This window comes from Antedon mediterranea, chromosome 10, assembly GCF_964355755.1.
Source record: "Antedon mediterranea chromosome 10, ecAntMedi1.1, whole genome shotgun sequence".
Classification (NCBI taxonomy): Eukaryota; Metazoa; Echinodermata; class Crinoidea; order Comatulida; family Antedonidae; genus Antedon; species Antedon mediterranea.
The window spans coordinates 6,722,156-6,845,147 of NC_092679.1; the positions used below are offsets into that span (position 1 = coordinate 6,722,156).

Genomic DNA, 122,992 nt, shown 5'->3' on the forward strand with positions numbered 1-122,992 from the left:
GATGACATCAATAAAGGAAAACGAAAGATTACTGTTATGAGGCGCCACACAAGGGTGTAGACACAACGAAAGCGAGTTAGCAAATAAAAAGTGACAGTTCAAAATAATCAACCGCTTGTGATTGGTCAAATTACTCGCGTTTCGTTACGTGCTTACGCTGTGTTTGAGCCTCATGTTTGGTTCCCACTAGAGACGCAACACAACAACGTAACGCAACGTAAAGCTTGGTTCCCACTAGAACGTAACGCAAGGACGTAAACGCAATGCCAGTGTTTTAACCAATGACAAGCGAAGTTATAGACAGTCAGCAATCACAAGCGAATAAGCTATCGCTTGTCATCGGTCAATTCGCTTACGTTGCGTTTACGTACTTGCGCTGCGTCCTAGTGGGAACCAAGCTTTAGTGGGGACCAAGTGTAGAACGACACAGTAGAGAGAATATACTAATAGAATGGTAAACCTGTATGTTAAATTTGTCGAAAAAGAGGCACAGTTCCCACCATAAAACACGCGAACGTACACGTAATTGTAACCAAAATTAAAAACGCCAACGGATCATCTGATCTGTCGCTTAAGCTTGTGATTGGTGGTCAAATTGCTTGCGTTCACGTATGTCCTTGTTTGGGAAACACTATTTAAGGATTAACAAAAAAGGTAGGCCTACCTCTATAAGCGAGTTAGCGAGCTAAAAACATTTATCAAGTTATATATAGCAATATCAACGTATAATTAGAATTAATAAATAATGTAACCAAGGTTCAAATAAAAATAAAAGCGGCTGACGTAATTTGCTTAAATCGGAAGAAAACACATCTGTGAATGTCAAACGTCTGCTCAACAAATCACATTGTTTTCAGCTGTTATGACAGAAAAAAAGAAAACTGGTTTATAATTATATACTGTAGTAAGGAATTTGATGACCACTCTGCGGCCGCGTGTATATGAAGGTGTTTAAATTGTTTTTGGATTTCATTTGGGGCTCTCGCTCTAAAGCCGATTTTCCATAAGGCGATTTTGTACGCGCGAATCGTAAGCGACAGATTATACGCATGCGTATTCATGTTTCCATCCAAATCCCTTTCTGCCCATGCGTAAGTTTACGCTGTCGATTCGCGCGAACAGATTCGCCTAGAGGAAATCGGCTTAAATATGCGTTTTGTTCAGTCAGTTACTCAGTAGCCTATTATTAAAGTTGTCTTACGGAAATTAATACACTTGCAATCCGTATATACGTTGGAAACCTACGCACCTGATTTGAGATTTTTCTGGGTCACATCTTAAACGACTCTTTAATTGCGTAATTAATCTGTTTTAAATGGACACTCTAGCCGGAAATTACTGCCTTATTGTCTTTAATTTCAGCAATGATTAGACTTAATAATTTAAATCAAAGAACGAGATGCGTGTTGATTGGTTAGCCATTTCATTAGTCAGACTGGATTCCGTTTTCAACTTTAGTCATAATTCGAATTAAGCTACACTATCACACTAGTTTGACAAACAAATTGTGATGTGTCCAAATATGGTAGTGCTATGCTTAAATATGGTAGTGATACGACATCATCATGTCCATATATGGTATCAGACTTGTATGACACAATATTACGTTTCTATGAGAAAAACAAAAGGCAATATTATTATATTTTAAAGATGTATTGTCCCTCAAAAACATGAAAAATGACGATTAATTAAATCAAACTTTGAATATGTTATTTTGTAGTTTTAATAAAGTTAATCACTTCAATAGAAAAAAAATGAAAAAAAATAATCACGTTTTCACTTATAAAATGACAAAATAAATGTTAAAATTCAACCAAAAATCTATTGGCTGGCAGCCAATTTGACCATTTTTTTTGCTTTAAATTACATTTTTTCAGGTAAATTTTAGGTCAAAGTGGATAAGTATTATGTTACATTAAAATGGAATATTCAACAAAAATTTGTTTACGAATAATTTTTAAAGGGACAATACATCTTTAAACGATCTATTTTAGTTAAGCTTATCGTACCTCAATTAACGGTACGAGCTAATAATAAAATATTATGTGCAAACGACAAAGAACAGTAAAACAATATTGTGCCCGTCGTCGTTTTGAAAGCGCGCAGTTGCTTTATTATTAGGTTGTAAACAACAATTAGAAATTACAGTTTCTTGATCAATATATAATATATATATATATATATATGTTCTTAATGAAACAAGGCCATATACATGGCTGCAGTCGCGTGCTCAAGTTAGTGTTTACTGACCGACCAACCGACCGACATAGTGAGCTGTAGAGTCGCGTTGCACGCTACTAAAAATGCCATAAATGTCCTTCAGGTCTGGTTCAAATTGGTTAGTAACACAAGAAATTAGATTCCAGTTCATGAGGTTGTAAAACAGTGTAACATTCTGCTATTTTGACAGCTTCTTCCTTATTGGTGTTAAAAGTATATGTCAGATTTATGAGAGAGGGCGTTCATTCAATTGGGGGTTGGCGACGCTTATAATATTGGAGCAAGACCAATGCAGTACAACTAAAATATTAAGGTCATGGTATGAGGGAATGGAAAGATAAAACATAATAGTTGCATTGACCGAGATTGATGGAAACAGAAGACAACAAAAATGTGCAAGTTTTGTGAGTGGGTGTCTATATTATCTTATGACGTCACTACCATTTTGCTAAATTAACTCTCCACACGCGAAGAACGGACATTCCGCTCGTTTTAAGTTTTTTTTCTTATAATAATCAGGCAAACAAATAATAATCAACTGTACGCCATTGACATTTAAAATCAAATTCGTTATTGCTTCTGACATGCGCAGTGACTAAACGAACTGTTTATGTAATATATAAACACATCCAGCTCTATGGTAACACGGTAGTTTCAGATCAACGGATATACTATAGCAAGACTCAGCTTTATATTTTAATACTGCACAGATTAAAGACTCTTTAATTTCACGAGCCTTTTAATTTCGCGAGCCTTTTAATTTCGGGCGCTTCACAAAATAACAAATTCAACATTTAACAAGTGTAGGTCTAGTAGGCCTATATATTTAATTTTGAAGTTAGAATGTGAGCCCCTGAACGTTTTGATCAAAACAAATAGTGTATGATGCAAAATAAAGGGTTGTACAATACTAAACTATAGTAGTATAGTAATACGTACGTCGATACAAATTGTTACATTGTGCAAGTGAATAATGATATATATTACTCGCATTATTGCAGAGTGTTTGTATTTGATTGATCGTGATTAATGTACACACTATTGTGGAAATGATCCGCCTAATATATCACTTGTACTTATTTTCCCGATGTAAATAGCGCATTGAAGTACAGTTGTAAAACATGTGTGCACATTCATACAATTGTGCTTTACCAAACAGATTCAAAAGTATAAAGAAGAAGCATTTGATACGCATGCGCTGGCATGATGACAACACTGTACGGCTTTGTACGCCGCGCGTCAACTTTGTGTTTATCAAGAATGACGTCATTGTGAAGGGTAAAGAAACAGTTGGAAACTTCGGAAACATTTCAGATTATCAAAACAGATTGCTTTATCTATCGCTACTTTATGTTTAGGCCTATTATGCACCACGATATGTGTATGATTTATGTACGCGCGCGTACTTCTGTCAATAATGATGTATATAATAGCATTTTAGAAAAAAAATGTCAACTAGCCAGACCTATGTTCTAGAGATATTTGTCAACGAAAGTTCGTCGTGTAGACACAATAGCCAGGCAGCAGCCTAATCATTTTCTTTTTTTCATCAAATTGTTATTTAATGAGTTCTTATAACGCTAGAATTTTACGTGCTCCTGATGAGACAACTATTGAACTTTAAAGCAAACAAAATAGCAGCCTAGTATTTTGAATGAAAAAAGGCTGTTTTTGTACTACGCATATTATTAGGGCTTATATGGGTTATAACTTTCAGAACATTTACAGACTTAAATTTAGCTTTATATATTTACGTAGCTTTTAAAATAGGCCTAAATAAATAATTAAAAACATAGTTGTCATTCGGTGGTCAACATCTGTGCACATGTGTGGTGTAAATTATAATTTCAAACCAAAGAATGCAATGTCTGATTCACCAAAATACTAGCCGCAGTACTATATTATGATAGTGGTTTCTAATTCATGGATATACCTGTAGGCCTATACATTCATTTTTCTTTTCTAAAATTTCCCTCTTTCTATATTTCGTTTAACGTGTCCATTAGTGGTTTTCGTTTGGATTCATTTAAACTCATTTATCAAAGCACTCAGTTAGATGTGATTGGTCAAATAAGATATGGTCTATTAACGATTAATTCTTAATAATAAACGCTCATTAGCATGCCTATTAATTATGAAATCTTGGTTCAATATTCGTAACGTATCAATTAATAACGTTCAGGTAATCGGGATAATTAATCATTAGACAACGAATCCTTCTAAAATGAATACAAACAAGTTATGGAAAAAGGGGTATTTGTCTTAAAACAGTCATGTACGGTTCTCAACAAAACAAACATCAACTGTGTGTTGACTCTTTATAATGGAATTGTAATTATTGAAAATAAATAATTTTCGTTAAGTACATGATCCAATGGGAATAGATACTTCATAATTTGCAATGGAAGCTCATAAGGCAAGACATGACTACCGGTTCGGTACGTGCTACGTGGAGTAATAATTATATTCATGGTAGAAGATCGAAATGATTTTATTCGTGTTTTAAGAAAGAATATTAGGCCTATAGGAGATTGTCTGTTGACTGTCACGTAATAAAAGTATTCTTCCTCACTCCCTCACTTTAGGTCATTGAGTTGCGTCTGTAGTGGGAACCAATCTTAAAGCCTATTTTCCACAGGCGATATTGTTCGCGCGAATCGAAAGCGCCAGCTTATACGCATGCGTATTCATGTTTCCATCTTCGAAATCCCTCTCTACGCATGCGTATAAGCTTTCAATTCGCGCGAACAAATTCGCCTAGTGGAAAATCGGCTTTAGTCCTGTTTTAAGAACTTTATATTTAACAAATACATGGCTGCAGTCGCGTGCGCAAATTGTGTTTACCGACCGACCAACCGACCGATAAACTGAGCTGTAGAGTCGCGTTTGCACGCGAATAAAAAACGGTAAATCAGGCTTAAAAACGTCTGAAGTGTGTTGGCCGATCTCAACGTCATTTTAATTTCAAAATGTTCACGGGCCGAGTTTTTCACAATTTTCTCCCTAGGTATCTAAGTTGAATTTAATCTAGCGATTCATATTATTAATCATTGTGTTGCTATTCCCAAGAAATCACATGAAACCTCGTGGCTAGAATAATCATTAGTAATTAAAATTCTTCTTCCGTTTTGCAAAATAAATCTGTTCTAAAAATATTTATAGCCACTGGCGTGTGTAGTTTGGGAATATAATGTATCATATACAATTCTGATGTCTTAGTTAAAGTGATTTGAATACAACTTTGCAAGTGGTTGTTAGGTTTACAACTCTATTAACCAATTTGAAAGATATACACTACATGCAAGAACTTCAAAGCTGAAAATAAAATGAACTTAACTTTAATAGAGACCACCTTGAACAGATTAAGCCGTTTAATATTCTTACGCTTCTTAAGCACTGTCGACACTATCAAACTAGTTTTACAAAGGTGCAATGTGCCCAAATATGGTAGTGATATGTTTAAATATGGTAGTGATATGACATCATCAACAGAGCTTTACGGCCCCTTGCGTTGATACATGGCATCAACGTAGGCAGCCGATTCTCAGTACTGTATCTATTTCCGAAGTATTATAGGAATATTTGGTAATGTGTTTCACATGTTTCTGATAGTAACTTAGTTCTTAACCTCTTACATGATACTAGGCACCTAATGTGATGCTGTATTACCAAGTATTCCTATGATACCTCGGAAATATGTGGAGATACAGCACAGCACGTCATTGCGTTGTGTTGCGTTCATAACGAGAACCAATCGAAGACATTTAAGAACCAAACTTTATTTTTAATAATCCGATTCAATTCAAAGGCGCCATGTAAATGCGGTTATCACTCAATAACCGAAAAGTCAGTTCTTACAATAGTAAAGACGACGACGATATCAACACAAAAGTAATTAATTTTGAAATGCAATTAATCAGAAGAAGAAAACGGCCCCGAGAAACTTCTTCTTATCTGTTTTTATAATCCAACGTATTCGTAAATATCAAATATATTAAAAACGGATTGAGATGATTAGATTGTGTTGCTTGTAGAGTTAAACGCCTCTCTAACCTGAAGGGAAATAGCTGGGCTAGCAGCTATTGACTAATGACTAGATAACGAATACTCGTAAATAAATAAAACTAATCTCTTTCTATCTTTCTTTTACTGCACTACAGAAAAATAGAAATAGAAAAAACAGAAATGGAAAAACAAAAACGAAAAACAAAAAGAAGAGACAAACTTACTACAGTAGAACCTCAGAAGCGTTCCTCAATAGGAGTGTCCCTTAATAGCGCCTTAGTGTGAGTGTCCCAAAATGAGTAGTATTGTGCCAACAATTTCCTATATGCTAATATACTGTATGCTATGCCATGACACACAAACTCATTATGGTAAATTATGCCGAAATTAAAAACGGGGATAAAGTACTCAAGGTTTCTGTATATTTACTAGAATTTATTTTAATTTGGTCAATAATATTGTTTTAATTTAAATCTTAAATCTTTATACAAGGGTGGATTTTGGTTTTATACATTTATGAAGTGTTATTTGATGACGAAAATCAATCTTCCCTTATTACCATGCCCCACTATAACAATTTTGACCTATTATTTGCAAAAACACGAAAAATAATGGTCATTTGTAATTTATTTTATATTCTAGTTCATAAGAAGAGCCGTAACATATTAACACACATGTAATAATTCAGAATCCTTAAATAGAGACAACAGTGATACTAACACATGCTTCCGAGCCGCAAGGCGTTTTGGAGAATCTTCAATTTGATGTCTGTCCCCGAAGAGAACGCGTAAGAATGATTATGTTATTAATATTCAGTAGAGCCTAAAATGCGTGTTCACCCATGCAGCAACTTTACGATCATGGGCAGGATGTTGTAATTGAAAAGGTGCATCGTACATGTTTATGTGGTGCTCTTGTGTTGGCTTTGACGTGTAAAGCGCAGTCAGGTGTTAAGTCAGACCACATCCTCAACATCCATAAAGTCAAAAATGAGCAATAAACAACATACTTATTATGACCTTAACTAACCCTAAATGAAATCTTAAACAACATGTATACAGTATAAAAATAGTTGTTCTCCTAAATCAATAGCAGTTATTCCCTATCAATCATCAATACCACGCGACTAATCAGCTATTGCGTCGAAAAGTCATTCAGCGCACGTTCAAATACATGAGCATACTGTTAGACTCAATAGCTGTGTAATCGCGTAGACCAGAGAATAATGGCAAAACAGGATGTCGACGAACTGGTGTGAAAAAGGTGAAGTCACTACTCTAGGATGTTTTCACCACCACGATGGATATGCAATATCCAGGTGGTTAAAGGAACGTAAAATAAGAACAAGGTCATATACATGGCTGCAGTCGCGTGCGCAAATTTGAGCTAGTGTTTACCGACCGACCGACATACCGATCGACTGACCGACATAGTGAGCTGTAGAGTCGCGTTTGCACGCGACTAAAAAGTAGAAAAAGAAGACGAAAAGGAAGAAAAAGAAGAAAGAAAAAAGAAAAAGAAGAAAAGGAAGGGAAAAACTAAAAGAGGAAGAAAAGAAGTTCGCGTTCATTTCCAACTAGCAAAAATATCCGCGTAAATATTTGTTTAATTGGCGCCTCAGCTAGCGAGTTATTTTCAGTCAGCATCGTCTGCTATGATTGTGTTCAGTTATTAATTTGTGTTTGCAGCCACAGAGACGCATGATAACTGGGGTAGAGGCTAAACTAAGACAATAACCCAACTACAATATATAACATAATTAGATATTTCTCTTTAAAACATGATATGAATTCACAATTATTCATCGAAGAAATGCAAAATAGTACTAATTTAATAAAGTATAATTTAAGTATAGTTATTCGTATATGTACACACCGTTGTCATTAAATTTTCAGACGGTAATTTGTTATGCGTCTTCATTTTGTGACATTTATTGTCTTGATATGATATTGTCCGTAAAGAAGAGACTAATGTTACTATTTATGACATAACCGAAGAGCACGTAACCTCATAAACTCCATTTCATTCGGTTTATCTGTGTGTGTGGCTGAGCGGCGCGAATTTAAAATTAACAAGACGACACGTGGGGTGTACGACGTGGGGTGATTCGCTCGATGGAACGTTAACTATATTGTATTCCACGAGTGCGGTGAGTATGTATTACCAAAAAACATCTTTATATATAATAAAACACAACGCACATTGTATACCTGCTCCAATTAAATTCATTTCCTTAGCTATTGCGTTATTCCTTTACAAACGTTTGATGTGACGATTTCAGCTCACGTCATGTTTGCAAAAGATTAAGCTGAATTGCCGCTGAAATGTACATTCATGCAAGTATTAATAAAGTAATAAAGATCTGCAGATGCCTATCAATTAGATCGATGTGTATCGATGAATAAATAGCTTTCGAAAAAGACGGAAATGTAAAAAAAAAGTTAAAAGCACAGCGACACAAATCAAACAATTAATTATCGCTTTCACAAAGGAATCTTAAGACTGCCAACCATAATGCACTAATAACGTATGTTTTAACGGAATAATGCAGATCTGAGATTAAATTGAATTTCATTTGCTTAGTTTTCTTTTGTTCCATCGACTTATGAATGAATAATGTTGATTATAAAAAAACTGTTGGTTTCAGGCCGCACAAGGAAAATGGTTTTAATTGGCCAGTTTTAGACTCGAACCAAAGATCGTGTGGTCGTTGTTTCTTAAATCTTCTAATTATTGTTAAATTATGGATAAAACATCTGGTTACTATCCTACTGAGGAGAGGGTTTGGGCGCGCTTACTGTAACTTATTTATCATTAATATACAAAATATTGTTATATTGTACACGCGTACTAACTGCTGTTAGAACAGGCGTGTATGGCGCGCCAACAGACAATCTCAGTCGGAACAGACGAGTCGAAAGGTATATAAAAGTGTACTAAGATTAGATTTTAATTTATTTGGCAAAATTGTGGGAGAGTTTAATTTAGCCTAATATAGTAATACGTAGAACTATTTACAAGACTACTAATGTATAGATACTGATATACTAATATAGATACTATATATGTAATGGAAAGTTACAGAGTTATTTATAGAAACTTTGTGTATGCGCATTATTCAACAAGGATGAGGTTGGTACATTACAAACTACGTGTTAAGATTATAAATATAGTAACGAAATGGTTGTTTAATGGCTGAATTTGTTAGACTTATGTAAAATAACAACCTTTTTACTTCTAATACATCAAGGGAATTATATACATTATTCATACGTTGTTAATCCCGTTTGGCACAAGAAATGATGAGGTCAAATGATGAGGTCAAATGATGAGGTCAAATCAAGACGTTTAGCACATTCGTTTAGCAAAATTTTGTTCCGGGGCACACCATACAAAACGCCGGTATTGATGTCTATTTTACTATATAATTAGGCGAAAACTTTTTTACAAACAATCCAACTTATTTAAATATTATCATTTTAAAATGTCAATAGTATATACTATATAGGTAGTAGATAGGTGGTAACTATAAGTTTGTGAACCAGTTCACCGGGGTAACCCTCTAGTCGTCTCGAATTATGGGTAACCCCAGTCGTCTCGAATGGTGAACAGAATTTACACTGGACCTACCTAGGTTATAGTCCTTCCATCACCAGAACTAAGAGCGAGCGAGTCAGCTTTGAACCATGCCGGAATTGTTGTACGGTAATTAACGGTGCCCGTTCCTTAACCGCTCTACATAGGTCTCCCTCCAAGACCCCTCCAATTAACTCACTCCAAATTAAAGAAGTATTGTCCCCCAAAAACATGAAAATAAAGATTAATTAGTTTTAATAAAGTTAATCACTGCCGTAGACAAAAGCGATAACAATTAAGTTAAAGAGACCAAATCAAGGTTTAGAACCCAACTGAAAATGTTCTTACATTTTTTCCACCAATTTAAGAACACTTTATAAAAATAAACTTTTAAAATGATTGTAGTTGTATATATGCAAATTTGAAGAAAATAAGACAAATACTGCATATTTGGAATACAGACAGACAGACTTGATTACATTTACCATAATCCGTGGGGGAGCAACGACAGACAGACAAGAAAGAAATCTAATTTCCCTTCCCAAAATGACCATCAGATGGCAGCACATTATATCAAATATCAAACATAATATGTCTATATTACGTAATTGTTTTACGCTAGCTGCTTTATTATTATTTGTTAATTTTTATCTTTTTAGGGATAGAAGATGGAAGTACAACGTTTATCAAATAAAGATGTATTAACTCTCCTGACAGAAACAATATCAACATAATATTTTAGTTACCAGCCTGGACGTTTAATTTGAATGTTATTGTAGATAGTAGATATGTATATTACTAGTAGAAAATGCTTTTAAGTATTTTCAATGTCCGGTTATATACACACACGCATTAATTAACAATATAATATGTCTTTAAAGATACATTAGCGACTACTTCCGACGACTAATCTATCTAATGTTGTTTTCATAAGATCTATATTCGTAGAGTGATGATGCAGCTATACTCTCAACTTTATGAACTTGTTCTTAATACTGAATTTTGTAATAATGTTTATTTTGCAGTAATGAAATCGTCAAAATACACCATCTACTGTATTTATTTATGTGTATATAGTGTCATGACTCAAAATACATGTAAAAAACATGGGGTGTTGTATTACCAAATATTTATGATACTTCGGAAATAATACAGTACCGAGAATCGGCTGCCCAATTCAGATGTAACGTAAAAACAAAGTGCGAGGCAGCGAGACATGAAGAAATGTGCGATGCATCCGGAGTAACTATTGTAATTACTCCAAGGAGATACTGTCGGGTTACACAAGCGAGAGGTGAATACTATGCTTTAACTATACGACCAACACCTATTAATGGGACACTCTGGAGGGTTCCTAAGGGTTCCTCTTTGTATTGTATAAGTAACAAAAAACAAATATTCAATTGCGATTTAAATTTATCAATGAAAAACATCACGGAGGAGAATGAATACATTAAAACCATGTGTCAACCCATGTCAATGCTCGATATACAATGTTACGGTTATCTATACTTTTAAAACTTAGTTAAGGTAAGACAGAAATAGATTTTTATTTAATGCTATTGACGAAATATTATAGACATATTTTCACCTTTATGCTTTTATAGGTCAGGTAAGATAGACTTATCTGTATGTATTAAACAAACGCGGCAGAGGATTATGTTGCCTTGCGCTATAATGCCTCTTAAATTATTATTTTTCTAGCTTTTATTCGATGTTTAAATACATTTTTTTGACAACCTTTTAAAATTAATAATTACACATCACATTTTGAGGATTTAAGATTTTTCATTGACATGAATAGCCCTACGGTACATAATATAATACATATAGGAATGCATCTTTCTTTTTGGGGATGGATGTTATGGTACGCCAACGGAGCAAATTAAAATGTCATTATCGTATTATAATAATGTTTCTGAACCATTCATAAAACAATGACATATTTCGCCTATAACCACTTTTCCAGGACGTTAACTTTGACAGTATTCAATTTAGTAAGTCCCAAACCAATCGTTAACTTTATCTTGCAAATAATTTACCTTTAATGTTATCCTATAAAAAATGAATACATTCAATTATATAGTTTAAGTTTAATTCCAAACGTTCACGCCATGAAATTAAGTTTGAACGATTTCATTCTTTGGGGACTTTATTTCTCATGAAAGCAATAATAATAATAATAATAAATATATCAAACTAGGTAAATTTATCTTACAATTAAAGGCAAAGCATTCTTTCATTACAGACTGGAATAAAATTACATTAAAAAAATAAAGATAAGTAAAAGTAATGTTACATTCGCGATTAATGTTATGCCATTTTGACTTGTATTACCCGTAATATTTTAATGTTAAAATAATGTTTTGCTTTAAACATAAATGTCTGATTTAAAACTCTTCTTTTATTTTTTTGTACTACTAATAATAATATCCTGGATTTATATAGCGCCTAATGTTGTGAAACCTCCAAGCGCTGTACATAAACTAATACGATAAAAGGGATTCCAACCCTGCCAAAAAAAAAACCCCAAACCGAAGTAAGGGGATAAGCCCTCGTCGCTAACCAGGGATCGGTCTAATTGAAGCCCGGTCAGCACCAGCTCTGTCTCGGTCATCCCGGACTCGGGCGCCTTTTGCCCTACTTAAACTAGATCTAAAACAATCTAGGTGGCATGGAAAGGGGGGGGGGGAGGAGAAAAGAGGGAGATTGATATGCTTTTTTAAACAAGTATGTCTTAATTAACCGACTGTGCATCTTTAATGCAGTTTGGAAGAGAATTCCAAAGCATAGGAGCTGCATAAGATAATGCACGGTGACCATATGAGATGGTCTTCACTTTAGCAGGAACAAGACGATTCTGAGAATTGGAACGAAGACATAGTAACCACATGGATAGTGTGTATTTCGACTGGGCTGTTTTTGAGATCCTAAAACTCTTCGCTATTTATAATATGTTATCAGCGTAGGCGTGAACAGGTTGACGTACTGTACCACGGTACGTTATATAGTTACTGTGAAAAAAAAAACATTCTTTTTTTCTATCTGATGATGACTGTATAGTTTGTACATAATTAAGTCCAAAAATTCTGCTCATGGACAATCTGGCACATGCCCTGTATTGGTACGGTATATGTACCAATACAGACGAGGCGACATGGCGGCAGAAAGGAGCAGTCAGAAGTGAACCAAAATGGCGTAAAAATACAAGGCGGCAAATTCAAATGAAGTAAACAGAAACGATGCTCTAATGTCATTTCGTCGTATAAGCTTCTCTCTCTCTCTCTTACTATGAATACATCTTGTTTATGATATAAATCCAATTTTACTACAGAGCACTTATCAACCATTTGATGATACTCGATTCGTTCTTAAAATTTAAAAATAGGTTAGTTAACTCACCTAAAACATCGTAAGTATGCTCTTCTAAGCCTGAATGATTTCAACTGTATCGGTTCGTTCAAGTACCATATTCGATGGATATTTTGTCCCAGAGAATATGAAGATAAGGGGTGTTTAAAAACATCATGATCTGTATGTCCTTTAGGTCGGTTCTATGTACAACAACAGTCTAAACGAATATTCAAATTTTGGCTGGTACAGTAGGATGTTTCTGATTGGTTCCCGCTTAAAGCTTGGTTCCCACTAGAACGTAACGCAAGGACGTAAACGCAACGCAAGCGCTAGTGGGAACCACGCTTTAAGGAATGTTCATTGCAATCATCCTATTTTAAAATATCAAAATGAAATAAGTGTAGAGGTGCAATTGTACACAATCTGATGTGAATTATTGGTTAAATCATCCACCTTGGTTAAAGCTACGTTCACATTGAGTCTGGAATAGTTTTAGTGGCCAGAGAAAAGTCTGAGCTACGTTACGAAACGCGACAACAACGTATTGTATTGACCAATCACGACGCGATAATAATCCGGCCTGTCGGTTTGGTTACCTCACTTGCGTTGCGCTATACGCGTTGTGTCAAATAACGTGAATGGTTCTATTTTTAAACACTAATTCAATATTCAGGATTTTTTTTCAAGGAATGGGCTCAGTGTGAGCTCAGTCTGAACGTGCCTTAAAAAAAGGGTTGTTAAAACTAGTTTTATCATTAATCAGTAATTGATATACCGGCGGTAAGTAAGGTTAAGGGGCACTGATTATAGCCTTTTAAAAGTAAACGACGGTCTGTCATTGTCATGACCTGAAGCAAATATTTTAAATGTTTCATTAATTGGTCTCAATTACAATATATAGGTTAATGCGTTATTGATCAACGTTCGAATTAACAGTAAAGCAATGCAACCTACGTGTTGTGTTTGGCCTCGTCTCCTGCGTGAAATCAAACCTGTAGTGGTTGCAGCATTGTTGCGTCGTCGGTTCCCACTTGTGATTATGCAGTTCAGCACTTTGCGTCAATACGTCGTGGCGTTGCGTCCTAGAGGGAAACGCTAAAGCTACGCTCCCACTAGGACGCTAACGCAAGGAAGTGGACGCAACGCAAGTGAGTTGACCAATGACAACTGGAGCGGAAATTAGGAGTAGAAATCATTTTTTTTTTTAGGATTTGGTATTTATTGTTAAAATGATAAAATATTGAAGGAGTGTCGTGAAGCACAATATTCAACGCTGACGTAAATTACGGTACCATAGGATCAAGTTAATTCCTCTAGGATTAAGCCGATCCAATAAAGATTATTTTGATCCAATAATCTCAGTCGTAAAATACACGATGCAGAAATCAATTACTTGCTCATGCGAGGCCTACATTTATAGTCATTCATCAAACGACTAAAAACAATAACATTAATGATTTTCTGAAGCTGCCTTTATTTTCGGGAGATTTTCGTGCAACATGATTATTAACTAGTACAATAGACTCACCGCAATAATTGATCATGTTAAACAACAGCGATGACACCCATGCTGCTTTTATATATTATTAGGGACTAGATTTTCACGTCGACTATGTCGACTGCTACTCTATGACGTCATTTTTATGATATGCATATGCGCTAGGTGACTGGCAAATAATATGAGCACTTGAGTGACATTTTGGCGTTCGCGCTCTGACATGAGCAAAAGTTTACCAAAATTATGTCAAGAATGTAGGGAATTTCGGTAAAATTATATTTCCAAATTGTGAATTATTGCTTTTATTGGTTTATTTAAATAATAGTTGTAATATTTTCGTCTTGTAGGCCTACGTATATTACTTTTTTTATTTATAAAGGGACTTACAACTATACAGAAAAAAATGCCATTTTCTTGGGTAAGGTCCTTGCTGATTTTTACTAAACAAATGTGAACTTGAATGTTGAATTATTGTCATGTTGAATAGTGACGATGAAGTAATGGTCGCCAGTGACGGTCACCAATGGTGGTATGGTACGGTAACACGAAGGGTTACGATCAAAGCGAACAGGGGCGATCATTTTACACCTCAAGGATCAATCATATGTGACCTAACACTAGTAGTACACTCTAGGTTCTAGACGTAAATTAGTAAAAATATAAATATTTTGGCACATATGGTGTTTCATGAATAATACTTGAGCTCATTATTTTAAACAAAAAATAAAACGCCTAACATAAAAAAGACAATAATACATACTTGGTGTCTACATTACCAAATAATACTACAAGTTATTAATTCAAATCCTTATAAATATTCTTTAAACCTCAATCATCATTATTCCTCTATTTTTAGGATTGACGTAGGTAAACAGTAGTTTGAATTTCTAGGCAGAATTAGGATGGCTAAAATAATTATCGTTGCGCTCACGTCATCAAAGAAAAACATCATTAAAGTACAAAAACACAATTAACCAAATCTTGTTATACATAAAATACCACAATCGACAGATTTCATTGTTTGTATTAACTATTATATTTTTAGGATTGACGTAAGAAAAGAAGCGCTTTGCTCGGATATTGATTTTAATTCTCTTGGCTAGAAAGAAATTTTATTTCACTGATAACTTAATACTACACGAGTCTTTATATGATGGGAGAATGATCGTGTCATGACCATGTCATCTACGTCATAATCGCTATCATCTTTAGCATTATCTATCTGCACCATAATTAATCATTATAAAAGAAATTATGTTTAACTTACAGACAAAATAAAAATAGGGCCTAACTAAGGTATTGTAATACTGTATTATTAGGCTTTTTTTTTTGTTTTTTTCCGACCAAGTTTGGCTTCCGGTGATAATGACGAGTTGCAACACAACTAACAGTGACAAATCACAAGCGACAGTTCGATTACTTGCGTTTCGTATGCACGCTTGCAACTATCATCCCCAGTTTCCAGATAGTTTATGCCCGGAGTTCCCCTTTAAATGACATACTAAATGCAACATTACAATGTTCAAAGTCACAACAAAGCCAGGAATGACGAAAATATAACATAATTATCATTATCATAATTGTCATTAGCTTAAACAAACAACGTGAAGCTGTATGTGGTTCAGTTTGTCTCAAGTCCTAATGACTTTCTTAATTATCATGCCACAGGAAATTCCATACGCACAGCCATTATCACATTTCATTGTTCTTACCTAAGCAATTGATTAATCTGGTTACTTTTGGGACAATGCGATAATTCAAAGGCAACAATTTATTATTAAAGTAGTTTGGTAAAATACCATAGTTTCTAAGATAAATAATAAGAAAATGTTCTTATATGTATGAAATCCCGTTTATGTAAAAACCTGAAACATCACGGCCGAGCGTGGAAACCAGCAAAAAGCATTATACCAATATTGAGCCTTGGTGGTGGCAAAACTTTGCGCGTATGACGTAATCTGTACGTTACGCGTTGTGTCTCTTTAAAATAATGATCAGCAGAGATGCGATTTATAACTGTCATTGTATTTGCACGTTCCATTGAACCGCCTTTAACCATCAATTACCAGTCGTTTATTATCCAAATATAACCATAATGGAATTAATTATAAATCAATAAGAATCCCAGGGGAGCTTTCTAACAACTGATTCTACCTGAAAGCAGGATGGCTAGCGTACGCCACGCGGGAAGAATATCTTCTGTGCATGTTTTAATTGATCTAACCGGGCTTAGCAACATTTAGCCTACGTTCAAAATGCAGCCTGCCGAATGGCACGCTGTATGGGGTGCACATCGCTTCAATTTAATTGCCCCACTTAATCCTGGATACCCCTTGCGGCAGACAAGACGCGTGTTCAGTCTATTTAATTTTAACATTATGTTACCTGTACAACTGACTCGCGTGAGACAGTCATAAACACCAATTCACACAGACGTGCGGTAATGATAAAGCGTGGTTTCCCACTAGAACGTAACGCAAGGACGTAAACGCAACGCAAGCGTTTTAACCAATGACAAGCGAAGTTAGAGACAGTTAGCAATCACAAGCGAATAAGCCATCGCTTGTGATTGGTCAATTCATTTGCGTTGCGTTACGTCCTTGTGTTGCGTCGCTAGTGGGAACCACGCTTAAGCGGAAAACATGCGTAGCTGATGTAGAATCTATCTTGTGTTGTGATTCTATATTTGTATTATTACCGTTACCGCTCGTCTGTGTAAATTGGTCTTATAAGGTTTTCAAACAGCTCTGCGCTTTCGCATTACATGTTTTTTATCTTTTACTTCCTAGCAATCTGGAAATCAGGTGCAATATTTTTATAATAAAAGATAACAGCGGTAATTTTGCACTGATTCGGTAAGGACGTAGTATTTAAGACGTTATATTTCACGACGTATTTGGTTGATTTTGTCTTCTTTGCATCCAAATAAGCCTTCGAGCAAAAACTGTGCCATACTTACCCAGTGGAACATACCGTTTCAGACGATGATTCGTAACGGAACATCCGCTTTAATAAGATCATTAATGCATTCCTGATCGGTATGCATTTTCTCGACATGTGACATTTTAGCTTTTAGTCGCGTGCAACGCGATTCTACAGGTCACTATGTCGGTCGGTCGGTAAACACTAACTTGAGCATGACCTTGTTAAAACACAACCAAACAGTGCCTTCTACATTGACATTATTCGATAGTATTTTTTTTAAATAATCCCGCTGTAGTATTTGATACCTGAAGATTGTAATCGAATTATAGAGGGCGATGTTTCAAATTCCAGCGTTATCATTTTTGATAAATAGTAAACATTTTTTCTTAATGCTTTAAAAGAATGAAAACGAAAAAAAAAAAACATTTAAATAATTTTTTTATTTTGCAGAAAATTTAAAAAAAAAACAAACAATTAACAGGATAGATTTGATGTGGGTCTCTGCATGCGGTTTTAATGATTTTGTTGTGGCCTTAAAGGCCAATACAAAGACGAGCGGTAACGGTGGTAAGCGGAAACCGTCCGTCTGCTCCACGTTGTGTGTAAATGGTCATAATGAATAATACTGTAATATAAATTATTTGCTAAATTTGTTTATTCTCTGTCTTCATAAAGAAGTGATGCATTATGATATCTGGAGTCTTACAAAGTCACAGTTATACGGCGCATTTCATTTAATGAACTAATTCTGCTGTTTCACTGATTTTGTGTTCGTTTGTATCCATGGATGAATAGCCCGCATTATTGTAAGGTATTTGAGATAGTTCTTGTTGCTCGACTGACGTGGCTGCTAAATCATCATCTTCATCGCTTCCATACAGTGTATTCAATTTGGAACGAACTTGAGGAATAGTGACGAAGAGTTCGACAATTAGAAGAACTACAGCTAGGCCTATTACAAGATACACTGAAAATGAAAGACACGATGGTTAACATATTATAAAAACATTTTTAAGCAATCTTTTTTACAAATTGTCTTGGTTCTTGAAGCTCCGTCTACACTATCAAACTTTATGTGACAAAAATGTGCCCATATAATGGACACGATGACGTGACATCACTACGGTACCATATTTGGGCACATCATACTTTTTTTGTTAGGTTGATAGTGTAGACCAAGCATTAGAACTAGCTTAGAATCCTCAGCTTTTGCTGGATAGACGATCCTTTCCACTTTCCACTTCTGTAGATCCCGTTCCATCAAGCTTTTTGGAAGAATCAAAAGTGCTTTGGTGAAAATGGTTCCTCTGCATGATATCTTTTTTTTTTTATTCTTAAGCTTGGTTCCCACGGGACGATTCAATTGCGGATGATCCATCGAGTCGTGATTGTAGTGCGCTTACATCCTTTTGTTGCCTGCTAGTGGGAATCAAGCTTTAGGATATTTTTTTGGTGAAGCGCTCAGAAATATTTGCATATTATGCGCTATTTAGGACAACCATTAATATTATTATATTAACTGACGGTGTAAATATGTTAAAGTTTATAATTTTAATAGAATTTATATGCTAAACAATAAATCATGCATAAGTAATGTGTCTGCTTTTATAAACACAATTGTATTTTATACAACATATGGACGGGATTTACACCACGTGTAATTAATATTGTAATTTGATAGCTAGTTTGTGTATTAATTCGTTCGTGTGAACTAGAATGTGTCGCAAATTATTTTATTAATATGCTCGGAAACGAAAACGGATCGTAACGTTAGTTAATAAAGTATGATTTCTGATTTTAAATTTGACTAAAAAACACATGAATTCTCAGGAGATACTGAAAAATGTGCTAATAAGTGCCGATTTTGACGCGAAGCTTCATCGCCGAATGCATGTGTGAATTGCGCAGCGTTATAAGAGCGTATTAAATGAGATTTCTTACGGTATCAACATGGCATAATCACCTAATAATCTTATGAAATAGTATATACAATACAGTAGGCCTATTTGCGCTTAAACATTTCCGTTTATCGAACACAATCATGCTATAATGCAAATGCGTTATCGGTAGTTTGCCCTCAATAAATGTTTGTATTCAAACTAATTAGTGGACAACAGACGATTGTTTTGTGTATGCATTGTTATTGGTAAATCGATTTTGTCTAAAGAAATGTGAGTTGTGGAGAGAAAAAATAACGTGAACAACGAAGAAAAAAAGTTGCTGGCAGGTTAATGAACTTTTCAGATTAAATGAAATAAATACACCCAATTATTATACCGTATAGCCTACTAGGAGTTGGATAGCCGAGTGGTTAGGACACTTGACTGTCGTACAGATAGACCCGGGTTCAATGCCCGACAACTCCCAGTTCACTCAGCTGTAAAATGAGTACCTGGTTGAAAATACTAGGGAGAAAAAAGGCGGCGGGGAAAGGAACTGGCCACCCTACCACATAATGCCGAGGCTTAGTACAATGAGCTCCTAACAGCTCATTCCCCTACGTTCAGAGAACACGGGACTCCCCCCCCCCCCCCCCTATAGCCTACGTAGAGAAAAACATATCATGTACTGTCTAAACCACAGCCATAATAATCGACACTCCTTTTCCATTAGTTCTGGTGGTATAAGATCTCGTAGCCTATACGTACTTAAAACTGAAGGCCTGGCGCGCGTGTGTGCACTTAAAACAACCTAGTCTAAATCCCGATGTAGGCCTACTGGTCAATGTGTTATAGTTTAGGCCTATCACAGTGACCTCTAAACAACCCTGTATTACAGTTGAATTACTGTGTTACAGAAACCACGATAGCATTATCTCCCAATATAGGACGAAAAGGACTAATAATAAAGGACTAATAATAAAGGACTAATAATAAAGGACTAATAATAAAGGACTAATAATAAAAGACTATTATGAGGTAAGGAATATCCAAGTTAAGGACATCCTCTCTAACGCAAGTAACGCGGTATCATAATGCAACTTCAATATAAATAACCAAACACCAAAGATTAATCGATTCTACGTCTTTTAATGGAGGATGTTATTTTATTTAGGCTAATACAGGGTAAATGAAGGCCTAGTTATGATCAGAGTGGCTTTGAGTGTTACTGTTACTGTACACCAGGGTGGCTGTGAGTGTGTACTAGTACACCGGGATAACCCTTCCTGCTCGTCTCGAAAGATGTACTAGGTTCTTTAAAGTGCACATGAGCTAGATGTGTACACTGGACCTACGGTTTATAGTCCTTATTCGAGATGATACGTATATCAACTTAATATTACAGAACACAGAACGCCTCTAAAACGGTCTAATATACAAACATCAATCGAGTAAACAAAATGAATGTCGTACCTGATACTAGAGTTTGATATATCGCTCTATATGAAGGGTCCCAGTCTTCCGTCGAATAATCGTTCGCTGGTATAAAGTCTCCTAAACCAATTGTAGTTAATGATATAAATATGAAATAATAACAGTCCAAGTATGTCCAAGTTGGCTCCAGATATAAAAACACAGTGGCAGGTAAAATAACGAAGAAAATTGAAAACAGTGTGACGATGATACAAATGTGCAAACTTCGGACTGGTAGGTCTGTATCAGATCTTGCTGAACCTGTGAAATACAACATATAGGTAACGGCTAGCTTTTTAATTCATTTTAATGCTATACGTCAATTAATTACCGGTAAGCCTAAATACGAAATGTTACTCGTATACGTCATATTGCCGGTATTGTATACTTAAATTTCGCCGGTATATACTCCATATTATATGGATATACCACGTAATTTTACAGGTATACGTCATTTACCGATTTACTATAAAAACACGTAATTTTACCGGTATACGTCATTTTACCGATATACGTCATTTCATCGGTATACATAATTTTACCGCCGGGTATACCGGTACATGTAATTTTACCAGTATATTTTACCGGTTTATGTCATTTTATCGGTATATCGTTAGGTAATTTTATCGGTATATGTTATTATACCAGTATAATACATTATTTCTAAAAGTTATTATATTGTATTATAGAACTCACTTACCTATTGGCTTCTTACCAATCCTTTCATCAAGGGCTTTGTATAATAGTTTAGATAGTCGGTGTAGAAGCGTCATAAACATGGTTAAAAAGAGCAGAGTAATAGGTACCCCGACTAACGCATAAAAAAGACAGAATAGTTTGCTTGAGTAGCCAAGAGGGGTCACATGGCCATATCCTGAGGGGAACAAATACAAAATACTTTTAACATGATTTTCTGAATTCGATTTGATACTTGGAATGAAAAACATGCACTATTATTGCGCGAATAATTAATATTATCAACCTTAAATAAATGTAAATGTTTATTTGTAAGGCCTAATTGAGTGGTGCAGGGACTTGAGTACTACCCCTACGCTGCCCACACGAGGGTAAAAGGGCATGGGCTTATCGGCGCTTGTTAATGATGCTGTATGCCTAACGGATCTTTCAAAATGTTAACATAACTAAATAAATTATTTCATCCGAGAATAATCCCTGCCAATCAAGTGACTCAGCGCATATCGCCATATTATTATATAATGCGTATTTTCAAACAAATAAAACACAGTAATATCTATTTTTGTAGTCTGAACGAGGTACAAAAGGAAGCGCAATGGCCTCGGTGTAATATGTAACACGATTTGACGGTAGCATTTATTGGTAATCGATTCGAACCAACGAATTGACACCTGCGAGTCTTGTTGTTTATTCAAAGGGCCAGGCAGCGTTCATATTCTCTCATATATACAATTGAATAATACGTCTGAATTATCATCAAGAACAGATACCCGCTTTACTAGTGAGCTCAAACAGTGATAGTATTAAAGTTTAATTTACTAGGACGCAAAGCAAGGAGGTAGGCGCAACGAAAGCAATTCGACCAATCACAAGCAATGGATTATCTAATCTATCGCTTGTCATTGATCAACTATACCTTGCGTCCTATGTGGAAACCAAGTTTAATGTAGGCCTATACGACTTTTGAACGCGCGCGTCGATTCTATGCATGTGACGTCAATCAGGATACCGTATTAACTAAATTAAACCATAACACGATGTCTTATATCGGGTGTCACGAAACCTAAGACCACGAAAGCTAAGACCCCCTAAGACCTAAGATCACGAAAGCTAAGACCCAAGACCTAAGATTACAAATTCTAAGATATACTACAGCTTAAAAACAATACTTGTTTATCCATACATAATTTTAAACACAGTAGGTTTCATTTATTACCATAAATATAATTTAATACCACCGCAAAACATAGATAAACTCACATTATTTTCGCCCGTTGAGTAAATGTATATTTTTCTTTACAACAAACAAACTTGACGGGGTGTTTGTTTGTATATATTTACTCCATTGTGTTGGTTCAGAGGATGTTTTTCTTACGCACCTGCCTTTCTTGTATTTTGACTCCAAATTTGTTGACTAACTTTATCCTGAACACCACACTTTAAAATTAGGACTTATAAGTACTTTCAGAAGGAGAAACACATAATAACAAATAAATAAATCCTTTAAATTTATGATTTTACAGATGTGTTTCTTTGTATACTGTAATGTAACTCCTCGAGCTCCCCATGCTCAATGTTTTTGTTTCTATGGAGCGCCAAAAGAGCAACAATAATAGTACAAGTATAAAAACAGAAAGAAAACGAAACAAAAAAACTTATCATGATTTTTTAATTAAAATTTATTTGCCAGTATTTATTTCCTCGTACTTGCATGATTATACTATTATCATTACAATTTTAATTTTACATTGTTCCATCCACACTGTAGATGGACTCCACAGAGTTTTCAGCCCTCTATATAATTTTTGCTCTTTTGACGTTCCATAGAAACAAAAACATTGAACATGGGGTAGGCCTACTGTACTGTAGGCTAGTCATTTTGTGTGCGAGAAAAACGTCTGTAAAATCATCAATTTAAAAATGTATTTGTTACTTTTTATGTGATTCTTTTCATGAAAGTGCCAATTCTAAGGTGTGGTATTCAGAATAAATGTTGGGAGTTAAAATACAAGGCAGGTGCGAAAGATAAATATTTGTAATCTTAGGTCTTGGGTCTTAGCTTTCGTGATCTTAGGTCTTAGGGGGTCTTAGCTTTCGTGGTCTTAGGTTTCGTGACACCCGTCTTATATCATATTGCTTGGTATAGGTGCAAGACAATAGTTACATTTATGTATGTGTATTACACTTCCGAAATTGCTCAATTTTACTGCGAACCTAACCCCTGGAAAACTCGTTCGTTTAGAGGTATAACGCCAAGCTCTAGTGCTCTGATTCGGTCGTGGGTTCGAGTTTAATCCGAGAATTGCTTGCAATTTAGTCCTATAATATAAAGTAAAAATTACGTCAGTTTAGGGCAGACATCTGACAAAATAGAAAATATGAGTTGAAAAACGTTTATACGTGGTAGAATGAGTATCTCTATCCATCCACCATGACATCAGTGAAATGATAGGCCTATATCATGTTGTTTATTTAGTGTTTTATGGAAGGTTGACACAGTGTTTGCGTTGGTGTATAATAATATACAGTATGCTGTTGTTATAATCTCCTGTTGATATGCCATTGTGGGTAGACCTAAACTTGCCTAGGTTACAGCACATAAATACGATAACATACTGTAGCCTATAACTAAATTTAATTTATCTCAATTCATATTTCAATTTAGGCTTCATCGTCATTTTTTGGGCTATACTTAAAGTTATGTATCAGTCCATGTCATAGCTGAAAACATTAATTTTCGTCATAAAATTCCGGAATGTTCTGTCTGCCAAAAATGATTTTGAACACACCTTACAATATCCGTTTAATTTTAAGGTACGTCTTCGATGCAGGAAATAGACTCCTTATTTCGATTCTTCGGATATAGGTTGGGCATGAATTGAATTACAAATTTTAAAAATTACGGGATCGCACAAGTTTAATAATATATTTTTGAAAGCTTAATATGAAGAAATAGAAGCATTGAACTTGTAAATACGCGAGATTACTGATGATAGCAGCAATATATAATACAACTTATATAATAATATAATAATAATAATATTGTGACATTTACGTAACGAAAGGCAACCCGTATTCTCAACGACATTATCTTTGAGAAAATAATACACACATAAATCGCAAAACATTCAGTTTGTTATGCGTTTAAACTCTCCCCACCTCCATTCCCTTCAGTGCCAAAAGTCAATACAGTATACCGCGGCGTTCAAACGATTGATATTTTATACGTGCACGCGTGTATAAGCTTTGTGTGCGCAGACACTACCACCATTAAGCTCTGTCTATACACTATCAAATTAGTTTGACAAAAAAGTGGGATGTGCCCAAATATGATGATATTTTTGTCACATAAAGTTTGATAGTGCTATATAGACTGAGCTTAACAGAATTAAACAAAAAATGAATGCAGTTATAGGCCTACCTACCTATAGTGGTTAACAGAGTGGTAGTGAAAAACAAGGAGGACCAAAAATCCCAGCTGCTTGGTGAGGTGACATTATGATAGCTCCAAGAAACTCCAAATTCATTAGCAGATATAATAACATCTACCAAACTTTCAAGATCCTCCAAATCTACGCATTTATTTGTTTCTAAAAAATAGTTTATTCGTCTATAAAGTTCTTGAGAAAATGCCTCTTCTTTTGGTCTTTCGAGTCGTGAGAATATTAGAGCACCGAGACAGAGATACGTTATAAATATCGCAAGTAGGACTAAACAGGGGGTAACAATCTGTCTCCTACTAGGCATCGTTTAAACGCTGTGTTTTGCAATGGTGCGTAAACGTAGGCCTACATGTTCCATAACACACTGACAGTTCCTTAACTGAGATTTTGCAGATCTAACCGACCTGCCCGTCACTTTATTTAATTGCCTTGCTTCAATACGTATATACGTTTTCTGAAAAGAGTAATTTATACCGTAAAAACCTACCACCTACCAGCAATTGTGTAATTGCTTGTAAATTATTGTTAATAATAATGTATTTTTTCTTCTATTAACATGTAGGCCTATTCTATATGCAACAGAAAACCATAGGCCTACAATATAATAATCAACATTTTTAATTAGAGAGTCCATGGATAATTCATCAACATAACAAGTAGTTTCTATCATTCATTTTTTATCATCCGTTTACATATTCTACTTGTTCTTTATATGTATAATACATGTATTTTCACAATTGTGGATACTCTTCAAATCCCACAGTTAAATGAATAAAAACTACAGTCTGTATTTATCATCAGTATCTGTTTGCTATATACAAAGTAAACATGTATTCATTCTGATATCGCGATAATGTTGTGTCGAAGTCTACAGTTGTTAAAGCCTCAAGTAAGGGCTTCATGCATTGAAAACACAAAATAAGTTTACGGTATTCACTCTTGAAAACAAGACATTGATGATGAAAATTACAGCAACTTCAGTAAGCAATTTGATCACAATTTTGTTAAATCAAAATTAAATGAGTGATTTTGTATAATCTACCAACACACTCAATGAGAACTGTCAACGACACGAAAATAATAACTTTATTTAGGCCTATACATCTAGTTCTAAATACAATTACAATAACTAGGCCTACTTGCTTAATACCTATTCCTCTTATTTAGAGCAATAGGCCTATCATATCATCATAAATCATGGTTGCAAATAGGTATAATGTGAACATGTATATATACCTTCAAACACTAACTAGAACATCATGAGGGAGTGTCAAATATCATAAAACCACTTACCTGCTTCTAACCGGATCCTCGCTGCTGCCGACGACTGTGTTTACATGAATATTGTATTAATTTAATGCCGCTATTGTTATCGGGCGTTTGATCATGATAAGGACCCAACCACTAAGGCGCTGTTTGGATAGCTATGACCACGCGAAACAATAAAACATTATCCGGTAGGGGAACTTCGTAGTTTAATGCAACGGTATCATTTAATGACTTCGACAATTATTGAAATACTAAATTACACAAAAACAATGGAATTACAATAAGTACAGAAATATAAGTTAGATAAAGTTTTACTTTATTAACCTACACGTAGGCCTACATATTTTTTTCATTTTTTTTTATTCATTTAACATTGTTGCTTCTTTGGATGTTAGTTTTTAGAATCCTCTATTAAATTGGATATACCTTTATTAACAAAGAGTACCACCCACATTATTATTACTGTATTATGGTAAAAGGGAAGATACCATTATATTATATACAGTATCTTCTAATTACTGTGTGCAGCTAGCAGCAGAGTGAACTTAATTTGTGTTCACATATAGAGGGCGCACTTGTTATTAGCGCGAAAATTGCAAATTTGAGTTTTAGAAAACGCCACCACCACACACAACAGACAGCAATAATTATTCATAAAAAAGTGGCTTATTTTTTCCGATTAAAGTATATTTTGAGACAGTTGATGAACAGTTATTATAGGAAGTACGTACATTAACGTGAGTTTAAATTTACAACACCATAAATTACAACTTAATAATAGCTAAGCTAGGCCGAGAAGCAGTAGGCTATTTATAGGCTAGGGCCTAGCCTAGGCCTAGGCCTAGTATTATAAACCGGTTGTCGGCAGCTTTACCGTCATATAATTATCGCCGTGGTTAGGATTCCGGCACCGGAACTCAACTGCCCAGCGTTAGGGATTCCGACACGCTATTGCGCATGCCCAGAGCGAGGTAATCGGCGACTCTCTATACTTTTTAACAGCGATGGATTATTTCATAGCTGCGCCATGGGATCCACTAATCTAGGCTAGGTCTACCAGTTCGACTACGTGACCAGTGGGCCTATAGTATTTATTTTGTAATTAAAAAGTGGTTGCTTCATTCATATATAAAATTCATATCATTATGAATTATATAAATACATGACTAGTTTTATGATTTTTCATAAGGCATTATACTGTACATATACAACATGCCATCAAGTTGATTTGTTGACGGCAGCCACCGCGTGGATGTGAAAAAACTGTTCGGGAAGTCAGGGTCGCAACGCTAAAAACAGCATTACGATTCTTAGATAGATACTGATACTTATTAATAATATCATTATAATTATTTTAACGCGTGGCGTAGTCATATTTTAATTATTAATTCATGTATGGCATAGGCCAAGTTTCATCCATCGCTCTCTCGCTCGCGCAACGACTATCTAGGCTACAGTAAATCCCTATAACAAACACTCCGACTCTTCGTGGTGTGGCACTATTATTAGTGCAAGCTATAATTCACTTCCCAGAGCTCTGGGCATGCGCAATAGCGTGTCGGATTCCCTAACGGTGGGCAGTTGAGTTCCGGTGCCGGAATCCTAACCACGGCGTATAATTATTAAGGAACCATGGTCATTTCGGCCCAACTGGTTGATGCATTGATCTGTTTATTTGCATACTAGGCTTAAATATACTATAGAATCTACTCCTATATAGGCCTAAATCTAACACTAGTTAATAGGTAGGCCTATCAAAAATGGCTTACAAAATCAAACCAAACAATCGTGTCGTCAATATATTTCTTAATAATAATCGCCATGGCTAAAGATACGGTACCATATCCTAACTTCTGTTTGCATCGTACAAGGACTTAGGATTTTTTTTCATATCGCGAAAACAGTAATCAACCAGCGGCAACATTTTCTTTATGCTTCATTTATCGCTAAATCGCCGTCGTGTGACAAAAACTAATTAAATGTAGCTTACGAGTGTTATTACTGAAAAGCCAAAACATGTTGATTTTAATTCTAGAATACAGAAATTTACTGTTTCAAAAGAGGCCTACTACGTACTATACTCCCTGCTATAACCTATAGCCTCGGTATATGAGTTTGTTTGCCAGGCTGGGGCCAGCTGCATGTGTGCGCTGATTTCTGTGACTGAGACCTGGGGGCTAGGCCTATTGTCCGCATTTTTGTTTATGGTCACCATCTGTAACCAAAGTTTAATAAAAAAAAATATAGGCGTAAATAGGCCATTTGGAATAAAAATAAAACCCTCTGTCATATAGTAACTATGGACGAATGAACTAGACGCAACACAATTTCTAGACTTGCTCCAAGTCTGTATTTATTGTCTTTTTATGTCATTCCACACGTCGTCATTTTGATTTTTGTCTGAAATCTCAAGTAATACACGTATGAATCACCATATGTGCAAAAATATTTATATTTTTACTAATATTAAGAAAAAACTCCGTCTGGAGCCCAGACTACACAATTTCCAACATTGAATTACAATTCCATTACTTCTAATTTGGCTATCAACATATTTCTACTGTTTTAAAAGCTTTATCCACCAACCACATGATCTTGCTCTATTACTACAGCATCGACGTTGTCGGCCGTTATTAAACTTTTGGATTCAACATTGGTAGGTCTAGCCCCGAGGTCAAGTCACAGAATCATCAGCGCACACATCCATGCAGCCTGGTGCCGCATTCTCCACAGACGCGATGTGAAAAAAAATCCCAAAGTCCTTATACGATGACGTCACACACGTAACAGCACCCCATTGGCTGATTATGACGTGATGCAATTTTACCGTACCTTTAGTAAACGGAAGTTAGGATACGGTACCGTATCTTTAGCCACGGCGTAATATAATAGGCCTAATATTAAAAAATTTCTGTTATTTATAGGCCTCCCACTACACTAGCAAGGCTTAATATTAGATAAAAAGACAGAGCTGCAAAATGCGGTTGACTTGCAATGCAGAAGTTGTCAACCGGCAGTTATCAGCTCAAGGAATGCGCAAGAAAAGTCAACCAATTCGTACATTTCTTTCAATTGGGCGTTCAAAATCAACAGACAGTAAAACAGGAGCCATTTTTCTCATGGTTTGCACGGCTAAGGACAGAGTTGGCACCAAATATAAGGTACAGTACTACAGCATTCAGATAATTGTTTGTGTATTTTTGCTTTTTTAGCTTTACACAGTAGTTTGAGGTACTCTAGAATTTGCATTCTCAATCAAAGTGTAAAATAAAACTTCCCTCTTTTTACTACTGTAGTGTACAATTTTCACAACCAATACCAACTCAAACATTGATGTTATACACACTATAGAGTAGATTCTCAATATTAACAATGATATATCAAAGGTACAGTATAACACACTAAACAGTATAGAAAGAAAAATTTCATCCGAAAGCAAAGCAGCCCAGACAGAGCAGTAAGAAGTCTACTCAGAGAACAAAGACATTAAGTCAAGTCATTTACCAGTAATATTTGTTTAACTGTTTCATTTTAGTTGCGTGACAATGTGCAGAATATCTTTGGCAAATTTATACAAGATGGAAAAGCTACAATTAGACTGAAAGTTCCACCGTTTGATATTCAACTTCAAAAGGTTTGTCAAGATCTAAGTCTTAGATCAGGTTGTTTTTCGATACAAACTTTTTAATCAATTTATTAATTTTATTCACAGGCAGATCAGGTATCTTTGAAACACTTCCTTTCCATTGTGAAATTAGGACATCAAAACCGAGATATGGATAAAGTCAAACTGTCAATATTAGCACCAGCGACATCTTCGCAAGTCGAACCGTTAAAAGTACGCTTAAACATCACCGACCGTCAGAACTATCCACTAGCAAATGGGTTCCCACGGACGCTGGAGACATTACGAGTTTGCAACTGCATGCTGAAGAAAGTGGATTCAAGAATTCTAATGTTAAAACAACTCCGAAGTCTGGACTTCAGCAATAACCGGTTCCAAACATTACCAGAACAACTCTCTCAAATACCAACTCTTGCCGAGCTTAAATTAACTGGGAATTTCCTACTGGAAGTTCCCAAATGTATATGGACTGGAAAGTTACAACATAGTCTTAAAATGCTTGATCTTTCCGATAATAAACTTCAATATATATCACCTGACATTACCAAAATGTCTTCATTGGTCAGACTTAACCTTAATTCAAATGAAATCAAGAAACTTCCCTCAAATTTTGGTCAGTTAAGTGCTCTTAAATTCTTCTCGGCTGCCAGAAACAAATTGAGAAATTTGCCAGCAACGTTTGGTGATTTGCGGATGGAAGAATTGGATTTAAGTGGGAACGAATTTGAAAAAGACAGTGATATACAGCTGCTTAATCAAGATTATATTGTAATGCCACTTACAGAACTAGCTGCAAGAATTGTTGCAAAATTTAGGTAAATATAGGTTATATTTTACATGATTTTAACATGATTAAATTTGAATTTTTTAATTATTACAACCCTGGCCTGTTTGTGTTTAAGGATCTATATTTCATTTCTTTTTCAAACAATCCAGCATAAAATAATATAGGATATATGAAATCACTATTAAATAATATAGGATATATGAAATCACTATTAAATTTAATAGTTAAACTGATAATTATGAACAGTAGGCCTATGTATATATAGCCTGCATTTTTAACTACCGTAATTAAAAAACAAACAAACAAAAACATATGTTAAAGTTTAATGGTAGAAAGTAAGCTTGCCTTCCAACCCCAACATCCAGGCTTCTTCAATCCTGACTTAGATCCAGGGTAGTTCAGCAACTCACGACTGTACTCTCACTCAGCCTTAAATGCAACTTCCATCCTGTAATTTTCGAGCTACTTGCTGTTGGATCTGTATGAAAATCACATAACATGTATCAACTTTGCAAGTCAACCTAGCTAATGATAATAAATTGTCCAGAATATTATCATCTAATTATGAAGTTCATTTAATATTTAGTATTTTTCCTTGTTTTTTGTAGGCTACCACATGATCCAAGTACGCTGCCAGCTTATTTGTGTAAATACCTGATGAGGACCAAGATGTGTGTATGCTCTCGTGAATGCATCTTGCCTTACGCTACCGCGCTTCGCAGCATTGATTTGCGCCAAACTGCTCACATCATCACAAGGACGGAGAACACTGGAGTGACAGCACCTTTACAAACGTTCCTTTGTTCAACTCGCTGTTATAAAAACATTTTAAGAAATTCAAAATGTTTATGGAAATGCAAACGGTGAAGATCTTTATTTAACTTAATTTAGCATAACTTAAATGTAACTTGCATTATAAATGTGGTTGTTATACATACACAGAACATATGCCAAAGATATTTTTCATTCTTATAAAACGCATTAATTTTACTGATCTACTACTACTTCTTAAAAATTAATATCAAGTATACAGGACTGCATATACAGTATAATATAACGATTTGTTTTTTTGTAATGTTTGTAAAAATGTATGTCAAAATACGAGAATTTTATACCATATACCTATAATTTAGAAAAATTAAAAAAAACCTTAAAATTCAATGTAAATAAAAGTTAATTTGTATTTAATTTATTAATATTATTTTTTCTAAATATTAGTCATGTACAGTATATTATTTCTGCTTGTATTGTGATTTTTAAGAGATATGAATAAATATAACGTATAATAAATAGTATCTTTATTTTTCATTTAAATTTTGTTGAAGGTGCCAGTTTTGTGAAAGCACTGTAAAGGGACCGTCTTTCACACCTGTTCCGACACGGTTACGGTCCGGCGAATCAAACATCAATGTTTCGTTTTCATGCGGCTATGCACCAATCGATATGCACATAGCCGCGGGAAAACAAAACATTGACGTTCGATTGGATTTTCCGGGGCTGGAACCGTGCCGGAAATGGTGTGAAAGACCCTTAACAATACAAGATACCGTCAACCTTGCCTACTACTATACAACAATATATGAAATGCAAATGTAAAGACAGACATGAGGTACCAACCACCCACAGATTTAGTTTTAAATGAATGGAACTCGTACTTCGTCACAGAAAAATAGACGGTATCTATATAACAGAACACACAATTTGAGAAGCAGTACAGTAGTATTTATAGAAGTATTTAAAATATACTACTTAAATATAGTGTGTTCCAGCTATCTTACATTTCTACCTGAGGAATCCCATCACGATGTTTGACTATGTGATTTTAATTTGCTTGGCTTTTGAAAATGTTATATTTTGGATATTACTATTAATAAAGAGATCCATTAAAATTAAATTGTCTTATTATTTTCAGCAGAATAATAATCAATCAACAATACTTGGTAGTGGTACATGAAAAAAATGTTGATGGCACCAGCAATTTATGATTGCAATACAAATTTCTTATTTAATGTTTGGAATTAAGACTGTGATTAGTATTATGTGGCCTAGTATAAAACAATATGGAATTAGCTACAGAGACTAAGAAGACACCATACGTCGTCACCTTAGCTAGAGTAGTACAGTAGTCTGGTCTGGTGCATCAACCCACGGCCTGTCAGGCCTCCACACCTAGCTAGGCCTAGCCGTTTTACTCTTCAGATTTTAGACGTACCAAAGACATATTTTATTACAAAAAGCTTCTATTATTTGTCTACAATAATACAACATAAAGATTCAAATGAATCTATGCCCAATCTAATCTAAATTATGTACACAAAATTAAAAATACATTTCCTGCCTTTTATCTTTAAACGTGCTCGAAAACTTCTTACAAATATGGCGGCATCATTAGCTGAAAGCCCTGAATTTTACAACAAGAAACCCTTACAAAAATCGTCCGCTGATTCGTGGGAACTTTTTGTATCCATTTACAGTTACTGTAGCACAATTACTCTCTTGATTAAATGTGTATGTTTCGGGCATATATGATGAAATAAAATATTGAAACCAAATTAAAAAACACAACTTCTGTTATTATGCCTTGAATTTCAGGTTTTTATTTCCATATTCTTGTACCAATCTTGTACAACTGAATCAACAAATTCCATAACCAAGTTTAATCTATTTATATATGTACTTACGTATTTGCTATAAAACTCTTTACCAGTTTTGAATAATGAACTTTATTATAACTGTACATTTTTATTTTCTCAGATATCATACAACTTCACAAAGTTCTAATACACACAGACATGTTAAGAAAAACCTTGAGATCATCTCTGTTTGAATAGACAAACAGTACACATATCGAGACGTTACTATAGCTTAAATATTGAGGTTGAATTAAGGATATATTGTTTTATGACTTTTCTAACAATTACTTCTAATTAGGCACTTTTTCTTGTAGTTTGCTTCATTTTCAAAACATTAATTACTGCTAAACAAGAAAAATGCTTTAAAATGTAAAAAATGTGTAATTTCTGAGTTTCCATACATTTCACTACTACAGCACGTTGAATTTAAAGAATATAAAGTACGCAACCATTAACAAAACTTAGAAAGTCCAAATGGGAGGAATGCCTCGGGTTTAAACACACTCCACATTGAACACAACTTAAAAACATATCTGTGATATATTCGCATCTCTGTACAGTAACATATTAAACACATGTCAAATTGACCAAAAAATAATTAAATTATATTTAGACTAGAATAGATGCCAATATTATATTCAATATTTCTGCAAGCTTTTTATAATACATCACTGTAAGATTGTTATAGACAGTTTTGGATAGAGTGTGGATTAGCTGTATATAGACTTTGTCCCAGATAATTCACTACTGTAAAAAATGTTATATGTTTATGCTTTAAGCTACAGCAAATTGAATATCGCAAATGCAATTTTTTCTTGCTCTACACAATATAAATTATACACTTACAAGGTGCAACGGAAGATTGTTGTATGTACATGTTTACTTATAAATTGTTTCAATATGTATTTTTCCCGATAGATTACAATGATAAAATATAAATTTGAAAAATTGCATTTTTCTATTAAATTAAATTTCAATAATACTCAGTTTAATAATAATTTATTATACACTGAATGAACCGTAATCAAAAAGCTGTTATATGCATTATGCTAGAAATATATTGACCAAATTTCAGGTAAATTTATTTCTGTATACGTAGGATGCAATATACTTTTTCATAGGTAATAATTATATGTATATTAATAAAATAAACCAAAATACCTTTCCATTTAGATTATTTTAAGCTAATTTTAGGCTGCAATAATATTATCACAAAAGTTGTTACCTTGTCTTATTCCAGGAAATATACTGGCTTTCAAAATACTATGGAGAGGGTTAAAAACCCAAAAATCCACTCTATGATTCTTATTGGCGCTTTTTCATACAGTAGGTTAGCAAGTGCGTGATTGCTAGCCAAAATTAGGAAGTTAGATACATCTACTCTACTACAGTAGTATTGTACTACCGAAAATGTTTTTATTAGTTCTATGAGGTACATGGTAGTTCATTTTTGTTTTGTTTTTGTTTTGTTTTTGTTTGTTTCACCTCATATCTCCCAAAACCAGACTCCCTGACAACTGTAATCTTCCAAACAAATCAGAATTCTCAAAAGGTCCAACCTTTCTCCTATTTTAAATTGGAGTCTGAAAATCTGGAACTTTAGGCCAGCCTAACTGTGGCCTGTTTGGGCCATCTTAAGGGTGGCCTAAAGTTGACCGACTAGTATTAGTGCTATTTATTAAGTAACTTTTATCAGATTGTATAAATCATTTATAAATAATTGTACATGTAATCAATTATGCCTCTATTGTTCAGCTATATTTAGACATGGGTCTCAAACAGACCTACAGTATACTAATATTTCTGTAACAACATTCATCAAAATAAAATCAGCAGTCAGTTCTCTAAATAGGCCTATACAATCCAACATAGACACTGCTTAAATATACAGGTATTTAATAATTACACGGTTAACACAACACAACTGCTATGTATTGCAAATAAAACAAAACATTATGGAATTCTGATTTCCCGCAAATATTTTCACACTAAATACAAACCCAGACACACTCCGATTTCACCCACCCACACACCTACCAACAAAAACACCCTTCCCCCTTCCACACACAATTTTCTACATAATACAGTTATATGCAGCAAGTAATGGGTTTGTTAACACTAAATAATATCACCTGTTTTACTGTTAAAAATCAACTTCATCAAAACCGAAAGGTGGCTCTTCGTCATTAACGAAGGCTTCCATCAAAACACTGGGAAATGAGTTCTCAACCGTTACATATGGTGACTCCACAATATCGTAAATTGATTGGTCAAAGGTCATATGTTTTTCTTCTTCTGGTTCTTCTAATTTTGTTTCTTCTTCGATTTCTTTGGTGCTTTTTTCTTCTTGCTTGTTCACCGTCTGATCTGGTTTGGTTTTGTCCTCTTTTTCAAACTCTTCCAAGTTCTTTGGTGGTTTTAACTTCTTCAATTCTTCTCTTAGTTGAGCTGTATGTCTCTGTGAGTAATATACACAATATGTTTAAAACACTAGGTGTGAACAAGGCCTAAGACCTTCGCACTCCTCAAATAAATGAAGGGTCTTCACACTCTGTTATATAACTGGTGCTTTTATTATAGATTAATGATACAACAAAATGTTTTTACCTTTATTGCTGTCAAGTGATGAGCCATGGTCTTTCCAACACGCTTGTTCTCACAATATCTGGTAAGCAACGCCACCCACTCCTCACACTGCGCCATTACTTCTGCCCTCTTCAGGTAGAAGTGATTTTGTATTACCTAATCAAATAAATAAAACCAAAGAAAACTATGTTAATTTAAAAGTCCAATGAATTTTATATTTGCTATCATTTTATACCTGCGACATCATTTCTTTTATACAGTTGAATGTCTATTTAAGAGACACCCAAGAAAGTTAGCAACATATCACGAGAAAGTGTTCCCTTAATAGGGATGCACTAACCTAAAGAAGGGTATCCTCCAGAGAAGAAGTGTCTCAAAGGAGGGGTGTTATAAAGTAGAGGTGTCTCAAAGGAGGGGTGTTACAAAGTAGAGGTGTCTCAAAGGAGGGGTGTTACAAAGTAGAGGTGTCTCAAAAGAGGGGTGTTACAAAGTAGAGGTGTCTCAAAAGAGGGGTGTTACAAAGTAGAGGTGTCTCAAAGGAGGGGTGTTACAAAGTAGAGGTGTCTCAAAGGAGGGGTGTTACAAAGTAGAGGTGTCTCAAAGGAGGGGTGTTACAAAGTAGAGGTGTCTCAAAGGAGGGGTGTTACAAAGTAGGTGTCTCAAAGGAGGGGTGTTACAAAGTAGAGGTGTCTCAAAGGAGGGGTGTTACAAAGTAGAGGTGTCTCAAAGGAGGGGTGTTACAAAGTAGAGGTGTCTCAAAGGAGGGGTGTTACAAAGTAGAGGTGTCTCAAAGGAGGGGTGTTACAAAGTAGAGGTGTCTCAAAGGAGGGGTGTTACAAAGTAGAGGTGTCTCAAAGGAGGGGTGTTACAAAGTAGAGGTGTCTCAAAGGAGGGGTGTTACAAAGTAGAGGTGTCTCAAAGGAGGGGTGTTACAAAGTAGAGGTGTCTCAAAGGAGGGGTGTTACAAAGTAGAGGTGTCTCAAAGGAGGGGTGTTACAAAGTAGAGGTGTCTCAAAGGAGGGGTGTTACAAAGTAGAGGTGTCTCAAAGGAGGGGTGTTACAAAGTAGAGGTGTCTCAAAGGAGGGGTGTTACAAAGTAGGTGTCTCAAAGGAGTGGTTCTACGGTACTCAAAACAACTTACATTTTTAAAAACTAGTGGAGGATTACGGACCATTTCCAGCATGGCCCATCTGACCGTTGCTTGCATGATGTTGGCATCGTAGTCGTGGGAACTCTGAGTACCTGCTGGCGTTCCTCTTGACCTCTCGTATCCAGGCTCATTAAAATATGGTTCAGAGACTAGAATAAGTGACTGTATGGAGACTAGCACCTGTAGGATAGAAAACCATATGGTTTTATTGGTTGGATTGAATAGATGGTAGGATGAGGTCACCCAGTATAGTTATTTTGCGCAATCAAATTATTTATTACTAGAGTATCTTGAATGTAATCAGCTATTTTCAAAATCTAAAAAAGTTGCATACCTGTAGAAAACTTGATGTGTTTGGATTCCATTTTTCCTCTGGCCTCCCATGCCATGTATTTAATATACTTAAACAAACCTGAAAACAACAAAAATGCCAACAAATTGTTAAAGAAAAGTCTCAGTTTTAGTACTGTACTGCTTTCTTTTTAAACCTCTGTTTACGCAATTATCTATTTAACAAGCTTGTTAGGGTTAATCACTGCCTACTAAATAGAAAATAAATAATTACTGTAGTAATTATTATTACTACAGTAATTACTACAATATCTACATAGAATCATTTTGAAATGATCTACGGATGATTCTGGTTTCAGGAGAGTTATGTACAGTACAGTATATCAGATTTGTCTAACCGTTGTTCTTGGTGCTGTGATGCCTGTGGTTACTCTGTGCTTCCCCTCTCTTTAGCAAATGCAATTTACAACATTATTATAGGAGCCAAAATAATATGTTAAAATCAAAACTAGTAACATGATAATAGTTGACCTACCTTTCCATCATTATATAGGTTAGGATTAAAACGTATACTATGTTGGCCAGTTGTCTCTAAATTAATTTGCATAGGCGAGGTTGGGTAGTCAGAAGGGAAGTAAACATCAAATTCAAAACATCCATTTGCATATGGTGTATCACCTGGACCTGTTATTAACACCTGTATCAAAAAAAGAGTAGCACATTTTTATTCCAATTTATGTTTTGTTTCTTTTAACAACCATATATATGACCATAGAGGCAACCTCTAAAATATTATTTTATATATATGTATATTATTTTTCACCGTCATTAAGTTCCAATGAATATATATTTAAATTACAGTCGACTCTCACAATACTGGACTTTCTGAAAACAAGAAGTTCTCTCAATACCAGACTTTTTTCAAGGTTCAAATTTATTTTTAACATTAAAAACACATTCTGAATACCAGACTTTCCAGAAAACCAGACATATTTGGCCAGCCCAAGGGTGTCCTGTATTTGGAGAGTTGACTGTTTCATTTTTTATTGCATGTTGGGGATATAAAGGTTAAAGTTACATCAAAGATTGAAATTCGATGATTATTAAATTATCCTTACCTTCATTAAGTCCAATCTTTCTTCATCGCATCGTACAAAAACACTTGAGCTCGCAGATAACGGCAATGATGTTGAGATTGTTACTGCCTCCTGAGCTAATCTTCGAGCTCGTTTTGGGTTTTTCACGTTACCAGATAAGTTAATGCTGGAGGAGTAGTGATGTGGGATGTTGAACCGTGTTTTACCATTTTCATCTTCTGTTACCATTTGATAAGTGTCTAAAAAAAGAAAATATTACATTTTAATGATATAAGTGAGTAATAACACTATAGACCAATATATATTGGATTTAAAATAGTAATATTAAAATGCCTATTTTATTATGCCAATTGTGTAACTCCTTGTAATATTGCACCATTACATTAATATAATTTGAGCAATTATTCTGTACATGTTTAAATATCATAATATATATTTTTATTTACTAACTGTAATGTATCAGTACAGAATTTCTCCTAACTAATAAATTTAATTCATATTACTTTGAACATACCAAATTGAAGTTTCTTGATGATTGCACAATACCTCTCCTCCGGGGTAGATGCTAGTAGCGGTGGTATTGAGGTTGATGTATTTGCACTATCTGTATTATCTAAAAAAGAATATACACAAATAAATATAACTGTTAATTAATATGAAAATAAATGTACAGTAGCAATGCAGTTTTGGGTGTCACAGTATCACAATTAGGAAATAGAAAAACATACAGATTATAAAGAGCTCCACTCTTCCATTTCACACTCTGCATTTTGACAACTAATGAACTATTAATATGAATATCTGTATATATTACCTGATGTTCTGTATTTCTTTGTAGCTTTCCTTACAATCTCTACAGTGTTTTGGATGTCAGGAACCAGTAATGTCAATCCCTCTGTCTCGGGATCGTCACTATTAGCTGCAAAATCTTTGATATTCTTCCGAGGAACTTTACTATCTTTATTCAGTCTACAAATAAAAATAGTCAACAATATCTGTTTCCAATACATAGACGTAGGTCTACTCTTAAGGATATTTATGGTAAAACATACGACATGCTCCTGCTGTAGTTCACATTATACTTGTAGCACTTTAGATGTTATTTGTTAAAATGTTTGACAACTCTTCCAACAACCACACTCATTTAAAACCAAACCTTTTCAATGTTTCAGAGGGCTTAAATTTAATAATAATAATTAACTTGGAAAACTAGATATTCTACAAAAGTGGCTCTGGTGGTTGTCTTGCTTGCTTACCCAGGGTCTTTAGTTCAAATCCTGTTAATTTCCAGGATTTCTACTTCCACACTACATGAGCTTCCCATCCTGTAATTGGCAAGTCATTTATTTACTTTAAAAAAAAAACAACAAAAAACAGGAATTTCCCCCAGAACATGATGTTCAGTTTTGGGATAGCCAAATGCAAAAGCTAGGCTACAAAATACTTACTGCAATTTGGAAGTATAGGTATCAACACAGCCTTTGAGGCTCTCCAGCAGGCTTGTGATACATGTTGTGGTAGTGGGTACTTCATCATCTTGGTCTGGTAACGGTAGAAGCAACTCTACCATATTTGGACATGAAGAAAACGCTCTTAACAGCTCTAATACTGCACAATATAAGGGTATATGCCTGGCCATATCTAAAACTGTGAATCAAAGATGATTATATTTACTAATAATAAATATAGTTTATTTTATTCTATCAAGTAACATTAAAATAGTTTAGACACTGCTATAGTTAACACAATAATAAATCGGTGCATAGCTATGTGGAGCTTCGTGAAAACAAAACATTGGCATTTAAATCGGACTGAAACCGTGCAGGAACATGTGTAAAACACCCTTTAGGCCTACACAACAATCTAGACACCTGCCTACATTTAGGAATTGACTTAACTAAAAAACAAAAGACGATTCCATTTTTTCTGAAGTTTTGATTTAGTGAATAGTGAATTTGATCAACTCTTTATCCAAGAATATAGTGGTCTATTCTTATAAACGTCTTATACAAAAAATGAAACATTCAATAGAAGAAATTGGATCTTACCGGAATCGTTTCTTAAATATGAAGAGATGGCGGGTAAAAGACATGAGTGACTCAGAAGCTTAACAAACATTGGTGGAAAGACTGCCGATAATTGGTCCTCGGTCATACCTTCACAAGCGCCCTCTTTTGATTCCAATTGCCCACTGGGGTTAATGAAAGCAGACAGTACCTGTAAAGTAACATAATAATTTTAAAATTAAAAATGAATTTAAACATATTTTGACAATCTTGATTATAACTCTCAAATATTTGTCATGTGAAAGTTTTAGCAACACTGGGATAACAACACTGTACTTAAAGTACAAAGCAATGTGGATTGAAGACACAGGCTTTAATATAATATTGCACTGTTTTGAAGATATCTAGATTCTCTGACTCAAGATAATGATGATTAAGATAATGATGATTAAGATAATGGTGATTAAGATAGTTATGATCAAGATAATGATGATCAAGATAATGATGATCAAGATAATGATGATCAAGATAATGATGATTAAGATAATGGTGATTAAGATCATGGTGATTAAGATAATGATGATCAAGATAATGATGATCAAGATAATGATGATCAAGATAATGATAATCAAGATAATGATGATTAAGATAATGATGATTAAGATAATAATGATCAAGATAATGATGATTAAGATAATGGTGATTAAGATAATGGAGTTTTAAGATAATTATAATAAATGATTGATCACCTGTAGTAGGCATGTCACATGCTCCTCTTCTACCTTTTGTTTATTAAGTGCCTGCTCAACGTCCCATCCAGAGGTTGTTGAACCTGTTCCAAATCCTGTACCCTTAGCCCAGTAATTCTGACTCTTTTCATTCTCAGAACCGGCTGCATTTCCGACTCCATTGACGCTACTTGATGCCTATAACAAAACAAAAAACATGAACAAAATGCCTCAAATCCTATTTAGCAAACTAAAGCTCTGTCTACACTATCAAATTTTATGTGACAAAAAATGTGATGTGCCCATATATAGACACGAAATGTCGTATCACTACCATATTTGGGCACATCACACTTTTTTGATAGTGTAGACAGGTTTCAATAAACTCTGATCAATTTTGCTGAATATTTTAATCATGGCAAACTCTGAAAATAAATTTAAATTGTACCTCAGATGTTGCCACTGGGGGCGTGACCCTTGGAGCATAATGACTTAATATCGACATACAAGCTAATACAAGATGTAGTGCTCCAATGTCAAGGGTCATACGACGTAGTAGGACTCCATCATCTGTGGTCAAAGGTGAGCCATGAAGCAGAGTAATTAAGATCGAGAACGGAAGTGTGGGTAAGCAAGACGCCTGAGGCGATGATAATATATGACCTAAAAAAATAACAAATTATTTAAACACAATTTTTTTTATATTTATTATTAACGATTTGATTACAATTAAGAAATAATTAAAAATATTGTAAGAATATTTAATAAACATAATAAAAAAAATCCATAATATGCATGTTCTTTTCATGAATATATACACAGTTAAATATTTTTAAATTTTTCTTATACTAGGTTTTTCTGTACATACCGCCTTCCCCGTCATCTGTAACTCCTAGTATGAGCCTAAGCAGGAACTGAGCCTTCTTGTGTTCTTTTAACAAGACCTCAGCATAACCTGGCAGCCTGAGGAACAGTCCAAATGCTGCTAGGGAATGGGCTGGAATGGCAATGTTATGGCCTAGGTGTGTAGTCGTCGATGACAATGGTAGCGAGTTGTTTGTTGTACTGCCTCCTTGATTTGTTTCCTCCATGTACTGAAACTGTAGAGGGTGGTACTACAATAACATTTTGAAATTAGAAAGTAATATATAGAATATTGAATAAAACTTGCTAAGCTATCATGGGTGTAATGCTCTGTCTACACTATCAGATAGTTTGACAAAAAAGTGTGATGTGTCCAAATATGGTAGTGATATGCTCAAATATGGTCGTGATATCAACATCATCATGTCCATATATGGGCAGATCAGATTTTTCTGTCGCATACAGTTTGATAGTGTAGATAGATCTATTATTTACGACAAAAGTAATATATGCCCGGATCTACCCTTTAAACCAAATTTTATTGTTTAAAAAATAATTTACCCAATTTTCTTCAATTCCAGATTCCATTCCTCCTCCCATTTCTGATGGCAACCATTCACCTTTGATTTGATCATCTGCATTCTTCTCAATGACTGAGCTGCTAGTGGCTATTTCAGGGCGTGGTGTTTCAGAGTATAACATGGGAAGATGTTCAGCGATGAGGGCTAGACCATTCATGCTGGCAAAGACATGAAGGAAAGATGGAAGAGCAGGTGTGTCTAAGAGGACAGCATCTGGAATAGCATCATTCAAATCATCTGGTGATTTGTTGTTGTCTGATGAAGAATCTGCAAAAAAAGATTATTAAAATGATTGTCCAGTTAATCAGAAACATTTATAAATCCTATTTATTTATAGAAACATATATTTTGTATGTAATTGATATCAGTATAATTATGAAAATACTGTATATAGAACGCTAAAAATCGGAACCTACCGTCAACACTGTTCATCTTAGCACTATGTGTTGCGATTAATTTTCCTGTAAGTTTCATTGTAAAATGCAGATGAGAGAACCCAGCATCTAAGCCTCTCTGCTTTAACAACACCATCAACTGGCCTAGGGTTAGCTTAGATGGTAAGGCCTGGTTTGGAAACATTGAATGATGCAACGAAAGTGTCAGAATGCTCATTGAATCCCGGTTTAGACCAAGACGTCCTCTTCTTGTTGGCGGCCTAGGAAAAGCAGAGCTGCTATCCTTGCCATCTGACTCAGAATCTAAAATAAAATTGATTGAAATTAAAAATACAGCCAATAAAAATAAAATGTGTCATATCAAGAGATAATATGCAATAACCATACAACATAAAGTATTACTAACTATACAGTATAGTCATCTGCCGTTTTCCGCCAATGGTACAATTTTGTCTGATTGTTTTGAAAAACATCCAGAAATTGCATACATTCTCCATTTATCACACTTAGAAAGTGTCTGGTAAATTCATTTTTTAAATATAGCTGCTGATGCCCAAATAATAGGGTTGTGTCCATATATGGACATGATGACGTCATATCACTACCATATTTGTGCATTTTTTTGTCACATAAAATTTGATAGTGTAGACAGAGATTTAGATTTGTTTAAATAGTGCTCTCTATGTTTGGATGTATTTTTAGAGTATATATACACATTGTACCTTCTGTTGGTTGGCTTATATAAAAAAAAGTTCATAGTAGAATGCCTATTAAGGAACATCATCAAGATGTGTCCCTCAAATAGAGGTTGACTGTAGTGTTAAAACATATTTCCCTGTTCATTTGTCAGAGAAGGCATGTCTTGATGGAGATGTTCTACTGTATTATTAAATCAAGTATCAATCAACTATTTCTTACTATATTTATCAGTTGCTTTGTTCTTTATCCCTGCATCACTAGCTTTAGCAGCTATTTTCTTTAGTTTGCTTTTGGCAAGGTCTGCTATCAGCGATGGAAACAGCACCTTGTCTGTAGAGGTAGGTAGCTTCTCAGTTTTACTGTCAAGAATTTTTGACGTCAGTGATGGAGTATCTATAATTAACAAGAAATTATAATAGTAAAGAGCACAGTTAATTGGTTAAATGGTTGCCAACACTAGTATGACAAATAACTAGCGCTGTTCTACTGTGAAAACTGAGTGGAGTTTGAATGCTAGAGCACTTGTATATAATGTAAAAGATCTGTATTTGAATAAACTACTATTAAGGGGACACATTTAAGGCATAACTCAGTGTCCTCTTAATGCATTGAATCTTTAAGGCATATATTCCCCATGTTTAAACGGGTGGTTGCCTAGTGCTTTGACCATGTATTTCGTATTTGTTTTGTTGTCTATTGAACAGAGGTGTTGAATACTTGTTTCCCTTTTTCAAACTCACCTGACACTTGTGATAAGACCTTGCTAATTGAATCCATCAGGTCAACTTCAATAGTTCTAAATTTATGACCAGCTCCAAAGCTCGGATGTTGGAGACCAGTTGGTGTGGAACCAGATGCTTTGTACAGATGTCTTGTTGACTTCAAATGAACTAGAATCTTCTCATCCTCCAACATTAACTGCAGTATAAGTCTTCTAGTAAAACCAGTAATAAGATTTGTGCCGTTTGAATCATTCTTACTACAAATAACATCACAAATGACCTCTGCCAGCTTTCTCTGGTTCTCAGAGTGGAAAGCAATTGTTTTACTGAGGAATGAGATGGTAGCATTCTCAATTGCTGATCGTTGCTGAGAGGTGAGAACTGTTGACTTCTTCCGGTTGGATGGCAGTGTCTGAGTTTGATATTCATTTGAGGAGTTGTTGCACAAGAGGTTTAGCAATGCCTTCCAGAAGATTCTTCCTTCGGATCCCCCAAGCCACTCTTTCATAGATGGTTCTTGTGAAACTTCTCCAAAGAAATTCAAAACCGGAGCTACAAGATCAGCAGTTAACGACACATAATCAGAAGAAACAGAGTCTGTACGATGCTTAAGTCTGGTTCCTCGTGGAGACTTAGCTGGTCTAGGAGATGGACTAGAGGAATCCGATTGACTTCTTAGGATTTCATATTCACAAAATTCAACAAGAGCCTGTGTAAGAATTGCCAGAAAACCAGATGTGATCAATTGTTGGGAAGCAGACGGAGACCTGCAGGCTATTGACAAGGTTGTCAGGTGATCTTCATTGAGAATCACAAGACCTAGATCTTCAATTGTGATTGGTTGGTGTCTTGGAAGTTGTTCATCATCTGTTCCTGCTCCCTTTTCTGCACCCTTACTGTCATCTGGAATATAAACAATGTTTTCGTATTAAATAAAAATATCCAATGATGATAAGCTACTGTAAAAGTAGACATTACAGAAAATGTAATTAATTGGGTTGTTGATTAGAGGAAATATTGCAATAACCCACCTGTTAAATGTGAAACCATTTCTAAGCTTGTATCATGGACAACACCCATCCATTCCATCATAGATGTAAAGAAGGAAGGTTGTACGTAACACATAGAGCATAACACATAGTCTGCTGACTTCTTTAGAGCACAGGTGCTGGGTAGAACCATTGACCATTCATAAATTGAGCTTAAAAACAAGACAAAGAGAGACACCAATAAAGACTGGTTTATGTAATTAATTATCTTTATTACAACACTTTTTTTTAATTTTATTTTATTTCAAATGTAAGTAACCTACTGTATATCACGCTTTTAAACTAAAGTGGCACAAGGTCAGGACTGAACCCTGGACACTTACTTAATACGGTATGTAAAATGTACAAAAAACGATAGCACAACAAAAAATGTTTACATTACAATAAAAAAAGTTGGTAAAAATTTATTAGGAATGGAAGGCAAGCTTGTTAACAACCAAGCACAGCACCCTGTCCATTTCCTAACTCTATGCCGTGGTCAAAGAATATCACATACCTGAATAATTCCTGTGTCAATAGAGATCTAAGGTCATATGGCACAGGAAGTTCAAAGCTACTCCAAATGATAGTTGCAACACAGTGTATGTGAGCAGGAGAGGGTGCTAAAAGGCCAACCTCCAGTGGTGAGAGAGTGTGTGGAGCTCGTTGATATGTGCTATGCTTGTGAAGCGCCACCCGTGCTGTATCCCCTAGCCACTCCAGCAAGGCCTGTACTCTGTAGAAAAAAAAATGAAAATGAGTTACTAGACACAGTCAATGACGAAGAATGTTTTTTAAACACACAAATGGTCTCGTTGGGGGACTAAAGCTCTGTCTACAAAAAAAATGTGATGTTCCAATATATGGACATGATGATGTCATATCACTACCATATTTGGGCACATCACACATTTTTTGTCAAACTAATTTGATAGTGTAGACAGAGCTTTAGGAAGTCTAAATGTTAATATGTTTATAAACAATGCTATTATAAATCAACCTTTCTTTTGTTCCTTGGTCTTGTGTCATACCAAGTTGGTAGATAATTTCAACAGTTGATTCTGAAGAGTTCCCATGCCCTCTTCCCAACAGTGATGGAGTTTGACCATCTAAAATTACAAAAAAATTGTTGTTAAATATAATGTTCAATAAGGGGACACCCTGGGGACCCAACATAGTGTCACCTTAATGGCGTGTCTCCTGAATAGGCGTTTTACTATAGTATGAAAATATAAATTGCATTTTTGGGAAAGTCAACCCTCAACAGCGGTTCTCCTGAATAGGGGTATCCCAGAGGAGGGTTCTAATTTAACTGGCATTTATCATGGTATTACAACTTCTAAAAGCTGTCAAACACTGTATATGGAATATTTTCTACAAAAAATTGAAGGGCATTGACAACATTAAAAACTTACCATCATCAGTCAAGTAAAGATTTCTCAATAAAATATCAAACAACGACAAGCCCAGCTCAGTTGAATGTAATCCAATTTTCAACAGTACAACCTCGATGTTAGCAGCACGGATAAGGGAGTGACGAGACAAGAGGAGGGCAGTGCAGGTGGTCAGTAGATGTGGAGTGGACGTTGATGCAGCGGCGGACATCATAGGTTCCAGCGAGGGTGAGTAGGTAAGACAATGGTGGAGTAAGCGTAGCCAACCAACACTGCCAATAAAATAATATAACCTTCTAAAACACATTCTATTGTATTATCATAGTATTGTTGGTTTTAATGTTTAACTGGAAATGTAATACTCATTTAAAGTGTAACAGTAAAAAGTATATAATATAAACACAGGCGAAGAACATTAATTCTAAACCACCTTGTGATATACTGAAAATGTATTAATTAATTTGAAATGATAAGATGAGGAAATCTGTGAGAATGAGAAAAAGTCATCCCAATCGAGATTCGAACCCAGGACCTTCTGCTTGATATGCAGATGTCCTAACCATTAGACCACTGGGGCTTTCATGGTATTGTTCAAACGCGATTGGATAGCAACTCTTTAACGTTCTTGGCGTGGTACTGCGGAACAGCACCAGTCCCTCAATTGTACGCACATGCACCAGAAGTAAAATTGATACGCCCTCATCTTTCAGTATTTCATTCACAAAGCGGGATCTCCGAAGAGATACTTTTATATATATAAAATACAGTATATTATATTGATCATTAAAATATTGCAATGTCTGCTAAAAAAGATTGTTTTTCAACAAGCTTAAGGGAAAAAGTTATTTTTTAAACTGTAATTTCAATCCAAGTACCAAGTGTAAGCTATCGATATCCTACTAAAGTATTTTCTACAATAAAGTAAATATGTCAAACCTGGATTTTGATGCTGCATCTTCTGTCAGTAGGAATGGATTCTGATTGGCCGATGAATTTGAGAAGGCGCTCAGCCCAAGCAGCATAATCTGGGACAGACCAATGCTGCTTGAATCTCTTGGTCTGTGTAGTTTTAAGCACACTGATCTTGTAACCTCTGGCTTCTGTAGCTGCAACTTGATATACGTCAGGCCACCAGTTGAAATTGGGGAACTGATGGGGATAGAGGTGTAACCATCTCTGCTGAGCTCAAGAGCTACCGCTGATGGGCAGGCTATACGGGTAGAAATAAAACAATTATTAAAACTATATTTCTTCTTGCTTCAATAAGGAAAAAAATGTTTAAAATATTATTAAAATCACATCTTTTTGCCTGAGCATGGTAATGGTGTTTATTTGAAATTTGCAATTTTGTATTATTGAATTACTTAAATTGCATGCCTCCAAAAAGAGCACATCTGGTGGAGAAGAGCAGACAGAATTTGAATAAGTAATATGTCTAATTCTATGGGACTTTTTAATTTAAATAATAAAACTATATATAATACAGTTTTGATCATAATAGAATTATAAATGATGTTATTTCTAAGTTGCTATAAATCATAAGGTGTTATGAGAGGCACTTAATTAAAGGAGAGAAAGACAAAGAAAGGAATCTTACTGGCTAATGATGTCAGATGAGGTTGGATGTGAATTTCTTTAATAAGTACAGCACCAGGTAGTGTAATGGTGAGATCACACCAAGACTCATCTGGGTAGAAATGATAGGACCATGCAGGAGAGCGAGCCCTGCGATGTGGTGCTTGAGGTTGCAGAAGTACCTCAGCTGGTTGTGCCGTTGGGCTACTCGACGAAATCGATCCTGAAAGAAACAAATTCCACATTTATAGTACAAGAACAAGAAAAAAGAAATTTTTAATTACCACTTTTTATGCAAAATAAACCAAAGTCCAGAGCACTAGAATGCATCAAAAACCAAATCAGTATTTATCAGAGTGTGATGTTTCACTTTGTGAATACACTGAATCGATAACTCTAAAGCTCTGTCTAGTACACTATCAAATTAGTTTGACAAAAAAATGTAATGTGCCTAAATAATAAGGTAGTGATATGCCTAAATATGGTAGTGATATACCCAAATATGGTAGTGATATGACATCATCATGTCCGTATATTGGCACATCACACTTTTTTGTCACATAAAGTTTGATAGTTTAGGCTTAAGCGTAGGTCTTGTCTTTATTTATACTAGTCTATCTTTCAATATCCAGCAAGCCAATTTCTTCTGTGCTTAGTTGGCTAGTGAAGTCTTTTTGTATGTAATTATTTATTGTGTCGTTTGTTTTGTATGGGAACCAATCTGAGTAAATTCCCTTTATGGTTTTCCTCTATTCCTGGTTGCTGTTTGTTTTCTCTGTGCTTTCCTTATTTTTTTTAGACAAAAATGGATACAAAATAATGCAAAAAAGTCACTTACCATGTGGAGCAAAATTGTACAATCCATCAATGGTTTCTGTTTCAGACGTCAAGCCTCTGGATTTTGGAATATTAGCTGAAGGTGGAACAGCACCCCCATTGGGTTTATTTGCAACGCCGAGTCTCTGCATGATACTGGATATAGCGCTAGGTGTTGTATCAATTACTGTTTGGTTACTGCTCACAAGATTTCGACAAAATACTTGGATTCCACCTAAAAAACATACATATAATTTGAATAAAGTGGAAATGAAAAATCTGAACTAAGAATATAATTGTCAACTTTGATTTCTTACATGTAATTTTAGAATATAACTTTACATCAATGTAAATTACTGAATAAACTGCAACTATTCTAAAGTTATATTTCAGAGTATTACTATCAGTAATTATTGTTTTCAAAAGAAAATTAAACTAACAAAACTTACCCATGTTATGAAAGGATTGCAATGCCTTTTCTGAACTGAGAGCTCTGAGAATAAACCAGAGAAGAGGTTCTGAAAGAGGTGCCGCAACAGTTGGCATATGTCCTCTATCACCCCCACTAATGTACGACATAATGTTCTTAAGAATCAGATCTACAACCGTTGCCTTTGTATTCAGAGTACACAGCACCTGATAGATGTTATCCCCGACAGAGACGGATTCACCAGTAGATAAAGATTCTGTTGTCAGTTGGCATAAGCCACCCCCGATGATCATTGCCATTGTGTTACTGTCGCAGTAACTTAAAGCAGACAATAGCAGAGTTACTGTCCTAGACTGTGACAGAATAATGTCAGCGATATATTTAGTGCACTCTGTCATTGTTGGTGCTGTACTTGAGGTAGATGCAGAAGACTTCTCTTCATCACTGATGGCAGTCGTGTTGACTGGCTGTTCAGAGCTTTCACCAGTTCGCTGCTTCTCTTCATCACTTATGGCACTGAAAGAAGAACCAGAAGCTCCTTGTGGTGCATCCAGCTGTTGTTGAGCAGCATTGATCTTACTGGAATCTGTCATTGGTTCCAAATCAGAATTCTCTGAATCTGGATGATTGGATTTATGGTTATCAGGAATGTTGGATTCACTGATGGGAACTTCTACTGTGTCAATCGGAATCTCAACTAAATTGTTGACAAGTCTTAATAAGTAGCACATCAGATCATCACGACCTACACCACCATCGATGGATTTGTACTCCACACCTCGTAGCATGCTGGCAAACAGACCAGTGAAACAGGACCTAGCACTGAGTGTGCTGGTTGATGCACTATGGCTGGTGACCTGTTGTGCAGAAGACAAATGACTGTGAACCAACAGCACAATGGCATCAATGAGGTTGACAGTGTTGGCAACATCAACCGTTGTAAACTCTTGTTCCAGAATACACTCTAACAAAAAGATTTGAGCATCCAATGGACCCGTTCCTACTTGAAATGCACCCCTGTAGAAAAGGAAAAGAATCACAATTTAAAGAAACACAAATTATAAAATTAATGATTACACTAGACATAAAGTTGTGATAAATTATTCACACTATAGTATAGAGGCCTGTATTGTTGGTAGTAAAGGGGTCAAATCAAACTAGGTCATTGTATTGGGAATTAACCTATTATTTTTACTTTTTATTTTTTATTAGTGAGCTCCACCTATCTTTTTAATAACAATCATAATATTGATATAAAGTTTGCGGCACACCACATATGTATAGTTTTGAAAACAAACTGTTGAGTGTCTCGATGTTTCGATCAATATACTTTGAAGGTCCGTAGGATTAAGAATAGGAAAATCATAATCTAGACTCAATTTCATCCCCCATTTTGGATCAATTTCGCATTCTAACAGCAGTGACCTTATAGCAACAGTAGATAATTTATTTAAAGATTTTATTCATTTAACAAATAGCTTTATTGTCCCTAGAGTTCCAGAGACCAAAAGCTCCACCTAATATCTTTATAAAAGACACCAACCTTGGCTCTACAACCATCAATTGTAGAAGATTTAATAGAAGAGATTTAAAGGTGCTGGTGTGTGGTTCTGGTGATGTTGACACTCTCATCTGAAGCCTGACTAGGAAGTCTTTGACTGCCTGTACTACTGATGGACCAGCCTGGTAAAAACATATTCATTATCATCTCATCATTTGTTCTTATTTTTGTTATTTAACATTTCTTATTCTGTATTATATGTATTATTGATGCCTTCATGAGACAAGCTTTTGCTTCTAGTAAGGATTCCTGTTATTGTTATAACTGAATAAATGTGGAATATGTTTTGATGGATACATCAAAATAGGCAGGGAATTGAGAATCAAACCTTTAAGATATGTATAATCTTTTATATAAGATAGATCATGTTTTTAAAAGGAGATATTCCAAAAACCTAAAGAAAACTTTATATTTGTTACATTTTGTTTGTAAGCTTCTTACCTGGCCTTGAATAGTGCTGTCTCCTGGTTGTAATATATTGCCAGAGAAAAACTGAACAAGAGCAAGCAAGAGATTGTGGTCTTCTACCATCAAATTGGCCATCCACACTGCTTCTGATGTCTCTTCAGGGTCATGACATCTGGAGTTTGCCAGGCAACAGAGTGTCTGGAAAGTTAAACACCACGTTTGCAGGTGTGTGTTAGGCTGCCGTGCAAGGCAGGCTAGAAGATTTGACATTGAATCCTGTAGTAGAGGTATCGTTGGTACAAGACTGGCATTGAATTTTTTAGATTCTTGTTTGTGTTCTAGCACAGTTGTAGCATTGATATTAAGTGTGAGCCAAAGTTGCAGCAATGCTTCTAAATTCACCCTCTGATTTTGAATCTCTCCAAAAAGCTGATTGAAACAGACTGTTAACATTTGCGTTGAGGACATCAACGGGAGAGGGGTATCGATACTGTTGTTATCTGCAGTGTTGCCTGAATCGGCAGATGATTGTACAGATTGAGATGGCAGGGAGTCTGTTACTTGTGCCTGGCTAACAGCACTTACATCCGTCAGAGAAGATATTTTTAAATACCACTCAGCTTGCATTTGAAGCCCTAGTTCTAGCCTGGCATCCATCGCAAGTGAGACATTCTGCAGAGTTCCAGATGCACTTCCTTTTCCGTTTCCATTACCGTTCATTGATTGGTACAATATACGACCGGAGCTGGCACCAGCTTTCAGAGTTCTCTTGGGGCCCTTTGCATTGTAGCCATCTTCCCAAAGACTATAGTATTTTGAAGAGCCAAAGCAGATGTCATCAATATCGTCTGGAAGTGCATAACCGATGTCTAATGGGTCTGACAAAAAGCTTGGCTGCTGCATTGGGTGTACCATTATGCTTTCATCTGGTGTTGATGACAGAGGTGGAAAATCGGATGCTTCTGTAGAGTAGTAAACAAATTGAAACATACACACACATTACATCAATGTTTTCATGTCTGTTGACATTGTTTGTATATGTTTACATTACTATTTACATACATACATATTATTGAGTGTAAATGAGTTGCACTGTATTTTATGGACTTTTTTTTTATTATAATACTGTAATACCATTATGCGCTCAAAATATACCTTTAGCTTATACATCCGATTCTCATATAGTATTATGTCTGGCTTTAGAGATAATAAACAGCACTAACTCACTTAATCTCTAGGTATTATTACACATATTACTACCACCAACCTGTAGAATATACAAAAACCCTACCTGCTGTATCTCCCATGATGTCAAAGACGTTCCCTGCAACACCATTAACCTCAGCGCCTCCCGTAGCTCCTGCCACTTCTATTTCTGGTGCTGCATCATTCGTGAGATCAGGATCAATTTCAAGTCTTTCTTCTCCATGAGTTCCTTGGTTTGATGCCTCCTCTATTGGGTGTAAAAGTTCACCTAGAAAGAAAAGCATGTTCAAAGTTTACATCTTTACTCTTGACTTTTCGAAGCGCCCTCTAATGTCTATTTCAAGAATCATGTCGTAGTATCTGCTTGCACTTCAATCTCTAAGCAATTCAGTGAATGAGCGGTTTAAACAGTGGAACGGTAATATGTAGCCATAACATCAGCAAGGGTTTGAGGCTCGCTTGCTGCATGGTTCTGGTGGTAGTACGGGTCTTCACGGATAAGGACAATAAACCATAGCTCCGGTGTACACATCAAGCTCATGTGCACTTTAAAGAACCTAGTGCATCTTTTGAGATGAGTAGGGGGTCACCCCGGTGTACTAGTACACACACAGCCACTGTCACTCGCAGACACTGATCATAGCTGGGCCCTCTGGAAAGCCATTCATTGACTGAGGTCAGAGGTCACCCAGTATAAATAAATACAAATATGACTAACCTTCTAAGATATCTTGTAGAAGACAAATGATTGCGTGAGAAGCCCATGGACCGCCCCAAGAAGCTGCACCACAATTGAACTTTGACCCAACACACAACATCAACAACTGCTGAAGCTGCTGTTGTGTCATTACCTCAGCAAGTGTAATTGCCGGCCTGGTAGAGTTGCAGATCCTTGCAAGTACCTGAATTGTAAAAAAATGAATGTTAATATCCATACATCTACTTTCTAGTTATGAAAGTTAAAAGCAAACTAACTAGGCTTTTATTGGAATCTGGGAAATCTCACCTTGCATGCTACAAGGAATAGATCCACATGGCAGGTGAAATCCATAGATAGCAACAACTGTGTAAGTCCCTGGACAACAGGTAAACACTGCTCTCTTGGTAGTCTAATCTGGGCCTGGAAAATATCTGCTGGCTTCTCTGAAGCATCATCATCCCCCTTGCTGTCTTTCTCCCCCTTGCTGTGTAGTTCTTGGTAGGCCAGCCGTCTGATTCTTAGTAGATCTTTGGAATGCTGTGAAAAAAATTTTTGTTTAAATTTAGATTAAACATGCTTGCATGAGGTAATACTGAATGTACCAAATGGTACGGGTTGTGGTCAGGGGGTTTAAAGTTCTTGCTGGCCTAAATATTTTTATTTATTTATATTGAGTGGTCTAGACATCGGAATCGTAACATGTAGCACCATATCTATATAATATGTAATACCAGCAAGTTTTCAATGCTCACTTGGTCCATGGTTCTAGATGTAGAACGAGGGTTCTTGGACAACCACTATAAACCATAGGCCCAGTGCACACAAAATGCTTGTGTGCACTTTATAGATCCTAGTACATCTTTCAAGACGAGTAGGAGGTTCACTACATAGTTCACACCAGTTCACACACAGTCACTGTCACTCACAGCCTCTACTTAAAGTAGGCCTTCTGGTAGGTTCAGTAATATGTTGCATGCGTTGGTGCAATAATGTGATCGATTTTGCAACTTGACAATAAAGATAAAGAACCTCACATCATTAAGTTAGTAGTAAATAGTTGTACTTTTAAAATAATTTGCTATAACCATAAAATATACGTTTTATTGATGTTATGTGCATGCATGGATATACAGTATATATATATATATATAAACACAAGAGGCAAAGAACATTAATTCTAAACCGCCCGGTGATATACTGAAATTTAATTAATTAATTTGAAACGAAAAAAAAAAAAAAATTTCTCATTCTCACAGATTTCCTCATCTTTATCGTTTCAAATGATATATATATATATAATACAACGAGGGCAAGGATCTGCAACTCTACCAGGCCGGCAATTACAGGCGGTCCGAGTTCGAGTCTCGGTTGGGGCGACTTTTTCTCATTCTCACAGATTTCCTCATCTTTATCGTTTCAAATTAATTGATTAAATTTCAGTATATCACCGGGCGGTTTAGAATTAATGTTCTTTGCCTGATTTGTTTATATATATAAAAGTATCTCTTCGGAGATCCCGCCTCGTGAATAAAAATACTGTAAGATGAGGGCGTATCAATTTGATCTCTGGTGCGCGTGCGTACAACTGAGGACTAGTGCTGTTCCGCCGTACCACGCCGAGAATGTTAAAGAGTCGCTATCCAATCGAGTTCGAACAATACCATGAAAGCCCCAGTGGTCTAATGGTTAGGACATCTGCATATCAAGCAGGCGGTCCGAGTTCGAGTCTCGGTTGGGGCGACTTTTTCTCATTCTCACAGATTTCCTCATCTTTATCGTTTCAAATTAATTAATTAAATTTCAGTATATCACCGGGCGGTTTAGAATTAATGTTCTTTGCCTGATTTGTTTATATATATATATATATATATATATACTACTTTATTGAATTGTACTGTTTTTATATTTTTGTTTTTGTTGTTTTGTATATATAGTATATATACGTTAAGTCTGGAAAAGAAGTAAAAACTACAGTTTGGTCTCTACAGGCTTGTTTCGTGAGTCGTGCAACTCACTTATCAGGAGACTATAATGAGAACAATCAATTACAACGTTGCTTATAAGCACATTTACATTTTATATAGTATATATGTATTTGTATAATGTACTGTTGTATAGCAACAACATGAATAAATGTGGGTGACAGCCACGAAAGAGAAAAAAAAAAGATCTTCACATCACTTAAAATAGATAAAGTGGAGGAGCCTAATTAAATGCAACTCCTGTAATCTCTTTACAGAATTTCGAGAACAATTACCTTAGATTTGTGTTGTTTGTATTCCTTGAATACCTTTTGCAATACAAGTGGGTCTTTGTCTTTACCTTCTTCCACCAACATTGTCTGTATAGCTTTATGCTTGCTCTGAACAAAAAGAATTGTTTATTATTAAATAAAAATAATCTATATTATCATAGAACTAAGCCAAAATTTGTTCCTCTATCCGATACTAGCGCCGGGCACCTTTTAATTCCCCTTTATCCATTAGCCTATATTAGAACGGAAAATTTGTACGAAAAATGTGCTAGACCAATTTTTTGCAACTGCCGAATGCTGCGTTTGGTAATTCTATGCACTTTATTTCCTACGTCGCAATTAAGTCACTCGGTTCATTAGCAATACATACATTTATAGATTTGTATACTGCATTGTAAAATAATATTACTGTAGTTTTTGTTTGAATCCCGAACCTTAAAATCATTATAAAATGGTGCCCATCCATTGGACGGGTCGGGTACCTGTTAGTAAATATAAATAGCAAACTACCATCATCTTCAATACTGTAGTGACATAAATATGTTGCTGAATTGTTCTCTCACTTTAAATTTAATAAGAAGAATTCTTCTTTATGGTGATCTTAAAGCTTTGTTCCCACTTAGACGCAACACAATTGTGTACGCCCACCGTAAGTAATTTGACCAATCATGATGTGATGGGTCATCAAACTGCCACTTGTGATTGGTCAACTCACTTCGTACTTGCACCCAAGAGGGAACAAGCTTTAATGTTCAATAATTAATAAATCCTTACTTCTAATTGTTTAATTTGTTCTTTGTGCATTTTCATCTGTTTTGCAAGCCTCTGACACTGTGCTTGATTTGTAGTGCCTCGTTGAGTCTTGGGCACTTCTGTCGTTGTCAGGTCCAAGTTAATGAAGTCCCATCTACTACCAGCTAAAACATAAGAAAGAATCAAATTAGATTAGCATTAGAAACAAACATTGTACTGTGTGCTGTTGACTGCATGTAGCCTAGGCTTACATTCTAGGCCTATTTATTATTTATCCATGGAACACAATGAAACAATATAGAGCAGAACCTCTACTTTGGAACATCAAGGGAACATTTTCCTGTGAATTAAATGTCAGGCATACTGTGTATATATATACAATTGTTGAGGCCAATTTACACAGACGAGCGGTAATGGTAATAAAAATATAGAATCTATGATATTCCTTATGGTTTCAGCTAAGGATAGATACAGATTATACATGGGACAAGCTACGTGGTTTTTCGCTAACCACTATCGCTCATCTGTGTAAATTGGCCTTTAAGGTACATATTATTTTTAATTAAATTAGAAGTTTACCTTTTCGTTTAGTTTTCTTTTCAGCCTCCTTAGCAGCTGCAACATCATTGCCATTTTCATCCTCTTCAGTTGGTACATCTGCCGCTGGTGGCGTTGCTTGTTCAAGTGTACGTGATAAGAATAACAGTACCCAACCAACCAATGGTAAATCAAGGTTCCCTAGAATACATAAGAGAAAAAGCGTAACTGTATTGCAAATGTTCTATCCACATGGAACAGCTGTGGATGCGGATGATAGTGAGCTTTCGTTTTTGGACGATAGACAGAAGGAGATGGTAGATGGAAGAAGACGGTAATTTTTGTGAAGAAAAATCTGTGCATGCGTATAAGCCCACACAGTTCCATTCACTGGTCGATTTATTGCTTGTCTTGCGTCTAGCATCTCAACGAAAGCTCAATATTGGTGGTACAGAGAAATGAATTTTCAAAACTGTAAGCTGTGTTCAGTTAAGCCTAGTCTACACTATAAAACTAGTTTGACAAAAAAAGTGTGATGGTAGTGATGTGCCCAAATATGGTAGTGATAAGATATCATCATATCCATATATGGGCACAAAACTTTTTTTTTGTCACCTAAAGTTTGATAGTGTAGACAGAGCTTTCAGTTTACCTCTACAACTCCTATAATATCCTTGTGTATTTTGTAGTGGGGACAGCATCTTGCCAAGAAGTGCCAGGAAATGTTCCAACACACCCATGTTGCCTGACATAATTGACTTATGACCCATCAGTGTTAGCAGAACAAATACCCTGAAGAAAAAAATTAAACTCAATAATATGACGGAAAAAATGCAAACAACTGACTCAAGTGAATAAAGTGGATGACATAAAAAAGGATTTTTTTTTGTCATATTTGGCTTGTCATAATTGCTTCCACCGGAAACAGTGCTACTAATTTTAATAGAATTAGACAATATAGTATTAAGAATACATTGTTTTAAATTACATAATTATGGATTAGTTATCTAAATGGCTAATCTTAATTGACCCCACCATACACATTTATTGACACATCAAATATTATTAACAGATTACTAGTATTAATAATTTATATCATAATGTAGATCGAATAAGGGTGGTATAAGCCACAAAATAAAAATAAATACACATTTATTGATACTAACCTCTCTTGGGGGAAAACTTCTGCTTGTTCAGAATGAAAGAGCTCCTCTAAAGTTGTAGCTAGAAACTCGCCCCACCAGGCCTGCGATTGACACACGCGCTGCAGCAGTGCTCCGGTAGTGACACGTACACGTGGAGTTCCACACATGATCAGATCCTTGAAAAGCGCCTTACAGCTCTCCATACTCATTATATGCAAGAGCGCCGCCGGAGGACTTGGATTCAATGACGTTATACTGATGAGGCAGACAACAAGGTATTCGGCTACAACGCGGAGCTGATCTCCGGAAGCGGCTTTTATGGATGATTCTTTATTGAGCATCTCAAACTGGCTGTCATCGTCTTCAACTTGTTTTAACCGATTTACCACCCTTTGAACTAAGTTTAATTGATTCTGTAGTTGGATACATTCCATGTACGCTTTTCGCATTTTAGTAGACATCCCATTCTTTTCGTCTTTTTTAGATGCTTGGCCCAGGCTTTGATATGTACTATGAGCTGCATCTAATAAATGTTCTAAACGGTCACACGCAAGTCGATAACGACAGTGAATATCTTCGCGTAACATAGCAACAGATTGTGTGTACTGTTCTGCAGAAACCGAATCGTCTGCTGAGCTTACGGCCGAAGAGAGTAAGCTTGCAACATGTTGTTCTTGTTCCCATGGAAACACAAAAGAATGTCCATAAAAACAGCCAATTGGTATCTTTGTTCTAACGGTATTGCGACCATATCTACCAATCACAGTAATCTAAAATCAAACACAGTCAGTATATATTATAAGAGACAGACATACAACAATACCTTTAATTATTTTGTTCAAACCTATTTATACAAAATATTAAACTTACCTTGACATATCTACAGAGAGGTGGAGGCAGAAGGTCATTCATGGTCAAGTCTCTTTTGCTAATGTCCATTGACACCACTAGTCGTTGACCATCAACTTCTTCTCCTTGGGACCACAGATCAATTGAAAGTGAGGCCAACTCAGTACATGAGGGGATAAAGACATCCGTCAAAAGAATTGGCCGTCCGAAATCGAGCGTCACGTAACGCCGTGCACCTGTAAGAGATTTAGAATTTATTGTAAGTCATATTTATATTACTATAAGTATATATTATTATATATTACTTTAAAAACATAAAACAGGTCATTATTTGTCTTAAATGTACGTACGTAAATGTACATATTTTATGGTAAATTATGATAAAAAGAGAGAAACAATGCACTACCTAAGTAGCTTGCTGTGAACGTCCTCTGTCTGACTCTATTTTAAGAACCACACCAACCAAGAATAAAAAACATACCTGAATGCATTCTATCAATAACCAACAGATGTGGTTGGGGTGGTTGAATCAAACTCTGTACGCACACAGTACTGGCAGACTTTGTGTTCTGACCACCAACAGCGGGGGACTTGGATGTTCCACTACTAATTCCATTCTGTAACAAATAACATTAGTTAAAACATTTTCTACAAAGTAATAGTATGGTGCTCATTAAAGCGTGGTTCCCACTAGAACAACAAGCTGGTTTGATTTCACGCAGGTAGGTGCAAACACAATTATTGGAAGGGCATTTTGTTATGTTGCGTCTCTAGTGGGAAGCACGCTTAGAAGAAAAAGTGGACATAGATGTAGATAAAATAAATTTGACGGACACCTGGGCTATGTTAGAGTTGTGCAAGAGCATAGGAGGTATTGTGAAGTGTACAAACCATAAAAGGTTATGTTATTTCAACCAAAACAAGTTAATTACATTTTTGTATACCATATTCATGCAGGTATATCAACTCATGCATCTTGTTTACACAGGTTACATAAATTACAATATGGTGTACGCTGGCAATACAATGACATAGGAACCTAAATTAAGGGGACATTTCTGGACCCAACAAACTGTCCCCTTTAATATGTGTGCCCTGAATAGGGGGTTGACCATAGCGTCAATATATTGTGCCTAATGTGTTCAATGTGAAACTCTCCTATGATAGGGATGTTTCCTGAATAGGGGTAGGCCATAGTTTTATTTTAATATATTGCTCCTAATTTGTTAGTCTAAATGTTCCATGAATAGGGGATAGCTAATATAGTTTTAACATTATATTTTCCCATAATTTGTGTCATGCGAATCAGTTCCCTTAATACTATAGGGCTGTTTCCTGAACAGGGGTGTCCCTAAGTGTTTGGGGGAGGGGGGAGGGGGTTGTGTTTTATAGTATACTGTGCAAAACACACACAGTAAAATTTGCCATGTTAATCCTGAATTTGAATGGTTAGACTGTTAAGCTCACCTTTCCTGCTGGGCCTTGTGAGATAGCCTGTGCAAAGCTTTTGCCAGGGCTCAGATACAATGAGGGGCCTGCTACATAGGGTTGTAATGTGTAGCTTAGGCTACTTGCTTTAGACTGGCTTGGGTAGTCCATGTGAGGCAAGCCAAATGGGTACAGTTTTTGTTTCTAGAAAGTAAGTAGAGCACTATTAGTTTGTAAATTGTAATAGTGCATTTGTTGGTAACTTATAATAGAAAAATTTCTTTTAATGCAGGAAGCCAATATTGGGGTTATACCACTGGTAAAATTGAACAAGCCTAAACAACACCATTAGTACGCAAGTGTACAGTGACCTATTAAATGAATAGTGTCCTTAAAAAAAATAACAGTTATTAATGCTGCACATTAGAAAAGTGTTATACTGTTGCTTTAAAACCATAAATTGATTTCTCAAGAAAAAAAAATGTAATAAGCTCTAAAAACTGTTACTGCATATTATTGATGACATAATAAATAAAAACTGTATTTTTTTGTACATATTAGTCTGTTAAAGTGCTTAAAAAATAAACTATTTATAAAGAAAAGTTTGTTATACCACAACATACTAAATGCATGTATTGATTGTATTGATATAAGTTGATCCTGTGTTATTTTCACAATGTGGTATCCATATGTATTGTTTAAAAAATAAACTACAAAGAAATGTGTGTTATACCACAACATACTAAATGCATGTATAAGTTGATCCTGTGTTAATATTTTCACAATGTGGTATCCATATGTATTGTTTAATGATTGACATCCAATCCAATATGGGGTCAAAGGATGAGGTCATACTGGGTGAGTTTGGAAATATACAAAATTAAAAGCCTGTCTATTGATGTATAATGTTGTGTAGTTCTTTCCACATATCACATATCGACCTGTGAAGTGATAAATGTTGTGACTTCTCATCTTTCCAATGAACCAATTCCTACACTAAAAAAGATGTGTTCAAATTGATATCATTACCTGCAATTGATGTTCAGTCATAGCGTTTGATAAAGCTGACAATGTTGATACCGGTCCGCTACCACCAGACTCTTTTGCATTCATACCACCAGCATGAAGACTTGGTACTGGTGTTCCTTCTGTATAACATTAAATAAAAACAATTTTTAAGAGACAGTGTAAAGCTCAGTCTACACTATCTAAACTAGTTTGACAAAAAAAAAAAGGTGTGCCCAAATATGGTAGTGATATGGCCAAATATAGTAGTTTGATAGTGTAGACAAGGCTTAAACTTTCAAATGTTTATTAAATGGTGAATATAGACATTTACAAATACACAATTTTGGTCAAAACATACATCTGCCCTATTTTTGTTTCACAGGAAAGTATCCTCTTCTCTAGGCGAATTTGTCCGCGCAAATCGAAAGCGCCATGCAGTGCACATGCATATTTAAGTTTCCATCTCACAAGTACCTCTCTACGCATATGTATAAGCATACACTGTCGATTCGCGCGAACAAATTCGCCTACTGTAAATTCGGCTTTACAAGGCATGTCTCCTGAATAATAGGGATGTCCAAAAGGAGGGGTTTGTTGTATTTGTATATTCAGCAACTTACATTCTAAGAGGCTGAAACATTTTTACCAAGAAAACTAGAACCAGACAAAAACTTACCGATACCAGTTTTCTTAACTTGAGTGCCATCACTGGTAGCACAACATACAAAGTGCAATGGTTCCACTTCCAGGATGCCCTTCATCATCACTCCACCAGGAGCAGGAACCAACTCCCCATTTCCGTTACCATTCCCTTTGCCATTTTCACCGGCAAGGATCTTTCCATCTCCAACCATGCTCTGTTGAAAGTGCGGAGTTGTTGTTGGAAGAGTGGGTGCAAATGTGTTCATTGACTGTTGAATGCTGTTAGTGGATGGTGTGGTGCTGGATTTAGCAGGTAGAAAGATTGCTGGACCATCAAACATCACAGCATCCAATGGTGTGCCATAGAGTCCATACCTAGAAAAAAAATACATTTAGGGCTATAGGCTAGGCTATTTTTTTTTTCTGTTGTCTTGGTCAATTTATTCGGTTTTCTTAGGTTATTTCGTGGTTTATTTTACATCAACATTTTCACACTTCAGCGCATAGAGACTATTTGTATTTTGCGCTATATAAATTTAAAACCATTAAACCATTAATAGAATATGTGAAGCCGACATTAGTACGGCATTTTTAAATGTTAATTCACTGGCTACGGGGTAAAGCAAGATGTGGTTATTCTACTGCAATTACGGCAGTAACTATATTTTGTTTACTTTAACCTGTTTAGGTAATTATTTAGCAAGCTTTTCTGGCAAAAACTGTTTATTGCAGTGACTGACTAGCATTCATTTCTCTGCATTCAAACAAATTAAAATTGTACGTTACTGCAGTAAAGAAATGTAGTTACTGCAGTAGAAATGGTCTCTTACAATATAATACCACTAGCGTTCCTGCTCCCAACCAGTAATCCATTCATAGAAACCTTGATGAAGTAAGCCTACATGGTGGTGACCATAGAACGGTCCCGAGATAACGACTATACTTCGGCTTTAGTTGATAGAAGATTGAATTATTGTTAGAGATAGAGTATACGATGAACAGGAAAAACAATAGGGGTAACTAAAATTATATTGAAAATAACAAAATATATTTACTTTGCTCGTAACAATGCATGTTGTGGTAGCGTTTTCTCCTGCAGTTGCTTGGAAACAACATTCAGAAATGATGCACATGTTTCACTTGTAGACTCCAAGTCTCCAGACTTTACAAGGTTAAGGAGTAAGAAGAACCAGTGAAGTGACCCTGCAGAGGCTGCATTCAAGATTCTAGGAACCCACTGGAGTAAACCTTGCAACATAATGTCATGGAACTCTGCCATAAGCTGGTCACCTCGGTTTTTAGTGCACCTTTAACAAAATATTATAATTAGTAAATAAAATAAAAACTGTTTTTATCAAAACATTTAATATGTACTCACAAGAAATCCATAAAAAAGAATATTCTGAACTTACCCAATACACAGCATAAAAAGTTGGCTACAACGATGCGCTACAGATCTTCCAGACTCCAGGAAACAAACTCGTATTATATTACTCATTTCTTTACGTACTGCATCCACTATAGATGAAGATGTTCTAAACAAACAAACATATAAACATATAAATGCGGCTATACCAATGACCATTCACTATTCAGAGGCACTGTAGTTTACAGTGCATATTCAACTTTTCATTTTCTATGACATCAAGATACAAAGCTCACCTTCTCCATAGAATTTGTTAAGGCCTAAAAATGTAAAGCTCTGTATACACTATCTAGTTTGACAAAACAAAGTGTGATGTGTCCAAATATGGTAGTGATATGACATCACTGTGTAAATATATGGGCACATCACATTTTGTTGTCACATAAAGTTTGATAGTGTAGATGAAAAACTTACCTATTAGGTTCAGACACCTGCACACCTGCAACCCAACACAGGATGTCCAATGCTAAACTACGTGTGAATTCCCGACTGCCGCAAAGGCCGCTCGATTTAGAATCAATTAGAATACTAACTATGTTTTCATGGAAGCTTGACGATTCTAACATTGCCAATCGTTGTACTCTGAAAAAAAGAAGAAATTTATTAACAGTTTTAAAACATGTATTGCCATTCTTCATATAGGGTGAATTGGCTATAGTGCCATTAGACTTTTTATAATAGAAAAAAGAAAGGCCACATTTTTATACATTTATTAATGTGTGTATATAGTTTATTGTTTAGATTTATCAAACCCACATTGTTCATTTTTTTAATGATCTAACAACAAATCTATCGTCATATAGTGTGTATTTGGCTAGTATTTTGAAGACAATTATACTATTTTATAGAAGAGTGAAAAAAACAAATGGTACATTTTTATACATTACAATTAATGTGCGATATAGGATATAGGTTAGACTTATCAAACTCACATGTTGATTTTTTTCCCTTATTTTTTAAATGGTCACTAAAACAACCATCATATATTGTGTATTTGGCTTGTATTTTGGAGAAAATTACAGTTTTTATGGTAGAACACAAAGTTAATTTTAAGTGAAAACCAAAAACCATCCTATTATATTAAATTACAATTAATGTGTGTATATAGGATATTGCTTAGACTTTATAGACAAACCCACATTTTTTATTTACATTTGTGTATTTTGAAAATTTTAAAGCCTTGTCTACACTATCAAACTTAAAAATGTGTTGTCCATGTATGGTAGTGATATGGTCAAATATGGTAGTGATGAAAATTATCATGTCCATATTTGGGCAAATCACATTTTTTTTACACATAAAGTTTGATAGTGTAGACAGAGCTAAACTACTGAATGTTCTTGCAAAATAAATTTGAACTTGAATTGAATTAAACTAGAATAACTATAGCTTCAGAAGAGATTATAAAGTCTCACCTATCATTGAGTACGGTAATGCGTTTTGTCTTCCTTATAGTCACTGAAATTTCTTGTATCCAATCAACACCTTGGATTTTGTCTAGGTCTTTGGTGAAGGCAAAGGCAGATATATGTTCAGAAGGGGTCACTGGCGGGGGGTTTTGAAACATTGTTAATATAAACGGCGGATCTAGAGTAAGAAAAATTGAAATGAATGTTATTGGGGGTTTATAAGAAGTTGTAGTAGCCGAGTGGGTAGGTCACTGTTGTACATGAAAGACCTGGGTTCAATTCCCAGTCCACTCGGCTGTAAATGAGTACTCAGTTGGATAAGGCAGCATGGAAAGGAACTGGACACCCTGCCATATAATGTCGAGGCTTAGTACAATGAGCTCCTATCAGCTCATTCTCCACATTCAGAAAGAATACAGGACTAGCCTTTACCTCTACCTATTGTAATCAATTCCCCTAATTTACTAAATTTTCTACAAATTAAACGAACTGATTAAAAGATATTTGCATTACCTTTTCTATTAGATCTATTACATCTTTTAACCTCCGGTTTAACAGATTCACTTGTACATATATGAAGCAAGAAAGATCGATATTTTGATTGTAACAGTTCATGACTTGTTAGCGTCACAAGTCCACTACACCCTGGTACATCGATCACAGAATCTAGCGAAAGTGGACCACAGATGATGTCGTTTTTATGACTTTCTAGAAAAACGGATTTCATTTTTTCTTCTGCTCCCTCTTCAACATCGCCAAGCAGCATATTCATGGAGGAGGCAACGTTTTCTTGATATTTACGTTCTTTAGTATCCGAGAAAAGCATATCCATGCTGAAGTCTATTAATGAATCAACTGGAGTTGGCTCTTTGCCTAAACAGAAAAATATTTAAATATATATATTATCCTTCGCAATAGAACTAAATACAATTCAAATGTTTCAGGTAGTAATGCCAACACAATATGACGAACTAGATAGCCTGTGGTTTCTAAAGAAATTGGGGTCTAGCTAAAATACTGAAGCTATCACAACAGCTATTGATTTGTAAGCATGTGTAGATAATTGAATAACAAAGATCAAAATTATTCTACTGTAGTTTAATAATTAAAAAAACCTTGTTAAATAATTACCTAAACAGATTAAAGAGTAAACAAAACGTAGCTACTGCAGTAACTGCAGTAGAATAATTTCCCACAAAACTTGTACAAAAATAAACTTACTAAAACCATGTTGACTTGTCTGTTTCAACAATGTAATTTGAATGCCTGGTACCCTATCACAGAAGTGCTGAAAATTCAGCTTAACATCAATGTGACCTACAACACTAGGTTTTGACAGAACAAGTTCAAACAGGTGTTCGTTAGCACTGAAAAAGAATATGTTTACAATTTTAGTAACGTTGTCATTAGTAGTGTTGAGCATACTACTGAAAAATCTTCTTGAGAATTAGCAAAATTAATGTTACAATGTGTTTGACGCATACAGAAAAAAGTAAACAAAACAGGACAATCAATACAAATAGTGGAGCTGTAGCTTGATGGTTTGTCTTCTAATTCCAAGGTCCGGGTTCAACTCTGACCTAGTGCCAGGACTGTAACTCTACTCCACTCTCTAAACCTACAAATGAGACTACACTATCAAACTTTACAGTATTTGACACAAATATGTGATGTGCACATATATGGACATGATGATCACTACCATATTAGAGCATATCACTACCATATTTGAGCACATCACACTTTTTTTGGTCAAACTAGATTGATAGTGTAGACAGAGCTTTAGTTTATAAGTACAGTAGTTATAAGGTATTACCCAGTAGTGGATAATTTCCATGTGCGTGTATGTTGCGTGGCATCACCATGATGTCTTTGATGGAGATGTTGTGGATGGCGCCGTTGCTGCTGCTCTTGTTGTATCTCGGTCCAGCACGGCGGCACAGTCGCAGAGAAACGTGGAATCAAAGTTTCAAACTTGGTTAATTCCGTCAATTGCTTTAGGTTCTCTGCTGTGATTGGTTGGTTGACAAGGCATTCAGGAGCTAAAGCACATGTTGATATTTGACAAATAGTAAAAAAAATATTAATACTTGGTTTGTTCGTCTTGGACCAATAAAGATTTTGTATTATTTTTGTAAAATAGAAGGAATCTGATGTTTCAATAAAAGAGTAATCACAATTCGATTCAATTTAAGAAGTGTAATTGTAAAAATTATTTCAAAAGATAAAACTTACATTGCATAAATACAGCGTCTTGATCAGCTAACATCATGTTAGACAAGTTCACATCACAATCAAGATCATCGGTAGGTGATTGGTCCGATGCTGACCCTTCAACTAATTGTAAAAATCGCAATTCTCCCGATTCTGTACAGACGCTAACCCTCTCCATTCCCATACAGTAAGCGAGCGCAGCAAATTTATCTATGTTTTTCTTATCCGCGCTTCCTGCGTCTATTGGTAAAGGCGGAAGGTACGCCAGAGTGTCACAGGTTCCAATGTCCATAAAGATAACACCACCTTCTTTAGTTAAAGCTGCAAATTGGCCAAGGTTTTCAGCTGCTACACTGCCATCTATCTCATCCTCTCCAATTGATTTTGTTGCAGTTTTCTTCATTACATCCGGGTTGTATAAATTTGATGCATCAACAGTATCATCAGTTTTATCCCCATTAGACTCCCCTGGAAGCAGAACAATATTGCTTAAACTACGGCTTGGATCTTCTATCCGGAAACACTTTTGTAGAAGTAAATTTTCAATCATTCCCAACTTATCAAAACAGATTGTATAAACTAAAATATATCCACCGTACAGATTTTCATTCTTTGTGGATTGTCCTAAATTGACTTCATCCGCCGTAACATATGTAACATTCTCAAATGTATCGTCGGAGCTTATTTTTTCGCAAAGTTCTCCATTGACGTCGACGTTGTCGAAGTTACTTGGAGGATCTTTATCAGTATGGTTTTTAGCAAGACCATTCACTTTTGAAACGTCCTGGTCAATTTTAACCCTTATATTGCACTTTGTAGTTTCATCAATCTTCTTACTAACAGGTAAACAGTTGACAGGGGAGAGGACAACTACAATAGAATTCGGATCTAAACTAGAAAACATTGAAGACACAAACAAATTTTCGTCTTCTATATGAGGAGGCAACTTGATGGAAAAATTGCATTTAGTTTGCGTTATGCACTGAAAGTCATCTTTCATTGCACTGTCCTGGCTTGGCTCATCAACTGGTTCAACGGCCTCCACAGGAGGGATCGATAAAGGACTTTCGACATACTTTAGCTGTTTATCATCAAAAGATATAACTTGTGGTATGAGTATTTCTGATAAAGTTGATACGCCCCCAGTTTTTCCAGCGCCAGATTCTAAAGGTGATGTTTTGGATTTTGTCGCTTTTACTGCTTTTTTTTCCTCTATGCGCTTTTCTGATGTCGTATACACTGATAATATAGTTCTATTAGATAAAGAGTTTTCCTCGCTTATCAACTCCTTTGATATTTCTGGTAAACTAGCATGAATTCCAACAAATATATGACAAAAGTTTTTATCTTTCTGGCAACCTTTTACGGAATTGGATTCTTCTCCATTCGTTGCAGTTTCTTCAATATTTAGTTCATTTTCAGAATCGATAATATGCATGGCTGTAACTTGTAATGTTTCGCCTGAAAACAAGTCATATAAAAAATGTTTAAATCTAAAAATAAGAATTACCTCAAATAAAATGATATTTATTATCAATACAACCATGATTGAAATACATGGTTAAACTTGGTAATATTTTTAAAACCATATATCACCTTAAATGTAAAATTCATTGTAAGAATTATCATTACCAGTATATTTATTAACATCATAAGTATTTATCATTACATAATTAATTTTCATTTTACTTAAATGAACTTATTAGCCCAGTAATAATTAAAGCCTCTATGGGCCATCCTTGCTTGGGTCATTAAAAATGGTCTATAGTATTTAGGCTTGTAAAAGCAAGCAACATCTTTTTTCTTCTTATTTTAGTACGATAGGATAGACAGATACCTTTTTCCTGTGAATACTGTTCCGGCGAGCTCTCATATGGGAGCTTTAAAGTGCTGGAGAATGGACCGGTGTAAATGGTTCCTCAGCTTTTCTTCCTTTTTTGGTTATTTAAGGATATTTTATGGATCATTTTTTAGTGTAAAGCACCTAGAAACATTGTATTAGGCGCTATGCCTACTATTATTATTATTATTATAAGATAGGGTATGTCCATTGCAATGGCCTAATTTTTAAAAAGGGTTGTGTTACAGCATAAAATTTATTATTAAATTTTCCTTTGCTTTATTGTCAAGAACTAGGAGTTATCTCAATGTTTAATAATACTTATTATATAACTCCTAAATAAATTCCTATCATTTGATTGTTTTTAAACTTATTTGTGTACGAAAAAAAAAAATGTTTCGCGGATGCAAACAAATCTGGTGTACAAATTATTACTGTGAAATACAACAGCGCCACCTGTTGTCCTGCTTCTGATTGTAAACACCACCACAAGATATGAAACAGCAGCAGATTTTTGTGTACGATTTGGAGATATATATGTACTAATTTCATTCAAAAAAGCATTTAAATTAGCTTTAGAACGTTTTTAGGATTTTGATTAATTAATGGGGACATTCCTACAAGACGTGGAATTAGCCTAGATAAATTCCAAATGTCTGTCAAAGTTTTGCCTTTCAGCCAAGCTAGTACTACTACTAGGTCTAGCCTAGCTAGGCCTGTTAGTATTAGGCTAGGCCTATCCTAGGCGTTTTAGCCTTGCTAGACCTAGGATTGAGTAGGTGTGTTTATAAAATCCATATAAATATAACATTTAATATGATATTATAAACCAAATGTTACTGTTTTAATCAATGTGAATGAAATGTAGGCCTCTTGGCTAGGGCTACCTTTTATTTGATTCAAATGACAGGAATCTATTTAGATGTTACATAAAACAAATAATGAATGTTTTATATTTGTGTAATGGTACAAATAATGGCATTTGGTGAATCGTTGATATAACCTTTCATTATTCAACTCATGTCATTATTTGTACCATTACACTCATAAACATTCATTATTTGTATACTATAATTAATATATATAATAATACGTTACTTACATATATCGTCAGCAGAAGGTGGTGTGTTTGACCAGGTCAAGGAAAGGTCATTAATAGTTCCATATCCCTCATCTAAAACATAAAGTATGATTAGAAAGCAACGAATATTCTTCAAGCAATGTTATACACTACTATAATCATCTTAAAGCTCTGTCTACACTATCAAACTTCATGTGACAAAAACATGTTATGTGTCCATATATGGGCATGATGATGTCATATCACTACCGTATATCACTACCATATTTGGGCACATCACAATTTTTTGTCAATTAGTTTGATAGTGTAGACAGAGCATTACATGTATATATTTATGGTACTTAGTTGAAACTAAAAATTTTCAAGATAGATCTTCTGTGGTCACATGACACAGCACTGTCTATCTTTATAAATAAGACCATGATTTTGTATGCGCAATATACATTATACAATACAATATATATATACAAGGCCAATTGAATATCCTACCTTTTTCCACACTATCTTTCTTCTGATCACTTGCTTCTTCTAATTGCTTTTCTTTAACACTGTAATGATGGATGATTAAGGGATCATTTCAAAATGGTTTAACTAGTTACTGCAGTAACTACATAATAAGCAAGCTTTTTTACACATTATTTACTGCAGTTACTGCCTCATAAACTTCTAAATTAATCTAAACTAAATCATACATCATTGCACAAACAATGTAATTACTGCAGTAACTGCAATAGAATAATTTTGACATAATTCCTAAAGATAAATTTTTTTAAAAAGAGGGCTGACCTCATACATTTCAAGTAGACAAGAGATGAATATGATTTTTAACCTTGATATTTTTTTTGTTCGGTCTATATAAATCATCACAGATGTGAAAAACATCAAGTTTATTTCAAGTGGCAGGAAACATGTACAATCTGTATTTATGTATCTTGCATATTGCATAGGCTAACAACAACAGAGTAGAGACAATTGGCCAACCCAAAACAATGTTTATATTTGGTTTGTTGTGGAAATATTTTTAAAGCTCTTTCCTTGTGGACTTGTGTGCTTGCAAATTTGGTTATTTTTTAACTTTTAACCACAAAAATAGTGGAATAGATTTCACTTTATTTTGTTCTCAATTAAATAGGAAAATATGTTGAGTGTATTCATGGTAGATTATAATATTAGAGTAGTCAATTGACCCAAGGCTATCTAAAAACAGGACGCAGAGCTCGACAGCAAATGTATGCTATCGTAACAGATTTTGATCTGCGGTAGGCTTCGACAAATTCTACAAAGTCGTCAATTTCTAGGCTATGTACATCATATATTGCATTGTTTTTATTGCTATTTAATTGTATTTTGGTACTTTAAATAGTCCTATGTGTCTGATTTTTTTAACTTGATCTGGCCGAGCTCAACATCCTATTGTTTGACTGCCTTGTTTGACCCAAGTTTAAATAAATTACCTTGATTGAGTGCAATCTTGTGTGAAAGCTTCCTTAGCTTTAGCCATTGACTTTCTTGAATTAGCTTTGCATTTCCCATTTGATAATGTTACTGTGAACTGACTACACATTTTTAGTTGCCTAGTAACATTCCATAAACAAATATTCCCATTGGTAGTCGCGGTGGCTATATGATGTTTGCTAGTGCTTGAACTTATGCAACATATCTGTAAAAATGATAACATTAGAATATTTTCTGAAACTAATACCGTAGAACCCCTCTTTGGGGCACTAGTTTAAGGGGGCACTACTTTAAGGGGGAACTACTTTAAGGGGGCACTACTTTAAGGGGGCACTACTTACTTTAAGGGGTCACTACTTACTTTAAGGGGGCACTACTTTAAGGGGGAACTACTTTAAGGGGGACCTACTTTAAGGGGACACTACTTTAAGGGGGACCTACTTTAAGGGGACACTACTTTAAGGGGGACCTACTTTAAGGGGGGGGGGGCACACTACTTTAAGGGGGAAACTACTACTTTAAAGGGGGAGGCACTACTTTAAGGGGGGAGGCACTACTTTAAGGGGGGGGGGCACTACTTTAAGGGGGGGGGCACTACTTTAAAGGGAGGGCACTACTTTAAGGGGTAACTTCTTACTTTAAGGGGTCACTTCTTACTTTAAGGGGTCACTTCTTACTTTAAGGGGTCACTACTTACTTTAAGGGGTCACTACTTACTTTAAGGGGTCACTACTTACTTTAAGGGGTCACTACTTACTTTAAGGGGTCACTACTTACTTTAAGGGGTCACTACTTACTTTAAGGGGTCACTACTTACTTTAAGGGATCACTACTTACTTTAAGGGATCACTACTTACTTTAAGGGATCACTACTTACTTTAAGGGGTCACTACTTACTTTAAGGGGGTCACTACTTACTTTAAGGGGGGCACTACTTTCTTTAAGGGGGCACTACTTTCTTTAAGGGGGCACTACTTTAAGGGGACACTACTTTAAGGGGACACTACTTTAAGGGGGCACTACTTTAAGGGGGCACTACTTTAAGGGGACACTCCATGAATTGGAGGAGAGGCAACACATTGTTTAACATTAGGCCAGCCCCTATCAAAGGAACATTTTCCAACGAAAAGGCAATACATGACAAACATTTATATGTATTCAAAAATTAAATGTTTTAAAAATACAGCCAATCAAAAGGCAATAAATATGGCTCATCATATTCAGGGGAAACTTTGCTGGGTCTTGGTCCAATTAAAAGAGTTTTGACTGTATATATTATAACACTACAGCCAACCATTATTTAGAGGACACACTATTTTGTTACCCCTTAAATGGGATCAAGTAGTATAATATTTTACAAATTATTCATTGAAACTTCATTAATCATTTATTACTAAAGTACAGAGCTATAGAATAATATAATTTATAATACTATGATAAAAGTAAACAAAATGATTACTTACATGGTTTGTTTTACTGCCGTGAATTTGGGCAGGGCCAGAAGCTAGGGTTGCAGCTAGGGGTACATTTTGGGTGTGTTCCCCTCGGACATGAGGACAATTAGGGGAGTGCCTCTCGTGCTCAGACCTGAAATTATATGAAAGTAATTATTTCAGTACACAAACAAAAAATACAAAACTGTGAAAATGATATTTATATGTAATCGCTAGTATAATATTTTTTATTTTGTTATGTTATATTTAATATTTTTTAATATTTTATTTCTTTTGCCAATAACAGAATTGTTCTATAATATATACAATTTCTAAGCACTTAAAAACCATGTCAAAATGATTCTACTGCAGTAAACTACATTTTTGTATGATATAAGTTTGTAGGAAATTTATGACTTTAATTCCTTCATGGGGAAAAACAGGTTAAAGAGAATACAATTATTGCCAACAAATGCAATGTACATACCAAGGTTCATCAGTAGGCTCCCAGCATACCAAGCATACACTACAGGTAAAGCACAAGGCTCTATCATCACCAGGTGCCGTCGGCTACAGTAATACAACAATAATGAATATATTATATAACAAAATAATTAAAGTATTTAATGTTTTGTAATCTTCCTAATATGGAGATTTAGTATCCGTGGATATCTGATAACTATTATAACATCAATACTGTGTTTTTATCTTGATGAGCATGTAACTAATATTGAAATATGAATTGTTTCATAAGCTTCTGATAAAGTATCTCTGGATATCATTACTAAAGCTCTGGTTACACTATCAAACTTTATGTGACAACAAAATTTGATGTGCCCATATATGACCATGATGATGTCATATCACTACCATATTTAAGCATATCATATTTGGCCACATCACACTTTTTTTGTCAAACTAGTTTGATAGTGTAGACAAAGAGTTTTATACAGTAACCTAATATCAAAATATTAAATGTTTTGCAAGCCTCCTTTATGGAAATGTACAGTGTATCAATGAAAATCATTATTAATACTATAAGAAATGTTATGATGATGTATCAATATATTGAATGAATACTTACTCCATGGTAAAATCCAGCCTGGGCCATAGCATCAGGCAGTGCCCATCTAGAAGAGAAATGTAATTGCACACAACACATTAATTTAGTCTATAACCTCATGACACTTGATTAATCAAATAACCAAATATATATATTATAAGATATGTTTGTATATTTGTTCATTATAGAAATTTGACCTACTCCATGCATGAGGTATCAAAATGACGCTATTTTTGGGACAATAGCAATGATTTTTGGAATGGCGCTTTAAAAATGGAGTGACTGATTTTTTTTTTAATTTGAACATTATTCGCCTTTTGGATCCAATATAGACACCAAAATGGGGTCTAAATGCCCAACTTGATCGTTAAACCAATTGCTAGTGATACAATAAAAATAAAGTTACAAAAAAAAAGAATTTACTTGTAATCCATATGGGGCCAAGCTGTGAACGTTTTCCTACGAGCAGCCTCAGTGTACATCAAGGCGCGGTCAACAGTCCGCGTTGAGCTTACAGGAGTGAAGTCAGGTATATGATTTGTTGGGTACAAGGAGTCGAGTCGATCAAGTATAGCTGATGCTATAGATAAACCAGGTTTATTGGTGTTTTGCGGGACAGCGATTAGGCTACTGCATACAGAACTAATTGCTGTGTGGGGTAGGTTGATTTTGACTGTAGCCCACTGGAAAAATAGATAATTAACAAATATTAGGGAGTTTTCGCAACCTTACGAATACGATAACGAAAACAGATACGTCACACATTTGTGAAACTTTTGAGCTAATCCTCATTTCATATTCGTAAAGCGTATTCGTGTTGACGAATATCACCAGTCATATTCGTGATTACAAAACGAGTATAGTTTTTGATCTATTTTGCACATTTTGCATTTGAATCAGGAATGATTCATGATTATAATATAATTATACTTTTATTTAGTAATTTACTAAAGTATTTTACTAAAATGCCAGGTCAATTTTGATAAATAGCAGTTTTTAAAGTCCTCACTCGCTTTGATGTTACGTTAGGCCTAGGCAGCCAAGCACCAAACAACACATACCAGCGCTTCGCTCAAATTTACCGCAGCCATATTTTGGACGGCGCCCTCAATATTTCGTTTGCCATGCGAAACAGATTTTTACTGGCTTACGAAAAACGAATACGTGTGCGTGACGTATCCGTTTTCGTTATCGTATTCGTAAGATTGCGAAAACTCCCTATTATCTTCGATAAAACTTGTTTTTATATTTAATCAAAGTTGATTATAGCTTTCTAGTACAAGCAAAATGTTACCAACAATTTTACAGCCTTTTTGAAAGCTGAAAGTGACTTTTTGTAGCTATTCAATGAGTTATGTAATTTCACCACTATGTTTTTTATTGTTTAAAAAGTAATAAAAATTAAGGAAACAAAATACTGTAAAACAAGGAAATAACTAGATATATACTTTCTGAACTGTGTTATGTACTTTACAAGGTCGAAGTGGTAAAATTGCATTTAACCAAAATAAACGCTATTATCTATACATTAAATATTATTTTGAAAAATGATAACGAACAATAACAGTAATGTTTACCTTGGCAACCTTATGGTTACTATGGTCAACTGCTCCCTTGCAGGTCATTATTCCCATCTGTAAGCCATCTCTGACCTCTTCTAAGTACTCCTGACCAGGTAAAGCAACCTTCTTCAAGCAGGCTAGTAACTGGATTGCCTAGTATACAGAAAGCATTTTTTATTGTGTACAATATCTGCATATAGTCCTGGGTAAACTTGGGGAGAGTATAAAAAGGTCCTCCACTTTTCAGTAGAACCCCTTATAAGGGGACAACTTCGGGACCCACAAATTGTGTTTCTTGAATAATGGTTGGCCAAACTGTTAAAGCATATAATACCTCTCAATCAGAAAATCATTTCACATGAAAATGTTCTTTTAATGTGGTGTCACTTGAAATGGGGTTGACCATTGTGTTCAAATATATACAGTATTACCCTCATTTACTGTATATCACAGGTGTGTCCTTTGAAATAAGTGTGTCCCTTGAATAGGAGTGTCTCTAGATAGGTGTGTCCCTTGAATAGGAGTGTCTCTAGATAGGTGTGTCCCTTGAAATAGGAGTGTCTCTAGATAGGTGTGTCCCTTGAATAGGAGTGTCTCTAGATAGGTGTGTCCCTTGAATAGGAGTGTCTCTAGATAGGTGTGTCCCTTGAATAGGAGTGTCTCTAGATAGGTGTGTCCCTTGAATAGGAGTGTCTCTAGATAGGTGTGTCCCTTGAATAGGAGTGTCTCTAGATAGGTGTGTCCCTTGAAATAGGAGTGTCTCTAGATAGGTGTGTCCCTTGAATAGGTCTGTCTCTTAAATAGGTGTGTCCCTGAATAGGTATATTCCTTGAATATGTGTGTCCTATGAATAGGTGTGTCCCATGAAAAGATGTGTCTCTTGAATAGGTGTGTCTCTTGAATAGGTATGTCTCTTGAATAGGTATGTCTCTTGAATAGGTATGTCCCTTGAATAGGTGTTTCCCTTGAATAGGTGTGTCTCTTAAATAGGTGTGTCCCTGAATAGGTATATCCCTTGAATAGGTGAGTCCCATGAATAGGTGTCTGTCCCTGAATAGGTATATCCCTTAAACAAGTGTGTCCCTTGAATAGGTGTGTTCCTTGAATAGGTGTATACCTTGAATAGGTGTGTCCCATGAATAGGTGCGTCTCTTAAATAGGTGCGTCTCTTAAATAGGTGCGTCTCTTAAATAGGTGTATCCCTGAATAGGTGTATCCCTGAATAGGTGTGTCCCATGAATAGGTGTGTCCCATGAATAGGTGTGTCTCTTAAATAGGTGTGTCCCTGAATAGGTGTATCCCTGAATAAGTGTATCCCTGAATAGGTGTGTCCCATGAATAGGTATGTCCCATGAATAGGTGTGTCCCATGAATAGGTGTGTCCCATGAATAGGTGTGTCCCATGAATAGGTGTATCCCTTGAATAGGTGTGTCCCATGAATAGTTGTGTCTCTTAAATAGGTGTATCCCTGAATAGGTGTGTCTCATGAATAGGTGTATCCCTGAATAGGTGTATCCCTTGAATAGGTGTATCCCTTGAATAAGCATGTTCATTGAATAGGTGTATCCCTTGAATAGGCGTGTACCATGATTAGGTGTATCCATTGAATAGATGTATCCCTTGTATAGGGGTGTGTCACTTGAATAGGGGTGTGTCCCTTGAATATGGATGTGTCCCTTAAATAGGGATGTGTCCCTTAAATAGGTGTGTCCTTTGAAATAAGGGTGTGTCCCTTGAATAGGTGTGTCCATTGAATAGGGCTGTCCTACTGTAAGCAGGGCTTAAGAGTCCTCACCTCGGAATGAGTAAGCTCAACAACAACAAAGTCATCAGTCTTGCTGACTGGCGCTTGCAAAGCCGAATCAAGTAGAAGAACTCCGCTGATGTCTTTACGCAGGCCAACAACGCAGTCTGACTTGAAGAGCACTTGCTCTACCTCATTTAAGTACTTGCACTCTACAGATGATCCTGGATCAGCTGTAACACAAAATTTAATGTTGTCAACATTTTCTTTTACTACAGTTACTGCAGTACCTATATTTTGTTTACTGTTTATTCAATTATTTAGTGTTTTTTGAGATAATCATATATTTCTGAGACTGCCTCATGTCTTATAAAACTAAAATTGCAAAAAAAAGAAATAGAGTTGCTGCAGTAAAATAATTTTGGATTGACATAATCCCTTATAACAGTATCACTGCTAAAATATATAGTATACTACACGCACATACTGGAAACTTTCCCTACAACTGTTTGCATACAATAAAATAGGTACAAATACTATGTTGGTCAGTTGTTTGTTACTCTTTGTTGTCCAGTGTAAATCAACATTAAAAATAGTAATCTTTGACAAATGGAACTCTTTGACTAATTTATGTGAGCTGTTAATGAATGTTATAGCACAATCAAGTGTACATCCTTGTCATTTGATTGGTTGATTGTGTATTTAGTGTATATACAATATTTTCTACCATTTCAACAATGTAGTTCTGCCACTGCCAGTCGAGTAGGTCTTTGTATGATGTGTCTCATACCTTATGAATACCATGACGCACCTGTGCACCAAAAATGTGACTTATTTTTAGGTAACCATTACGCACCCATTTTTACGGACTGTGACCATGTTGTTGGTGGGGGGGGGGGGGGGTGGTAAAGTGACGGACATTGACACACCATTGTTCATTGATGTGACGCAGTTATTATTTGTAAATGACTTACAATTGACAAAAGCATTTATCCATTACTAGTTTTAAACAAAGCTTATTAATTACGCCGTGGCTAAAGATACGGTACTGTATTCTAACTTCTGCTTACTAAAGGTACGGTAAAATTGCATTCAGGAAAAAATTTCATTTAAAAATTTTGTTTAGCAATTATTGCTAATCAAACTGATTTTTTAGTCGAGAAACATAGTTTTGTATTGTATTTTTTGCTACACAATTTTAGAAATGTGTAGCAATAAGGTTGTTTTGTATAGCTTTTTGCTATGCTACACTGGCGAAATTATTCCCTGGTATTACATCATAACCAGCCAATGGGGTGCTGGTACGTGTGTGACGTCATCGGACTTTGTGGATTTTTTTCATATCGCGAAAACAGTGATCAACCCATTTTATTTATGCTTCATTTATCGATATTATCGCCATCGTGTGTGACAAAAACTAAATGTAGCCTACGTCTGTTTAATATTAATATTGAAAAGCCAAAACATGTTGATTTTAATTCTAGATAGAATACAGAAAACCGTTTCAAAAGAGGCCTAGGCCTACTTACTACGTACTATAACCTCATTATACGAGTTTGTTTGTGTAGAAATCATAGTATTTGAGGGCACCTTTATTGTCCGCATTTGCTTGTTGTTTATGGTCACCATTGTAAACAAAGTTTAATAAAAAATATAGGCCTAAATAGGCCATTTGGAATAAAAATAAAACCCTTATCTGCAGCGCACACACATCCACGCAGCCTGGCGCCGCCGATAGGAATTCTCTACATATCAACAGACGCGATATGAAAAAAAGTCCTTATACGATGACGTCACACGCGTACCAGCACTCCATTGGCTGATTATGACGTAATGCAATTTTACCGTACCTTTAGTAAACAGAAGTTAGAATACGGTACCGTATCTTTAGCCACGGCGTATTAATTATACAGGGCTCTCCCTCAGAATTCTTAACGTAAACCATTAACTTTAAACTGGTTTACATGGACTTTCAAACAAAATTATTTTATCCAATGTATTACAGATCATGTTATACAAAATAAATTATATGCACATTTTTTAGTCTTTTGACTATATTTTGTTCATAATTATTCGACTCTGCGCATGTTTATTATGCTATAGGCCTAGTAACCATTCATTTTTAATATTATTTATTATCTAGAATGTAATACAAAACATCTCACATAATGTTGTGCAATGAACTAGGCCTATATTCAATAAAACAAATCAAGAATTATTAAAATTTAAAAAACAAATTTACATACAGACTTATTCATTTTTAAATATTAATTTTTAACATATTAATACAGTAGTTTTAGGTTAATATTTACGCAAACCAATATATTAACAACGATCAAAAACTTCCCAATAGCCCAATTTTAACCAGTTTATATCTTGCTAGTGACCAAGCATAAAATACAGGCGTGGTGAGTCCCGGTAGAGAGTAGGCTATCATCCATCAATACGCTCATCACACACAGCTCACACAACAGAGATAGGAAGATAGGCCAGGCCTAAACATATTTACCACATAGCGTTGACTTTTGAAGGATGACACCGGTATTAACGTCCAATACTTGAAGACTGGAATCTTCAGTTACTACCAAAAGAGTATTCAGTTTTGGATGATATGAAATTCCTCTAGTTTTCTCTCCAATCGACAAACTGCCGTCTTCAATTATACGCCAATCCATGGCAGCCATCTTTCATGATGACGTCATATTAAATAGGGGTTTTCCAAATTAAAACAGCGCCCCCATACAGATAAGTAAGTCCGTAAGAAAAAAGATTTTTTGGTTATATCAGGGAAGAGTTAAATTACAATTGTATCTCTTCCCTGGTTATATTATGTACCTCTCTATGGTTATTTGATAATATTATATAATATCTATCATCAATACATCAATACGCTTCATCGTAAATAAAATAATTGTCTAAATACTAAATACGACAGGCTACCTATCGGTGGGCAGAGCACTAAGCCTATGATTAATTCGACATTTTTATTCAAGATTTCGTTATATAGGCCTATATATTATTCACAATATATTATGTATTGTCTGTACGATGAAATAAAATTAAAGTAAAATCAGTAAATGTGCCCTCATATTTTATTTGCTGAAATCATCAAACAAAAGTTTTTTTCTTTAGCGTCTGGCAAATTAAAATGAATCAACAGCGCGCTCTATAATGGTGTTAGGTGACTTCCTAGTTCAAAGTCTTGCCAAAATAGGAACTCGTAACGGTCCTTTGATATTACGTTAGGCTGCGACAAATGCCACAGGGTACTGCACTCCTAATCCTCCGTGGCACGCGGTATCTTTTAAGGGGCGTGGAACGCATCGTGTCTGTCGCAGCCATAAACCATTTGATCTCCGGTGCTTAGCATCCTCAGGGAAAAATTTCATTTTAAAATCTCGTTTAGCAATACTGTATTGCTAATCAAACTGATTTTTGAGTCGAGAAACAGTTTTCTATCGTATTTTTTGCTACACAATTGTAGAAATGTGTAGCAAGAAGGTTCTTTTGTATAGCTTTTTGCTATGCTGGCGAAATTATTCCCTGATCCTCTTGTTAGATTGCCTTGGTGGTCAAAGGAGATCGGCTATGTGTGATAGAGAATGGTAATCTGACATGTGGATGGCTACAAACGTCATGACAAAGCATACTTTTTTATATTATTTATTTACTTTATACTTATTGCACCGTCTCAATAGACTGATATAAAAGGAGATTCAATAACGTTCACAATTCATTACCATCTTTTTAACTCATTAGATGAATTTAAATTTTGATTTTTTAATCGGGATACCATTTATGATAGTACTAATTAATAAATGATTGTTTCGACAGTTGTATAAGTTACCGTGCGAGAAGTTATGCACATAACGTAAATATAATATTACTGTATTTATATTTAATTTAATATTTTAAAGATTTATAAAAAAATATAAGCCTATAACATAATCCGAAATTGATGCCTCATTAGTCTATTAGAGTAGTTTTAATTCAAAACTCAATTTCAAATTGTTGAAGTTTTAAATCGCGCATAACATACCAAAGAAAAGAAGCAACAGCACAAAGTAGTTCTTCTCACGAACAACAGGTGTTATGACGTAATAGTTAATACGTACATTTATTGATCAGCATTGATTAAGTGTAAATATCCGTCACAGTAAACAAAACCGCGAATTGCGCCTCGTATGATAATCGTTACGCCTCAATGAATTCATCCAGGAATTGAAAAACAACAAACCGCTCTCACTGCTTATTCGACACTGAGCAAGTGTAGATGTGCTTATTTTTAACAGCTTACTTTGCACACTTAACGCCTATTTTTAGCTCAGGTAAGTTCAGGTTTTAGCAATATATCTTAAGTAAATCCCGTTTACACTTTTGTATTTGTTATGAGTATTAAAACCAATGAAAACATCGGCTGGTTGCCATGCAATCAAACGTCTCCCATGGAGGGAAAGCAACTGGTAAAGTTTTGTTTAGGGTCCCATGGAGGGGGGTCCCAATGTAAGCTCAGTATTAAAGCAACCACTGTCCTGTGTGTGATGAGTTATGCAAGACAAAGGCTAAGATTCAGGTAGCCATATTTTTTAGAAATTATTAAATGTACTGTACATGTTTTGTTTTCTTTTAAATTTTTTTTTTAGATTTTAAGAATCATGGGATTTATATATTATAACACTTTTACTCGGGGTACCCGAGTCTAGGACTTACTCATTTTTTCCTCTTCTTCTTCTTCCATCTGGACACTATTGAGTAAAAAGTGCGATTTTTAAAGTACTACTCCTCCCTTATTAGTTGTAGTATTGAGCTGGGATTTGGCATGAATATACTACAGGGATATGTCCTAAAATCTATAGAGCCGGATTTTTAAATTTCAAACCGGATGCAGCCATATGACGTCTCGAAGATGGTACCAATAGCGGTATTTGGTAGGTGACGTTACATCCGGTCTTATGACGTCATTACAGCTTCTTTCGCTGTACCCCGAGTATTGCACATTCGCGCTTGTTTGGGTTGTAATTATCTATAATTAAAGATATTCCAATCCAATGTCAAGGGATATATGTCCTTTAGTTACTTTTGGCTTACACACAGGTTAAGATTTTTTATACCTTCCAATAAAAAATAAACTTATCACAATTATCTTACTTATCAAGTACAATTTTCTTGACAATTAAATTTATAACAAATTTATTAAAGTGTTTTTGACTGAACAGATTTAATATTTGAAATAACTGAAGTAGTAATGTCAACATACGAAATGAAATAACAATTTGGCGTGTTTGTTTTGTACTCCTGAGTGGATTCTTATTATTATTCTGCTGATATGCTTGTTGATATTTGATAGTATCCTGGGCGCTAGTTCCGTTTCGCACCTGTTTTTATTTCGACTTCCTTTTGACTCCAAATTGTTTTAAAGCAACTTATTGTGAATACTACACCTTAAAATTGGGCCTCATAAGTACTTTTATGGAGAAGAATCACATAAAAAGTAACAAATAAATCCTTAAATTGATGATTTTACAGACATGTTTCTCGCATACCGTTCGCGAATTTAGCATACTCGAAGTTCAATATTTTTGTTTCTATGGAGCGCCAAAAGAGCAACAACAATAGATGGTTACAAACTCAGTGGAATGCGTCTTCTTATTATTTATTATTGAAATACACGTTTAATTTTAATATATTTTGTCAATAAAAATGCTTTAACATTTTACTGCTAATAATTTGCTGTTTTCAAATAGCAACCTACCCTAGGCCTTACTAAGAGTAAGACTATCAGACTATTTAAGAGGAATATTATTTAGGCCTAGATCAGGTATACCCCTACAGCATGCAGTAATATGATGATGAATTTGTCGATTTTCATTCCTAAAAGTTCCTGCAAAAACCATGTACAGTATAAACAGTAATATTTTTGTTGCATTGACATTGACAAAATATGATAAAATTGAACGTAATTTTCACCAATAAATGCATTAAATATACGCAATTTAATGAGTTTTTAGCCCTCTGTTATTATTGCTCTTTTGGCGCTCCATAGAAACAACAACATTGAACATGGAGTATGCGAAATTCACAAACCGATGTGCGAGAAACACGTCTGTAAATTCATCAATTTAAAGGATTTATTTTTTACTTTTTGTGTGATCTCCTTCGTAAAAGTATTTTTGATGCCTAATTCTAAGGTGTGGTACTCACGATAAAGTTACTTAACCAATTTTGAGTCGAAATAAACGACAGGTGCGAAACGGAACTAGTGCCAAAAGATCTTCAAGGTTCTTGCAATTGTGAAAAATACTAGTACAGTAGAACCAAGGAGATCCCACTTTGTATCTATCTATAGACAGACTATTAATATTACATCTTAGCATGACTCTCCTGTTAAAAAGAATCTTGGATGGATCCCATGCAGACCCTGACGTTATAGTGGTTAATGTTACCTTATTATTACCTTACATTAGTCGATTGTTACGTTAGTGGGTGATACAGACCCTACTTTAAGGTGGACACTTTTGGATCCAACTAAAAGTTTAGTATCCCCTTAAAGGGGTGTCCGCAGGATATGGATTAGTCAAAGTAAAATGTTTCTTAAGACCAATTTACACAGATGAGTGGTATGGTAAGCTGAAAAAAAATTATTTCTAATTATAACCTTTTACACAAAACGCGGAGCATACCTGCTAACCTGCTCAGGATTATAGATTTTACATGGGACAAGCACATGATTTTTCGCTTACCGTTACCACTCGTCTATGTAAACTGGCCTTTATAGTTAGTAAAATAGGCGTGTCCTAAAGGAGACTGTTATATCCTCCTCTCCCCTCCCTTGCAAAATACAACAACAACATTGCACTGTCAGTGATATCATGCATCATCTCGTTAACTGATTGTGAGAGGTACGGTAATACTTATGTGTTCTTTGCAAGAAGTTGTGCAAACAGTGGTTTTACCATGACACCTTCCGGTACATTATGATGATTATCTGTCAGCACTTACGTACAATGTCATTGTAATTGATGTTTACCGTTAATGTGAAGTTGCTTCGTAATTCAATCACACTTCAACTAACACCATTTTATAATTATATTGATATATTATTAACAGTACAGGTGTCCTGTTACCTAAACAATGATGTAGCCACAAGAAATAAAGTGGTGAGGTTAAAACATTATCAACCGTACTGGTGGCTACGGCCATGCTCAACAACACCAATTGTGTTTTACAATGTTCCTGTTCAGCTTGATATTGTTTTGCTTGTCAGCTCTGCAGTTTTACTTCAATATTTGTAAAGCAGTAGTGCAGATCCCTCCTTTGGGACACCTCTATAAATGGGACACTCTGCTGTAAAATGAATGTGGGACAATATCTTGTTACACTATGTCTAACCTTTTAAGGGGATACTCTGCTGTAAAATGAATGTGGGACAATACCTTGTTACACTATGTCTAACCTTTTAAGGGGACACTCTGCTGTAAAATGAATGTAGGACAATACCTTGTTACACTATGTCTAACCTTTTAAGGGGACACTCTGCTGTAAAATGAATGTGGGACAATACCTTGTTACACTATGTTTAACCTTTTAAGGGGACACTGTAAAATGAATGTGGGACAATACCTTGTTACACTATGTCTAACCTTTTAAGGGGACACTCTGCTGTAAAATGAATGTGGGTCAATACCTTGTTACACTATGTCTAACATTTTAAGGGGACACTCTGCTGTCAAATGAATGTGGGACAATACCTTGTTACACTATGTCTAACCTTTTAAGGAGACACTCTGCTGTAGTGTAAAATGAATGTGGGACAATACCTTGTTACACTATGTCTAACCTTTTAAGGGGACACTCTGCTGTAAAATGAATGTGGGACAATACATTGTTACACTATGTCTAACCTTTTAAGGGGACACTTTGTTAGGCCCCAAAGGCATCCTCTTAACAAGAGTTTTAGTAAGTACTAGAATTGATGAAAATGTATGTTACTAAAAGTACTAAATTCATGCAAAAGTAATCAAGAAAAAAAAGATCTGTCAATTATAAGTTTAGTTGTATTTTAAATTGTCTGTAATTTGCCTTCCTGGCAATAATGTATTCTGTTCCCCCAAGACGTGAATGTTTTATAAATGATAATGATTTGCAGTACATCAATTATACTAAGTTTATAAATGACAGGTTTATAGTTGTTGAATAATTTTGTAATTGTGAGTTGTGAGAGTAAAATAAAACTACATTCAATCTACAGTAGAAAATATGTATTTGTATAATTATATACTGTATATATACTCATTAGGCAAAGAACATTAATTCTAAACAGCCCGGTGATATACTGAAATTTAAATAATTAATTTGAAACGATACAGATGAGGAAAATCTGTGAAAATGAGAAAAATTCATAGAAAGAGGGAACGTTATTTGTTACAAACATCATGCTTGCGCTATTATAACTAGACAATTTTACGTTACGTAACATTATTAAAGCAAAATGTAAATGAGTTCACAGCACCTTCATTGAATTTACTCAATAGAGTCATACAGTATACATTAAAGATGTATTGTCCCACAAAAACATGAAAAATGAAGATTAATTAATTTTGTAGTTTTAATAAAGTTAATTACTTCCGTAGAAAAAAAATAATGTTTTCACTTATAAAATGACAAAATAACAAAATAAATGGTTAAATTTCACCAAAAACCATTGGCTGCCAGCCAATTTGACAATTTTTTGCTTTGAATTACAGTTTTTTCAGGTAAATACATTTTTTTTAATGGTATATTAAAAAAAAAAGCATTTTTTTTTTTTTTAGGGGGACAATCTTTAACGCAATGTCGTGTTATTAAGCAATATAAGCTTAGAAACTGTTATTAAAAGAATACATTTGATATACTTCAAGTATAATTTAAAAGTGGGACAGTCGTGTATATACATGACTTGAATGAATATTAATAACAAAATCATATTTTACTGAATATTTCGTCAAATATAAAATGTCGCTTGGTTTTCTCTTCAGCTTTTGCATAGAATCTCATTTCAATTAGAAATTCTACCACTCTCCCAATTCATCTGGTATTTCCAAATGGAAACCTATTATTATATGCATTAGCTTAATTGGCTGCGGTTCTTTGAAGTTTTTTTTTATGTTTAATTTAAAAGTGCATGTTTCTACAGACTTGAAATAAAAAATATTAAGGAATAAATTCATTTTTAATCATTAAAATATTATTTTATTTTTTAATATTTTTATTTATTAAATTATACAAATTGGAATGCACCGAAGTTGATTAAAATTCAGTTATATGCTCATATAATTCTTGCATAATTTGTTAACAATAAACTTTTAAAAATTATAAACAACAATTTTTATTGCTCAATTTGCATTTTAGAAATTAAAATTCTGAATTTTAAATGAAATGCATCCCATTAACATTTACAAAAACAGCATGACAATAACTGCATTATATTTTTTTAAATATTTAGTCATTATTTTAGATGGTGTTTTGTAATGCAGTAAATTATTCTAACCATGGATCAGGAATTCAGACAGACCCCATTGTGATGGTTGTAAAAGACCAAGATAATCAATTGTTACACATTGTGACTGGGTTATACATGATTGTTGTAAAGGAACCATTTAAAAATTATTCTACTGCAGTTACTGCAGTAACTATATCAATTTATCCACTTTATGACATTAAGCCTGTAATGTTTTTGGTGTTTTACATACCTCTCTATGACAAGCAAAATGCATTTTAAAGATTGTCTGGTTGTCTCCCCAAAAAACATGAAAAATAATCACTTCCCTAGAAAAAAAACCCAGAAAAATGTAATGTTTTAATTTTTCACTTAACTCATAAAATGAAATGGTTAAATTCAACCAAAACCCCATTGGCTTGCAGCCAATTTGACTATTTTTTTGCTTTAAATTACAGTTTTTTAGGTATACTGTATATTTTTTTCCTGATCCAATTTGGTCAAAGTGGATATCTATTAGTTGACACTAAAATGGCGTATTGAAAAAAAAAATTAAGGGGGCAATATATCTTTAAGCCATCTTTATAGGTTTGAAATTAAAAAAATTGAATTAATATAGAATTGACCTCAACTACTTTACCATCAATGGTACTTCATTTTAAGCAAAAAACACATACAGAATAGTGGTACAGTACAGAATTGAATATATAATACCATTGATAAAAGTGTAAAATCTCATTTGTAATACTTTTCACATTTTGAGTCCTTGAAATAATAATTGATGAATACTTTTAGTGTATCAGCAGCAGCAATTGAAATTGGACAAATAATTTGTTCCATTCCTGTCGATGATGATGATGACGTTTGGTGCAGGTGGGAGGTTTTCTGCCATTTATTTGCCATAGACCCAGTTTTTAATGACTTACATTTATATTGCTAGGCCATTGGGATGTTGTTGTTATTATGATACTGTTTAGTTACTATTTTCTTTGTGTCTTTTATAAGGATTTTGAGATTTTTAGTTTTTTATAGGAAAAAGAAAAAAAAATTGAGAAGCATAGATGATGACCTACTGTGTTGTATTTACCTTTTGACACTTTTATTAATTAACAAAAATATTAAGATACGTTAAATATTACTAGCAGCCAATTTACTAAAAGTATTAATCAACCAAAACTGAATTTCTTTTTTAATCTGTTTTGTTTTTTTAAATTTAAGTGAAAGATTATTTGAAGTGTTTTACTGTTATTCAATGCCAAAGGAAATCATAATTCCGGTTGTAACAACTCAGACGAAATACAAACATCTTATTTTGTATCCATTTACTGTACTATACTCTTACTGTACTATATTTTTTTGTGTTTTTTAAATTATAAATTCACTTGCACTGATGAAGGGCTAGTATTGCCCGAAAGCTCTGCTAATTTTTCTGGCTGTTTTACTTTATCGTTTTGATTTTAGCTTTTCGCTTTTTTTTTGTATCTCCATTGAGATCCAGCCACTGATACCCACAGCATTGTCATTTTTTCAGTAATTTGCCTTTTGATTTATATATACAAATCAGGCACAATCTTCTTTAAACAGAAAAAGCTTATCGGAGATAATATCATTTATTTATTTAATTAATTATGATAGTAGATAAATAAGAAATTATGTTCCTATTGCTACTGTACACTACCAAAAAAATTCCCTGTAACTAAATTGATTCATTTTCATTCATTCATATTCGTATTTATGTAGATTGTACATTTATTAATATTAAAATGTGACTTTAGTTGATCGTCTCACAACATTTATGCTATTAGAGTTTCTAAAAAAATATTTTAAATTATATCAAGTGTATTCATTATAATACAATCTAATATTTACCAGCGTTCAATTATTGTGATAATGTTTGCATTAATGCCACACACCATTAACTTGCAAATTATTTTTTATATTGAAATTGACAATTATTTTCCTGCACATAATTGTCAGTGCAATAAATATATGCATAATCTGTAATATAATATAGAATCTCTATTAAGGGGACCAAACAAAGTATCCGTTTGTGGATGTCTCCTGATTAGAAGGGTCCAGTGATTTTTGTTTATGGGAATAGTTTTTACTTAGGGAAAAATGGCTCTGTATTGACAAATTCTTTTATTTTAATTAATAATTAAGGCTTGTTTATTATAATTATAAATAAACAATGATAAATTAAAAAATAATGACAGAAACAAACTACAGAAAACAAAAGAAATGTTCATTCTAAAACAATATGGTAACCATTTTATACTATCTTTAAAAAAAAAGGGGGGGGGGGGGGGTTTGGATAAAATGTTTATTTATAATCATTTGTTGTCGTCCTAGTATAAATAGGTCTTTTACGTGGGCAGCGAAAAAAGTGTTCACTCATTCCTGGTATGGGCTAGATCTCTCTTACACAGAATTGGGTATGTCCAAAACAAAGTAATACCTTTCGGAATCTAGGTTCAGATATTCAACTAGAGTAGACCACAAATAATCAATTCCAATTGCAATCAGGATAATATAGAAAATTTCAATTACCATAATCAATGTTGACTTAGAAGAAAAATCTCAATCGAATATAATATAAAGACTAAATGCACTCATATGAATTACAAATTAATATTGAGAATCGATCTGTGATTGCAATCGTGACCCTATTGCGTCATTGACTGATAATCTATAAATTGTCATGTAAATACTGCAATATATTGAATTAAAATAGGGACACCTACGGGACCAAACAAAGTGTCCCCTTAATGGGAGTGTCCCTTAATATGGGAGTGTCCCTTAATATGGGAGTGCCCCTTAATATGGGAGTGCCCCTTAATATGGGAGTGTTTCCTTAATGGGAGTGTCCCTTAATATGGGATTGTCCCCTTAATGGGAGTGCCCCTTAATATGGGAGTCCCCTGAATAGTGGAATCACAAAGGAGGGATGTCTACAAATGATGTGTATACTCAAAATTGTACATAAATCCATAGGAAAATTACTGAAAAAATGACAATGCTGTGGGTATCAGTGTCTGGATCTCAAAGATACAAAAAAAAAAGCGAAAAGCTAAATCAAAATGATAAAGTAAAACCAGTGAAAAATTTCATTAAAAAATTTTGTTTAGCAAAATTGCTAATCAAACTGATTGTTGAGTCGAGAAACATAGTTTTGTATTGCATTTTTTGCTACACAATTTGCGAAATGTGTAGCAATAAGGTTGTTTTGTATAGCTTTTTGCTATTCTACACTGGCGAAATTATTCCCTGAAAACAGCCAGGAAAATTAGCAGAGCTTTTGGGCAACACTAGCCCTTCATCAGTGCAAGTGAAGGAATTTGTAACGTCAAAATTGTACATATAGTTAAATACAGATGCCAATTGTCCGATTAAGATTTGTAATAAGACTTTGTTTGTGTAGAGCATCTTGTGTATATATTTGTATTTGTGATTATTTAGGGGAAGGCCGCTTTATTAGCTACTAGCCTAAATGGCTAGCTGACCTCTCTCTTCAAACTTTCATAAAAAAATTGTTTAAATGTTGTTTAAACATGCATGCTCTCCTTAATACATTAATCCCTTAGATGATAGAATAGATGATATTAGAGGATATATAAACTTAAATCCCAAAATATATTATAAGTTTACACAGAAAAACTGTAAGCTACAGAGTGTTAGTACATCTGTAGGAACTAGTAAAGAAAATAAGAAACAATAATAATATGATATGTAATAAAAAATGACTCTTGGGTATCAGATATTCATTTTCATACCAGCATAATAATAACATTTTTATTTTATGAACCAAAAATCAAAGATAAATAATAATGGATGATACTGGATATGAAAGTTAATAACTTTTGAATATTGGATTGTGTTTGATTATGGTGGTAGGGGCTTAAAGTTATCATTATTATTGCATAGTGGGTTTATAAATGAATCAGCTTGATAATTTATACAGACTTCGCTCTCGTTTGTTCATACTAATTATTATCCAGGGAGTTGTAATCTCTTCCAAAGACAACTATTTACAACGCTCAATCAATCAAAGTTAATAATGAACAATAAATCACAATTAATAATTCAATCATTAGTCTAATGATGTGATTTATATTATGGATGGACCTCACGTCATACAGACGTCAGTCTTTCAATTCAATTACTGTGTTGATGCTAAATATTTGTTTGTTGTTTGAATACAATTACTTGTTGGAAACATAAATATGCTTTATGCTGGCCTAGTTCTAGATAATTTGGTGTTATCATAGAGGGTCTATTTACCTTCATGGTGTAATGTTTGTGAAAAGAAAAACACATTGTTTCATATGTGTAAGATATGAGAATCTTAACAAACAAAATCGAAATATTGACTGGTAGACAACAACATAAAAAAAGTCTAGGTTCTAGATGGATTCAGTTTAATTTTAAAATATCATGAACCTCTGCTTGGGAACTAAGGTCTTTTGGGATGTGAAGGCTACATTCAGCATAATCTCTAAAGATAAGTCACTCAGTGCTGGAAAATTAATGACCAAACTTTAGTTGTTGGTTGCACTGTACTTGGTAATTTTTATGATATTTGAAAATTTCTTTTTTTTTATCATAGAATTCTGAATAAGGAATTGAAATGGGAAATGCAAATTCCACTGGATCGAGTTCCTCAGGAGGCAAGAAGGTTCGGACAAACATGATGTTTGGCGGTAAAAAAAGTGGAGGCGGAAATACCAAGTCTAAACCTAAGAAGCCAGGCATCTGAACATTTTTGGATTTTTATACCTCTTCTTAAATGCACAGTTTCTTCCTGCATGATACACCTATATATTAGTAACTTTTATTGTTCTTTAAATGTGAAGCCAGGAATACATGCATATCCAGTCCTAAAATACCAAGTGTGCTCTGTGATGGAGATTTCGGAAATACAGTAAAAACATAGAAGTTTATAAGGGTATAGAATACTAGACTATGACAACAAGCATCAATTAACTACCACTAGCAATGGTTCACACAGAAGCTGAAAATAGCTAAATATTTTGTACATTGAAAGTTGTTCATGATTGGTTCACATCAAAGTTCCAGGGTTTACTTTGTACACATCATACATTAGATTTGAAAACTTCCATTATGTGTGACCAAAGTAGTACCGGTAGTTTAAAATAGAGGTTGGGATTTTTTGTGTGATCAAGGTAGAAAATCATGAACAGACACAGTATTAATAGTTTAAAAAAAGTTTCATTTTAGCTGTTAAATTGTCCTGGAGCTGTATGTAAATTAATAACACTATGTTTCCCCAATCAAAAACCAATAGTTAATCAATAAACAATTAACCGATATATTTAACCAATAACAATTAACTGATATTTAACTGATAACAATCGAGACAACCGATAAAACTGCCTGTGGAAACGGCGTTCTAACCGATTCCACTTGAGAAAAATTAACCGATAAAATGATTTCATATAAATCAGATAATTATTCAATAAATGCGATCATTTTTAACCTTTAACCTGAAGGACAAATTGTTGCGATAGGATTGGGTATCTAGTTGTTTGATAATGACTGATCATGCACACTTTATTGGTTAAAAATTAAATTTTTGTTTTGGCTGCGGAAACATGGCATATAACAAGGCCAATATTCAAGAAGAAGTTTTTGAGCTTTTTCTATACTTAAAAATATAAACAAACACAACAAATAAAAAGAAAACTGGTACAGTATATGCAATATATTCATGTGAATTTCTTTATTAAAAATATCCAAATTACATTTAACCAAATCTGAGAGCAGATGATAATTTATTGTATTTATCAAACTGAAGCAAATTCAGAAATGGAATTATTATTCAAGTTAATGTCTGCCTGACGCACAACCTTCACAAAAGTTGTTAAGCTTGACAATCAAGTGGAAAGTCATCGCATTTGTCAAACTGACGCTGAAATTGAATCCGTAATTTTGGACTTATCTACCTGTGGCGATTTCAGGTTTATTTTTTACTTGCTGAAGAGATTGATATTGTTGAGTACCAGTATTAAGCAAACAACCAGAGGTGTATTATTTATCTACAGAGTAGGACATTAAGTTGTTGAAATAGGTATTTTCAACTGTAATACATAACATACATTTTGTGTGATAGAGAGACTAGTATATGAAGCCAAATTTGACATTCTTCTCAACATATAGAGGGTCTACTATTACGTTTGATATAATATGATAATTAGAAAACTAACTCTGAAAAAAAAGTGAAGACAACCAATTATGTTTTATATTATGAATATATCATTTTGTAAAATTATAAATATTAAACAGACAGAGAAACTAATATTTCTAACTGTATAAATGGTAAAATAATGTGCAAATTATAAAATAAAACAATTGAGAACTCCTTCATAATAAAACAAGTTTTTGGGAAAGAGATGAAATTCCTAATTCATCAAAATGAATATTATATTATAGAATTGAACATAATTGTTATATATAAAACAAGACAAAATCATCATTATAAAAATTACAATAGTTACTTTTATATATTATAGAAATATTATTGCTAATTTTTCTGCTGTTTTACATTATTGTTTTGATTTAGGGTTTTACCAGGGAAGAGTTAAATTAAAATTGTAATTTAACTCTTCCCTGGTTTTATTTATTATATTTTGTATCTCCATTGAGATCCAGCCACTGATGATACCCACAGTATCGTCATTTTGTATCTCCATTGAGATCCAGCCACTGATGATACCCACAGCATCGTCATTTTTCAATAATTTGCATTTGGATTTACATGTAGATTTTTTTATATTTTGAAATCACGAGTTTAGCGACTTCATGTTATTATTAGTTGAGGTGTATTTTATAATTTTACTAGTAGACACAGGTATAAAATCTTAATTTTTACAGAGTATTCTCTTACTAATGGAGACAAGATGACGTCTAGAAATAAAGGAGACATTGTTCAGAAAACAATTCGTTGAAATGTTATCTATAATTATTTATAATTTACTATAAAAAAATAAAATCGTGGTTACACGTCTTCCTTTCGTGCCTAGCTTACCTGGATAAACCGACAATAGCCCTTTCTCCTCGAAGAGGGAGATATAACTCGAAAAGTAGAAATGATGATGGTGGTTTGTAGAGAGGCTCACATAGCATAGTTCATGGACTATACCATTTGTGGAGAGGGGTGTTCAATGAGAATTTCTACTTTTGAGTTATATCTCGCTCTTCGATTAGAAAGGGCTATTGTCGGTTTATCCGGGTAAGGTTCACACTCATAGATTTCCAACGGCACTGTTGGTTTGTGTAATTGTATTTAGAATATTAATCGTTTGTCTCTATTACATTTAATTAATCAGAATGATATTAAATATGCCTGGAATTTTAAGATCACAAACATTTGGTCTCAATTTAGTATTAAAAATAAAGTGCATATTCACTTTGGTATTATAAGTGCTGTGCCCTTCTTGATTTTGGTTGTCGTTCTCATAGGCCTACCTGACTTCCACACCTTCCCAACCAAAAGCAATCGTGTACTTTAATATTGTTAAAATTGTTCAATCAGTACCTGAATCAATATTTCTTTTCCAGAATAATTTCCTCGATGGATTTTCTAGATTTGCACATCAGATCACTTAATACAGAAAGTACTATACTGATAAATTCACAATAATTTTAGCTCGTATAAAAAAAATTGTGCATGAGTGTAGGCCTAATACATGTACTATACTATCGTAAGACTCTTTTAGAATTGGGTTTCTTTAGTAAGTATACACAAAACTAAACTTGTTTTCCACTCTATATGTAAATCTATTTGCACGATTTAAACATTCTTGAGCTCAGATTGTGTGCGCATTTGTTTCTTGCAAAAAGTCAAGTGAATGGATACGCATAATAAATTTGCTCAATGAAAAACAGGCGAAAGTTTCTCCATAAATTTATATTGAAAGTTATAAATAAAATAAAGTATGATCAATTCGAATTCTCAGTTTATTGGCTCGTTACTACAACTAATGAGCGACAGTAAATCTTAAACATTTCTCAATGTTGTAACAGTATTACATATAAAAGAACAAACTAAATCATGACTGTGTATGTGTCTTCTGATAACATTGTAATATTTATAAACATGTTAGTATTCATCGAATGTTATTATTACTAAATTATATTACATTATTCACTCTATTCTATACATATGTTATGATATTATGATAATGTATTCTGTGATAGGGAGTCATGTACAAGATGTTCTTCCCAACTTACACTGTGATAGGGAGTCATGTACAAGATGTTCTTCCCAACTTACACTGGGATAAGGAGTCATGTACAAGATGTTCTTCCCAACTTACACTGGGATAGGGAGTCATGTACAAGATGTTCTTCCCAACTCTAATGTAAACTCTCAAATACATTAAGAATATAGTAGGATTTTCAATTGAGATTCTCAATGTATTTGGTACACGTCACAGTTGGGAAAAACATCTTCCTACGTAGTATTCTGTATATATAAATGTAGATGTTATTCTTGCATTTCAATGTATGAAATTTAATAATAGGATTAGTTTAAATGTTTTAGAATTACAACGTCATTTTATCTCGGATCAAATTTAATATTTAATCCGTACAGAACTTATATATCTTTTAATTTTGTATTTGTAACAATCGAGTGTTAGACAGTTTGTTTTGCAGTACTACCTAAAATAAAGTAATTCTCTACATTATACTTATATTATATTTATGTATATATAAATAGCAATAGGTTTCCACATCAGATCGGTTACAGTTATTGGACTCGTTCGGCAGTGATCGGGTGGTAATTTACCCGCTCGACAGGATACGAACGACCATGGACGTTGAATTTGGATAACAAAATTGACCCATGTCGTAAATGTGTAATACTGAATTGTCTCATGATTCTTCATTTTGGGTCGTTGTATGTCCACACTGACCCTGGATGTCAGCCTGGTGACCGAATAACAAGTGTGTAAAGGCCCCTTTACACTAGGGCGACAACGATCGACGATAAATAGATAAACATATATTTTTCTTGCATAAAACAAAAGAAATTAGAACAGTTTCCGTTTTAGAACTATAAGATAATCATTTATGCTGTATTTGATAAAAATAATATTTTTTTAAATCCAATCAAATGTATTGTCACGATAGTATTGCTCTTACCAATCATGACGTCATTTGATTGGACGTGTGGAAACATTATTTTCATCAAAGGCAGCATAGATGATAATCCTATAGTTCTAGAATGAAAACTTTTCAAAATTCTTTGTTTTAGGTATGAAAAAAACCATATTTATCTTTTTATCGTCGATCAACGTTTAAGAATCTCACCGTTCACACACGCATCGGATTCCGAACGCAAACGTCAGAAAACCGTACTGGTAACGCACACCGGAGTTTCATTACTTTGCATTGTCATCCAGGGTTTGATTTATTCACATACAGTGCCGTACTACTACACCTGTTAACCAGATAATTATGTTTCTATTTTATTTGTTTCACTATTTAAAAATGTAAAACACAATAATGGTCATTTTGTCTATTATATGGGTATTGCACTCTTTAAAACACATTATAATTACATGGATCCCGTAATCTTGTTTTTTTTTTCTTTATGATAGTGTTTTCTTATACTTTAAAACGTGCTAAATACAAGTGTACAATGTACCATGTTTGCGCAATGTTAGAATCTTTCTGTTTTTATTATCCTCGTAAACTTGCAAGCAATCAACTATTCCTGTATTACTACACGACTCGAGACGTCCTGACAGAAAACAAATTACTACTCTATATTCTTGAGTCAAAGGTGAACATAATTAGTATGCACAATTTTAAGTCACTTGCTATGAATTCTTGATGAAAAATATATTAGTTTTGAAACAGAGTGATTTCAAATTCGAATACTATGAGTCGGCTATATCTTAATTCTATGTTATGGGAACGGTTGTAATTTGATGTAGCTTGATGGACCATGTATTGTCCTTATTGTTTCTATGTTTTGTTGGTTAAATTATGCGTGCACTGTATCAACAACAGAGAAAAAAAAAATTAAGAAAGCTTGGTTAACTGTAAATATCTGAAATTAGAAACGTTTGTGCATGAATATAGTATGAGTTTCTAACGCTTCCACACGACTTCAACAAACTAATGTCAGTAATTGTACAGACGCGCGCAAACATTGTTTAAAGATAATTATATTGTACTCCTGAAAAATATGTTGTTAATAATGTTGTTGTTGAATATGTCATTTTAATGTCATATAATTCTTAAATTGTCTATCAGACAATGAATTTTGGTTAAAATTTACCGTTTATTTTGTCTTTTAATAAGTGAAATAATACTTTTTTGGTTTTTTCTTCCACAGAAGAAAAAAAAATTCCAAATGGCCTATCTTAATTTTCCATGTACTGTATTTGGTGGACATACATCTTTAAAATGTTGAGGCCTTAGCAGTTTTGTTTTTATAATAAAAAAAACAGGTAGCATAGGAAAGAGATTCAGTTCATTAGATTCCTCAAAATAATCTGATATAATTATAAGTACGTTGACATCGATCGTGTCCATTTTTCATCTAGTTTATTGTCTGGATGATATTTATAATGTTTATATTATTTATGTTATATGTTTTGTTGAAATCAGACATAAACACCAATCAATGCCGTCAATAATGATATCGCCGCAAGCGCAAGCTCTTATTTATAGACAATGCACTCGACTCCTAAAATAATCTCGTAACCAGGTATTACGAGGTGAAATGTGTTGTTTTATAATTCAAATGAAATCTTACAAACAAAACCAATGCAAGTATTTGAAGAAGAATGAATGCTTCGAACAAATGACGCAAATCTAAATAAGACTTTTAATCTAGGCTAAATAATATTAATGCTAGTGTTATTACTTTCGAATGTTAAGAACTGGTAAATGTAAGTACAAGGAAATAGAACTCCACTTAAAAGCTGAATAATTCGCAATCTTAAACCTTTTAGCCAACAGACGCTCTCGTAAAATTACATAGCTTGGTAAGGAGATCATTTCTTAAACTTAATTGACATGTCATCTTACAATGACGCTTGATACATTACGCGTCATGCCGGGTAGGCATTTTATTATTACTGTCAGTTATACAATTATTAAAAGGTCCTTCACCTAATCTATTTAGCTCTCCTAAAACCTGCGCACTACGTGAACGCGCATTATTCTCTCTTCCCAATAGAGCAATCACGTGACGCAAGTGTGCCCAATATTTTTTTAGTAGCATACTAACCAACGTTTAATAGGTTAACATCATCAAATGTTGCCTCGCATGCGACACTCGTACTCGTAAAATACAGATATATGTATTGATGAAACAACAAGCAGTGAAAGTCTACTCGAAAATTATAACAATACACGCGATTGCTTTCATAAACGCTATATGCCTTGATCGAAATGTGCACCACCCTCTCTAATAGTTTCCGTCATAGGCCGTTTTTCCGCACCCATAACAAAATTATCCGATAATTATTTAAAAACAAGGTCATATACATGGCTGCAGTCGCGTGCGCAAATTTGAGTTAGTGTTTACCGACCGACCGACCAACCAACCGGCATAGTGTGCATGATCAGACATTACCGCACAACCAAGAGCCCAATCACAATGCAACGATTTGTCCTTCAGGTCAAAGGTTCCAGATTATCTCATTTATCCGTTAATTTGAATTAAGTGGAATCGGTTAACGTTAAACACCGTTTCCACAGGCAGTTTATCGGTTATTTTTTTGCTGCGGAAACATGGCCATAGAGAAGTAGGCTTATTTAACCGGACTATGATATGGTAGTCCGCTCGACTAAAACGTTTCTAGTTTTTACCTGGGAACAAAGGCTGATTTAACTGGATATGTTCTATGCTAACTTTTTGTATTAGTACACTTGTTATTGATATTGGAATTATAATTTGATAATTAACAAAGTTTTATGAGATTGTATCAAATATAAAATGTTGTCCTATAGGAATAGACTAATTGAACGTTGATATCATCTCCTATTAAAATATTTATAACCTGACTATCATATTTTAATTGATAACAAGAGGTGATACAGTCCGATGTTCTAGCATTTACATCTTCATGTCGTACAACTACTCGTAACATTTTTTCTCAACTTTCTATCATCTAAAGTCGTAGTTAGTCATGCCTCGGGTCACATTCTATGGTCTCCGTACAGGTAGGCTACTACATCAGTACTTCTATGAATGGATGACTAGCCGGTGACAATAACGCTAGTTGGTCATACACAGTACCGTTTTTGATTTTACGATCATTCGGGAAACCACCTCACGACGTTAGGATACAAGGACATTGCAAATACATGGTATGCTGCCTGATATACAGTGGGTTATAATAGTATTTCCTGCGCAGATGTCACCCAGTTATACAGATAACTTATTTTTCAAGTCTTACATCGTAGACGTGTAAACAAAATCAACTGGATATAGCGACGATTATGTTTCATAGAATATTATGTTAGGGACTTTCCCATTCGCCGCGAGAACGATGTTATTTGCTTGGTTCCCTCTAGAGAGGACGTAACGCAACGTAATTGATTTGACAAATCACAAGAGGCAATTGCGCAGTTCACTGCGATACTTATTTTGCTTCGTACACTCATTGATGTCAGCTTAATCTTAGGTAATCGAAAAGTTCCCGCTAATGCACAGAAGTATTGTACAGAAACCGTTAATGCGATAAGTATAAACATCTAGATCATATAACACACAGTTGAAAGAAGCTACTAAAGTGCCATAACATGTTATTTCAAAGTAAATTAGTACTACAGCCTATCAATCATAGTTCATACGAATGAGAGTAGTCTGGGTTTTATATTATTTTATATTTTGGCACATATGGCCTTTCATACGTATACTACTTGAGTTTAAAAATCGAAAAACAAATAAATAAAAAAAGACATGGGGCAAGTCTAGATTGAGGGTAGCCTATAACTTTTTGGATACACTCATATCCTAGCCAAAGACATGAGCCCAACGCCAGTGATTTGACCAATCACAAGCGATAGATTATTCAAACTATCGCGTGTCATTGGTCACATAAAGTTTGACAGTGCAGACAGAGCTTTAGATTTCATTTTAAAATAAAATATTTTCAGTCAGACTGTCCTTGATGGTATTCACAGTTTATGTCACTTTTACTTACTGTCATGCTTTAGTATTATTGGCGACAAAGATAGATGAAAACCATTTTTATATTCCATCAATAATCCTGTTATTAATGGTAATGGAAAGGGATTAATACCAGCTTATAAATCCACTAGATCAATTAATATGATAGTACTAACGGCAATTTTAATGAAGATGTACTTACGGAGATGATGAATAAATTATGCCGCGAACAATTTAAATTGTAATCTTCTTATGCGATTACAAAAAAAAAATCATCTAAGCGTTTATGCAAATGTTCACAATTTTGATCAGTAACCCAGAGGATGTTTACTTTGAGACATTTATTTTGACTTCACTATACAGCCGAAAGTAGTCAATATTTGTTTAAGTTCGATATACATGTAAAGTTGTAAAGGCAAACCATGGTCGTGTCCTATCATTGCTGTCATGTATTGTCTTGTCAGCGGAATCATGGGGCTCGTTCACACTTAGTAATTTACCCGGGTAAGGAAAGCTTGGTTAGCTTGGTTCCCACTAGAACGTAACGCAAGGACGTAAACGCAACGCAAGCGTTTTAACCAATGACAAGCGAAGTTATAGACAGTTAGAAATCACAAGCGAATAAGCCATCGCTTGTGATTGGTCAATTAAGTTGCGTTGCGTTGCGTTGCGTTACGTCCTTGTGTTTAGTCGCTAGTGGGAACCACGCTTTAGTGACCGTCAAACTGTCGCTTGTCATAGGTCAACAAGCTTGTGTTGCGTTTACGTCCTTGCGTTGCGTCCTAGTGGGAACCAACCTTGAGTCTCAACTTGTAACTAATTTTTTTAAATATGCATCGCTAATATACTATTACAACTAGCTATTGTCATTTCTTCTTATGAAGATCATCGTCAAAGATAATTTTGTCATTAAATCTATTTAAAACACCATTTATGCTTTATAACCAATTTTTTTTTATTATTGCAAGCCATTGTTTTCATTTATCTATACTCTTTGAACTACGTTTCTTTCTGGAACATTTTCTATGGTTGCGTTTGCTGCCGTAAGGCCTACACGAGCCGACAGAATGCGGTTCAGACCACGCCCTTGACGCGCGTCGCATGCCGTGCGATTGGTGGTGTTGCGATTGCATTTCTTGAGTTGGCTCAACATCTTTTGGCTTGATTTCTTTTTGATATAATATTTTTCCAATTTCAGGGAAACGAATAACAGTCACGTGTGTATCTGCTTGTTTTTCTTTAAGTTTCTCTTGTGCGTGCTTCAACATCTTCATTTTACGACTAGAACCTTTTTCATGTGTCAAACGGTGTTTTTCTTTTAACTCAATCCCGGTCACATTGAGTGGAGTTGTCCCAGGAGATAGAGATCTTTTATTCTTCTTGTTCGACCTGGTTACACTTTCAGTAGTTACTGAACCATCGCTATATTTTTGGAATTCTTTTTTATGATCTTCAATCGCAATAAGGGAATTCTCTACTTTTTTTTTCTGACGGTTTAATATCGTCTGCGTGACCACGCGCTGACCATCAATTCGTTTGACCAACAAATCCAGGCGCGCCTTTTCAACGTCATTCAACACGGATGTCCTATTGTTTGTTCGTCTTCTCTGTTTGATAATTGCGTCGAACTTAGCATTGGTAGCAGGTTCAGAGATTCCGACGTCAACTTGACTCTCACCAGACAGAGAACAAGCTCTAAGCGGATCCAAGTAATTTCCTGAAGAACAAACAACATATACATTATACCATTAAAATGATTAGAAATACTTACTAACATTAACAATTTGTTCGACGTTTCACACACTAGGTAGTGTAACGTGAACTGGCGTGCTACGCGCGAGGCGAGTGACTGTGCGAAAGGGAAATTTAACAACAGAATTCTGAGCTTCGGAGATCAAAATGTTTATCTGTGGCTGCGACACGATCAGTTCCACATGCCCTTTACCAGACACCGCGCGTCGCGGAGAGTAGGCCTATGATGTACAGTCTGTTGATATTTGTCGCAACCAGGCATCAGATCTAAGGACTGTTACTATTTCATATCTTGCCATGCGAACGAAGTTTTTAATTTCAATGCCGTATTCTACAAATTACAAGAGCAATTATCACCATAGACGTTGAATAGTGCTCAGACCGCCGAATAATTTGCAACTGCCTCCAGTGTATGTGTAAATCAATACAACATTAGTTGAAGAGCACTTCAATTATCCGCCAATAACTGGAATCGATAATAACAATTTTCTTCACACATTATCAAATGTGGATCTAATAATCGATGTTATTTTTTAGTTATGATAAATGTTCCCAGACGCAAGGGAGCAGGTGTCACTGGAATAATAAGTTCATCGCAAATATAAGTTGATCTCGCGAGGAACGTCATTACAATGCATGATCGAGTACTCTGTTTTAAACTATACAGTCGTATAAGATGGTAGTACAACATACCTGTATCACCTCCATACATTTTCCAAACAATGGTCAGTGTCCAAACATTTTATTTATCTATAAAAAAAAAATATATATATAGAAAACTAGGCCCATCATTCGACGGTGGAATAATTTTGGGTGGCGAACGAGGTACAACAAATTAAAACCTTAGCCGAGTCCATGTCCTCCTGTAAACTGGGTTGTAAAGAAAATACATGTTAATTCATGTACAGTTCCGTACAATATATAGGCCTAGGCCATTTGCGTTAAATGTAGGTGTTCGCAGACAGTTTTACACCGTAATAAAACCCCGAAACATTGATGTGTTTAATAATTGAAGTAATGAGACAATCTCAACCTTTTTGGAATCACATGGTGTAGGCCTATCGCAAACCTAACTTTATTAGGGTACAATAAACCCCATTACGGTGTATATTAAGTAGTACCGTACTCAATTCAATCAGTTTTTTTGATCGTGTCCAAATTAAGAATTAAACTCACGAGGATGTATAGGCCGGTCTTGTTGAATAGACAAACGTTCCACGAGGTTTTTGAAACTAAAAAGTAAGACTAATGACTTACTAGTAAGATGATGTAGAATGTATAGACCTACATTGATAGACAAACATTACCGGAGATATAATCCGTATACTTAATGTACTGTTAGTCATAATGTGGTATGTTGTATCCGTGTAGACACGGTACCATTGAGATGTTGTAAAATCGTTCACATGGTAACGTTTCAAATAAATACTTAGCCAGGGGTAAAGTGCGGATCATGGGTCGTAAAACACGCTCCAGAAATTGCTAAGTACCGGTACGAACAAAGAGTGAATACAGAATCGGAACAGCATAGTACCCCCGCTGAGATATTGTTTGACGTAATAAAAAGTTAAGGCAACTATATTAAACAAACATAATAATTATATTGATAAGAGCTGCCAATCACAGATTATTCCAACCTCCGCCAGAAGTGGGAGAAAATTAAAGATCAAAAATTGTGATGAAGATCCCCTTTTATAGTTTTGACTATGACCATTGACATAAAGTTAGTAAAATTAAAAAAAAGTGGTCCAGAATTGGCCCGATCCTGGTTTAGATTTCTTCCAAAATATTATGAAGTCATCCGTGACCACACATCTATCTATGGTTTAAATTTGATAAAGATCCGTCTTTTAGTTTTGACATATTATCCTGCTAACAGGCAAACAATAATTAAAATGGAGGTGGTCAACCACACAATAATTATGTCCTCTGAAACAGTGCGATAGATTTATAGTTTATTATTCATGAAGAAACATAACATTATTTATTTCTTCATGGTATTAAAGACTGTTACTTTGATCACGGAAGTACAGAATAATATAATATTTTATATCTCTGCTTTGATTGGCCATAAAATAATAAGTATGTAAATTTATTCCTCCATGATTTGACCAATCATAAGCGACTTCTTAATAATCCAAGACTATACTTGTGTTATGTATTCCTGCGACAGCTCTTGATTTTTCCTGTTTCATCACCATTTTAATTTGATTGCAATTTCAATTATAAGCAGTTCTTTTGCTTGCTTCAAACTGATTTTATCTTCTTCTTAATTGCCTACAACACATTTGTTGCCAAAACAATTAGGCTAACTTCATTTGTTTTACTCAACGTTACGTCATCAATGTCTTTAAAGAGGTAATTGCTTGCTTATAATTACCAAACACTATTGTTCACATTGCATAATCACTGAAACCTCAAATTAACTTCGTTATTCTAACTCGTTACTATAGTTTCTCCAGTCTTATAAATTAAACAACTTGAGGAACGGTGCAACATTTCTCTATTTACTAAGTCATGTGCCATAGGGTTAACTGTGAACGGCAGTTGATCGGTTGACTTGAAAACAGAAATATATACAGTCCAATCGTACAACATTGAAATGAATTCTGAAGAAATGTTTAACGAAACTGAGACGAGTACGCCAAAGGACACGCATGTTGTACTTATAATCAGTCTGTGGATGATGGCATTAATAACGATTTGTGGAAATATTCTTGTGATTGTTGCATGGTGTTTCGACAAGAAAATTAACTACAAACCAGCAAATGTGTTCATTTTGAATCTGTCGATTGCCGATTTGTTGATTGGACTAATAGTTATGCCTCTAAACATCCTCTTCCTTCAGTATGGCTATTGGGCAACTGGAAGATTCGCTTGCAAGGTTTGGTTGATGGCAGATTATATATCCAGTCACCAAGGGTTCTTACTTATTGTATTCATTAGTTTGGATCGGTATTGGCTCATCAAAAAAGGTCAAAAGTATAACAGTTTTCAAACCCATCGCAGAACACAGGTAATGTGTATACTTGGTTGGCTATCAATAATTGCGTTTTATTCCTTGACGGTCTTTGTGTTGTCAGAGGTTAGTACGAATACTCTCGCAATTATTCACACATATAAATGCGATTGGAAAACGTCACAGAACGCCTCGATTACGGTAGTGATTGCTATCATATTGTACACACCGTTGGTGTTTTTGATTTACTTTAACAGTGTTGTATACATTTACATTAAGAAACGTAAATCACGTGGCGTACACGTACGGAATTCAATGATACAAAAAGATTGCAAAGTCAAAGGCAACCAGTCTAAAGGATTAAAAGGAAGCATGTTGTTAAGCAGCAACAGCAAAAAGAATACACCTACAAGAAAAACCTCCAGAATGGTCGACAGTCACCGCCCCCAAGAACCTATCACCAATCCACGAAAAAATGACACCATTCAGCAACACGATTTGAAAGTAGAATCGTGTAATGGAACCCATGTAAATACATCTACAACCAACACTTGTAGTCAGAATATCAATCCGTTACAACAAAATGGTGACGAACGCAAGTCAATCAAATCAGAGACTTGTAATAGAAATAACGCATCTACATCCACATCCAGAATGCAAGGCACTCATCAGCAAGTCCGTTCGAGTCCGAATGCGTTTGTAATGTTAACGAGTTTGGTGTTCGTATTCTGCGTTTGCTGGTTGCCATTCACGGCTGTGATCACTCTACAGAGCATCTATGGTTGGGGCTGGGTTAGTGATCTAATATGGCAGATAGTTAACATTCTGCTCTGGTCAAACTCCTTCCTAAATCCATTCCTATACGCATCTAGAAATCCACATTTCAAAAAACATTTTACAAAGTTGTTTTGCCGTCTGAACAGATTTAATAGACTAAATGTAGCGGCACAGTAACCAATGAAAAATGTTGGTATTCGTGTACGTCCCCGCTCTTAATTTAAGATACAAGAATCTCCTCTGTGTTCCCTTTAGTAGATTCAATGTACTTATCCTATAATAGTTTAGTCCAGGGCCATCCCTGTATCGACATATTAATTCCAGTCGTCTTTTTCGTCGTACGTATTAAGTTTGTGAAAGTGTTCGTGTTTCTGTTAACCATACGCAACGATGAGTTACAATGTACGGTATGTCTGGTAATAAACCAGATAATATAAGCATATATGCCTACATATAATGCGAACAATAAAACTATATTGAATTGTATAAAATATTTGTATATATTTTGTGTCTCATAAAATGGAATGTAGGCCTACGAAGTGATTAAATTGATTAAAACTGCGAAATGTGCTATTCTTCAATTTTCATGTTTTGGAGGACACTACATCTTTAATGAAATAACAAAAACGAAAATTGAATTATATTCCCATTGTGACACGAAATTTGCGTATTCGCATGTTTGTACATCAGTTTGCGCTGTGACAACTGCTAGAATCAACCTGAATTTGCGTGTAATGCTTGTGACGCCAGTCTTTAGTGATCAATAATAACATTTTTAAACTAACACCAACATTGTAGCTGTTGCTGTATAAAAATCAAGTAATGATTAAGTTCTAGTAAACTGGCGGTAAGTTAATATCTAAATTAAATGTTTAAAACCTTTCCAGTATTATTGCAGTTGTTTAAAATCTCATGTGTATGTATGAATGCATGCAATATAAACGATGTATAACAAACTCACTCTCTCCTCCGTTACCGTAGACTAATTACATTCCTAATTTACTTACCACGATCAAGATTATCACATCATTTTGCGAGACAGCAGGCCTACCATCTAAAGAGGATACAGAAAAATAACAATTGTATTCGAGGAGAAATTATACAATATATTCAAATTATTCAATACATCGTATCGTACGTTACTATATTATGAAAAATACACGGTTGCTTAGAGCAAGAAAAGCAAATATATAAGTAGATAGGTATATCAATTACATACCTTAAGGCTAGTGTATCAATTGCTGTGTAAATGCCAGAGTTGCAAAAAGGTTTCTCAGTCCTTTTGTCTTTCGATCAAATACCGTGACAGAAGCTTCTATATCCTTAACATGCGTGCCGTTGTATTTTGTTGATTTAGGACTTTGCGAGTATAAAAGAATGGCATGGAAGTTGGATACAATTACATTAGTACTTAATACTTTCTTCACTCAAATAAGTTCTAGTTTTGACCTAACTTTACAATCTATTACTATTATTAGCGAGTCATTGAATATCAACTGGCATTAATTTGGCCAACTGGAAGGGTTACCCTCTATAAATAAAGTTAAATTTAAAAAGTATTATAAATTATAAATAAGATTGTTCTTGTTTTGTTTATTAACCGTAAATGAAAAAAAAATGCGAACAAGGAAAATATAAACATTTTACACAAATAATTTATAACCGTTTATTGCCATTAAAAAAATTTACAATATAATTATTCTAAAAATATGTGGTCACTTCACCAATAAAAATACAAATATACAATACTCCGTCGTACAAACTTCATCTAATGTATACAAAATTCACAATCAACCAACCACTCACTAAAATTGCTACACAAATGGATCACATACGTTGGGATACCACTAAGTTCATGATGTTCGCTGCGGCTGTCGGTAAAGTCCAACTAGAAGCTCTTGATTCAAATTTAATTTGAAACGTTTTTATCACGTTATCATCAGCAAAATATTCCCAATATAATATAATAAAAATTAATTAAAATTCAGACTAGAATATATGATAAAGCTCTGTCTACACTATCAAACTAGTTTGACAAAAAAAGTGTGATGTGCCCAAATATAGTTGTGGTATGCCCAGATATGGTAGTGTTATGCTCAAATATGGTAGTGATAGGACATCAGCATGTCCATATATGGGCACATCACATTTTTTTGTCATAAAGTTTGATAGTTTAGACAGAGCTTCAAGGTTTATTTGCTGTCTGGTGTGACAGTTTCCGTTGTTTAAAATAGACTCATCGCAGACGTGATTTAATAATGTTAATAGCATAGTGAGAATCATACTTGGCAAGCAATACCTGGAAAAAACCTATAAAACTACTGAAAGATTAAGCACTGTCTACACTATCAAACTTTAACTAGTTTGATAGTGTAGACAGAGCTTTAGAAGCCCTTATCCTACAATATAACTTTATTAATAGTCAAATTTATTTCAACTCGTATACATTCAAACAAAATTACCGAACTGTGTCAAACATGTCTATTCTATACATCGCCTCCCGAAACATCGTTCGTTCATTCATTCGCTACTACTGCGTAAACGCGTAAAAGAAGCTCTTTTTGGTCTAAACATTGATTCCAATAAATGAGCTCATTCAACAAAACAGTAGAAGAATGTGCATTGTTGATTATTCAGATATTGAAAATTAGTATATATAATGCATTTCTTGTCATTTTTGTCATGCCCTCAGTTTAGTAGTCTATGGAATCTCAATGTAAACAAAACATTTGTGAATAAATGAGAAATTGTAGCATTTCATGTTATATTTCAGTCAAAATAAAATGTTTATTACTTAATCTGTAACTTGTAACTGTAGATTTTAGTGATTTGTTTTAAATATATAGTTGTAAATCTCTCACACTGTTTAAACTTTTTAGCATACAAAATGTACAAATTGCATATATTCACATATAACTCACTTTGACTAGAGTACTATTGAACTTTGAACATACAGTACTTGTGTTAAACAATCGGACTGACCTCTATCTTTAAGTTGAATTTGAAGGATGATAGATAGTATAGTTTGTTGAGGTTTATTACTTGTATTGTGGTAACAGTGTCTTTGCTTCTGTTCTTGCCGTAATCTCCTGAAATATAAATAAATAGAAACAAAAACGTATTGTTATCTTCCTAAAATGTACATTATGCAGTAGAGCCCGTATCAAATGGACACCTTAGGACACTGTGTTTGTTTCACACGGGAAAATTTCCACTTTATATTTTTTCTGTAACAGGGGGTTTCTACTTTTATAAGCTTTGCTTTTGAGATTCCCCCTTTCCATTCTTTTCTATCTTTGTACTTGTATCATTATTGTAACATTATACTTTTGGCACTTTTGGCCTTTCATACGTCACACGTGCAGTTGACACAAATGGAGCTTACCAAATAAATATTCATCTCGTTTGCCAGTAGTTACATGTCATTTTGTCTTATTTTTTACTTAATTACACAAGAAAGAAAAAAAAAATTTATAACAGTGTCCAAAACGCAGGGTTTTCTTCTGTAACAGATTTTGTTTTTAATATAGGGAGAACATTAAAATAATGTTCAGATTTCTGGGCTTTTAAGAAAATAACAGAGTAAAATCAAAAGTGTTTTTTTAATAATTACATGACTACTCACATCAGCTGTTTCTCCACCAATTGACACAGCTTTTTCCAACCAACCAGCCACCTTGGTGTATTCTCTCTTCTGAATATAACACTAAAAAAGGGGATTATAAATATATATTACTTTACTATATAAAATAAATGATGAGATAAATGTCGTTTTGAAAAAGGAAGAGTTGGAGTGGTGGCCAACATAGATCAGTCAATTCATTAAATTATCTTTTAGGTGATTTCCAATTAAATCATTCTCTAATTAAAACCATATTTTTCAGTTTAAATAAAGACATCACAGCTATCTAATTTAATTAGTTGTAACATGGAGAATCTCTCCACGGTTGTAACGAGGATTACATCATGAAATTTTAATTGTTTCCGAACCTTTGCAATCATCAGAGAATTTGCATTATAGAAATCAGGTTCAATTTCCTCTGCTTTTAGAAAGTTTGACAGTGCCTCATCAATGGTGGATTCTGGTAGTGAACCGTAAATAGCCTGAGCCGCTCTCTTCTCCCACCAGCTAAGCATTGAAACCTGTCAAAATAAACACAAACTAGTTTGACAAAAAAGGTGTGATGTGCTCATATATAATAGTGAATATTAGTCTATAATTTATTGGCTTTATATATATTTTGCAAAGCACGCTCGTTGAGCTTGTGCACTCTTTGTATTCATAATCAGTGTACCATGTCCTGCATACCTGGCTCAGCCTATATGTTGTGCCAGTTCTGCGGTACATTTCATTTCGAAACCTGAGCTGCACTGACGAGATCTAATAAGATCGAAACAGTACTGTCTGCAGATTGGATATATATATATATATCTATGAAATGTATTATTTGAAATTTGTACTTTTTTTTTTAATACCTTATTCATTTGTTTTATTGTTATTGATTGAAAGAAAGAAAATAAATGTTTACGTTGAATTGAAATATGACATCATGTCCACATATTTTTTTTCACATAAAGTTTGATAGTGTAGACAGAGCTTTATACAGTTTGTTAGTATATTCCATCACTCATCGGATAAGGAAATAAAACTGGAGGTCCAAATGTACACATCTGGCTTGTGTGGAAAAGTAGGGGATACTGGTACATGCAGCCTCTGTCGTTGTGTACAGACGTGTTGACATTATGGTAAATGAAAAATTACCTCAAAGCACCATCTTCCATAAAAATTATACAAGTAAGCTTCGGCGGGTCTTAATTCAATGGCTTTTAATATATGTTCCTGAAAAAAAGAGTTAAACAAAAGAAAATATATATTTGTTACTCACAACTATCTATTTGTAAATGGTGTTGGCAATATATCTTCACCTAGCTGGTTGTAAAAAAACATAATTTATCGATGTCAATTAAAACAATCCTACATCAGTAAATTCTGATTAGATAGAATGTGAGCTGAATTGGTCTCTCAGTATGTTCATTCAATAAGGAAATGTTTGCAAAAAAACAAAAGATTGTTTTGATCATTTACATATTCCAACAAACCAACAAATACCTCTCTATCATCACAATTATTATTTAATTGTTACTTATTGTACATAGGCAGATCCAAGAGGAGGGACATTCAATCAATAGACATGACACTAACAGTAGGTTCGGCATTTTACAGTTGCTAGGCCCTGAGCTTCCTATCTCAAAATCCAGGATTCGCCACTGACTCACCTTAAACAAGAAACCATTTGATATTTTCTGAGCTGTCGGCTCATATTCTGCTAAACTCCCTATCAACAAAGCAAACCACTTGTGGGCATCAGCACTCTCATTGTCAAAAGTCAATGCCTTTTTAGCAATTTCTGAACCTGAAAAAAAATGTTTCATGTGTTACTGTATGATGTATATATTTCTCAAAATACATAATGATTTTCTGAACATTTACTAGTACTACCCAAAGCTATGTCTACACTATCAAACTAGTTTGACAAAATAAGTGTTATGTGTTCAAATACGGTAGTGATATGGTCAAATATGGTAGTGATATGACATCATCATGTCCACATATGGGCGAATCACATTTTTTTGTCACATAAAATTTGATAGTGTAGACAAGGTTTTACACATTTAATGGAAAATGCCTCCAATTCATATCTTGACTGAGGGGTACTTGTTCAGTACATTGTGCATGTATAATTTTGAAATGAATTGAAGGCATTTTTCCCTTCCATCAGGTGTGGGCATGGTATTATTTTCTCTATAGTTATTAGAAACAAATACTGTACTAAAATAATAAAAATAGTTAAATAAAATGAAAAATGTCTACATTGCAATAATTATGTTTGGTAACATTATCAAGTATTTTATTTAAACTTACACAAAATATACATTTAAATAAAAGAATATCCAATAATTAATGTTTTGTTTATTTTATCCCCCTAATTTGTTAATTTTTTTTTAGAATAAAAAAAAAACATTTAAAATTAAATAATTACTGTACCTTCATACAGTAATCGTTTTTGTTCTATAGATTCCCCATGCTTTGACTTAATACCGCTATATAACATATGAGATTTTGCTAGTCGCCATAGAACCTGAGCATTTCTTGAATACTGAAAACAGAAAGCAGAACAAGTTAAAAAATATAAACGGGCTGAATCGTCGTGGGCCAAATTGTCTCAGAGCTGAATCGTCCTGGGCCAAATTGTCTCAGGGCAGAATCATCCTGGGCCAAATTGTCTCATGGCTGAATCGTTCTGGGCCGAATTGTCTCAGGGCTGAATTGTCCTGGGCCGAATATTCCTGGGCCAAATTGTACTGAGCCGAATTGTCCTGGGCCGAATTGTCTCAGGGCTGAATTGTCCTGGGCCGAATTGTCTTGAGCTGAATCGTCCCTCTACCTAGCTTCAGTTACCGTACCTTTTCTCTACTTTCTATTAATAGATCATATGCACTGATGACATCATCCTCGGAGCCTTTGAAGAGTTTATCCACTTCTTTAAGATGTTCACTTAATTCTTCATCATCCACTTGGTATTCTGGTGCATCTTTGTACAACAAGGATTCTGGCGCTGTTGTAAATCTTTTTGGGAACAAAACGATCATTTTTTTAAGTATAAAAATTATAACCAAAACAATCATATCAGTACTTTAAGTAATTCCATTTGCAATTAAATTATTTATTACTTCCAATTTTAGTATAAAAAATGAGTTTATTAAAAAAAAAATCTAAATATTTATTGTTCTCTAATTAATCATTTTTTCTTCATTTACGCAATGATGGTGAGTAAATGCTATATCGCATCAGGATCTGATCAGGATTATTTTAGTTTAAAATAATATAATACTTTTTGGTATTATGAAAAAATTCAAATGATCTATTGTGCGTTGTTTAGAGATGCAGTGCATGGGGTTTATTATTGAAACTTACTTATTCCTCACCACTCATTGATAGGCATAAGATAGTTGTAGGCCTAGCTAGTATAAATACAAACACGTGATGATGAATTGCATGGTCCCTAGAATAGGCCTAAAATAGTATATTTTATTTATTTATTATTATTATGTTAGTACTAGTAGGCCTATTTAATAATATATTATTATTAAAAATTAAACAAAATATGCCCATTTAATGATTAAATACTAACACTTCATAGGCTTCTTCAAATTCGTCATCTTCATCACCACTACTCGGATGAATGCTGTAATATGAACCGGCCTTTCTTACGCCTCTGGATCGAATCGACGCGGAATCAGTGGACTCTGATAAAACGCTTTTCAGCTTGTCAAGTTCATCGCGAATTTCTCCTACCAAGTCAGAAAGCTTGCCTAGCTCTCGAGATGTTCTATTAAAAATACGCTCTAAAATAATTGCACCACCTGCGCCGATGACTATACCGATACCTAATGAAGCTAATAATTCGTGTATACGATTATTAATATTAGCCATTTTATTATAAACTGTAACTGTAAGTTTTTAACCAGAGGCCTAAATGTGGTGCTGCTTACTGATTAAAAACATAATGGTCAAAGGTTAACTTAACTTTTGTATAACGCAGTTAATATAAAAAGTGGAACTAGCGGTTTGTATAAAAGTCGAATATTAATACATAAAATGTTCGATTTACTGCAATAAAATCACAATGATATTCAAATAGGTAATAGAAAAGTACCATAATATTTATTATATATTGAGGAGGAACGATCCCGACGACAAGCGTGTTACGCTAAAAAATAAAAGTTCTATAGGGTGTACTTGTTGTAGAGAAAAAGAAAGAGCTGAGGAGACAAGATCGGGACAGTTCGCCAATCCCGGAAACTATGATATGTTGACGAATCGAAAAATAAGATGATGCGTGTGTGTGTCGATCGTGTGTGTACAATCTCGGTCTCAATTAGATTAAACTCGATTTAAATAGAAATATGCCTTATGTGTTAATAAGTACGCAGATACGATTGGTAAGTAAACATATTTTGTTTTAATATTAATAATAACAGTTGCTGTTGTTAACACTAGGCAAGCCGCATGTAGGTGTGTATGCTAGGCCTGTCGTCGTAGGAAACATTGACGATGTCACTGACATCGATGGGTGATGTTGTTAATGTTAGAGTTTTGTATGCTCTACAGTCGTTTCGTCCCAGTTTTTGTATAAACCTATAGAGCAGTACAGGGATTTTTTCCCAAAAATGGCCAAGTAGGCCCAACTGTACTTTCCTGGAATAATATTTAGAATTTTTAATGTGCAAAAATGCTGTAATGTGTAATAGATACGTGAATAAATTTGAAAACATAAATTAAATAAACAAACAAATACAATCAATAATAAGTAATACGGCGTAATTAATATTATATTATAATGAAAATATAAATTTTGACAACAATACAAATCACTATTGAATATTATACTATTGTTGATAAACAAACAATGAAATAAATGAATGTGTTTTTTTATTTATCATTTATAAATAAAAAAAGACAAACAATAAATTAATGTTAAAAAATAGGAATGTGGTCCAACGATCTGTGGCGATGAGTCATCGGATCCTGAATTAATGGCTGAACTAGGAGCTGTTCTCACTAAACAAGTTGGAAACAACTTGTAAGTACTATCTCTATTTTCTTACCATCGTTATACACATTTTGATTGGCTAAATCTCTGTCTACTACACTATCACACTAGTTTGACAAAAAAAGTGTGATGTGCCCAAATAAAATATGGTAGTGATATGACATCATGTCCATACAGTACTGTATAGAATAGGCACATAACATTTTTTTGCCATAAAGTTTGATATAAATAAGTGTAGGCAGCGCTCAACTGTACATTCTCACGAAGGGCACCACATTTCACTATTCCCTTTTTATATCGCTGTTTACTGTATTGGGCTCACCTCCATGTGAACACGTATGAAGACCAAAATCTAACTGGTTACTGGCTTAGTACACACTGTACCAAACATGGATTCATTTATTCATTAGTGAACATGCCATATCCATTTATTTATAACATATGCATAATAGTACAATTATACATAGAAAAAAAATGAAAATAATGCCTCAAATTTTGTGTGGTTTAGTATAGCAGCCATTTTTAGACAAGTGAATAGAGTTGTTTCAATGCAATGCATGCAGTTTTAATCAAATGGTTTCTGTCATTAGTTGAACCAAATTAAGACCTTCAGTTTCTTTCATTGTAATTTTAGTTTCTCAAAGAAATCTGATCAAAAAGTGTACTTAGTTGTATGTATAAACAAGTATACTATAGTTATTACATAATAAATATGTGAATGCTGAAAAGTATAATTATACATTATGTTTTGGATAAAATTGAAAAAATTCATCTACTTCCCAAAATATTTTTGAAATAAAATTTTTGTTACTATGCCATGATCAGTGTCGGCAAATCAAGCCGACACCACTACTTTGAAAAAGTGCGATGCTAACGCACGAAACGTTGGTAAGTTCAACGTTTATCTTCACCTTCACTAAAAACGAAAATTTTATTTCAAAAATTTCATTATGTTTTGGTTTATTTGTAATTTTTAATTTAACTGCTCAAAAGATGTCACTTGTAACCTGGTACAGTAATTTATTTCTGTTGATCGTGAACATTTTATTTATTTAATATTTATTTTATAAGCGTTTGCTTACAGTATCTTAGTATTTCACTACTAAATGATGAAACACTACAGCATGCAGCATTAAAATACTGGTACCATCATGTTTCATTACAATTTATGATGTACGATAATTGACATTTATGTACAGTTTCGTTTAGAATTGCTCGAAGTCTGTATTTATTGTCTTATTTATGTTTTTCCAAATGTTAATTGATTTTTAACATTGTTATATTAAACTATATACCAATATTATATTTTTTGCTTTGAAATTTGAATTGTTGTGGAAGATATAGAAAGGGAAATGATGATTTAAGGTTTACAAAATAATAGCAACAAAATGATGGCAACAAGATATGGTCAGCAAGATGATGGGGAAGATTGAAGATTTTCAATTCTCTCGTTGATGAAGAATAATAATCCTTTTCTCATATTCCCACAGCCACGAATTTCGTTCACCAGAAACGCCACGTGAGGTTCTTGACCGCTTGGAAAAGCGCGGCTACAAAGTTGTGGGAATGACTGGTATAGGTCAAACATGTATATGGACGCTTCATTGCCCACTAATGCAGAACTGTATTGATAATAATAACTAATAGTAATATTTGTATACAGGCCTACTGTAAATAAAAAATTCACATGTACAATAAAGTAACAAAAGTATCCCCCCCCCCCCCCGCCCCATTTCTGCTAAGATATTAACAATGTCAAGCAGTGGCATAATGGCAATGAGCACTCACTGGCTAAATTCAGGGGGCCCTGAGCTTTGCCCAAAGGAAAAGACAAGCCTCCAGAATTGGAACTTGGAGGGCCACTTACTGTAGGTTTTTTAAACCAGGCGCATCAAACACAACTCATAAAGCTGTTCAGTGCAATATCAAATATACAGTACTTGTCTCATTGAGTCTGGTAGAAATTACCAATTACCAAATGTTGAAAATGAACAAGCTTTTGCATGAGAGGCCAATTTAAACAGACGAGCAGCAACGGTAAGTGGAAAACCGCGTACCTTGTCCCAAGTAGAATTTGTATCTATCCTGAGCTGAAACCGCCAGTCTGCTCTGCGTTGTGTGTGAATGGTCATAAGGAATAACATAGATTCTATATTTTTATTACCGTTACTGGTCGTATGTGTAAATTGGCCCTTAGTTTGTACACTACCAGTACCTTTAGTTACATTTATTTACATGTGAATCAAGGTTAATAGTTTCCAGTATTTATTGTGTGGGTTCTGTATGTCTGAAAATTTACATATTATATATACTATTTATATTTAGTGAGTTTAAATGCAGTATAATAAATAAATAAATAAATAATTATTTGTATCAAATTGACAACAATTAGGTTTTTATTTTTTTTAATAGGCCTACATGGAAATAAACCAACGCATTTTGAATGAAAATACATCAGAAAATTAGCCATGTAGTATTTAATATTGAATTATAAGATAATTGTATTGAATGATTGTGTGGGAAAGTACTGTATAGCCACATAGTACAGTACAGTTTTTTAAACCTTCATAAAAAAAACTGAATGTGAACAAATTAAAAATTATTATTGTATGAAAGAAGTTGAAAAGTAGACACAATCATGATTATTGGCATTAATATCACTAATTTGAATCATTTTTTCTATGTTTGTTTTAATTGTTACATAAATATAATTGTGCTATTGTTAAAAGGTTGTATTAAAACCAAATTTAAGATATTTTGAGAGCTATTTATTCAAAATATTGGTGTGATTGTGAAAAATATTTAACTGATAATTTAAGTTTCCTTAAAATTTAACTATTGAGCAGTAAAGCTAGGTTCCCAATTGGATGCAACGCAACGGCACACATACGCACAACGTAAAGCTTGGTTCTAACTAGAGACGGAACGCAATGACGTAGACGCAACGCAAGCAAGTTGACCAATGACCAGAAAACCATGGAAAACTTTGGTCCCGCCGAAAATCAGTTCAGAGTGAAGCATGGAAAGTCCGATCCCGTGATTGGACATTTGTATGCACTTCATGTTCATACATGCGCTCGTACCCACAAACAAAAGGATGTATGCTACGTAGACGCATTGAGTTGACCAATCATAGACGATACATTGCGTCGTGATTGGTAGAGTAGCTATAGATAGCTAGATTGTATACCGTGGATACAATTTCTTTTGTCCATGCTTATAATATGTTTGTGAAATTAAATGGAAAGTTATCAATTTACGTTACAATTCTCATTTATTTAATACAGTTTAAATGCACTTTGCATATTATATCTAGCTCACAACAGAACTGATATAAAATACAATGCATGGGGGATATTTATGTTGGTAAGTTTTACTATGGAAAATACCACGAAGATAATTGGACCAGTATGTTTGACATGGTGTCGGCCTTTTATTATTTAACGATGGTGGTGGTGTATATATTTTGTTAAGGGTTGTTTGTTTCACGAGCACTTTTCATTTAAACCTATTCACTGATCGTATTGTTTATTTGTTGACATCAATTATAATTGTATTATATATTGTGTGTAATTTTGTTTTTATTTTGTGTATAAAATAATGTATTATTGTGGGAAACTGACTTTTACTAATACAAAAGGGCATAGGAATCGGGCTCGGTTGGGAACTGTAGGACTTGTCTGTAATTATGTCAGATTGCTGCTTATATAATCTATCGTATGTTGTTATTGTGGTATTTTATATAAGTACAGTAGTATTCAATCTGTACTTACCGGTAGGCTACTCCGTAATTCATGGTATATCGGGATATTAATCCGCACAGAGTTATAGTTACCGTATATGATTGTTTTCCTCCACACGTCGCATGTACCTCATTTTGTCATCACAGTCCCTGTCTGTTCATTTGTTTATACCAAGATACCCTGTCTTCTTTCCAAATATACAACAAGTCCAGTGCTTATATAGCTCCTAATTTAATTCGTGAACATTTAGAATATCGCATTGGTTGATGCTTGGTTACTTTCCTATAGATAAATACATCGAAAGAATAAAAAAAAACAAAAAAAAACGCAAGAATATTTGCATTCATTTTTTTAATTATATAAATAATTTTTTTTTTGCAGTAAAGAGTATCGATCACAAGAAACAGCAAGGAACATTTTGAACCGTCTGGAATTGTTAGGCTATACAATGGTGTCGTCTGCTGGAATTGGCCAAACAATGATATGGACTTTCTTCAGGAAGCACCGAGAACCAAAACAGAACATGGATTGGTTTGCCTAACTTATGTTGTTACAGCGATAAACATTAGTATGGATTTTCTAATGTTACTTCAATATAGAGGACTTAATACGCACGCATCGCTACAAGTACTACTACAGTACTACTTTAAACAGTGATAGAAAATGTTATAAACTTAATTATACGCCTATATCACACATCTGTTTTTTATGCGCATGCTTTATGATATGATCAATATCGTTAATTTGTCATTTAAATAATGTATAGTGTAAAAATGTTAATAAAACATGAGGATTAAATGCTCATTCAAAATAATTACATTGTCCCAAACAGTTTGTAATTGCGTAACACGTACACAAATAGCGTTTCTCACGCTGACACATTTAAATTTCCAGCCACAAGTAAAGAAATGTATTTTGTAAGATATAAGAATATCCGCTCCGCCTCGCACCAGCACTCACATTCTTCTAACATCTCTACACATCATGAATGTGTCACAGAGGGTGCAGTACCAGGTAGGCTGCCTAGCTTTTAAAGCTATGAACAATATTGCCCCTCGATACATCACCCAACGATTTTCCACTGTTCCGATACGCTCTATGATGAGGACTAGGGCTGCTTCTAGGGGCGACTTACTGGTACTCAAAGTCAAATTGGAATGTTTCCGGCGCTCTTTTATTTATTCTGCTAGTATTTTATATAATTTATTACCTTCTGTTTTAAAAGAATGTACCAATATTAACTTAACTTAATGATATGCTGTGATTCAACGAGAGTAGACGTGTTTGAAGGAGCTCTCGCTAGCCATACTAGCCAAACCGGCGTTTCAACTAACTGTAACACACCAAGCTGAACATACTTCATATTTCCCGCTGCAGATCAAATCACAGCGGCACACCTTAAGCCTAGACTCTGACTTTTTTTTTTTTCTTGGATCAATTTCGTACGGATTACCTATCAATAATCATCATTACTTTACACAGTTGAATTTATTTGTGCGTTTACATGGACTATATACCAACACTTTGCCGAGGAAAGTAAGCTATCGCTAGCCAAGCTAAACCAGCGATTAAAACACGCCAAGCTGAACAACTCATATTTCCCGCTGAGGGTAAGCTCATAACGGCACAACTTAAACATACCTCTGTCTATTTAGTATAATCTAGAACGGATTACCCATTAATAATCATCATTGATTTACACAGTTGAATTTGTGTGTAGTTATTATGGACAATACCCCCATTTTACTGAGGAATGTTTCATAAAATAGTGAATGGTCTATAGCAGATGGCTATTAACAATTGGAATACCCAAGACTACTATAAAATGATTGTCAGTATAATTATAAATACCATTGTTCTCGTACCAATTGCATTCAAGCTACTTATTATAGCCGGCGATATAGAAACAAATCCGGGTCCTATAGAAACCAGACAAACAACAATTAAAGAATCAATGGGAATGGAACCTTCATTGAAAGATGTTTTGAAACAACTTAACGATATGAATACAGTTTTAAACGATAAAATGGATAGGATAGCTTCTGATTTCGCTTCAATTAAAGGAGATATGTCGAAAGGATTTGACAGGCTAACTAAAAAAATAACTGATTTGGAAGAAGAAAATATAAGACTAAAAAACACAAACAAAGTTATAACTACACAACTAGATAAACTAGAAGCTGAAAGTCGTCGTAATAACATCATTATTTATGATATCCCTGAAGATGATAGAAATGAAACGTGGCTTGACTGCGAACGAAAGGTAAAGGATTATATAACAACAAATTTAGAAATCGAAGAGGTCGCTTTCGAGAGAGCGCATAGATTGCACAGCAAAAGTAACCCACGACCAATCATAGCAAAACTTACTAGCTACAAACAAAAAGATGAAATAATGTCCAAAAATAGAGCACTCAAAAGAAAAATGACTGGAAATAAATCAAAAATTAACATGGGTGAAGATTATACTTTCAGAGTTCGTAAAATTAGAAAAGGCCTACAACCAAGGATACAACAAGCAATCAAAAACAACGATCGTTTTCGGCTCAGATATGATAAGCTGTTTATAGGCGACGAAGTATATACATTCAACGTAGAAGACAACAAAATCATAAACCTCACAAAATAGGGTTTTGGCCGTGGTCCTAATGAAGAACAATCTGAACCATCTTTGAAAGTCACTAAACACATTGATTGTATTTCTTGGAATATTAATGGTATTAATAACAAATTCGCTGATTCTGACTTTATTGAGTATGTTAACAAATTTGACATAATTTGTTTTAGTGAAACATGGGATAAATATCGGAACGATTACAATATTAAAGGTTTTACTTGCATATCAAAATTACCAGATAAAACAAGTCGACATTGAAGAAATAGTGGAGGCGTAATGGTATATTATAAATTAAATCTCGTCGTTGAAGAACTGCCAAGTGCATCGAATAACATTATTTGGTTAAGGATTACTCTATCCCCAACCGACACTGTTGTAATCGGTTTTTTGTATAGACCACCAAGTACATCCAGTTACGCGACAACTGACTTTTTTGACATTTTATCTAACGAATATTTGCATTACAGCTCCCAAATATCAGACATAGTATATGTAGTTGGCGACTTTAATGGTAGAACTGGTTCGGAGGACGATTACATATCTGCTGACGAAAATGACACATGGAACAATAATCTTTTTCTGGAAGACAACATCCGGATTGAAAGTAGAACGAATTCTGATTGTATACTAAATTGCTACGGTAAAGATATATTAGAATTTTGCAAAGAAACTGGTATGCGAATCACAAATGGTAGAATTGATAAAGAATCATCCAGTGGTTTTACATTTATCAGTTCACATGGTAAAAGTGTATGTGATTACCTTCTTACTAACTCAAACAACTTTAAACTAATATCTTATTTAAGAATTGATGACCGTGTTGAATCGGATCATATGCCAATTGCCTTTAGTATTCAATTCAAAGACAAAGAACACACCAAAATGATTGTCAATGAAGATGACACGTTTACCCAGAGTACGTTCAAATGGTCCAACAGTTACATTAATGCATCCAAAGTCAGATGGGAACATGATATCATTGAAACTATTGATAATGATTTTATGAATGCTATCTCTCAAAATAAAATTGATGAGGCAGTTTCACATTTATGTAAAATTTTTGAATACGTATGTAAAGGAATTAAGTATACACAAACAAGTAAATCTTCAACTTCTACAAAACGAAACGAATGGTTTGATAAAGATTGTAAGAACCTTAAAATGCAGGTTAAACAATCATTAAAGAGATTTAGAATTATGCGCACTCAACCTTTTTTAAATAATTATATTCAGATAAAAAAGCAATATAAATCGCTATTAAAATGCAAAAAAAATAACTTTCATAAAAGAATACGCAAACAAATTATCGATTCACTCAATACAAAGGATAGCAAAACGTTTTGGATGAAGTTGAAGACAAAACAGAAATTATCTTGCGAACTTTCTATTAATCAATGTTATATTCATTTTAAGAACCTATTTAAAAACGATGAGTCTATTGGTAGCGCTGAGTTGCCAAAAATCACAGAATGCCAACAGAATGAAGACGATGATTATTTAGACCACGACATAACGTTGGATGAAATAAAAAAAGCATTTAATTCTCAAAATAGTGGAAAAGCTCCCGGCATTGATGGAATGAATTTTGAATTTTTGCTAAACGCCCCCAACATTATTTTTGATATTTTAAAAATTCTTTTTAACGCCATATTTTTAGTTGAAAAATTTCCCAAACAATGGGCAACAAGCTTAATCGTTCCAATTTTTAAAAATGGAGATAAAAACAAACCTGAAAATTATAGAGGTATTTCTTTAATTCCAATCCTAGGAAAAATATTTTTAAATATTCTTAATTCTAGGTTAACACAATTTACAAATAGTAAAAAGTTAATTCATGAGGAACAAGCAGGCTTTCGTAAGGGATATAGAACGACAGATAATATATTCATTTTAGATACCCTCATCTCTAAATACTTAGATAAAAAGCGGGGTAGGATTTTTGTTTGTTTTGTTGATCTTAAACGTGCCTTTGACTCTATAAATCATACACTTTTACTACATAAGTTGAAATGTATCGGTGTTTCAGGCAGAATGTTACACATAATAAATTCCTTATACCAAAACTTATCTGCTCATGTTAAAATTGGCAACAAACTTAGTCCATCTTTTAATTGTTCGATTGGAGTACAACAAGGTTCTCCGTTGTCGTCTTTACTCTTTAATATTTACATTAATGATTTGAGTGGTATACTTAATCAGGTAAACGATTTCATTCAAATTGGAGATTGTCATATGAATCATCTTCTTTATGCAGATGACTTAGTGCTTGTTAGTGATACGGTGAAAGGTCTCCAAAAATTAATAAATAAACTTGAACTTTATTGTGATACTTGGAAACTTACTGTAAACACTACAAAATCCAAAATTATGGTTTTTAAAAATGGCCGCAATTTAAGGAACATTGAAAAATGGAAGTATAAAAATATTCAATT

The 122,992-nt window shown here is 34.4% G+C and overlaps 7 protein-coding genes across 15 annotated transcripts; 3 read left to right on the top strand and 4 right to left on the bottom strand.

Moving 5' to 3' along the window:
• Window positions 1-16,529: 16,529 nt before the first annotated feature.
• Window positions 16,530-33,117, bottom strand: LOC140059810 (potassium channel subfamily K member 6-like). Of its 2 annotated transcripts, XM_072105739.1 has the most exons (6): window positions 33,090-33,117; window positions 31,097-31,229; window positions 25,053-25,217; window positions 21,632-21,805; window positions 20,932-21,192; window positions 16,530-18,545 (listed from the first exon to the last, which is right to left on the bottom strand). In XM_072105739.1, the coding sequence occupies exons 2-6, from the start codon at window positions 31,110-31,112 to the stop codon at window positions 18,313-18,315; spliced, it is 849 nt and encodes a 282-aa protein (XP_071961840.1). In that variant the 5' UTR covers window positions 31,113-31,229; window positions 33,090-33,117; the 3' UTR covers window positions 16,530-18,312. The 2 variants fall into 2 exon arrangements, with proteins under 2 accessions (XP_071961840.1, XP_071961838.1); XM_072105737.1 differs by lacking the exon at window positions 33,090-33,117 and having other exon boundaries at window positions 16,531-18,545; window positions 25,053-25,524; window positions 31,097-31,223.
• On the top strand, window positions 26,951-31,897 carry LOC140059808 (leucine-rich repeat protein 1-like). 3 transcript variants are annotated; one of them, XM_072105733.1, is made up of 5 exons: window positions 26,951-27,076; window positions 29,264-29,500; window positions 29,875-29,973; window positions 30,052-30,779; window positions 31,360-31,897. In XM_072105733.1, exons 2-5 carry the CDS (start codon window positions 29,318-29,320, stop codon window positions 31,616-31,618), a joined length of 1,269 nt encoding a protein of 422 aa, XP_071961834.1. In that variant the 5' UTR covers window positions 26,951-27,076; window positions 29,264-29,317; the 3' UTR covers window positions 31,619-31,897. The 3 variants fall into 3 exon arrangements, with proteins under 3 accessions (XP_071961834.1, XP_071961836.1, XP_071961835.1); XM_072105734.1 differs by having other exon boundaries at window positions 26,967-27,062; XM_072105735.1 differs by lacking the exon at window positions 29,875-29,973.
• A 19-nt stretch (window positions 33,118-33,136) lies between the features above and the next one.
• LOC140059800 (dual E2 ubiquitin-conjugating enzyme/E3 ubiquitin-protein ligase BIRC6-like) lies at window positions 33,137-80,155 on the bottom strand. Of its 3 annotated transcripts, none has more exons than XM_072105723.1 (58): window positions 79,976-80,155; window positions 77,518-77,699; window positions 75,737-75,874; window positions 74,583-74,842; window positions 74,181-74,226; window positions 73,584-73,666; window positions 73,127-73,250; window positions 71,663-71,868; window positions 70,698-70,756; window positions 70,230-70,301; window positions 67,309-68,748; window positions 66,890-67,115; window positions 66,295-66,440; window positions 65,587-65,946; window positions 65,080-65,251; window positions 64,079-64,246; window positions 63,651-63,773; window positions 63,294-63,545; window positions 62,273-62,613; window positions 61,618-61,736; window positions 60,628-60,792; window positions 59,642-59,777; window positions 59,182-59,396; window positions 58,333-59,081; window positions 57,819-57,958; window positions 57,209-57,367; window positions 56,651-56,793; window positions 55,880-55,984; window positions 53,929-54,159; window positions 53,641-53,824; window positions 53,008-53,190; window positions 51,750-52,678; window positions 51,291-51,430; window positions 49,767-50,764; window positions 49,340-49,552; window positions 48,524-48,724; window positions 47,863-48,136; window positions 46,948-47,198; window positions 46,533-46,641; window positions 46,050-46,268; window positions 45,536-45,705; window positions 44,523-45,407; window positions 44,002-44,175; window positions 43,105-43,386; window positions 42,669-42,955; window positions 42,112-42,343; window positions 41,692-41,906; window positions 41,265-41,441; window positions 40,558-40,726; window positions 39,958-40,156; window positions 39,324-39,478; window positions 39,024-39,122; window positions 38,531-38,748; window positions 37,948-38,109; window positions 37,456-37,533; window positions 37,113-37,301; window positions 35,992-36,126; window positions 33,137-35,842 (listed from the first exon to the last, which is right to left on the bottom strand). In XM_072105723.1, exons 1-58 carry the CDS (start codon window positions 80,148-80,150, stop codon window positions 35,528-35,530), a joined length of 14,577 nt encoding a protein of 4,858 aa, XP_071961824.1. In that variant the 5' UTR covers window positions 80,151-80,155; the 3' UTR covers window positions 33,137-35,527. The 3 variants fall into 3 exon arrangements, with proteins under 3 accessions (XP_071961824.1, XP_071961823.1, XP_071961825.1); XM_072105722.1 differs by having other exon boundaries at window positions 42,112-42,358; XM_072105724.1 differs by lacking the exon at window positions 60,628-60,792 and having other exon boundaries at window positions 42,112-42,358.
• Window positions 80,156-100,092: 19,937 nt separating this feature from the next.
• On the bottom strand, window positions 100,093-107,049 carry LOC140059813 (uncharacterized). Of its 3 annotated transcripts, none has more exons than XM_072105744.1 (3): window positions 106,593-107,049; window positions 102,543-102,599; window positions 100,093-101,814 (listed from the first exon to the last, which is right to left on the bottom strand). In XM_072105744.1, exons 2-3 carry the CDS (start codon window positions 102,559-102,561, stop codon window positions 101,075-101,077), a joined length of 759 nt encoding a protein of 252 aa, XP_071961845.1. In that variant the 5' UTR covers window positions 102,562-102,599; window positions 106,593-107,049; the 3' UTR covers window positions 100,093-101,074. The 3 variants fall into 3 exon arrangements, with proteins under 3 accessions (XP_071961845.1, XP_071961844.1, XP_071961846.1); XM_072105743.1 differs by lacking the exon at window positions 106,593-107,049 and adding an exon at window positions 103,107-103,945; XM_072105745.1 differs by lacking the exon at window positions 106,593-107,049 and adding an exon at window positions 103,026-103,113.
• On the top strand, window positions 104,346-105,964 carry LOC140060952 (alpha-2Db adrenergic receptor-like). The gene has a single exon (XM_072107327.1). The coding sequence runs from the start codon at window positions 104,452-104,454 to the stop codon at window positions 105,760-105,762; it is 1,311 nt and encodes a 436-aa protein (XP_071963428.1). The 5' UTR covers window positions 104,346-104,451; the 3' UTR covers window positions 105,763-105,964.
• A 193-nt stretch (window positions 107,050-107,242) lies between the features above and the next one.
• On the bottom strand, window positions 107,243-113,144 carry LOC140059809 (regulator of microtubule dynamics protein 3-like). The gene is made up of 8 exons (XM_072105736.1): window positions 112,779-113,144; window positions 112,051-112,213; window positions 111,632-111,743; window positions 110,863-110,999; window positions 110,348-110,425; window positions 109,576-109,728; window positions 109,211-109,291; window positions 107,243-108,674 (listed from the first exon to the last, which is right to left on the bottom strand). Exons 1-8 carry the CDS (start codon window positions 113,078-113,080, stop codon window positions 108,624-108,626), a joined length of 1,077 nt encoding a protein of 358 aa, XP_071961837.1. The 5' UTR covers window positions 113,081-113,144; the 3' UTR covers window positions 107,243-108,623.
• Window positions 113,145-113,468: 324 nt separating this feature from the next.
• Window positions 113,469-119,126, top strand: LOC140059816 (GTP cyclohydrolase 1 feedback regulatory protein-like). 2 transcript variants are annotated; one of them, XM_072105748.1, is made up of 3 exons: window positions 113,469-113,589; window positions 114,136-114,230; window positions 118,325-119,126. In XM_072105748.1, exons 1-3 carry the CDS (start codon window positions 113,554-113,556, stop codon window positions 118,482-118,484), a joined length of 291 nt encoding a protein of 96 aa, XP_071961849.1. In that variant the 5' UTR covers window positions 113,469-113,553; the 3' UTR covers window positions 118,485-119,126. The 2 variants fall into 2 exon arrangements, with proteins under 2 accessions (XP_071961849.1, XP_071961850.1); XM_072105749.1 differs by lacking the exon at window positions 118,325-119,126 and adding an exon at window positions 115,691-116,893.
• Window positions 119,127-122,992: the final 3,866 nt, after the last annotated feature.

Bases quoted from the DNA above. Each gene is read 5' to 3' on its own strand.
- LOC140059800 (XM_072105722.1), bottom strand. From the start codon at position 80,150: ATGGCTGCCATGGATTGGCGTATAATTGAAGACGGCAGTTTGTCGATT. The intron at 77,700-79,975 runs GTAAATATGTTT...TTTGTGTTACAG, and splicing joins TCAAAAGTCAACGCTATGTG to CTGATCCAGGATCATCTGTA. The intron at 53,825-53,928 runs GTGAGATTTCCC...TTTACAATTCAG, and splicing joins TATTCCTTGTAGCATGCAAG to GTACTTGCAAGGATCTGCAA.
- LOC140059816 (XM_072105748.1), top strand. From the start codon at position 113,554: ATGCCTTATGTGTTAATAAGTACGCAGATACGATTG. The intron at 113,590-114,135 runs GTAAGTAAACAT...GTTAAAAAATAG, and splicing joins TAAGTACGCAGATACGATTG to GAATGTGGTCCAACGATCTG. The intron at 114,231-118,324 runs GTAAGTACTATC...TTTTTTTTGCAG, and splicing joins AAACAAGTTGGAAACAACTT to TAAAGAGTATCGATCACAAG.
- LOC140060952 (XM_072107327.1), top strand. From the start codon at position 104,452: ATGAATTCTGAAGAAATGTTTAACGAAACTGAGACGAGTACGCCAAAG.
- LOC140059810 (XM_072105737.1), bottom strand. From the start codon at position 25,374: ATGCCTAGTAGGAGACAGATTGTTACCCCCTGTTTAGTCCTACTTGCG. The intron at 21,806-25,052 runs GTAGGTAGGCCT...TGTTCCCCTCAG, and splicing joins CACTCTGTTAACCACTATAG to GATATGGCCATGTGACCCCT. The intron at 18,546-20,931 runs GTACGACATTCA...TTTCATTTTCAG, and splicing joins ATATCAAACTCTAGTATCAG to TGTATCTTGTAATAGGCCTA.
- LOC140059809 (XM_072105736.1), bottom strand. From the start codon at position 113,080: ATGGCTAATATTAATAATCGTATACACGAATTATTAGCTTCATTAGGT. The intron at 112,214-112,778 runs GTTAGTATTTAA...GTTCCCAAAAAG, and splicing joins TTTGAAGAAGCCTATGAAGT to ATTTACAACAGCGCCAGAAT. The intron at 111,000-111,631 runs GTACAGTAATTA...ATTTTTTTTCAG, and splicing joins AAAACGATTACTGTATGAAG to GTTCAGAAATTGCTAAAAAG.
- LOC140059808 (XM_072105733.1), top strand. From the start codon at position 29,318: ATGCGGTTGACTTGCAATGCAGAAGTTGTCAACCGGCAGTTATCAGCT. The intron at 29,974-30,051 runs GTTTGTCAAGAT...TTTTATTCACAG, and splicing joins TTGATATTCAACTTCAAAAG to GCAGATCAGGTATCTTTGAA. The intron at 30,780-31,359 runs GTAAATATAGGT...TGTTTTTTGTAG, and splicing joins AGAATTGTTGCAAAATTTAG to GCTACCACATGATCCAAGTA.